Below are 144,179 nucleotides of genomic sequence, written 5' to 3' on the forward strand. Positions count from 1 at the left end.
TTTAAGCTCCTGTCTCCATGGGGTTCTGGCACCGGCTCCTGGAAGGAACTGGTGACTGGCAACCCTGGTTGACATGGTTCTGGGTGGCGCTTTTGTTTAGAGAGCATGTGGGCTGTTTGGCCACTGTCTGTTGACAGAGATGATTGTTCTTTCAAAGGACGTTGGTGTCTAGATGCATTCTGTCAACAGACCTTCTGTTGCAAGGTATCTGCTGATACAAACTTCTGCTGACAAAACCTTGCAATCTAGACATAGCCTAAGAGTATAAGTCCATTAATCACAGGCTGTAACCCCATCTGGAGGAGTATGTGTTATTTATTTTTCATGCATCAATCTTACAGGCTCTGTGGGTCAAATTATGCCCTCAGTTAGAAGTGTATGTTTTAGAAAATGCAAACGCATAGGTGCTCATGAGATTCTGTACACTTTTGCTTGTACAGTCTTTGTTATGGGTGAAGATGTATGAGAAAGATAGACCCCTCCATGAATTTTAGAACAGAGTTTAGATTGTCAGCTGTAGTGTTTGGAGAGGGTGGGAGGATAAAGAAATTATTTTAAAATTTAGTATGGAACTTATGAAAAAAACTAGACACCCCCTCCCCTAGTCCATTATTGCAATCACATTTTAGAGTGGAACTGTACTTTAAGAATATCAGCATTTGTCTTACCTTCTATGGTCTGTCTTGAGTGCAACACATCCCTTTGTGTAATTAAGACTGGATTACTGCAGTTCATTCACTTTTGGGTTGCCTAAGAAGCAGTTTCAGCCTACAGCTATTACAGAAGACAGCAACATGCTTATTATCAGGGATGGGCAGATGGGATTCAGTTTCCCTGCTGCTTTGTTCTCTGCGGTGGATGTCTATTGGCAAGTGTTTTGGCTTAAAGATTTTTCACTCTCTAGATCGTCACCTTGTCGTGGTGAGTGGGCTTGTGTGTTCCAATGAACCCAAGAGTGATGCTGTAGGGAGGCTCATACTCAAAGTGGGGTGACCATGGGGCCAAGATCAAGGGGGAGGGTCCAGACAAAGAACAGGTGGAGGATAGCAGGGGTAAAGTTACAATTGCTGTGAAGGTGAATGCAGTCTTCAGTGGACAAGAGACTCCCAGTCATTGTGGATCCCATGCCATTGGACCTGAGCCCTCTATCCATCAAGAACTATATGGAGGCTGTAGTGCAACAGTCCCTCCACATTGACAAACGTCATGCACAGGTGTCTTCCTCTGCATATTACGCTCCTAAACTTAAGCCCCACGGTGAATGGTGAATGGTGGTGGAAGTGGGATTGTGATACCTAGAAACTTTTAGTCATGGATCAGCACACAGAGAGTGGATGTATGTGTTAGACATTCTGTTTTGAGGACTGAGGTGGTAGAACCATCCAGCTGCTGCATCCACCACTGAGCATCCCTATTTAGGATCTGCTCTGCTCATTCCACATGAGGGTATTAGAAAAGGTGCCCTAAACATAGTCCACCTCAACCCCCCTCAACTGAATAACCGTGTTCAGTGTGTTCACCTCTATGTGGTTGAAACTGAACAATCATAGCACCCTGTGGACCATCCTCTCAAAGATCAGCTGCCCCAAAAAATTCATTAGCATCTTCCTTCTTCTTCACGACAACATGACTGCCACAGTATTGAGCAACAACAGATCCCAAAGTGACCCCTTTGAGGTCAAGATGGAAGTCAAACAAGGCTGCATCATTGCCGCATTACTCTTCTGCATCTTCATTGCCATGACCTTTCACCTCATTGATGGCAAGCTTCCAGCTGGTGTGAAGATTGTCTATAGAATGAAGGGTAAGCTTTTAATTTCAGGAGACTGAAAACTAAAAGGAAGACCTCCATAACGTCGATCATGGAGCTCCAGTTTGCAGTTGACAACGTGGTTGCTGCTCTTTCTTTCGCAGCCCTTTGGACCATCTTAAGTGCCTTAACTGAAGCATATGAGAATCTCAGCCTCATGCTAAACATCTGAAAGACCAATGTGCTCCACCAACCCTCACTGATGGGACAAACTCATATGCCTTCTACTGAAGTCAATGGAGAACTGCTGGAAAATGTGGAGCACTTCCCATACCTTGGAAGTCATCTTTCCCCTAAAGTCGACACTGACGTGGAAATCCAGCATAATCCGAGCCATGCAAGCTCTGCTTTCACCTATCTGAAAGGGTGAAAGGGTCTTTGAGAACCAGGATGTCTCTCCCAAGGCAAAACATCTTGTATACCATACAGTGGTTGTTCCAATGCTACTATACACATCTGAAACCTGCTACAAGTGTCATTTGAAAGCACTTGAACAGTACCATCAACACTGCCTGAGGAGAATCCTAAATATTTCTTGGAAGGATAGGTGCACAAACACTTGTGTCCTGGAAAAGTTGAGCATGATCCGCATTGGAGCCATTACCATTCATCAACAACTTTGTTGGACGGATCATGCAGTTCAGATGTGTAATCAGCACCTCTTGAAACAGACTGTGTTTTCTGAGTTAGAAGAAGGACAGAGGAACATTGGGGAGCAATGGAAATGATATAAGGACATACTGAAGGGGCACATGAAAAAGTGAAGCATTGGTGTCGATACCTGGGAGAACCTTGCCAGGCCTGTCCCCAGTGGAGAATGGTAATCCATGAGGGGGTGGCACAATTTGAGAGCTCCCATCTCAGTGTAGAAAAGGAGAGGAGAAGAAGAAAAGAGTATCAAAAACTGCCCTGCATCCCTCCAACAGCTACCAACACCGTCTCCTTTTGTGATAAGATCCGCAACTGCAGAATCGGGCTGATCAGCCATCAATGGACTCATAAATAGGAGGGTGGCATGAAGATGTCCTACTGGTTATCGACATGAGTCATAATGCTGCTGTCGACAGGTTCGATCAATAAAAACCTGTGTGGACACTTGGGGGGGAAGCCTTCTCTGGACAGTCAGGCCATCCAGAACAATGGGCAGCCCTGTCTGCTGTGCTTCTGGGTGCCTGTTTTGTCGAGAGAGCAGCTGGGCAGTCGGGCCTCTCTGTTGACAGAGTGGAGCATTCTCCCGATAGACTTTTGTGTATGACTGCACTCTGTCAACAGAAGTTTTGTTGGAAAATCTCTTCCGGCAGTGACTTCTGTCAACAGAGCGCTGTAGTGTAACTGTAGCACTTCTGTTTAAGCTTGTGGGCCTATAGCTCCATTGGCACTTGCTGTGATGTCACATGAAAAGGTGTCTCCAAGGCCGGGTCTGCAACAGTGAAAGCATTAGACCAGTCCAAGGAGGACCATTGATAGCATATCCACACTAGTACCTCTCCGTGTTGCTATCCTGATGGTATTGAGCCAGTGGTAACAAAAGTTAGAAAACATTTAGTGCAGAAAAGAGGTAAGGTCTAATTCCCTATTCACAGTAGAACAATGGCTACACTATAGGGCTCTTTTGAAAGATGAACTTTCGGATGATATCATCTGGGAGATTGTCTTTTGAAAGAGCTCATCTACGCACAAAAAGCAGCTCTAGCTTTCGATCTGCTCTTTCGACAGAGTACTCCACCCTTTTGAAAGGGAGCATCCACACACCCATGGCTGCTCTTTCAAAAGAGTAGGCCAGGAAACACTGCGGATGGGGGTCACATGTTGCTCATTGCCGCCTTGCAACTCCTCAAATGGGCAACCTCCCTGCCAGGGCCCTGGAGCTACTTGACTTGGGATCTTATCGGTGCCCACTCTAAGCTCCCTGGTACCTGTGGAGCTACCTCAGAACCTGCGACTGGCTGGAGCGGCTGGTGTTGGGGGACTGGGATTATGCTTGATGGCTACAGAATTTCTGAATGAGCAAGCAGGTGTTCCAGGAGCTTTGTCACTGATTTGCCCTCACCTTGAGGCACCAGGATACCCACATGAGGCCCACCGTCCCCCTTCAATCGCCATCTGGAAGCTGGCCTCCCTGGACAGCTACTGATCTGTGGGACACCAGCTTGGGATGGGCATTGTAATGGAGGTAAGGCATGCTCGGGGAACAGGGAGGGGTGAAGTGGATCTTGGCCGAGGGGGACCCTTGGCGGCTGGGGAGACAGTAGGAAGTGGGTGGAGTGAAGGTGGCTGGGTGGGGGCAGGGGGAAGCGTTGGGGTCCTGTGTCCTGGGCACACCCCATCACACCCTCATGAGACTGTACACCCTCCCTCCCATGCAGGTCATGCATGCCATCAATGCTGCTGCACAGGGTCATCTGCGTGGGGGATGTGGACATGGACATCGTGGGCTTCGCTATGCTTGGCTTCCTGAACTGCTTCAGTGCCTCAGATGGGATGCACATCCCCATCCGTGCCCCAGAACACAGGGCCAGACTTGGGCTCAGTCCCGGAAGACACTTTTTTTTCGGGCACTGGCCTGGGTCCGCGTAGCCCTGTGATGGCTTGGAGGGGGAACTCTGGGGCTGCTGTGGAGACTGGCTGCTGGCCATCACTGCAGGTCACTCCTCATGGGGTGGCCGTGAAGTGTGCTGCAGGACACACTGAGCTTCCTGCAAAGGGCTTTATGGGACTGTGGAGCTTTAAACGCGGCCAGATGCACACACCATAGAGCCCTACTGCCGATGTGCAGGGCATCTCCACAGTCCTTCATGGCTGGTGCCATGGAGGACTCCTCTTTCAAAAGAGCAGACCGTGAAGCATCTACACGTCCTCTCTTTCAAAAGAGTCTTTTGGAAAGAAGTGCTCTTCCTACTCTGGGATCCGATGAGCACTTTCGAAAGCTGTGCTGTGGTCCTCTGATTTTCTTTTAAAAGAGCACGTTTTAGGTGTAGACACTGCGCGCAATTTCAAAAGAGGGCCAGATTTTTCTAATTGATTGCTAGTGTAGACATAGCTCAATTGCTTTTGTTGTCTGGTTCAAGGAGAAAAGTTCATTTTCTATTTCAGCATCTCTGTCCACACACACACATGCACTCCCTGCTGTGTATGGGCTGTTGATGTTAACACTGAACTTTTTTTGTTCACTGTTTGCCATTGATTCACATACACTTCGAGTTACAATGCAATAAGTGCAAAATCCTACTGGGTTAACAAATGCATACTTCTGAATGTTAATGCTTACTGCTTTTGTTAGTGGTTAAGTACCTCATGGCAATTGGTGCATTCCTTTGTCCTTCAACACATTTCCATTTCTGCTTCTCATAGAAGGGAATGCATATGTGACTGAAAAATTGTAATGTTACTTTTTGAGTTAGTGTAGAACAAAGAATGACAGCACATATTATAAACAAAGAGGTGCTTGCTTTGGTTCTCCTACTAAAAAAGGTTAATGAACATTTTTAATGCATTATGAAAATGTTGTTGATCATTTCTTAATAATTTAGTAAATTATTTTGAGATTCTTCAAGTCATTTGGGACCAGTAATATTAAAACCTGCTTTAGATAGGATTGTCTTTTCACTGCTGTTCAGTGTAAGATTTGGACTCTAAGGGTGTGTCTACATGTGCACAGTATTTTGAAAAGAGCGGCCTTCTTTCGAAAGAGTGAAGTGAGCGTCTACATGTAGCATGCACTCTTTTGATGTGAAATCGAAGGAACGCACCCCAGACATCAGAAGCTGGACGCCAATCCCGCATGGGAAAAGCGCCACCCATCGAAAAACAACATCGAAAGAAGGCACGTGTAGACGCGCCACGGCCCGTTCTTTTGAAAGAGGAGTCCTCCACGACGGGACCCAGTCTGAGCACGGAGACGCCCTGCCCCACCAAGCAGAACTCTATGACCCACAAGTCCGGCCGCTCTTAAAGCTGCATGGACCCAGAAACCCTGTGGCAGGAAGCTGAGATCGGGCAAGCTGCAAAAGCACAAGCTCCAGGCAGCACGCCCTTTCAGCCGCACCCGACAACAGCAACAGGCACATGGCCAGTGCCCGGCAGTCCCCCGAGCCCCGGGGTCCCACCTCAGAGCCCCCACTGGGCTCCCAGGGGTCTGTCCCTGAAAAAAAGAAAAGGGCCCCCTCCTGGACGGACCGTGAACTGAGAGAACTCCTGGGCCTCTGGAGGGAAGAGGAGATACTCTGGGAGAGGGGGCGTAAAGCAGAGGAACACCACTGCCTTCACCCGCCTTGCCCGGGGACTGACCAGCCAAGGCCACCCGGAGTGGACCCCAGAGCAAGTCCAGAGCAAAGTTAAAGAGCTCTGACAGGGCTATGCCAGGGTACAGGATGAAGTCAGGTGCTCAGGAGCAGGCCCCTCCACCTGCCCTTACTATAGGGAGCTCCATAGCATCCTGGGGCCCTGGGACAGCTCCCCACCAAAAGCGGTCCTGGACGGCTCAGCAGACCAGCCCAAGCCGGAGAAGCTGCAGGAGTCAGGACCAGCCAGCCCGAGCCAGGGGGGTGGACACCACCTGGGACTGGTCCAGTGGGGAGGGTGACCTCGTAATTGATGTCCCCTCGCGGTCGTCCAGACAGATCACAGGGAGCCGGGCATCCCCGGAGATCCTCGAGGTCCCCCCCAAGGTAAGTGCACAGTGGGACCAGCTTGCCTGAGGGCAGGGCAGGGGTGGTACCCCTGACAGTGGCCTGGGCACAGGCCCAGAGGCCCAGGTCCACACACCCCGGCCAGCCACAGCCCGGAACATGCCCTCTGCACCTGCCAGTGCCACCCAGCACCCGGATCCGAAGACAGTTCCAGGCACCCAGTTGCCCAGTGGGACGCCCATGGGCCAGCTCACACCCGGGGATAGTTCCACCGAGGGTGAAGCTTGTGTGCACTTGACACCACAGGGGTGCCATGTCCACCATGGCCAGGCCCTGGGAGGGTCTGGGGAGGCAGGGCCCCAGGGGGACAGGGTCCCAGGGTGAATGGGGAAGAGGTCCTGCTTGGAGACTGACATGTTCTCCATCACCCCTTGCAGGTGCAGCAAGTGAGGGCCTACGCAGTCCATCGGCGTCGATGGTCCTTGAAAGCCCCCCCGGAGGCATCGGACAGAGGCCGGGCACCCTCAGCAGCATCGTTACGCTGGGTACACAGCCGGAGGTCACAGCGTCGCCCAGTGGATGACCCCACCAACCTCTGCCAGGCAAAGCTTATGGAGCGCCGGCTCTGGCTGGAGAAGTCCAACCTGGCGTGGCAGAGGGAGGCCTGGGACAGGCTCATGTCCCGCCTGGATGCCATTCATGGCACTTTACAGGAGCACATGGGCAATGTGACCCAGCTCCTGGACCTCCGCACCCCCCGCAGCTGCCCAATCCCCTGAGCGCCCCCGCAGGGTCCCCCCCAGACAGGTCCCACCGAGGGTCCCCTGCCCATCCCCCCCGAGTCCTCCACCCCACCTCACACAGATGCCCCTCCTGCCATCCCACCATGCCCGTACCTTCCGATACTCCCCGCCCCATCCCAGCCCCACCATGGCACCCGCTCCTGGGGGGCGGGGAAGGGGATCTCGGGGCCGATGTGGCTCTCGGCCCACAACCCCCTTGCCCGAGTGACCCTCCCAAGTCTAGTCCCCTCCCCACCCCCTTCCGTGTTCAGGCCCCCCTCCCAGTTCTAGCCCCCTCCCCACCCCACTCTGAGTTCAGGCCCCCTCTCCCAGTTCTAGCCCCTGCCCGATACCCGCCCCACACACACATTGTACATAGTTGAACTTTTACACCAGTTTTTTACAGTTTATTAGTGATAAAGGTTTATGTTGTGCACCACTACCTGTGTCCCGTGGTCCCATGGGGGGGAGGCATGGCATGGTAGTGGTGGCGGTGCATGTGGTGGGGGTGGATGTATGGGGAGAGGGGGAGGTGTGGGCATCGAGGTGCTCAGTGCGGCCCCGGGGTGAGACTTGCACGAAGGGCCTCCCAGATCTGGACACCATCGCGGTTCACCTGGTGGCTGCTGACAGCAGCCGGCTGCTCAAACCCCATGGTGGCCTCCGCTGCCCACCCCTGCATGTAGGCATCCACCTTGGCCTCCACAACGTTGTGGAGGACGCAGCAGGTGCCCACCACTTGTGGAACGTTGCGTATCCCCACCTCGAGGCGGGCAAGAAGGCACCACCACTGCCCCTCGAGGTAGCGATCTGGGGCTGCAGCAGGCAGAGGGCCTGTAGCAGGGCCCTGCAGAGCTGCTGGCTTGGAGTTGCTCAAGTAAGTCTCTGGGCCACAGCCTGAGTCTGGGACCCCAAGCCCACCCGCCCCCCACTCAAATCCTTTGCCTTCTCCTGCCCAGCTACCTCGCATAACCCAAACCCTCTGCTCCTCCTCCTGCACCCATACCCATTCCCAGACCCTGCACCCCAATCTTGTGCCCTAGGTTGCAACCCAAACACCTGCACCGCAGTCCCCTGACCCAGGTCACAACCCCTTTTGCCCGAGGTCACAGCCCAAATGCCCACACCTCAGTCTCCTGCCCTCGGTCACAAGCCCCTCCTGCCGTAGATCATAACCCTACCTCCTGCACCCACTCCTGCTTCCCTGACCCCTGTACCAGGTCACAACCACCTCCTTCACCCAAACTCTTCCAGACCCACACCTCTTCCTGCACCCCAGTCCCTTACTCCCAAATTCTCTTTTGCATCTCCATCCCAGACCCTGCACCTCCTCCAGTAATATCATGGAAGAATGCATCCCTTGACCACTTTCCAAATTCTTGGAGTGGCCATCCCCATCAAAAATTATTGCCCATCCGCGTCATACAGTAAGGTATTGGATGTGAATGGATTTGGAGACAAGCTCACAAAACTGGAAGTCAGGGAGTCCTTCGGCATAGAACATCATAATTTTTGCTTTGCCATTTTATAAAACATGGATAGTAGTCCTTACCTGAGAGGGATGTTATGCTGATGAGTTAGTTTACAGTTCCATTTGAATAGGTCAAGTGTCATTTAAGTGCAAAATGCTATTTTAACTACTGCTTAAGTGACCATGCACCAGTACTTTTATCTTCGCTGTTAAGTTAGAGTTAGTTTACTATTGTACCTGTGTGTTCTTTAGATGTTTTGTTATTAGACTCACTCATCTATATGATTGCTACCAGCCAGCTTGGAAGAGTGAAGTGAGAAATATCACACCTTGCATTTTCTGAGCGCTAGAAGCCAAGTCAACTCCGATGTGGAACAGACATAAGCTTTCAGTCTGACTGCCAATCTGAGGTGATTGAAGCAACCGACAGGGTTGTTTAAACCCTGAACAAATTATTAAACTAAGATGCAGAATATACAAGATAATCAAATTGTTTTGAGCAAGGACAGGAAATTGATTTCAAAGGGAGAGGGCTTTTAAAGTCAGTGACTCTGAAATGTATAAGCAGTCGTCTGATTACTTAGTATTTCACTTAGATTTGATTAAATTTCTTTCCAGCATCATCAATGGCTACTATAGTCTCAGCCACAGACTTGTACATTCCAAAGACCCCCAACTCACCACAGGCACACGAATGCATGGCACACACACATACATGGCTATATAGTGACAAATGAACATCTGGCTAACGCATTTCTTTCAAAATAAAGGCTTCTATTTGTGATGTTTCAATGTTTCATTCCTACCAAGCAACATCTGCATAATTATAACCCCCACACTCCCAGATTCTAATTATATCTTTTTATAAAAAAAGGAAATGCCAGCCTGGGAGCCACCCAGTTCAGAATCACTCAGGCAGTAGCTACCACAGCTGGGCTGACACCACCTATTTTTTTGAAAGACTCAGGGTTTCATGCCTCCCCACATCCAGGGGGATTAACCATTTAATTCTATTTTAAATGATCTGCCACTTGGGCTGGAGCGAAGGCTGCAGGCAGAGGCGGATTAACATAAAGGCAAAAAGGTGCAGGAGAGGCCCTTGGCTCCATCAGTCCGTTTTGTTCAACCAAGCGCTTTAATGGAACAAAAAACAAGTGTCACCTCATTCTTATTTAAAATTAATTGAAGTGCAATTTTATCCTGAGTATTAATATGTATTACCAGGCTTTAAAGTTTAAATAACAGTGCTACAGTCATGTTTTAATATAGGGGGCGGGGGCCCTTGAGTGAGTTTACGCCCCCCCACCCCCCGGCCTGCAGGCTCAGGCTGCTTAAAAAAAGACCAAGCCCCCAAAGCAGGTGCCGGAGGGTGGACGTTTCAGGGGCTAGAGCCCAGGGCGGTTCTGTGTGCGGGGGGGCACAGCGTGTAAGTGAGGCAGACGGGGATGAGAGCAGCTCTGCCCCGCGTCCTGTCTTGTGCCCCTGCCTCGGCGGCGGCGGGTGCCTGGCGCGGCGCGAGGGGACAGGAGCGGTGGGCGTGAGCCCGGTGTTTGCAGCCAGCGAGCGAACCGCAGCGGAGCTGAGGGAAACCACTTCAGGTGGCGGGGGGGGCGCGGGGAGAGCTGCAGCTCCCCTCCCGAGTTCCCGCGCCTGTGGCCAGCCCGCGCGCCCCTCCCCCACACGGGCGACTCGGGGGCGCTGCCGCGGCCGGGCGTGGCCCTGCGCGGCGGGAGGGGAGGGAGCGAGGGGAGCGCCGCCTCTGCTCAGCCCCGCTCCTCCTCGGGCGCCGGCCCCCAGTCTCCGCGCGGCTCATGGCCCCGCAGCCAGGCCGCTCTTTGTTCCCATTGTGCGGCGCCACAGCCGCCGCCGCCGGCGGGGAGAGGGGCGGGGAGCCCCCGCGCCGGGCGGGCGCTGCCGACAGGAGGCGCAGCAGCGGCTGAGGCGGCGGAGCAGAGGCGCGCGGACGGACGGATGGAGGCCGCCTGGCTGCAGCCGGCGGCGATGGCGGAGGGCCCGGGCGCGGCGGTGAGCGCCGAGCTGGAGGTGAAGAAGCTGCAGGAGCTGGTGCGGAAGCTGGAGCGGCAGAACGAGCAGCTGCGGAGCCGCGCCGCGGCCGCCGCCCCCCCGAGCCCGGCCAGCCCGCACCTGCTGCGGCCGCCGCCGCCAGCCCCCGCGCCGCCCGCCGGCCCCGGCCCCCTGGGCATGCCCAGCCCGGCCCCCAGCCTCCTGTGCCCCGCTAGCCTGGGCCCGCCGGAGCCCTTCGTCTATTTCAAGCCCGCCCTTGGCCCTGCCGCGGCGGCGGGGGGCGGGCAGGAGGCCGGCAGCATCCCCGCCTCGGGGGCGGCCACGTTGCTGGACGAGGTGGAGGTGCTGGACCTGGAGGACGGGGACTGCAGCCAGGACGAGGACACATGGTACATGCGGCTCCCCCCTTGTTGTGTCAGCCCGGGAGTGGCCCCCCCGTGCCCCAGGGCAGCTCCTCCATGGGGTGCACCAGGGGTCATCGGAGGCTTGGGGGGGACTGCAGCGGGATCCCCTTCGGCAGAGGGAGCCCGGCTTTAATCATGCAGCGTGATCACAGCCCCCCCGCCGCCCTTCTCTCCCAGCTGGGGCGTTCAAGTCCCTGGTTAGCATTAACCTTAAAATCCGCTTGATCTTGTTTTACTCAGTCTGAAAGCTGCTTTCTTCAAGCGTCATCTGGGTTGGTGTGATTCACAGTCTCAGTGACAAGCAGCCTGTCCCAGACCTCTTTCTCCTGCTGGAGTTTACCCCCTAATCCCCCCATTATGCTCCATCTCCTCCACACTCTGGTTTTAAGTCTGTATCCCTTGGGAAGAGCAGGTGGTCTTTGCCATTGTATCTTACTCAGTAATGATCCTAAAACCAGGCAGCAGTTAATTTGTGCTGATTTTTATTGTTCCTACAAAACACGTTATTCTTTCTTGTTCACCTCTCACCCTTGACTGGGCTCCAAGATTTGGTGACCTCGCTAGCCATTCATTCAAGACATTGAATTAACAGTGTCATAAATGTAGAAATTATGAAGTGGTAGATGTCACAGCAAGGAAGATTTAATGTGAAAAATCTGGTTTGCGTTAAAACCTAATTGGGTAAAGAACAGTGGAAAGCTATTATGGAGAGACGTGACCAGTAAATATGTTGGGCGGTTAGTCTTGATATCAAGCTTTGAGGTTTCTTTTCAATTAGATTTACTACATTTTAGGAAGTACTAACATTACCACTTTCTAAAAGCATTCTCCAACGTAAGTTGGCTCTACTCTCTCCTCAAATCCTACCCTCTTTCAAACTGAATTTCAATCCTCTGTGATGTAGGAGGGTTTTGGACATTTGGTCGTTGTTAGGCAGTTATTGTGTATATATAGGTACATGGTTCCAGAGTACTGCATGAACGTGTGTTGTTTAAACTGGAAGAAGCAAAAAGTATAATCAAACAAGAGGAATATTTATGGCTGTTTCTTTTTGCCCAGGGAAGGGACAATGAGAGACAAAAGATACACAGTGGTGTTGTAGTGGTGTTGGTCCAAGTATATTAAAGAGAGAGAGTAGGTGAAGTAATAAGTTGATTCAGTAAAAATATTACTTCACTCACCATCATATTGATGGCACTCAGAATTGTTTTGTGTCTTGTAGGTTGTATATGTCAACAATTTGTGTGGTAATTCTGAGGAGAGCTAATAAATATTATAGAAAATGACCTGGAAGACCTGGTCTGCATTACAGAACTAACTACATTTGAGCATGATTGTAACACAACTCTGTTAAAATATGTTAGTGGGAAAAAGAATGTTACAATGATGATAAACAGCAGTGTTTTAGTTTGAGTGTTTTTCCAAGTGACCATGGTTTCTTAACATATTCTAATACAGTCTTAAAATCCTTGCAGCTAAGAGAATATCATGATATAATGTAGTTGACCCAGAATCATGTTTAAACATGGTTATTTTGCTGGAGTAGGTAGGGTCTTAAAGACTCAGTAACAACTGTGTGAAGATTTTTAGGTAACAGACCTAAATTTTGAAGCCCTTCTCCTGGGAATTACCAACAATTATAGATGGGTTGGAAGTGATTATCACACTTGACTTTTTAGTACCATCTGATTCTGAAGATAATTTAATTGTGATGGACTGTTTACAGAACATGTCTGGATCAATCAGTTTTATATAATTTCAAACTTCCTTTATTGCTCATGCCAGATAATCTGATGGGATGCTGCTTCTGTGGTCTCATTTAGTTGATTTGGGGTGCTCACTTTGCTTGGTCAGTCCCATTTTAATAATGTTTTGTTCATGTATACCTTTTTAGGGCTGTAGTGCATCAACATTATTTCAAGTATTCCAGTGAAAATGCCAGTGGTGGTGATTTATCAAGATTGGTTTACTCTTTGGAAAGAATCTTGCTGTTTTAGGGGCAAACTCCACTGGTGTATGGTATCAGTTGTAACTGAACATATTTATCAAGGTGTTGAATTTGGCCATTGGTGTTCATAGGAAGGACAGCAACTTTAAAAAAAAAAAAAAAAAAAAAAAAAACCCAAGTAAGGATGCATTACATGTTTCCTTCCAAGATCAATCTTCAGTGATCTGCGGTGCTGCTCAGCAGTAGTTTCAGTTAGCTGCTGTGGAGTTACTGTTAATCTTATTTAACAGATCATCAAAATCATCCTTTTTTTTTAATAACGTGTCAAATCAAGAAAGCCAATGCGCTCCTAATTGCTGATTTTTTTAAAATATTGAGTCCTGAATGCTTTTGTAAGTGTTCTAAAAATCGCTGCAGTTCAAAAGGAAAAAAAAAATTTATTACAAACATGTCAAAACTATTTCTTTGTCCTCTTTCTGCATAAACATCAAAGTATTTAGAACTCATCAGTTACATATTTTACTTTCAAAATATGTCTGAATATTAACAGGGAGTCTAGGAAAATGTTATCACTATGTGTGAGGCTCACTATAGTTTTTAATAATGAATATTAATTGTGTAGTCAACCACTAGATCTAGGGAACTCAGCCCTATTGTCAGACAAATTCAGTCCTGGAAGTCTGCTGGGGTTGCAAAGTTATGATGAAGGCACTTATTCATTAAGATGGGTGTGCAAACTAGAGAGTGCGAGATTTCAAAAGGGGGTGCAGCACAATCAGCTCCCTTCCTGCAGGGGATCTCCGCTGCTTCCCCATAGCTTCTGTGAAGAGCTGTGCTGTGTTCATGTGCTGCCTGCCCCTCTGCTGGGAGAGGGCTGGATTCATTTTTGGGTCTCCTCCCCTCCCCCCCGCCCCCCCCATCGAGGCCCTCAATTGCATCTCTGTAGCCTCTCTTGGCTCAGCTGCCCACCCCTCACATTTTGCAGAGGCAGCTGAGTTTGGAGTAAGCTTTTACTGGCACAGCCCCTGGTTTCAGCTTCCCCAGAGAGAGTCCAGGCCTTTTTGATCTTTAGCTCTTTTGTTTACTTCAGAAGTCTGCTTGGGAGGTCTGCGGAAAGGGGGCAGGCTCTTTAAACATCAGGGAGTTGTTTTGTTTTTTCACCGAAGCTGGGTCAGGCTCTTGAAACAGCAACATGAACTACTGGAGACTGCTGGAGTTGAGAGGGCTCTTTAAACAGAGTGAATGTTTTGTTTTAATATCTGCCTGGGGAGGGCTGGCTCTTCAAAGATGCTTTCACTCCATCCATATAGTGAATATCCTTTCTCCCATTGTGTGCATTGTCCTTCCACCATTGCAGTTCATGTTGCTGCCTCACATAGACTGGCACATGCTGGAAGGCCTTTTTTTAAATATATGAACATAACAGAAATAGAATTTTATTAGACAGGTTGCGGGCCCCGCTTAATTGCAGGGACAAAATGGGGGGCCTGATGTAAAAAGTTTGCTCACGCCTACATTAGGAGCTGGATTGCATGTGTCAGTATTTCTCCCCAACCAAAAACTACTCAGCAGGCATTACATAATAATGGCTAACTACTGAGATGAGCAGGGTTTGCACCAATAGTTTACCTGTGAAGGACTCTCTCTAATCAGTAATCATCTGAGACTTGTCCCTTTGTCTTGACCTTAAACTTTTTATATCTGCTGTTCATATTTCATGGCCAGTGTGCCTTTTTGTTCTGCTTCTGATACCCTACTTAAGAGTTTGTTTCTAATTCATATGGTGGTTATACAGCCAAGGTATGAGGTCCAGTGAAGAAGCTGAGAGCTGTCTTAAACAGCTCATGTTTGTTTATCCAGAAAGATATGTGCTTTCCTGGGTGAACTGGTGTCTGCATGCCTGTCAAAATCCGTCAGGACTCCAACAGCAGGGTAAACACTGGCTTAGAGAACTTACTTGTGAAAGCCATAAAACCCTGTGCTATGTAGTGATTTAAGCACCAGTAGAAACATAAACTCTGCCTTAGGGGCACAGGAGATTACTAGATAGTCCGATACACTTATCCCTGGGGGCTAGCTACTGATTGTATTCTAAGCCTGACAAAAATAGAGCAGCTTATCTTACACCTCTTGTTCTCCATGTTCGTTCTTCTGGATGGAACCAGGAGTGTAATGATCATCATCTTCTAGCAAACATTTTTAAATCCCAAATTTAATTCCCAATTTATTTCCCAAAATACAGTAAACCCTCATAAGGCACGAGTTTGAGTTGCGCTTAACTCACATTAATGTGAGTTAAGTGCAACTCAGTAATCCTGCTCTCCCCGTCCCTGGCTCAGGCCCCCTGGGCCCGAGCAGCCCCAGTTCAAACACCTTCTCCCCCGTTCAAACTCTCTGCAGCCCTGGTTCAACACCCTCCCAGCTCCGCTCACCACCCACACATGGCTCTGATTCACCCCTCACCCCCATGCCAGGTTCTGGCTCCAGCTTACTGCCTGTCACATGCGGCTCGGGCTCAAACCCTGCGCGGCCAGGCTCACCACCCCTGCGTGTGGCTCTGGCTCAGCTTCCCCTGCCCCAGTTCAGCTGCCCCCCCCCCACATGCATGGCTCTGGCTCAGATCCACTAACCGCCCCCGGGCTTAACCCCTCTGCCCACCGCCAGGCTTAACCCTCCCCAGCTGTCCCCTGAACCCCAGGACTCACCTTGCAAAAGGAGCTCTAGGTGCTCCTGCTGCTTCCTTGGCTGCCGAACGTGTGTTCCGCCAGGGAAAAAAGTTGCCCCCGACTTACACAAAAATCCAGTTACATGAAGGTACATGGGAACACAACCCTCACATAAATTGAGGTTCTACTGTATGTATGTAATGTACAGTATGATATAGAAGATCTTTTTGTCCTCATGTGGCAGATATACTGCCTGTGAAAACTACATTTCTGTCAGTTCTGGTGTGATTGGGTAAATCACTGAAAGTAAGAATGTAAAAGATGTTACCATGAAGTTCTTAATGACAAAACGAAACACTGCAAGGATTTAATCAACAAGGAGTATTAAATTCTCATAGAAAATATACCCAAAAGAAACAGATTGTCTAATGTGTACTGTCTATAAAAACTGTAGTATTACATTAATTATGACATGAGTTTATATCTTGGTTAACTTTTCCCAATTTGGGCTTGGAAGCTTAGTTGCTGTTAAGAATAAAGTATTTTTGGGATGTTAGTGTCGGAGACATGAGTTCTTAATACCCAGTCAATCAGGTATACAAAAAACTCAAGTTTATGTGCTGGGTACATGCTAATATTTCTGCATATTTTAATTGAGGTTGTATATCTCGCCTACTAAGACCCTCACTCCCCAAGAGAAATCACTGAGTCCTCTCCAGTGGTGTAGACATATTCTGGATCATCCAACTCCTGAGATAGAAGCTGCAAAACGTTCTCTATGCTTTAGACTGGAACAAGGTAATTCTATGATCTTTTTGTATCTTGTGATATTTCTTTGAATTTTATAACTAATCAGCATCTTTGCTTGGCATGCAAGTTTGAAGTTCTATATGCTGGATGGTTTCATCAGCTTTCCATGTTTATTAAATGGTAGATGCATAGTTTTGTAATAAGTATACAGAACTCCCTCTGCTACATGAATGGCGGCTATTTTTAGTTTTTGATTTATGTGCATTTTAAGCAAAACCCTTTTCCTTTTCTTTCTCTTTCCTCCACTCTCCAAACTCTTACTAATTTTCAGATGGCCCAAACTTAGAATATTAATCCTGCAATGAGATGTGCACAAACGCATTTCTGTAGCTGCACATTGCAGTGAAACTCTACACAAGGAGTGGGGTCTAACTGAGCACATTGCAGAATCAGGGCTTTATTATTTATAGAAAAATACAACAAGAAATCTAACTTGATCATGGATAATACTGTGTAGGACTTTCTGTTGTTTGACTACTGGGAGCTGAGTTCATTGTGGGCGTAAGGTTCCTTAATGCCAATACTGTTGTGTGGAGTTACGTTTACTGGTAGTGAATCTGGGTCCCTGGATATATTGCAGTTCTAAATGCAAATCAACTACATCATTATTATTTTATTAATTTGTTGTATGCAGCCTCCAGTTAGGATTCCAGTGTGGTTGCTACCTCAGAGAGTTAATCCAATTTCAACCAAGACTTGACACCAGAGTGCAGTAAATACTATAATTGAGGAAAACCAGAAGGAGAGAAGGGGAAAAGACAAGTCTAATGTTAATATAGTCAGATAGTTATGTAAACTAGCTAAGGCAGTACACTGTAAATCACTTAATTACATGCTTAATCTTAAGTATATACTTACGTTCTTTACTCAACGGGAGCCTTTGGGTCTGATCCTGTACCACTGAAGTTCATGGGAGTTTACTGCTCACTTCATTGGGAACAGAATGGGGACCTATATTTACAGCTTAGTGTTTTCTAATTGTTTGAAAATATATACCGTTTTCAAATTAGATATTGAATACTCCTGGCTATTCTTCAACTTAACTAATTTGTACCTGATTGGTGTGCATGTCTGCACACACATTTAAAGCAGTAAATAAATATTGGGGAAACATGAAATTAGAAGATGGAGATTTCATGGATCAGTTCAGGAAGTTTCTACCTTGTACGACAGTTTATTCAGCAATCCTGTTGACAATGAGCTGAAAAGGAATCCAATTTAGACTCCAGTTCTGGAAAAAAGCCTCACAGAACACATTTTAGTTTCTAGCAGGTTTACTCTTAAAAAAAAAATACAGATGCAATGTAGTTTCTACTGCCATTCTCAATAGCACATAAGAATGTGCAACTCCTAAAAATGTCATTCACTAAGTAAGTGCTAAAACCTGTCAGAGATGAGTGGTCTGTTTTTTTCCGAAGGTGGTGCTTACATTTACTAGAAAGCAATTTGCTTTCACATTTTCCTTTATATTTAAAATTTAAGTGAATTGTTCTATCTCATTTCAGTTTGTACATTTTTCAAAATATGAGAGATCATAGCAAATTTTAATGTATAATGTAATATTTTATTCGAGGTGTGACAGGAAGTAAATTTTATGGTTCACTAGTTTCTGGCTATTGTTCCATGAAATTCCATTCCTTTAAAAAAAATGTGGGTATTTATGCTGTCTTCAGAGGTCATATGTAATTCTCATATTAGGAGCTATGTGTTCAAGGAGAAAATTGTCTCAAATGTTTTTGTTGTAGAGGTCTTATACTAGAATTGTTTAGTTGTTACTAAATAACTACCTTTCCTTTTGATACAAATTTTTTTAGTGGAGCTATTACCCTGTAAGTAATAGTTGATCAACAAATCCCAGGTATTAAATATTAACATTTTATTTTTAATTGTAACAGGGTAGGATTAGGTTTTATAGGAATCTCCCCCCCACCCCTCCCAGTTTTGGAGCAGAAGGCAACAATTGGAACAACTTAGTAAATCTGTTTTATAAAGTCGTATGGACTTTCTGTAGTTTGTCCTTTCTCATTTTATTTGGTAGTCCTGTCCAGTGATGGCCCCTTTCTATTCTTCATTAAAAAGTGACTGTAAAATGGCATTTATAAATCACCATAATAGTTGTATTTCAAGTGATAACATTTACAGTTTGCTCAGTTTTAAGAGTAACAATGTTTCGCCTCAGCTACCAGCCCTACACACTCAATACAGTATTGGAAAATGTAGTTGTGTTCTTTCTAGCTTGTGCTTCACCACCAGTAAACCTGATTCAGCTGATGACATTACTGTGTACTTAATGTTTAATAACAATGTGCAAATCTGTATTCTAACATAGTTAGCTAGTTAGCTAATAATTTTTGTTGATGATCTATAAGCCAGAAAGGAATCAGTTCAGCCACGCATAGGCTGCGTCTACACTACAGCGATCTTTCTAAAGATGATATTCTGGAAAATCTTTCAGAAGAGTGCATCCACACACAAAAAAGCAGATTGAAAGATTGATCCGCTCTTTCAATAGAGAGTGTCCACAAAGACCCTGCTGTTTTCGAAAGGAGTGCTCTTTCTTATCTGGGAGTGGAAGACGTCTGCCAGAAAAGCCACGTTCTTTTGATTTTGGATCAAAAGAGTGCATTTTGTGTGTGGACGCTCCAAGTGTTCTTTTGAAAAAGGGCCTGATTTTCCAAAAGAACTTGCTAGTGTAAACACGGCCATAGATACCTTAGCACTAGAGGTAACAGGAATGAGAAGCATCAGAAACTGATTTTTCTTAATAAAATCAGCATCTATGACTGAATCCATCTGGGGAGGAGATCTGTGAACTAAAACAGTGTCCTTGTTACGTAACTGTTTTCTGATTGTTAAATTTTAGACTCATTAGAAATTATTTTGGTTTGATTTCATGGATTTGTCAAAACCTTGCCTTAATTTAATGTTACAGTATTCCGTTTTAGGTTGACATAATTTTCTTTCTGATGGTGTAATTTAATTGTCACAATATTGTATTGAAATAATATTTTCTAGGTAGAGGAGCTTTATTGAGCAAATGTATACAACAAATTAACAGCCAAATTTGACAGGATAAGAAATAAAACTCTCATAAATCATTTTTGTGCAAAAGCAGGTTACAGTAGTACCAAGCACCAAATACGGCTAACTGGACATCGTATTTTGCCTTCTCCCAGATACATGTGATGAGTAAATAACACTTTAGTCAAAATGTAGTCCCTGAGCAAACACCCATAACAGACAAGAGTCTTAATTGTCAACTTACAGAAATACAGTAATTGGAGGAATTTGCTCCTCTTGGGGATAAGTTCTAAGACTTAAAAAAAAAAGCTCGGTCCATCAGGCAATGGAAGCCAATTCTTCCCCTACCACGGTCCCTTGTCATCCTCAATCAGCTCTCTTGGCAGTCATCTCATGTCCCTCTGTCCGGCTGCAGTCAGTTGAAGTGCTGGCAATGGTCTCGATGACATAAGAGGGAAGCAGGGCCTTAGGGTCGGGGTAAAAGGAAAATGGTTGAAGCCTCTGTGGGAGACTAAGTAATGCTCTAGAGAACCAGAGTCTGGAGTCCATCAGGGAAGGCAACAGGGGCGTTCCCTGCCCGTATCCCTCGGTGGTTGTCTGTCTCCATCACAGTCAGTCACTGTCCTGGTGATGATCTCCTCTGTCACCTGAGAGGGAAGCAAGGTCTCGGGGAGGGGGTTGAAAACTTTCCAAGTATCTCTGGCCATTAGAGGCTTTTTCAGAAGAAGTAAGATCTAGATCGGGGTAAAGAACCCCCAGACCATGGTCCACATCTGGACCATGGCTTGTCTGGGTCCAGATCTCAGGGCTCCCCTCCATACCTTTTGATGTGGATGTGATATACCTTGACTTCAGCAAGGCTTTTGATACGGTCTCCCACAACATTCTTGTCCATAAGTTAAGGAAATATGGAGTGGATCCTTGGACTATAAGATGGATAGAAAGCTGGCTTGATGTTCGGGCCCAACGTAGTGGTCAATGGCTCAATATCTGGATGGCGGTCTGTTTCAAGCGGAGTGCTGCAAGGCTCAGTTCTGGGGCTGATGTTATTCAACATCTTTATTAATGACCTGGATGAGGGACTGGATTGCACCCTCAGCAAATTTGCAGGTGACACAAAACTAAGGGGAGAGGTAGATATGTTGGAGGGTAGAGAAAGAATCCAGAGGGACCTGGATAAATTGGAGGAGTGGGCCAAAACAAATCTGATGTGGTTCAATAAGGAGAAGTGTAGAGTCCTGCACCTGTGGCGGAAGAATCCCAAACATTGTTACAGGCTGGGGACCGACTGGCTCAGCAGCAGTACAATGGAAAGGGACCTAGGGGTTATGGTGGATGAAAGGCTGGATATGAGTAAACAGTGTGCCCTTGTAGCCAAGAAGGCTAACGGCATACTACAGTGCATTAGGAGGAACATTTTGAGCAGATCTAGAGAAGAAGTTATTCCTCTTTATTCAGTGTGGCGACATCTGGAATATTGTGTCCAGTTTTGGGCCCCCCAGTATAAAAAGGATGTGGATTTGCTGGAGCAGGTTCAGCAAAGGGCAACAAAAATGATTAAGGGTCTGGAGCACAAGACCTATGAGGATAGGCTGAGGGATTTGGGCTTGTTTAGTTTACAGAAGAGAAGACTTAGAGGTGATTTAATAGCAACCTTCAACTTCCTGAAGGGGAGCTCTAAAGAGGAGGGTGAGAAACTGTTCTCAGTGGTGTCAGATGGCAGAACAAGGAGTAATGGTCAGAAGTTGAAGAGGGAAAGGTGTAGGTTAGATGGTAGGAAAAACTACTTCACGAGGAGGGTGGTGAAGCATTGGAATGCGTTGCCTAGAGAGGTGGTGGATTCTCCGTCTCTTGAGGTTTTTAAGTCCTGGCTTGACAAGGTCCTGGCTGGGATGACTTAGTGGGGGTTGATCCTGCTTGAAGCGGGGGGCTGGACTAGATGACCTCCTGAGGTCCCTTTCAGCCCTGTGATTCTGTGATACCATCTGGCCCACAATGGGATGGGAGGGTGGGGATCCCCGAGCCTCATGGGCTGGATCGGGCAAGTCACAGCTGGATCCAGACTGTGGGCTTTGATGGGAGGGGGCAGGAAATGGCTCCACTGCCACTTGCTGCTTGTTGCTGCTGGTTGGGGGAATTGTGGGGTGCCACCTACTGCCTGGCTTCCTGGGGCTTGGAGGAGCCAACCACCCCGCCCCATCTCCCTATCCCGTATTTGGGACAGGGAGATATGGTCGTCTTAGTACTACACCAGTGATTTTTATTTATTTATTTTGTGTGGCCCCTGACTGAGTTGTCTGTCGGTCAGTGGCCCCCAACCAGAATCTAGATCTTAGACTAGAGATTTAAGGTTGGGACTGGGGGGCCCATATTCAGAAATTTCATATATTTTCTGTGCAGATTAGTTTGGAAACATGAGCTAAGCCTCTCAACGTTCCTTTGGAGTATCATTCATTAGCATATCTTTACCTGTTTTTATAATAAATTAGCCTTGTCACAAGGTAGTGATACTGTTTGTTGCTGGGTGAATATTTAAATTAAACCTTTTTTATATAACAAATTCTACTCAAATTATTTTTTCTTATTTTGCTGGAGCATCTCTGACGCTGATCTAAATCTGTTGTGTTAAGTTACTGTACGAGTGATTGGCTCAGTTGTTCCTTCTGCTCTTCAGACAGGTCCAAGTACAACAAATTACTTAAGCACATGTCCATTTTTCAATGCAAGAGTAGTTCCACTGAAGCACAAACTGCTTGGGCTGGTGTACCTGGATGAATGAGGTGCACAGGATCCAGCTGCAGCTGCTGGCTTCTTTTCCTTAATTTGCCCATCATTCAGTCTCGGTTACAGTCTCTCTTGTATTCTGGGCACAGTGGCGATGGCTACTCCTTATATTGCTGGAGTTGGGGTGGGGGTTGAAATCGGTCTCGGGAAGTTCTAGAAGCACATGAACCCAAATGCACAAGAGGAGTTAGGACTGGTGATGCTAAATGTCGTATTGCCTTTAGGCAGCTAGAAAATGAGTGTGATTCACAAAGCCTGAGTGAAGTGCACAGGCTCCAGTACAGTGATGAGGAGATAGGAACTGTGATTTACAAAAGCAAGCATGCTAGAGAGGGAACGGCCCGAGGGGCCAATGAGAGGGATGCATGCTAAAACCTACTGTCTGCAACAGGTGCCTCAGTCTGGGCTGCAAGAGTGTACTTCTCTTTTCCTAGGATTCTCAGCTGCAAACTGTTGCTGGGCTGTAGGCACCTATACTGTTAGCAGGAAGCCGTGGTGGGCCGAAGAGGAGGAGGAGGAGGAATACTCTTTAAATATTGTTTGGGTCAGAGAGGGAGCATGAGAGTGTGTACACATATGAGAATAATTCTGCGTGAGCTGCTGGTTGAAGTGCTCACCTAGGAGGTAGGAGATGAGATCCATTTTCTCTTTGTCAGTGATGCTTTATCTAGATTCTCCAGGGGAGACTGTGCAAGCACCCTACTGAAATACCCCACAGCCCAGCTGTTAGAGCAGTCTCCAGAGAGGGGAGAGATTCCTGTTCAAATATTTCATCCCCTGAGCTGGAGGAGGGACTTGAACCTGTATTCCAAGTGAATAACTTCTGGCACACTGCTTAGGGTAAAAATAAAGTCCTCTTCCCCACTTGAGCTATTTTGTGTGAACTCACCTGTTGGGTACCGTCTGAGCCTGCCTATTGGATTGGGCCTTGAATATGAGGAGATGGAAAAATGTATATACATTTTCCTGCTACGTGACTTGCTCTGGTGCTTTGGTGGGAGATAGGTGATTGGGTGCCTCTGGTGAGACAGCAGTTTGCAGTGTCCAGAAGCAGAAAGTTAGGCAGCTAGGGAAATTGTACTGCAAAGACTTGGGCTCTGAGTGAGTTTAGGCATCTTCAGAGATCAGTGGGCATTTTATGCATCACAGTGGTCCTTAAATTGAGATATAGGTGCCTAAAACAGGGGCTTAGACACCCAACGCCTTTTGTGATTTCAGGCCTTGCTGCTTTTTTGCACTTCATAAATTTTTCCATGTCTCAAAGTTAAATTGTGGCACATGCTGATTTGTCAGTCAGAAAACTGTGAAGCTTGCCATTTCAGTAGTGTGGACAAAGTATAATTTAAAAACAAATACCCCAATTCTGTGGTGCACAACTGAGGGAGATGTATGGTTTGAAAGACACTGTGGCCAGTAGTGCAGTCTTGGCTGGGGACATACAGCAGAACCCCAAGATACATGAACTCAAGTTGCACAAATCTTGGGCTAACGTGACTCTGAGTGGCGCGGAGCTGGTGCCTGGCTCCATGCTGCCTGCTTCTCAGGGGAGCTGGGGAAACTGACCAGTGCCGTAGCGCTGGTGAGCGGCAGGCAGCTGGAAGCTAGGTGCCAGCTCCCCACTTCTGACAGGAGAGGCCGCTGCCACTGACAGGAGCAGCAGCCTGGCTCTCACCATCCTTGAGAGCAGCGGTTTCACAGCTCCTGTTGGGGCAGCAGCCTGACTCTTGGCTGCTGCCATTGACAGGATCTGGGAAACTGACCAGTTCAGCAGTGCTGATCAGGTTCTTGTCTCCTGGGAGTGACAGGGACCTGGTAGCCAGGCTCCAGCTCCCTGCTGCTCACTGGAGTGGGGAAATTGACCAGCGCAGCAGTGCTGGTCAGTTTCCTGGCTTCCCCGAGTAACACGAAATTTGACTTAAGCGGGGGTGTGCAGGAACGCAACCTCTAGATAAGTTGGGGTTCTGCTGTATTCTGGAGTATTTGCTGCTGTTTCATATCTTCCTTGATTATATAATTTGATGGCTAAAGAAATCATTTTTGGAGGCCCAAACCTAACACCTGGCTGTCATTCAAAGGGGATTTTCAAGCTGTGTACACAACACTGCTGAGCCTCAGTCATGTCATCAAATGTTTATGCTCTATTTGAGATGTTTAGCAATGGAAGATTTCCAGGTTGACACTTTGATTTCTAGTGGAAGATTTCATGTGGAACAGAATTACAAAATACCTGTTATCCCATTCATCCGGCTTTTTCCGTTTTGTGTGTGTGTTTACCATTTGGGAGAATTCTGCGGGATCCTTTGTAACCTAGACAGTGGCCTACAACACATGCAGTGCTGGTGATGGGAGGAGGTGCAGAAAGAACGACATGAAACAAATGACAATTGAACAGTTCTTGTGAATTGCATGGTGCCAGGGAAGCACTGTGTGATTCTTTTTTTTTTTTTGTTGCAGTGGGTGGGAAGGATGTATGAGAAAGGAAGAGCTACTCAAAAACTAGGAGAAAGCACACTGAGTATCATTTTTCACAAGAAGATAGTCTTCTTTAATCCTTTGCTTGTCTGGTTTCTTTTTTGTCTGGCCTGCAACAATTTGCTATCTACTTCTAAATTGGTATGCCCATTTTTAATACTTCTCTTCACCCTTTTGATTCTGTCAGGTCAACAGGATCACATTTTAACTTTAATAGTGTGGTGGAGTCTGGTACATTTTGTTAGTAACATTGAGAGGTTTGTGAAAATGTTTACTACTAAATCCTCTGAGGCGAGAGGTGTGATGGGCGAGTTTTTCCATTCCCTATTCTGTATTACAGCGGCTGAGGATTTGGCATGCAGCTTTACTGAGATGGCATGCATCAAAGAGCCAAATAGATCAACTGACAGACTAAGAGGCCCAGCAAGGATTCACTTCCCAGGAGTTCAGTTGTTTTTTCTACAGGGCTTGAAACTCAGCCTTTCAGATGAGAGCTCATAGGATCCATGTTATGCCTAGCTTTTAACAGTCCTTGTACAGAGAGATGTTAGTGGAACATTGTACTTTGGAGATACTCCCTCATAAGGGACAATATTATGAATTTAGGAATTTAGAGAGGTACCGGGGAAGCTCCCATTGTTTTTGTAGTTTGAATCCTCCATAGATATGGATTGGTTTCAGTCAACGTTTTACTGACTCATTCATTCCACCCCAGCCAACTAGGTGGCACAACACCTTGTGTCTCCCTTCTCTGCTCCAAGTGCACTTTTAGCCTAGAAGACCCAAAGAGGAATAATGCAAAGCATAGAGCGAAACTGAGGAATACACAGTACTAGTAATTATTGCAGACAATTTCCTCTCTGTCTTAATATAAAATACGGGCTAAAGCAAACAGTTCATTCTAGACTAGTCTTCCTTTTAAGAAAAGAAGCTTCAGGTGTTTTAAAAACAATAGGACCCAGTCTTGCTTCCCTTGAAGTCAGTAATGGAAACTTTGCCATTACCAACAGTCTTCTTTTGTAGCCTCTGGTTATTTTTGTGTGATGGTTTAGATGACAGAAACTGTTCTTATTGTATTATAATGAGTCATATGCCCCCAAACTAAAAAATACTGCCTGTATATGGTCTTTTGAAGGGAAGGCATATTTTGAGACTGAAACAGCTATTCAGGTAGCTTCTTTCCAATCGTTTATGATCTTACCAGTACTTCTCAAATTATGTGCATAAAAGTAGTAAGCACTATGTTGTGTATCATTTGAGGGTGATCTGAACATAACATACCTTGTACAAGACTTCAAAAGCAAAGAAATGCAAAGTTAAGCTGTCTAACAGTATGTATCCTCTTCTCTGGTGTTTCTTAAACTTAGTGGCTACGTCTGTACTAGAAATATCTGAGATATTTCTGTTGACAGATCATATCTAGACATAAAAGTAGATCAGTCGTTCCATCTGCTCTGTTGACAGAAGGGCCCTCGGAGCGTCTGCGTAGCTTTTTTGTCAACAGTTTCTGTCAAAAAAAACAGATTGTGTGTGTGTAGAAGCTCTGCAGGTTTTGTTGACAAAACCCTAGTTTTGTCTACAGGACTCTCTGGTATAAATGTAGCCTTTGAGACCAGGGAACACCAAACAAAAATTTTGTTTTTGCATAATACCTATGGAAAATTTTCTTTAAAAAATTATCAGACCCCCCCCCCACCAAAAAAAACCAAATAGCGAAATATACAGCAAAACCAAAAGGAAGTAGTTTAATCAAGTATCATAGGAATAAAGAAGTAACAATTGTGTCTAATTTTAATAACAGAAAATATATACCTTCAATGTATGATACAAAAAATGGTCAGACGCTCGTAGCACACCTGCTTGGTCATGGAACACCTGTGTTCCACAGAGCACAGTTTAAGAAAGACTGCTCTACTCCATTCATTCAGAGACAGTCCACATTACCACTAACAAAACAACAGTGTACCACAACCATAACTTAGTAGGGATGCCAACCTTCTGGCATCCTGTACGTAGAATACTGGGACTGGAAGGGACCTCGAGAGGTCATTGAGTCCAGCCCCCTGCCCTCATGGCAGGACCAAGTACTGTCTAGACAATCACTGATAGACATTTATCTAACCTGTTCTTAAATATCTCCAGAGATGGAGATTCCACAGCTTCCCTAGGCAATTTATTCTGGTGTTTGACCGCCCTGACACCTTAGGAGCTTTTTCCTAATGTCCAGCCTAAACCTCCCTTGCTGCTTGTTCTATCCTCAGAGGCCAAGAAGAACAAGTTTTCTCTCTCCTTCTTATGACACCCTTTTAGATACCCAAAAACTGCTATCATGCCCCCTCTCAATCTTCTCTTTTCCAAACTAAATGAGCCCAATTCTTTCAGCCTTTCTTCATAGGTCATGTTCTCTAGACCTTTGATCACTCTTGTTGCTCTTTTCTGGACCCTCTCCAGTTTCTCCACATCTTTCTTGAAATGCAGTGCCCAGAAGTGGACACAGTACTCCAGCTGAGGCCTAACCAGCTCAGAGGAGAGCAGAAGAATGACTTCTTCTGTCTTGTTAACAACAACTTGTTAAGGCATCCTAGAATCATGTTTGCGCTTTTTTTTTTTTTTTGCAACAGGATCACACTGTTGACTCATATTTAGCTTGTGGTCCACTATAACTCCTAGATCCCTTTCTGCCATACTCCTCCTAGACAGTAGCTTCCCATTCTGTATGTGTGAAACTAATCGTTCCTGCTTAAGTGGAGCACTTTGCATTTGTCTTTATTGAACTTCATCCTGTTTACCTCAGACCATTTCTCCAATTTGTCCAGATCCTTTTGAATTATGACCCTATCCTCCAAAGCAGTTGCAACCTTTCCCAGTAAGTTTCTGCAAACTTAATAAGCTTACTTTCTATGCCGATATCTAAATTGTTGATGAAGATATTGAACAGAACCGGTCCCAAAACAGACCCCCACGGAACCCCACTTGTTATACCTTTCCAGCAGGATTGAGAACCATTAATAACTACTCTGAGTACGGTTATCCAGCCAGTTTTGCTCCCTCTTTATAGTAGCCCCATCTAAGTTGTATTTGCCTAATTTATTGATAAGAATATCATGCGAAACCATATCAAATGCCGTACTAAAATCTAGGTATACCACATCCACCACTTCTCCCTTATCCGCAAGGCTCGTTATCCTATCAAAGACAGCTATCAGATTGATTTGACATGATTTGTTTTTTACAAATCCATGCAGGCTGTTCTTTATCACCTTACCATCTTCCAAGTGTTTGCAGATGATTTCCTTAATTACTTGCTCCATTATCTTTCCTGGCACAGAAGTTAACCTGACTGGTCTGTAGTTTCCTGTGTTGTTCTTATTCCCCTTTTTATAGATGGACACTGTATTTTCCCTTTTTTCAGTCTTCTGGAATCTCTCCTGTCTCCCATGATTTTCCAAAGATGATAACTAAAGGCTCAGATACCTCTTTTATCAGCTCCTTGAGTATTCTAGGATGCATTTCATCGGGCCCTGGTGACTTGCAGATGTCTAACTTTTCTAAATGATTTTTAACTTGTTCTTTTTTTATTTTATCTTCTAAACCTACCCCTTTCCCACTAGCATTCACTGTGCTAGGCATTCCTTCTTCAGACTTCTGTGTGAAGACCAAAACAAAGAAGTCATTAAGCATTTCTGCCATTTCCAAGTTTCCTGTTACTGTTTAACCCTGCTCACTGAGCAATGGGCCTACACTGTCGTTCATCTTCCTGTTGCTTCTAATGTATTTATAAAAAGTCGTCTTGTTTCCCTTTGTGCCTGTAGCTAGTTTGAGCTCCTTTTGTGCCTTTGCCTTTCTAATCTTGCCCCTGCTTTCTTGTGTTGTTTGCCTATATTCATCCTTATATATTCATCAAACATCCTGTCACCATAGAAAAAGATTCTGCCCCTTCTCCCACCGTTATCCCTTCTTTAGAGTTCTGGAACACCACATTCAGGTAATCACTCTGCACTTCACATAATTCTGACTTTTTTTAAAAGACCAGTTAGTCTTAGAGCCGTTAAAGAGTATAATGATATGGTAGCTCTCTGACTGACAACAGAAGGTAGCAGAAAAAATATGGAAGGGAGTGAGTTGATTTTACATGCATGTATTGAAGCAATGCTGTTTTGAATTGCAAGCCATTGTAACTGATATTCTTTTGAGGCATCAGGGATGTAAACTTCTATGCAAGTCAGGACTTGATTAATGAGATTTAATGCAGTTTCATCATGGATCTTTTTCATATGAGGTGGGTATTGGAATCCTATGTGGAATGTTTCAAGATTGTGAACTGTAGTGTGCTCAAGCATGCAGTTATCAAGATGGTCGCTTTCATCATGAAGAACACAGATAATTTGTGAAGCCCTATAAGCAGTTGAAGAAGCTGGAAGACTGATGCAGTTATTTTCTATGGATCAAACATTGAGTTCCCTCGGCTTCTATCAGCATCAGAACTGGCGTTGGGCATCTTTCAGAGACACTTCACATCTCGCAGAACTGGACCTTTAGCAGTCTTTTGCACACACAGTCTATTTTCAAATATTTGAATCATCTCTTCTTAGGCTTCACTAATTTGGGAGACCCATTTATTACATGTTTATAATTTCAGTCACTTATTGGAATTTTCACAAATTCTATACTGCATTTTTAAAAGCAGTTTTGAAGCTGTTTTGCATGTAATTTGCTATTTTTTTAAAAAAATTGAATTAAAATGGTAATCAACAGGCTTTTAATCCATTTAGTTTGTTTTGCATTGCCTAAATTAACTGCAATTGACAGTCCTACTTTATTCACAGATGACTTAGCTCTTACCATAGTTCTTGAATATCACATCTACTTTTTTATGAAATCATAATAAATATAATACACGGTTCAAATGATTTCTTGTTTTAGAGGTTGGTAGATAATTTATATATTGTCAAATGAAGGTGTAGTCTTATCCCCCATTTTTTCAGCTGAATTTCTGTTTACAAAAAGTTACGGATTTGTGGACTCAAGTCTCTTTCTTATTTTTTTCCTGGTTGTTATACAAGCAGTGTTATAAATTACCTCACAGAATGTCCATGCAGTCGTTGAGTGGAAGTGTTTGTGTAGTTTCTATTGCCCGTGGAGCTGACACTTCCATATTACCACATGAGTAGATCATAGAGCAGCCAGAAATTGAAAAGATCTTTTGGTATTACCATGGGGTTACTCGGTCACCTTTTAGTTCACTTCATTTTGATTGAAGACTGCTATGTGCTTGCTTGAAAATAAGCATAATGTGTGCATGCAATGTGTTTTCAAAATCTAAAATACAGCAGACACAAGAAAGCAGTGGTAATAAGATCAGCCCTCTGAATTATTCTGTCTAGGAGTAAAGGCAAGATGTTATGCAATGCAGCATTTGTAGAGCGAGAGGTGCTTTTAGTGGCTCATCCTTTCCAAAAAGAAATCATTCAGCTGGTATGATTCCTGCCAAAACAGCACTACATACAATTTGCATGGAGAACACTCTTTTTAATTTTCTTTTCTCTTTGTCAGAGTTCCTAACATTTTACCACTCTTCAAATGGTCATTGTAGCACTTGTCTAAACTCATGGGCTATGTCTGCAGTATATATGCAGTAGCATCCTTCAGTCTACGTAGACTATGGATTGCGCCCTTCGTAGTTCCATTTGGCAACCTCATTTGCAGCGTTGGCTGTGACTGTGAAGACCCACACGAGAGTGACAGTCCTTGCTGCATCTGTTGCGTATGTAATGGGTGTCTGGCAGGTCCTTGCTGTGCTTTCTGTGGGGTTGTGTCTCCTTTGCTAGCTGTCTGATCCTCAACTCACCCTTCTGAAGGCCCTTGTATAGTTCCTGCCTCCATCTGCTGCAATCGTCTGTCAGCTCCTCCCAGCTGTCTGGCTTGATGTCTATTTCCCTGAGGTCTCTCTTGCAAACATCTTTGAAGCACAGCTGGGGGCGTCCGGGAGGTCTTTTGCCAGAGGCTAGCTCGCCATACAGGATGTCTTTTGGGATCCTTCCATCATTCATCCTGTGGACGTGGCCGAGCCAGTGGAGCCGCCACTGCCTGAGGAGGGTGTGCATAGCTGGGATTCCAGCTTGCTCAAGGACGGTAGTGTTGGACACTCTGTGCTTCCACGATATTCCAAGGATGCGCCTGAGGCAGCGTAAGTGAAAGACGTTCAGCCTCTTTTCCTGGCGGGCGTACAGGGTCAAAGTCTCACTTCCGTAAAGGAGGGTGCTGAGGATGCAGGCTCTGTAGACTTGCATTTTGGTGTGAGTGTACAGCTTGTTGTTATACCACACTCTCTCGTTGAGTCTGGAGAGAGTTGTGGCTGCTTTACCGAGCCTCCTGTTTAGCTCAGTCTCCAAGGACAGGGTGTCAGTGATGGTGGACCCGAGGTAGACGAACTCATGGACGACCTTTAACGTATAGTTGTCAGTGCTGATTTGATGGAGAAACAGCAACGTCCTGAGCAAGTACATTTGTCTTCTTTAGGCTGATGGAGAGCCCAAAGTCCTTGCATGCTTTGGAGAACCGATCCAGCAGCTTCTGAAGCTGGTCTTCTGTGTGTGACACGACAGCAGCGTCATCTGCGAACAGCATCTCTCTGATGAGGACTTCCCACACCTTAGATTTAGCTTTCAGCCTTGCAAGATTAAACTGTTTCCCGTCAGATCTTGTGTGCAAAAAGATGCCCTCTGTTGAAGATCCAAAGGTGTGTTTAAGGAGGAGTGAGAAGAAGATCCCGAACAGTGTCAGAGCAAGCACGCATCCTTGTTTGACGCCGCTCCTGATGCTGAAAGCATCCGATAATGTGCCATCGTGTTGGGCGGTTCCTCTCATGTCTTCATGGAACGACTGGATCATCTTGAGTAACCGTGGCGGACATCCTATCTTGTGGAGCAGTTTGAACGGTCCATCCCTGCTGACCAAGTTGGAGCCCTTGGTTAGGTCGATGAAGGCAATATAGAGTGGCTTCCTCTGCTCCCTGCATTTCTCCTGCAGCTACCTCAGAGAGAAGACCATGTCGACGGTAGATCTCTCTGTGCGGAATCCGCACTGTGATTCAGGATACACCCTCTCAGCAATCTTCTGGAGTCTGCCGAGGGTGACGTGAGCGAACAGTTTACCAGTGATGCTTAGGAGGGAGATTCCACGGTAATTGTTGCAGTCGCTTCTGTCTCCTTTGTTCTTATACAAGGTTATGATGTTAGCGTCGCACATGTCCTGTGGAACCTCTCCCTCTCTCCAGCACAGGCACAGTAGCTCACGTAGGGCTTCCATCCGGGCCTGAGGCCTTTCCTACTGCAGTGTTGTTGATGGCTTTCTTCAGTTCATCCACAGTTGGTTCCTGGTCCAGTTTGTCCATTGCTAGTAAGAGTTCGATGGCGTTGAGGGCTGAGTCGACCACAATCTGTCCACAGAAGTCACTGTCAGAAGAGATTGCCAAACAAAACTTCTGTTGACAGGAGTTGTGCAGCCATATGCAAGCCAAATGGGAGAGCGCTCTGCTCTGTTGACAGAGTGGCTGGACTGCCCAGGTGCTCTCTCGACAAAACAGGCACGCGGAAGCACAGCAGACAGGATCACCCATTGTTCTGGATGCCCTGTCTGTCGAAAGAAGGCCATCCAAGAGTATCCAAACAGTGTGTTCGTTAAGAGAATCCGTTGACAGCAATGTTATGCCTCATGCTGAGAGGCAGAATGCTGCCAGTGAAAATGCTGAGTTTTGTCAACAAAGTGTTGACAAAATACATTTTGTGTGTGGATGTTTCACCACTTTTTTTTGATAAAAATGGGTTATTTTCAGGAAAACTCACTATTGTAACTGTAGCCATTAGGGGTTTTTTCAGTATTTTGCTTTTGAGATGCAGACGCCACAACTGGACATCTCCTTACTCTTATTGTGTAGATCCCAATATATCCATCCACTGACTGACTGATTTGATTACATTAGCCTTTTTGTTGTAGTATTTCACTGGGAGCTTAAGTTCACTTAGCTGTCCTACTTTTACTACTAGATGTATGACATTGCATTTGGACATATTAAATCCATATTGTTAGCTTGCATTTAGCCTACCATATGATCAAGATTCAGAACACCTGTAATTTTCCTGCTGTCAAAAAGCATAAAATAGTTTCTATAGGAATTTTTGTTAGCCTTGGTATCTGTGCAGATGTTTCAAAATTGAGCCCTAAAAGCAACATGATTCTTTCGTTCACAGCTATAGCAACTTTTTAAAATGTTTTGTGTGAAAATTTTCTGTGTGATATTCCAAATGAAACTACCTTTTTATAAATACATTGTTATTCATTTGTCTGGTCTGTAACTTCTCAATGCTACATATTTTTGAGGTGGGTGTGTTGAGACTGGCTTGCAAACAAGTAAGGTGAATCAGTGTAACTGATTAAGATGTAGGAAATTTATTTTTTAAAATCAAGGTTCTTTGTCGTCCCCCCCCCACAGTTCAGTGGTTTTCATATATCTCATGACCATATTTTTATTTTAGACTGTAAAGGAATTTATAAATATTTTCAGTTATAAAACACATTTTACAGTGTAAGTATTTACTTTAAGCTTTTTCTTCAGTGGTTGATTTTGTGATGTCTTTTGAAAATGTGGGTCTCTTCAACATCATAACTGAATACCTGAATTAAAAGTTTGACACTTTTGAGATGACTGAGAGGGAGTATTTAGTGTAAATATGCCTGTGATACAAAAATTGCTTTTAAGAAATGGAACCCACATGATTTCTCTGTTATGAAAGATAGGTGGAAGCAGTTTTAAGGATTAAATTGATATTATAAATATCTATAAGAAATGGAGTTACCAACTTCCTATTTGCAGAAAACCTAACGAGCAGGGAGGGGTTGCAAGGGCTCTGGAGGGTAGGATTAAAATTCAGCATGATCTGGGGAAATGGTCTGAGGTAAAGGTGATGAAATTCAATACTGGCAAATGCAAAAACTCTATGTAGGAAGGAGCAGTCAATTGCTCCCTTACAAAATGGAAAATGACAGCCACGAAAGGAGTAGTGCTGAACAGGATCTGGGGTCATAGTGTGGTAAATGTGAGTCAACAGTGTGATGCTGTTGCAAAAGCCGCAAACATCGTTCTGGGATGTATTAGTGGGAGTGTTGTAGGTAAGACGCAAGTGGCTGTGTCTGCTGTACAAAAAAAACTTCAAAGTTGCTCACTTCGGAGTACAACTTTGAAGTAAGCACCTTCAAAGTAGAGCATCTTACTCCTGGGAATGGAGTAAGGACTTCGAAGTTGGGCTCCCTGCTTTAAAGTAAGGGACAATGAATGTAGACTCCTGCTAGCTACTTCGATGTGGTGCCTAACTTTGAAATTAACTTTGAAGTTAGTTAGTTCCTGGTGTAGACGCACCCAAGTAAGTCAGTCTTCCACTGTACCACACTCTAGATAGGCCTAGACTGGAATATTGTGACCTGTTCTAGATTCCACGTTTCAGGAAAGATGTGGACAAAGAGAGAGAGTCCAGAGAAGAACAGTAAAAATAAGGTCTAGAAAACATGACGTGTTGGAAGATTTGAAAACAATTGGGTTTTTGTTAAGTTTGGAGAAGACTGAGAGGGGATTTTTTATTTTTATTTATTTTTCTGTGCTGTAACCTCTGGTCAGTGTTTTTTGATGGCTATTGGCAATAGAACAGTGAAACTGGGTGACCAATACCTATTTATCAGGACCAAATAGTGCTATTAAGCAATTTACTCTGTGTCTGGCTGGACCTCCTTACCTTTGGAGGTTGTGTGAGTTAGACACATTTTGAATCCTGTGAACTCACATATCTGCAGTTGCATGCATTAGGATGCCTTAACTTGAGGGAGTTAAGAGTACTGGTGAACAAAACTGCTGTGATTTCTCTGACTCGATGGTAATTTCTTTGTCCCTGTGAAACGCATATGCATGTATTGTGTTTCATTTGTAATAAATATTTCATTTTACGATCAAATGTTGAATTGATAAACCTCTAGAATTGAATTGCACTAATGTGACATGTAGCTGTTTAATGCCACCTCTTTTGAGTAAGTTTAAGGGAAGGATTTTAAGAGAGTTTTTGAAGGGGAAGTTATAATTTGTGCTAATCTTTCAGTCCTGAATTAGAGAAAAACTCTCTTAAATTATTAATACATTGACATATGGTTGTCAAGATGTTGTGTACCAGCACTTGACATGAGGTAATGTATGTTTAGGGTTTTTTTTTCTGTCTACATAAAGGAAAAATCTGGCTTGCTTACTGAAAACTTTAATATGGTACCATGCCCATATCATGTTGCTGACATGTAATATTGCAGAAAAAAATAAAACAAAAGATCTTGCTTTGGCTTATTTTTAATGTGCTAATGGATTTTGAAGCGTAATAATAGCTTGTTACTTTTTAAAATTGTTCTGGAAAAATATTTACTGTGAATTCATTTATGACAAAGATCTTTATTGTAACTTGCTGTTAGAATGGAAAAGTGCTTGGGGACAGGGACTGCCATTTATCATATGTTTCAACAGTGCATCTCATAATAAGATCTCAGTTTTGTTGGCCTCTGGATCTTGAGGAAGAAGAACTGTGTCTGGAATGGGCTGTAGTGTTTTAGACAGAGCAGTGCAGGTGGGAATCTGGAGAGAAAAGAACAAGCTCTGGATGGGCTTCTCAGACTGAGGAGGGTGCTGTGGCTCGGGGGGAAGTGGCTCTAGGAAATGCAGCGATGAGTGAGGCCGTGGGGGACACAGCAGGAGGGTGCAATCCATAAAGTCTGTAGGCTGGAACCTGGACTAGTGGGCAGGCCTGTTTTACCCCACCCCTGCTCTGGGGAACTGGCTGGACTATGAGCTAAACTCCTGCAGAAAGGGGGTGAATGGATATGGATGTACCCAAATGGCTGACTCATGAGAAGAGCACTTTGGCTCCTGAGGGTGTGAGAGGAGCTGCAGGCAGACTGTGGAGGTGGAATGATTGTGTGTACACCATGGATCGGGGTATCAGCCTTGAGCTGTTTCTCAAGATGACCAGAGCAGGAGGCACCAGCCTGGCCTATGAGTGGTGCACACCATGACAGGGATTCTATCCTGGGAAGCAAAGGCCTGAAAAAGATTTTGGGGTTGAGGTCAATACTCAGCTGAATATGAGTTCCACATGAGACAGTATGTATGAGCAGTTTTTGCAGTCCTAGGATGCATAAACAGGAATTTGACATCAGAGTAAAAGTTATTTCCACTGTGCATTTGGCACTGGTATGAACCCTGCTGGAAACTGAATTGAGTTCTAGTCTCCACATTTCAGGAGGGAGGCTGATAAATTGGAGAGGGTCCAGTGAAGAGTCACGCAAATAATCAACGGATTATACCAGAGAAGATTAAGGAGTGTCTTGATTTCAGTCTATAAATATTTCTCTGGGGGACGAATAATTGGAAATTGGGTCTTCAGACTTGCAGAAAAAGGTGTAACAAGCTCCAGTAAGTGGAAATTGAAGATGGATAAATTCAGGCTGGAAGTAAGTTACAATTTTTCAGCAATGAGAGTAATTAACTTGTGCAGTGGTTTTGAACCAGTCATCCAGAGATCTGCAGACTGTCTTAGACTTCAGTAATGGTCTGTACTTCTATTCAAAAATTTTGCAAGACCTGGAAATTAAAAAAAAGCTGAAAACTAGTGAGACAGCTTACGGAGATCTTCCATCCCTGGCAACTTTAAAATCAAGATTGAATGGTTTTCTAAAAAATGTGCTCCAGAAATCATTTTGGGGAATTTCTACATCCTTTTTGTGCAGGATGTCAGACTAGATGATCACAAAGGTTCCTTCTGGCTTTGGAACCTGTGAATCTATAGTTTTTAGTTCAGGCCCATCTCTAGTAATACTGGAAATGACTAGAAAGACTGTGGCGGTGGTAACTTTTAAAAGGTATTCTTCTTCTTCGAGTGTCCCCGTGGGTGCTCCACATTAGGTGTCGGGCTCACCCAGCGCCGCAGATCGGATCTTCCAAGCAGTTTCTGCGGGACCACGCATGCGCCGGTGCGCGCCGCTCCCTTGCGTGCTCCTGGCCACGTGCGCGATCTGGTCCCCGCCAGTTCCTCTTAACCGCCATCGGCTGCAGACGGAATCCGACTAGGCTACGGCCAAGTTAGCGTATTCAATGGTTTTAACTGTTTTTTCTTTAAAGTTTTCAAGTTCTTAGGCTACTGTTAAGTTAGCCAGTTGTTATTTTCAAAAAAAAAAAAAAAAAAAAAACCAAACAAGCGGGACGGCATTCAGTCCAGTCCTAGTAACAAGTGGAGCACCGGAGGCCAGGAGCCTAGGGCCATTAGCCCTCCTGCCGCGGCAGGCTATCGGAGAGGGGGGAAAAACAGCACAGAGAAGGTGCTAAGTACCCATTAACAACTGAAAGACTCACCAACAATGTCCTCTTCAGGATTCAAGAAATGTGAGTCCTGCCGAGAGGCAATGCCAGCGTCTGATGGGCACAGTCTCTGCATAAGGTGCCTGGGGGCGTCCCATGTCATGCAGAAATGCTCCTTCTGTGCAAAATTAACAGCCAGAGCAAGGAAGGACAGGGAGATGCGGCTTAAAATGCTGCTCTTCAACAAGGCCCTCCAGCCAGACGTGCCGGAGCAGCCGCAGCAGGAGGGACCCTCCGGGGCCCATAAAAGGAAAGCCGCCTCCCTCACCCCATCAGCGCAAAATCGGAGGAAAGCCTCCCCAGCCTGATCCCTGCCGGCAGCAACAGCGAGCGGGACGGAAGGAGCGCACAGCCCCCAGCCGCAGCAACAGCTGATAGGCGGCGGCACGGAGAGCCACGTGGAGGCGGCTCAGCCTCCAATAATCAAACAGCTGCCCCACACCGCAGGCAGGGCGGCGGCTAAATAAGCGCTGGTACCGGCGGCACCGCAAGCAGCGGCACTGACCCCCGGGGAACCGGCGGTGCAGAGCGCGCATGCACGCAGCCTGCAGGCGCCGGAGGACACCGCCCGTGCGGCAGCGCCCATGAGCGTGCCGAGCACGGCGCGGACGGGGCCGAGATCCCCTACATGTCAGGGAGCGGAGCTACCTCCTCAAGGGAGGGGGAAGGCTGCACACAAAACAAGGCACCGCAGCCCCTCTCCAGACAGGGCTGCAGAGTTGCTTTCTCTCAGCCCTCCGCTCATGCTGCAGACTCCAACCAGAAGGCAGGAGTCCCCCCTAGCCTACCCGGAGCCCCCGTCTCCATTTTTACAACCAGCCTCGCCCTGGCTGGGACCACCTAAACCCTTCCTGGGGTTTGAGCCACTGGAATACTATCACAAATCGCTCTCTCCAGTGTCCCAGATGTCTCGATGATCTCGCTCCCCCAGACGCAGAGGGTATGCACCAAGGGAGTGGTCTAGGTCACCTTCCCAAGAACAGTGCCCATGCTGCCATGGTCGCCCCTATCACGCGGGGCATAGACACCACCGGCAATCTACCAGGGAAAGATCCCCACAGATGGTCCCGTATCCCCGAGGGCAATTGCGAACGGGGACAGAGACTCAAGTATCTCAGGGGGAACTGGTTATGGAACCCCAAGATTTTCCCTTGCAAGCTTCCAGCGAGAGGATGTACCATCACCAACAGGAACCGGAAGGGTCCAGAGAGGCATACCCTAGTGGTTCCTCGCTCTCTTCCCCGGACGAGGCTACGGCCCCGGGGGACGTCCATCCTCCAGACGATCTCAAACAGTTTCAAGAGCTGTTTAAGAGGGTGGCCTTCACGCAAGGCATCCAGACAGCAGAGGTGCAAGAGAAACACCATAAGCTCCTCAAAAATCTGAGACCTCCGGCCTCCTCCAAAATAGCAATACCGCTTGATGAAGCAATCTTGGAGTCCGCCACTATGATAGGGCAGACCTCTGCGACTATTCCACCTGTCCACAAGAGAGCGGATAAGAAATACTTCGTGCCGGCGAAGGGCATGGAGTTCCTGTTCAGCCACCCACAACTAAATTCCTTGGTGGTGGAGTCGTCGCAACAAAGATCAAAGACATCTCAATTCAAGACAGGGGGAACAGACAAAGATGCCAAGAAGCTAGAGCTGTTCGGCAGAAAGGTCTACTCCTCCTCCACTTTACTGTTGCGAATGGCAAATTACGCAGCGCATTTAGCGAACCGTAATTTCAACAATTACACTAGGTTAACCTCCCTCATGGACTCGCTTCCAGAGGACAAAAAACCGGTGCTCAAGCCCATTGTGCAAGAAGGCTACGCAGCCTCGAGGACGGGAGTTCAGATTGCCCTGAATGTTGCGGACACAGCAGCACGTTCGACAGCTACGGCAGTGGTGATGCGAAGGGAGTCCTGGCTCCAGACTTCGGGTATACCGAGGGATCTGCAGGCAAAGACAGTCGATCTTCCCTTTGACTCGCAGAAGCTGTTTGCTGAATCAACTGACTCGGTCCTTCATTCCAGTAAAGATTCAAGAGCCACACTTAGGACCCTGGGGATTTACACCCCTCCATACAGAAAGAAAAAGTACTACCCTCAGCAAAGACAGTACCAGTACCAGCAACAGCGTCCCCAGTACCACAGGGGTTACGAACAAGGGCGACATCAACAGCACCAGCAGTACAGAACTCCCAGGAGACGTTCCCAACAGAGCCGTGCGTCCTCGGGGCGGGGCCAAAGGCCACAAGTTTGACACACAGATCCAGGGCTGCGCCATCACTACCATCGCACAAAGTCATCCGAAGCGGCTATTCCACCATCACCTCCGACCATTTTACGACCAGTGGCAAAGGATCACCACAGACAAATGGGTGCTGGAGATCATAGCCACGGGGTACGCCATCCCCTTCCAGTCGCTCCCACCGCCACGACCTCCACCCAGGCCCCACCTCCAGAGGCCTCCCACGTAGCGAGGCTCAAGCAGGAGGTAGACCATCTCATGCTCATAGGGGCAGTGGAAAGAGTGCCGGAGCAACTGCAAGGAAAAGAGTTCTACTCGAGGTACTTCCTCACGGAGAAAATGACAGGAGGCTGGAGGCCCATCTTAGATCTTCGAGGCCTCAACCGGTACCTGCGCAAGCAACGCTTTCGGATGATCACAATCGCCTCCATCCTTACGGCACTGGACGATGGAGATTGGTTCGCAGCCCTCGACTTACAAGACGTGTATTTTCACATAACTATCCATCCGGCTCACCGGCGATTCCTCCGGTTCATGGTAGGCCAAGAACATGTTCAATACAAGGTCCTACCGTTTGGCCTCTCCTCGGCCCCCAGAGTCTTCACCAAGACCTTGGCAGTGGTGTCAGCCTACCTGCACAGACAGGGGGTATTTATATTCCCGTATCTGGACGACTGCCTATTCAAAGGGGCCTCGAAGGAGGAGGTACTACGCATGATACGCGTCACAGCAGGCACGTTCTCTTCGCTCAGCCTGGTTATCAATCTGGCAAAATCAAAGATAGACCCCACACAGGACATAGAGTTCATAGGGGCACGCATAAATTCTATTACAGCGAGGGTGTATCTACCAGAGACTCGCTTTCGGGCCATCGGCTCCCTCGTGCAGGTCATCACTTTCAGCCCTACGGTGCCGGTCCTGACGTGCTTACAGCTGCTGGGCCACATGGCAGCGGCGACGTTCGTAGTACAGAACGCCAGGTTACACATGCGCAGCATGCAGCACTGGCTGGCGAGCGTATACAAACGGGCAGCACACTCCGTTCACAGGGTGGTGTCGCCCACAGCAGAGGTGCGCAAATCCCTGCAATGGTGGGTAAACCCCAAGAACTTGCTAACAGGGGTACCCTTCCACCAACCACAAATATCGGTTTTTCTTACTACAGATGCCTCCCTCATAGGGTGGGGAGCACACATGGGCGAAGAGGTGACTCAAGGGCTGTGGTCCTCCACGGAGCAGTCACTGCACATAAATATACTGGAGCTCAGAGCAGTGTTCAATGCCTGCAGACACTTTCGAGACCATATACAAGGCAAAGTAGTCGGGATCAGTACAGACAATACCTCCACCATGTTTTATATAAATTGGCAAGGAGGAGCTCGGTCCTGTGCCTTATGTGCGGAAGCAGTCCGGTTATGGAACTGGTGCATCGCCAACAATATAATCTTGAAAGCCTCGTTCTTACCAGGCGCTCACAATGTGAAGGCAGACCAGCTGAGCAGGCGTTTTGCACTCACGCATGAGTGGCAGATCCGTCCCGATCTGCTGCGACCAATTTTTCACGCATGGGGTTTTCCCTAGATAGACCTGTTTGCCACTCAACACAATAAGAAGTGCCCACGATTCTGCTCCAGGGCAGGACTGGGACGGGGGTCCCTGGGGGACGCATTCGTGATCTCCTGGAGGGGCCCCCTGCTTTACGCTTTTCCTCCCACAGTGCTGATCCACAAAGTCTTGCAGAAGGCCAGGAGGGAAGGAGCCCAAATGATCCTGATAGTCCCAACGTGGGATCGACAGCAATGGTTCCCCCTACTCCTGCGCATGTCGGACCGTCCACCGATGCCCCTTCCGGTGGCGCCGGATCTGCTCACGCAAGCCCAGGGGTCCATAGTGCATCCGCACCCCCAAGGCCTGCGACTACAAGCGTGGTTAATCCATGGCTCAGCTCCCTAGAGAGCACATGTACGGAGGAAGTGCAGCAAGTCCTAGAAAGTAGCAGGAGGACTTCCACCAGGAAGACCTACAAGCAGAAATGGACTCGCTTCACAGCATGGTGTTCTACTAAACAGCTAGCCCCCCTTTCGGTGCCTATACCTGTGATATTAGAGTATTTACTGGACCTCAAGAGAGGACTCCTCTCACTATCCTCGTTAAAGGTCCACCTCGCCGCCATTTCGGCGTTCAGACACCAAGAGGAAGGGCACATGGTGTTCGCCCATCCCATGGTTACCAGGTTCCTCAAAGGGTTGGTAAACCTATACCCCCCTTGGAAACCGCTTCCACCTTCGTGGAACTTGAACCTGGTGCTTAATGTGCTAACGGGACCACCGTTCGAGCCCTTGGCCATGGTTTCCCTCCGCCACCTTACGATAAAGACGACCTTTCTTCTCGCAATCACGTCAGCTCGCAGGGTGAGCGAGCTTGCGGCAGTTATGGCAACGCCACGCTGCACTGTTTTTTCCAAGGAGGCGGTAACCATACGGCTGCATCCAGACTTTGTTCCCAAAGTTTCTTATGAGTTTCACATTAACGAACCTATTGTTTTACCCTCGTTTTATCCAAAGCCTCATAACTCTAACAAAGAGGCAAGCCTACACCTCCTGGACGTGAGGAGGGCGCTAGCCTTCTATATAGACAGGAACAATCCTTCCAGAAAACGGATAGACTCCTAGTCTCTCTCGCTCCCAAATCGAAAGGAGAAGGTCTCTCTTCGCAGAGAATCTCGAAGCACATCGTATCCTGCATAAAAATGTGCTACGAACTTAAAAAGACTCCTTTACTGGCCACTCCCAGGGCTCATTCCACTAGGGCGGTGGCGGCATCAACTGCCTTTTTCAAGGGCGTTGCGCTAAAAGGCATTTGCAGAGCGGCGACCTGGTCATCCTATGACACCTTCGCCAAACATTACGCCCTTCACAGGGTATTCCAAGAGGATACCCATCTCTCGACAGCGGTCCTCTTGGGGACAAGCTGCACATAATCCGATTATCCACCTCCTATCTTGGGTTACTGCTGGGTAGTCACCTAATGTGGAGCACCCACGGGGACACTCGAAGAAGAAAGAAAGGTTACTCACCGTAGTAACGGTGTTTCTTTGAGATGTGTCCCCGTGGGTGCTCCACCACCCGCCCATCCTCCCCGCTTCGGATCTCTGTTTAGTGTTTTGCAGGAGCATCCGAGGCGGTTGGTCAAGGAACTGGCGGGGACCGGATCGCGCACGTGGCCAGGAGCGCGCAAGGGAGCGGCGCGCACCGGTGCATGCGCGGTCCGGCAGAAACTGCTTGGAAGATCCGATCTGCGGCGCCGGGTGAGCCCCACACCTAATGTGGAGCACCCACGGGGACACATCTCGAAGAACCACCGTTACTACAGTGAGTAACGTTTCTTTCTCCTTTAAATAAAGTGCAGAGTGGCTTTTATCTCAGCAAACCTCACTGGAGTAAGGGGATTTATCAGCAGTGGATTAACTATACTGGTACACTTCAGTAGGTGATGGCAGAAATATTAACATGCATGAGACCTGCAGAAGAGTTTATAGTATTCAGCAGCTGGTGCACTGTGACCGTAGCCTAGTGTGACGCTGTGTCTGGTCGTTATGCTGGGCTTCCCAGCTGGTTGTTCTAACCACCTCTCATCTCTTGTGTGCTTTTTGGGGCAAGGACTGTCTCTTTGTTAAGTTTTATTATGCAGTGTTTAGTATGGAATGAGAGGTTCTGGGCATTGCTACAATACAAATCAATGTCATAATCTCACCTCTCAAATTGATTGTTTTTTCCTGATTAGTGCTAATAGATGCATACTTATGACATGAAAATGGTGCTGTCTGTGAGAGAGAAACCTGCTTGTGTCTGTATTTCAGATATACTTGCACTACATTTAACAGTCATTTCAGCCATCAAGGCTTCTCTTTATCCTAGACTTTCATGATTTTTCACTGTTTGATATTTAGAAGTATGAAAATCACATTTTACAAAATCATCTTTTCTGGTATTTCTAGAGCGAATTTGCATGTTATGCATGTTTCCCAGTTAGATTCCTATGAGGGAGTGTGTGGTGGTTTTTTTAAAAAGTACTTCACATTGACGCTGCTTTTGTTTCGCTCAGGGACACTGAAGATGCCATAGAGTACTGCTATATGTTAACCTTGAATTGAGTTTAACTTCTAAGTCTTGCATTCTGGCTTTTTGGAAACATCGTGGTGTGTAGAAAAATAAATGTATGTGAGAAATAAGGTGGAAGAAGTCCAAAACCCTGCATAGAATATTTAGAGCTCTCTAGCTGTGAGGGACGTGAATCTTGCATAAGGATGCTTGGTAATTCTCATTAACCCATAAGGGCTGCTAGTTGGAGTGTGGAGGAAAAATTGGAAGTGAACTGCACATAAGTTCTAGGAACAGCTTTGCTTTCGGAGAAATCTTCTGCAGAGATCTGGTACTTTATTATAGGGATGTCCAAGAAAGCTAGACTCCAGCAAACGGGGTGAATTTTGGATAAAGTGCAGTGTGAGGAGGACAGGAATTCCACCAGCTTGCAGTGTTATATTGGGGTTTATATATAATGCAGGAGTTTTAATTTGGGCTTTGTATCCTGCACTTTCTCCTATGTTTCTCCTAAGTTTATGGTGCAAGAGTGTCTGGCTCCTCATAGCAGTAGTAGCGCTAATGTTGCTAATAAAATTAGCGGAGGAACTAATGCTATTAGTATTGCTAAAGCTACTACTGCTAATGTCATTGTAGAGCTAATAGAGTGTGGAAAGCTACCTCTTGTCTGAGAGATGCAAATTTTCACATATAGATATTCACTGTCACCCATCCTTGTGGCACAGTTCTCCCTGAATAGGCCAGGAGGCTTCAGCTGGTGGAGTTAGGGGTAAGGCTGAGAGAACAAAACAAAAGGACACTACAAAAGCACACAATAGAATGTTTAATTAGTTGTGTTTCCCTGGGAGAACAATATTTCTTTTGACCGTGGTCTGAGTTGGTACTAGTCTAACCCCTAAAGCAGGGGTCAGCAAAATATTCCAAGGCAGTTTCCAAGCTCCAAATTTGAGCTTCTGACTTCTATGTAGGGTCTATGTAGAGTGCCGGTGATATTTTTTAAAATCACTAATAGTCCTGCTTGCAACAGCTTCACTAATAAATTAAGATGTAAAGGTTTACCTTTTAGTTGTGGATTAACAAAAGACCAGTTAATGCTTCCAAGTTGCTTACCTGTGAACAAGCTCCTGTCTGCATGGGGGAGGAAGAGGGGGGCTGAGCTCCTGCCTTGTGCACAGATGAAAATTGGTTTGCGTGCCACTCTTGGCACCCATGCTGGGATTTGCTGACCCTGCCCTAAAGAATATAGGACAGGGGTGTCCAACATGTGGCCCGCGGGCCAGAATCCAGCCCTTGGAGCCTTTTTATCCAGACTGCAGAGCTGGCAGCAGCATCATTTTTAAAGGAGCCATTTGCAGCTCCTGCTTTTGCTGCCCGACTCCTCTTCTGGCTCCCACACAGCACAGCAGGGGCAGAGAGAAGCAGTAGGAGGTATGCATGTTGGAGCAGCATGCAGCTCTTTGAGGAATAAAATGCTCAGAGCCTTGGGAGTGCTGTGTGCTGTTCTGTGCACACCTCCCTCCCGGCTGCTTGGAGGGAAAAGTGTGGGGTAGTGGTGTCTCTGAGTTGCTGGCATTGGATAATAGCTTAGGGGGCAGCTGGATCTAGAGAAGGGGAGGTTGAGTTAAAGCAGGGAGATTGAGGATGCTGGGCTCTGGGGGGTGGGGGATAGGGTTAAAGTGCAGAGCTGGGGCTGCCTGGTTCTGCAGGTGGGGGCGGGGGGTTGGAGATTTGTGTGTCTGAAAACTGTGGATACTGGGGGTACTTAGTATCATAGAGGTAGTCATGTTAGTCTGTATTTTCAAAAGCAGCAGGAAGTCCTATGACACCTGATAGACTAACAGATATTTTGGAGTATAAGCTTTCATGGGCACAGACCTGCTTATGCTTCAAAATATCTGTTAGTCGATAAGGTGTCACAGGACTTCTTGTTGGTTTTTAGGAATACTTACTCATATATATTTTTAAAAAGGGGTACTTAAAAATAGTTGAGAAACGCTGGGGTAGAACTCAGTTTAATTGGTTTAATGCCTGTCAGGAGGGATCCAGCCATTAAACCAATTAAATTGGGTCCTATTCTTTCAGCATGGCAGGGTGGCAGGAGCTACCCCTGCCATGATGATTGTGGGGGAAGTAGGAGGGCTGGGGGGAGCCATGCAGCTGTGGTGAAGAGGAGGTGGCCTGGTGAAGGAGCAGCCGTGGGTGGCAGCATGTGGAGCTCCTGTGTAAGTTAATTGTGGGTTTGGGGCTTTGAGGCGGGCTAAGCCTGGGGATCGGTGGCTGGCAGTTTGGGACTGTGAGGGGTTTATGTCTGGAGGTAGGCACAAGGGGTGGTTTGGAGCTGCAAGGGTTGTAAGCCTGGGTGCAGATGGGAGACCGTTTTGGGGTTTAAGCCCAGGGTGGGGGTGGTTTGAGGGTGTTTTGTGTTCAGCCCCTGGACCATGTAAAAAAAATTGCCATGTGGCTGCCAATGAGAAAAGGTTGGACACCCCTGGTACAGGACCTGCTGAGTTGAAATACTTTATTTGGTTCACATCTTGAGCCTCTTGTCTTTCCTGTCAGAGTATTATGATGCAGTTCTTTTCCCTTAGAGTGGGACCTGGTGAGTATTAGCCAGTTATAACAGTGCAGACAACTGTGTTTTCTTCCTTGTGGTAGCCTGTGATCAGTGTTTTAAAGACCAGCAGCATTCTTAAAACAGGTAATATTTTATTTAGCAGTTGAACAAAGCATTGGAGAACAAAGACTTTTTAAAACCACAAATAGCCTCTGCAGTTTGTGCTTCCCTTGTCCAGCTCCTGCCTGGTCCTGAATGAGGGAATTTGCCAGACGCAGGGGCTTCTCTTGGGGGCTGCCCTTCCTAGCTGCCAGCTCCCTGCCTCCCAGGCTGCCTGAGGGGCTCTGCTCAAGGCTGCCGTTGGGTTCCCTGGCCCAGTTTCCTGTTGTCATGGAAGTGCAGAGTGGGGATTCCCATCCAGACACCCTGCTGGACTCTCCAGCCCCTGCCAGTCTCTCTTCCCTCTCCACTCCATTTCCCAGCCCACACCAGGCTTCCCCCCACCTGCAGGACTGCCAGTGGAGATCCCCACCCCTGGCCAGGCTCTCTGCAGAGCTCTTTGGCCCTGTCTGTCCTTCCTCTGCAGGGCTGTTGGCAGGGCTCCCTGGTCCCTCGCCACCACAGGGCTGATTTTGGGGATCCCTGGCCAGGCTCCCCATTGGCTGGGACCCAGGATCCCTATGTTCCTCTGCAGGAATGCTGGTGGGGCTCCTGGTCACAGCAGAGCTATTGGCGGAGTCCCCCCTTCCCCTGACTTCCTAGCCCTGTCTGGGCTCCCTGCAGCAGGGCTGTCTATCTGTGGGCTAGGGTTCCCTGTCGGGGATCCTGGCAGTGCGGCTCCCTGACCCCAGTCCAGTTTCCTGCATTGAGGCTGCAGGCTAGGCTCTGAGCAGCTGGGGCTCTCTGGTCCAGCAACATTTGTGGTCCTACTGGACCATGGATGTTGCTGGATAAGAGAGTTTTAACCTGTATGTATATTTAGTCCCATCTAAACTTAAGTTTAGTTATAACCTAAGTTGGATGGGCTTCCCTGTCAAGTAACTCGAAGTGCAGAAGGTAAGCCAGCTTTCACTTGTATTGCTGTGTTTGTCCCAGACTGTGAGAGAGAGAGAGAGAGAGAGAGAGAGAGAGAAAATATCTTCTTGGACCTACTTTGGTTGGTGTAAAAAACACACTTTTGAGCTATGTAGGACCAAGTTTGTCCAATAAAAGATATTATCAACACTACATTGCATCTGCCATCCTTTTAGGAAGCACAGGAGCTCTTCAGAGCCAGACTGTTCTCAGTTTAAACTCTTTTCCCATGTTTTTCATCTAATTCCATCATCCCACCCCAGTGAATTTCTGGGCTGATCTACCATGGTTACCACTGATAATTTTAGCACTAGTACTTTGGAAAAGAATATGAAGACTCTGGAGATCATAAAGCAGATGTTTCTGAGGGGATGGTAAATAATGTTACCCATGTTTTTTGTTAGACGGCCCAGCTTTGAAGTCTTCCTTTTTTATCAGCCTTTTTCCCCTTAATCTGCCAGGCAAACCATCTGGGACCTTGCCCACGTTAAGCAGTCAGTCATTCAGCCTTAATGGTTTGTAATCTGTGGTGTTGGCTCTGGCCACACTTGGCCAAAACTGTGAAATGGCCATGCTAATGGCCAAATCGAAGAATGCTAAAGAGGTGCTGAAATGAATATTCAGCACCTTGTTAGCATGCTGCCGGCAGCGGCACTTTGAAAGTGCCATGTTACGCTTGTGCGCAGCTCGGTTACATGGGGTCATTTTGGAAAGGACCCCACAGACTTCAAAATCCCCAGCTGATAGGAATAAGGGGATTTCAATGTCTGTGGGGTCCTTGTGTAGCCGAGCCGCGCGTGAGCAAGATGTGGTACTTTCGAAGTGCCGCACCCGGCAGCATGCTAATGAGGTGCTGAATATTCGTTTCAGTGCCTCATTAGTATTCCTCGATTTGGCCATTAGCGTGGCCATTTCGAAGTTTTGGCCAAGTGTGGCCACAGCCCTTGTGATGGTATGTATCTGTGGGAGACTGAGTTGAATTTATCTGTTCTCTGAACAGTTGTCTCAAAAGTCAGATACAAAAACAACATTGAGGTATAGATGAGTGTTAATTATCAAGCAGTCTCACATTCCTCACAGTGATATTTGTGATTTTTGTTGTGCAGCTCCTCAGAACCTTAGATGGACACACATTTTACAATTCTAAAATAAATACAATAATCTGACATTACAAAAAAAGGGAAAGGGTAAGAAGGGAGAAATAGAATCAAATTAGGTTGTTTTAAACTAAACAAAATCCTGGGTTTGGGCTGTAGAGTTGGAGGGTCTGTGGAATACTAAAAACAAGATCCCCCAGCTTTTGCCAATTACAAAATAAAAGAGATTAATGGAAGAGAGGCTTAATTTTCTCTGGCAGAAAACATGTAAAAATTCCAAGTTATTCAAAAAGGGCTGTGATACATTTGTCATTTGCAATTTAAAGTGAAGGCAGGTGTGTGAAATTAGTCTGCTGTAGCCTTTCTGTAGTGTATTTAACACTGCGCTAATCCGGGGTGCTCAAAGTTGAGGGTTGTGAAATTTTATAAGGGGCCGGGGGGTAAAACACAATCTGCTGCTGGGTCTGAGGCTCATCCATCTCATTAAAAATGTTGAAATGTTACTATTTAAATATGTGTGTTCACATTTATGTAACAATAAAGTGTTGACGTTCTACATAATTATTTTCTTACTCGTGCTGGAAGTTGTTTTTTTTTTTTCCATGTGAACATAATTGAAATTTCCCCTGCTCTAGTGTATGTAGTCTTTTTATACAGTACACCATCATAACTTTGAAACTGCAGAGATCTTACATTTGTTTTGTCTGATAAAAGTTTGGCGGGGAAAAAGATAACCTGTGATCTCTCCACAGTTGACTTTTTTTTTTCCCCATGGCTTCAGTGGTGATAAGAACTTAAGTAGCTGGTGATTTTCTAGGACAGTAGTCCTATGCACCCTTGTATAACTCTGATTTTGCATAAGTCAGGGGACAGCTTTTTCCCCTGTGCATGTTCTGCAGCTAGGGAAGCAGCAGGAGTCCCTGGAGCTACTTTTGAAAGTAAGTGCCAGGGTTGGGGGCGGAGGGCAGTTCAAAAGGGTTAAGCCTGGCGACGGGTTGGGGCTGTGGGAGGGGGGATTAAGCCTGAGGTTGGTTAGGGCTGCAGTGGGGTGGAGTTGAGTCAGAGCCGCATGTGGGATGTTGAACTGGGGCATGAAGGGTTTGAACTGGGGCTGGGGTGTTTGAACCAGAGCCATGAGCAGGTAGTGAGTTAGGCCAGGGGAAGTGGGGGGAGAGGGTTGAACAGGGGTGGGGGAGGGGTTGAACCAGGCCACATCAGGTGATGGAATTTAACTGAGGCCATGTGGGGGGTTGAGGCAGGGCTGGGGGGAGCAGGATTTTGAGTTGCACTTAGTTGGCAATTGCACATTTCGAGGGCTTCTGTACTGAGGGTTGCTAAGTGTCCTGCAAAGTGTGGTTGAAAGGGGACCTGTGCAGTGTGTCTAGTCAGTACTGATGACTGGACAGCGAAAGTACAAGTGCTGCAATCAGTTCCTGCTGCTGAAGGAAGAGGAATCCTGACTGCACCCTGGCGTTTGAGCAGAGGCCCATCAGCCAGGCTCATCCCCCATTACAGCTTGTCCTGACTTTTTAGATGGATGTCTCTGATGCGCACTCCAAGGACTGAATCCTACTCTGCCCTGTCATGCCCTGAAGGCACAGGCAGGCAGGCAGGCAGGCCAGGCTGCTTCCTGTTAGCTCTTCCCAAGCCAGCTATGCAGGCAGCATGCAAGTGCTGGGAGAAAAGAGTGCAGCTGACTTTGAGAGGAGTGAGCATCATGAAGGTATACAGTGGCTGGTTTTGGAAAAACTGGAATGTTGGCAACCCTACTACAGGTTGAACCTCTCTAATCTGGAACTCTGTGATCCAGCAGACTCCGTAGTCTGGAGTGATTTTAGTTAACCGGACCAGTACTTTTTGTGGGTGTGGCTGTTTTCCATGGGCCCATGAAGTTTGTTTACAGCCACTAGTCCTGGCTCTGTGTTCTGTGCTGCTATTTAGCTGTAATTTACCCTTCAATGTCTTTTAAGAGACCAGTAAGCAGTGGAAGTGTTGGTGGTGTGGTAGACAATATTGACCTCCCATGGTCTAGCAAATTCTCTCATCTGGCACCTGTCAGGTCCCTAGGGTACCAGACAAGAGAAAATGAACCTGTAGCTCTTCCAGTAACAGGCTTGTTGAAACAGGCCAGCTGCCTTGCCCCAGACTCCTGCCATATAGTGTGAGCTGGCAGGTCAGACCCCACTGTGCCAGGAGGCCATTAGCACAGAGTTAAACTGGGCTGCAGCTGTGTGCTAATTGGTATACAGGTTGAGAAATGCTGCTCCAAGTTAACTCTGAGGCCTTATGCAGCTACTCATCAACTATGGATTAAAGCAGTGTGACAGTTCCTGAAATGGAACACAGTCAGCCACAACAACCGTCAGCCATGGTAAAATAAAGTGCTCTTTCAAGGCTCCCCCTAGTTCCACAATGAGCTTTCTCAATAGCCCTTTGTGTCTGGCTTTTCATATTCATCCAACATCTTCTCCATCTCTGTCCTATGTTCCAGTAGCAACTTTTTGCCATTTGCCTAACAGTTATTCAGTAGTACAAATTCAGCAGGACACCACAAACAGCTCTAACTATTTGGATATTGTTCTTAGAGATTCAGTCTTATGCGTGAACACTGCCGGTGCTCTTTCAGTCTACCCCACACACATTCGTTGTCAATCTGCTCGTGCTGAGCTGGTAGATGAATATTTCCTTGGTGCTGTTGTAATGCAAACAGACCCTGGTCATCTACAGGGGAAATCAAACTTGGGGTCTCTGGAGCTTAGGCTGTGTCTGTACTACATAATGAAGTTGATTTTAAGGCAGTTAGCTCGATTTTACAATGTCGCTGTCTTTACTATAAATACCATTATGTCATTTTTTTAAAGGAGTGCTAAGGTCGATATATTACACCAAGAAGCAAGTTGATGTATAATCAAGTTTGAATTTAAAAGCTCGAATAAAGACGAGCATGGAAATGCCATATCTTTAAATTGACTTTATTAGCCTCCAGAGGTGTCCTGTACGTATTCCACAATGCCCCACGGTTGTCTGATCTGGCTGCTTCCATCTTTCCTACTCTCCAGGTGTGCAGGAATTAGGTAACAGGAAGCCTGCAAATTTGAATTCAGCACCTGGAAGCACATGGCAGCTAGCTGTGGCAGTCCTGCTTGTATGAGAGGTCAGGAAACTTCTTTCCTGTGGTTCACATTTGTACAGGGGCTGCCCCCCACCCCCCAACAGGTGCCATGCAGATCCACAAAACTCAGCGCTTAGCCTGGTAGCATCTAAGTTTCTGCCTCAGGGGTGCGTGGATACCACCTGGATGCCTGCCTCACATGTAGGTCCTGTGTGATCCTTAAGCCAGATGAAGATAAAAATTTCTCAGCCTAGCTTATAGGAAGGGCCTGATTCATTAGATATGCGCGTAGGTCACCAAACTCCACACACAGTGGGTGGAGGAGGCAGCCTCTTTTTTTTTTTTTTTTTTTTAAACTCTTAGCTTAGTGCAGGGGTCTGCAACCAAAACAGTGAGAAGAGCCATTTTTTCAAATTCAGTTACAAAATCAATCATTGAAGAGCTGCAATGCATTTGAATATGAGACAGTCCTTAATAAATAATGTCAAACTGTACTTTGTCACCCCTATTTTAAGAACGGGGTGCACACAACAATTTGTACCAGTTAGAAAGTTGTTAGCCCATCTACAGGCTTTTACGCCCCACCCCCACGCCAACCTGCAAACCCGCCTCCCATCTCCAGGTTTAACCCCTCTCAGTCCCAAACTTCCTGTCCACCCCAGGATGTGTGTGTCTCAGCCAATGAGCTCCGTGCACTGCTGCTGCTGCTCCTTGGCTGCCACCTCCCCACCTACTGCTTCCCCCCACCCCCGCTGTCTCCTTCTCAGCGTGGCTGTGCAGCAGGGGCAGGCTTGACTGCACACTCCCCCGCCCCCTGACTCCCCACCTCTCCTGCAGCCTGACTTCCCCCATGTGGAGCATGTGGGTGGCTCCCTGCCCTGCTGGCTTCCTCTTCCCGGGCTTCCTCTTCCTGGGCTCCCTGACCTGACAGCTTCCCCCCCACCACAGCTAACTGCTCAGTGGCTCGGGAGGCTGCTGCTGCTTAAACAAAAACAACTAAACTCTGTTTTAACTGCACGCATTGTTTAAGCAGCAGCAGCCTCCAAAGTTGCATGTGGAGTCAGCAGCGGTAGAACTTTGAGCCGAAAGTTGCTGACCCCTGGCCTAGCGGTTTGGGCACTCACCTGGGATGTGGAAGACCCCATTTCACACTCTGCTGCTTAATGAAGGGAAGGAATTTTAACAGGCAATTCCCACTTCTCAGGTGAGTGCCCCAACAACTGGACTATACAGTTATTCTCAGTCTGTGTTGACCCAACTTGTGTTCAGTTATTTAACACAGAGCAGGATAGCTTTACCAAGAAAGAGTGGGAGACCCACATCAGAGTATCAGGTAGTACAGCTGAGATTTATGCTCTGGTTATTCTAGTTCCGTTAACCTGGCAGTCAGAAAAAAGGCACTTCTTGCATCTTCTGAACAAAAAGCGAAAGGACATGAACAGCAAGAAGAAAAGCTGCAAGAGGGATCTGGTGGGGGGGGGGGGGTGGAGGGAAAGTTGGAGACAGAGAGAAAATTAAAAGTGACTGCAAATGTACATGAAGCAATTGAAATATGGCTCTCTGCTGAAGGCAGAGTTCCTACTGTTAAGTAGATGGCTGAAGAAATTGTTGCTATGGTTATGAAACTATTATATAAACTGCTAAAACAAACTATAAAAGCTATCACAGATGATAGTTGAGATTAAAAATCTGGAGTACCACTTCTAGCTGAATAGTCTTAGGGAGGTCACTGTATTAGTCTGTATCTTCACAAAACAAAGAAAGCAATCCTGTAGCACCTTAAAGACTAACACTATTAGTTATTAGGTGATTAGAGAGACCCATGAATTCTCTAGATCTGAATAAGGGGGTCTTTCCCATGAAAGCTCATGACCGAGTAAATAATATTGCTAGTCTTTAAGTTGCTACAGGACTGCTTCACTTCTAGCTGGAAAGTCAAAATACTACGTAAAAATAATGAGCCTGATGAATTTAGTTTATGTAGGTGCTTCAGCTCAATTTTACAAGTCCTATTTGGTGCCATTGAACAGTACAGTCATACCCCAAAATATGCCCATTCAAGTTATGAGAATTCGACTTCACAAGGAGTTTCATTTAATACCCCTACTTCAGCTTACAAGGCATTTCTTCACATTTATGAGGACCGATCTGGAGGCTGGCGACTCTGGTGGGCAAGCACTGAGGGGATGGAGTTGGCCGCATTGGTCTTGACGAAGAGGCTGTGCAGGAGGGAGGCAGTCTGGTGTGGGGAGGTAGACTCATCCGAGTACCGGCAGTAGATCGCGCTGCTCTGCGAGACATGGATGCTGGGCACGCAGCCCATCCTGTCCCCGCTGCTGCTGCTCACCCCCGGGCGGCTGGGGTGCTGCGCTGCCCGCTCTGTGCAGCTGTGCCTCGGGTGCCGCTCGCCGTCTGTGGTGCTCCCTCTCTCCTTTTAGTGCCTGGCTCGCCTGCCACTGCCTCCTCAGCTGCCACCAGCGGGGCCTCTCTGCCGCGCAGCCCCACGTGAGTGAGGCATCGCCCCTCGCCAGCCGGGGGTCCCCTGTGCCTGCCTAGCTCACCACGCGGCCAGCCCCTGACAGTGCCCCCTCCTCGCTTAACCTAAGCTGCGCTCAGGCTGGGCTGTCTCCCTGTGCCCTGCTCTGCCCTGCCCACTCCCTTGCACTGGATTTAATGGGATTTGGTGGTGGTTTAGCATAAATGGGTGTAAATTTTGGGGCTCAGGAACGCATACAATTTTTTCCCGTTGAAATTAATGGTAATTACATTTTCAATTTACGAGAATTTGCCCTAAGAGGGGTTTTTCAGGAACGATTTACCTTCGTAAGGCAGGGGAAGACTGTAGCTTGAATAATTTCTATCACGAGTTTTGTGTTCTGGGTTTTTTTTGTTGAAGTCCCAGCCCATAGAGGCATTTAATTAGTGAGAATCTGAACTTCCAGTTCAAAAAAATTCTAGCACTTGCGGTTGCAGAGAACAATTTTGAAAACCCAAAATTAAAAAAACAACTAAAGGTGTTAAAGTCCTGGCTGTCTCCCTTATGGCTGGTAAGCAGATTACTGTACTGGCCCCAGACTTTGGATTCCACATTATTTCACACTTGCTGGGTCTTACTTCTAGACGTTATGGAAATTCAAATACACTCATCCCTCGGTATATGAGCACAATTGGTTTCCAGATTTCTGCTCATAGGTGAAAACTTGTAAGAGGGACACTAAATTCCCATTAAAATACATGTAAAGGTTTCTGATTCATTCCAAGTGCTCGTAACTCAGCAAAGGAGTGGCAGCATGTGGCACTGCTTTTGAAAAGTAAGTGAACCTTGGGAGTGGGGTCGAGAGGGCTAAAGGTTTGAGGCCATGAGTGGGAGGAAAGGTTAAAACCTGGTGGCGGTTTGGATCCATGGGGTGGGTGGAGGGGTTTCAGGCTGGGGCTGTGGGGCCCCGAGGGCAGGTTTCAGGCTGCTATGGGTTGGGACTGTGGGGGCGGAGGTTCAGGCTGAGGCAGGTTGGGGCCGTGGAACCAGCGGGGGATTCAGGCTACTGTGTGTTGGGTCCATGGGAGGGGGGTGGGGGCTCAGGCTGAGGTGGGTTGGGGCCGTGGGGAGGGCTAGGGTTTCAGGCTGTGGCAGGTTGGGTCTGTGGGGAGGCGGGTAAGGCTCGTATAAGCAGGGGGAGTTCACTTGTCTAGGGAGCACAGATAGGTATACGTGTCCCTCATTTTAGCAAGTACTCTTAAGTACTCGTTTAACGAGGGATGGGTGTAATCATAAAAACAGTCACTGCTTCTAGCCCTGTGCCTCTCAGGTATGCTACCAGGGTACACCCCCAAGTCTTGAACGCTCTTTTGTCTGCAAAACAGCCCAGCCCAGTTGTCTTGACTATAGGTGGGGCGTCATAGGGCAGAGGAGCTCCACTGCAGCTCCTGGACCCCGGTTAGAGTTTTGTTGACAAAATCCTCCAGTGCAGATGTAGCTATACAGTGTAGTCAGACAGCACAACAGATTTATAGGGCTATGAAAATAACAACACTCTCCTGAATTCAGCACCAGTGTTTCCTCTTTTTTTTAACATCCATGGGTGGAATAAATTTTCTTACGTGCACCCATGCATGTGAATATGGGCACCACCAATAGAAAGCCCACCATGGGTAACGGTGGGCGCTCTGCCAATTAGCTGTGTGGCACCTGACTCCTTCCTGGCTGGCCACCCAGATGCTCATTTTACAGGGAATACTGTTCAACGCCCTTTGTCTGGAGTTTTCACCATTCCATGAAGTCTTTGGGGATTTGGTTGAACTCTGGCCCTGGGGTGGTTAGGATGTCTTAGCTGTTGAGTGCCACAGACCTGGGAAGTGTGGTGTCTGCAGCGGACAGTTTGACAGAAGCCAGATGGTTTCGATGGAATACTGCATGTCGTTTGTCAGATGGTCATAGAACCTGGTGTGTTTTCACACAGCTTTTGGGGTTTGATGAATTGGAATTGTCTGATAAATTTCTGCCCTGCTGCTTCTTTCTAGAGAGCCTGCCCCTTTTTTAAAAAGATAGTCTGTGATACCCTTTTGTCTTCTGCTTTTTTCTTTTTCAGCTCTCTGCCTCTCCCCCCTCTATCTTCCACTGTGGGCTCATTCATACAAGGTTGTTAACAAGCAAAGGTTGTGCCTCAGTTATGCCACCGTGCTCAGGCTAATGAATTGTTGATATCCCTTGGATGACTATCATACTACCACATGAGAGATGATGCAGTGCAAGAAGATGGTTACATAACATACAGAAAAGGACTGCATCAAAGCTACATCCCAAAAGCAGACTGAAATACTATATGGCTTTCACAAAATCAAACTCGGAACACAGACATTGCCTTCTTTTATAGGTTGGAGCCGCTATTGTTTTTTTAAATTTAGGATTTAAGGGTAAATTTATTATTGTGGGAGACCTGACTTATGCCATTGAATACTTGGGGTTTCCAATCCTGTAAATGAATCTGCGATTGTTAGCTCAAATGAGTTTGCTTACCTACCCAATTAGTACCCATATTTAAACATCTACATGATGACATTGTGATGAGTGATGTATTTTCTGGTGCAAATTTGACAGGTATTTCTGAAACTCTGGCCTTAGTGCTTCTATCAGAATTTGTCATAGAGGAAGAAAAAACAAACTAGTCCAAAATAAAAATATACATTTATCACATATAACCAATAGTGTAACATGATATTCTGTGCTTTATTTTAATGTTTTTTGTCCTCTATATCACTGAAACAGGCAATTCACTGCCAGGCTGCCCCGTGTATCTGGGCATGGTGTGGCAGTGAGAGCAACTACTGACAAGCCCTAGCCATCTGCTTCAGTCCTCAATGTTGGGATGTTTGTTGTAGAAGCTCAGTCTCAGGCTGCTTCTGTACTACGAGATTAATTCACATTTATTAAAATTGATTTTGTAATGCTGGGTTTTCGAAGTTTGAATTTGACTATCCTCAACTCTCCAGAAGCTCTCCACAAAGTTGACTTATTGCTGCCACATTACCAAACATTGACTGTTACAGCAATGCATTGTGGAGACCTATCTCACAGTTCTCTCAGCCCTATAGCATTTGGGGTACTTTTTGCTGGTGCAGCATGGGAAAAAATGCCCTGCAAGTGGGTATGGGTATGTGATATCGTCTTCCCATATTGCGTTGTCCTCATTTCCCTCCTGTGGAAAGCAAACGGCCATTTTTCCAGAAGGAAAGAAGGAAAAGTCAGGCATCAACAAAGATTGCCAAATTAACTGAAATCTCTTGCTTCTGTAACAGAATTGCTTTTTTAACTGAATTAGCAAAGATTTTACAAAAAGCAGCAGGTATCTGTGTCTTCTCTGCTGGCTCACAAGTCACTTTCCCCTGTCTTAAGGGGCCATTTAATAAGAAATTTGCCAAAGCTTAAGGAAAGAGAAGGATAGCAAAGGTTAGGAAAAAGATTTTTGGCTTCCCACTACACTACGCAGAGTTGTCCAACACATGGGGGAAGGGGCTTGTCAAGTTTCAACAAGCAGTGGTGCTCAGGGGGGTGGGCCAGCCCTGATTGACTGTTGGGGGACTGGTCCCCCTCATCCCACTGGGGAGTTTGGGGTATCAGACGAAATGGTCCCTTCATTGTTGCTTAGGTGGGGGTGCAAGCCCTCGCAAATCTTAGCTGCTGGGGCAGATTTCCCCTTGGCAGCAGCGAGCCCCTGAAAACCTTTCCCGCTGTTGGAGCCCTCACTGCACGCAAGCCAGGATGTGCTGCTGACTGGTAGCATGGTCCTCACTGAATAACAAGTATGTCTTTTTATTGGGTGTGGGGCTAACTATCTGATGTGGTTGAGCATGGGAAAGACCATGACTGCATGGTATCTGGGGGGACGGGGGCCCCCCCACAAACGTAAACTGCAGAAAAGTTTCTCGGCCTCTCAAACAACCCCCGCAACAGCCCAGCTGCTGTGTGCTGTGGCGGGGCAGGGGCTGGCTCCAGTGCTGAAAAAAAAAAATCCAAGTGCTCAGCTTGCAGTGGGAGAGACAGAGCCATGAACTCCATGTTGGGAGTTATTTTTAATGGGTAGATGCATTCACTGCGCTGACAGCAAAGAAAGAAAGAGAAGCGTCTCATACGAGCATGACTCCACAGCTGTGCTGATAGCAAAGAAAGAGGTTTCTTAGTTTCTCATACAAGCATGACGCTACAGGCGTAGACTTCCTGGTGCTGAATTCAGATTTGCGGGCTTCTTTTACTTAATTCCTGTGTAGCTGGAGAGCGGTGGAGATGGTAGTGGCCAGAGTGGAGGACTGTGGAGCATTTTGGGATAGAATCATAGAAGAGTAGGACTGGAAGGGACCTCGAGAGGCCATCGAGTCCAGCCCCCTGCTCTCATGGCAGGACCAAGCACTTTCTAGACCATCCCTGAAAGCCATCTGTCTAACCTCTTCTTACATAGCTCCAGTGATGGAGATTCTACCACTTCCCTTGGCAATTTGTTCCAGTGTTTGATCACCCTGACAGTTAGGAACTTTTTCCTAATGTCCAACCTGAACCTCCCCTGCTGCAATTTCAGTCCATTGCCTCTTGTTCTATCCTCAGAGGCAAGGAAGAACAAGTTCCCTCCCTCTGCCTTATGACACCCTTTTAGATACCTGAAAACTGCTATCATGTCCCCCTCAATCTTCTCTTTTCCAAACTAAACAAGCCCAATTCTTTCAGCCTTTCTTCATAGGTCATGTTCTCTAGACCTTTGATCATTCTCGTTGCTCTCCTCTGGACCCTCTCCAATTTCTCCACATCCTTCCTGAACTGTGGTGCCCAGAACTGGACGCACTACTCCAGCTGAGGCCTAACCAGCGCAGAGTAGAGGGGGAGAATGACTTCTTGTGTTTTGTTCACAACACACCTGTTAATGCATCCTAGAATCATGTTTGGCTTTTTTTTTTTTTTTTTGCAACAGGATCACACTGTTGACTCATATTTAGCTTGTGGTCCACTATAACCCCTAGATCCCTTTCTGCTGTACTCATTCCTAGGCAGTCCTTTCCCATTCTGTATGTGTGACACTGATTGTTCCTTCCTAAGTGGAGCACTTTGCATTTGTCCTTATTAAACTTCATCCTGTTTACCTCAGCCCATTTCTCCAGTTTATCCAGATCCTTTTGAATTATGACCCTATCCTCCAAAGAAGTTGCAACCCCTCCCATTTGGTATCATCTGCAAACTTAATAAGTGTATTTTCTATGTCAATATCTAAATCGTTAATGAAGATGTTGAACAGAACCGGTCCTAAAACAGACCCCTGTGGAACCCCACTAGTTATACTTTTCCAGCAGGATTGAAAACCATTAATAACTACTCTCTGGGTACGGTTATCCAGCCAGTTGTTCACCCACCTTATAGTAGCCCCATCTAAGTTGTATTTGAGTAGTTTATTGATAAGTATGTTATGTGAGACCGTGTCAAATGCTTTACTGAAGTCTAGGTATATCACATTCACCGCTTCTCCCTTATCCACAAGGCTCGTTACTCTATCAAAGAAAGCTATTAGATTGGTTTGACATGATCTGTTTTTAACAAAACCATGCTGGCTGTTCCCTATCACCTTACCACCTTCCAATTGTTTGCAGATGATTTCTTTAATGACCTGCTCCATTATCTTTCCTGGCACAGAAGTTAAGCTGACTGGCTTGTAGTTTCTCGGGTTATTCTTGTTCCCCTTTTTATAGATGGGTACTACATTTGCCCATTTCCAGTCTTCTGGAATCTCTGCCGTCTCCCATGATTTTCCAAAAATGATTGCTAAAGGCTCAGATACCTCTTCTATCAGCTCCTTGAGGATTCTAGGATGCATTTCATCAGGCCCTGGTGATTTGCAGACATCTAATTTTTCTAAGTAAATTTTAATTTGTTCTTTTCTTATTTCAACTTCTAAACCTACCCCTTTTTCACTTGCATTCTCTATGTCAGGCATTCCTTCAGATTTCTCAGTGAAGACCGAAACAAAAAAATTATTAAACATCTCTGCCATTTCCAAATTCCCTTGTTACTGTTTCTCCCTCGTCACTGACCAATGGCCCTACCCTTTCCTTGGTCTTCCTCTTGTTACCAATGTATTTGTAAAAAGACTTCTTGTTTCCCTTTATGCTTGTAGCTAGCTTGAGCTCATTTTGTGCCTTAGCCTTTCTAATCTTGCTCCTGCATGCTCGTGTTGTTTGCCTATATTCATCCTTTGTAATGTGTCCTAGTTTCCATTTCTTATACGGTTCCTTTTTTAGTTTGAGATCATGCAAGATCTCCTGGTTAAGCCAAGGCAGTCTTTTGCCATGTTTTCTATCTTTCCTACGCAGCGGGATAGCTTGCTTTTGGGCCCTTTATAATGTCCCTTTGAAAAACTGCCAACTCTCCTCAGCTGTTTTTGCCCTCCATTTAGCTTCCCATGGGACCTTACCTACCAGCTGTCTGAGTTTACCAAAATCTGCCTTCCTGAAATCCATTATCTCTATTGTACTGTTTTCCCTTCTACCCTTCCTTAGAATTGTGAACTCTATGATTTCATGATCACTTCCACCTTGAGACACCTTGGGAGGCTAATAAAGTCTATTAAAAGACATGATATTTCCTCACTAGCCTTAATTTAAACTTTTAAATTCGAACTTGATGTTAACTTTGAGTAGCTCTCCAAAGTATTATAATACCAACCTTAGTGCAGCCTTAAGATCGACCTTATGGTATTTACAGTGAGGGCACTGACATTGTAAAAATTGAGCTGACTTCCTTAAATTTGACTTTATCATGTAGTGTAGACACAGCCTTAAATGGAGTCACATAGTGTCTTACTGTCTTCAGGTTATGTAGAGTACAGCAGGCCTCATCACAGTCTGTATGTGAATGTCTCTGTTCCTCTGGTTTCAAGGTCATCTTACTATCCAGACTCTCTCATGCCATGGTAGACACGTAGCCGTCTCTGCGTGTCCTTCGGGGTTTGACCCACTGCTCTATCCACTAAGTTCCAGTCCCAAGCTCTGACAGGCTGCTCACGTTTATGACCAAAGGTGCTAAACTGCTGCTTCCCAGGATTACTTCCTGCTAGTCCTCTTCTTCCAGGGGTGTGGTGAAAATATTCAATAATGTAAACCAGAGGTAGATCTCTGACCTTTTCTGTGTCTAGAGTCATTTTCCTCAGCAGGTCTGGCCAGAGATTCCCTGAAGTTGAACCTCCCTTAGTGCTCTCTTAAAGACCACAGATCATAGATCCATTCACCTGCTGTCTGCCCTGAGCTACTCTGGTCTCCTTTGGAAAGCGCTTCATCATGCTTTGCAGACCTTGGCAGAGGGGAGTGGCTTGGACCCTAAGTATCTCTTCAACCCCTTCCTTTCTAAGTGCCAGATTAGTATAGTAATGGATGGAGTCAGCCGCATTGGTCTTGACGAAGAGGCTGTGCAGGAGGGCGGCAGTCTGGTGTGGGGAGGTAGACTCGTCCGAGTCCCGGCAGTAGATCACGCTGCTCTGCGAGACGTGGATGCTGGGCACGCAGCCCATCCCAGCCCCGCTGCTGCCGCTCACCCCCGGGCGGCTGGGGTGCTGCGCTGCCCGCTCTGCACAGCTGTGCCTCAGGTCCTGCTCGCCGTCTGTGGTGCTCCCTCTCTCCTTTTAGTGCCTGGCTCACCCTGCTCAGTTTCCCCTCTCTGTCCGCTTTCCAGTTCCCTACCACTTGCAGGACCTGGGACGCTGACCAGCTGGCTCGCCTTCCACTGCCTCCTCTCTGCCGCGCAGCTGGCGGGGAGCTGGCTCAGGCAGCTTGGGGCCAGTTGACTCCACTTCAGGCTGCTGGTAGCCTTTAAAAGTTCCTCCAGTTAGAAGTTGGGGAGAGAGATCTAACAGTACCAGCAGTTATAGAGCCAGAGACAGCAGAGGAGGGAGTCCTAGAAGGAGTGGCTGGGCTCCTTACCCCAGAAACCAGCAGCAAGCCCAAACTGTTGGCTATGGGGAAGGCTGCTGGCCCAAACACTGGCCAGGGAAAGAGTCACACAGTGTAGTTCAAAGAATATTCTGGTTTTCCTCTTGGTTCTTTCTTTCTCTTGGTTCTGTCTGATTTGAGTGACTAAGTTTTTTCGTTTACATTTTCCAGAAGTAAATGTGGCAGAAACTTATGTATGTATAATTCTTCAGTCTCTCTTGTATTACAAAAATCTGAGATCTTCAGGCAAATTGTGGAGAGAAGTGTTTTACGCTTTGTTTAAAACTTTTTGGGTGTTTGGATGTTCCCCTTTCTCTCCCAAGTAAAAAGGAGTCCCTCGTTTATTTTGGAAGGCTTTTAGCATAAGTCTGTCACAGACCTTTATAATAACTTCCTTAGGAAAGACTTTACAACAAGGTATGAATAACCAATGGATGGTATAGACATTGCATTCTACCAGCTGCCCACTTACCAAATGCAGGCCAAGACCAAAATCTCAGCTCCAACGAATTTATAAATTCCAGTTTGATAGGAACTGTATGTGAGACTATTATCTAGTTAAACTGCTTAAACTTGTTTACCCCCTATATATTTGAACACCTTCGTCAATCATTACGTCTTCTGAACCTGAAGGATCAGTGACTAAGCATATGCCATTTCCCTGTTTAACATTTTACCTTCTATTCTGGGAGTGAGAGAGTGCCTATTGGAAACAGTGAGATGCAAATCTTTGTATGCTATGGCTTTTAATTGTATTAATCAGTGCAGTCTCGGAATCAGTCTAGTGTAAAATCATTACCAGTTCCATGGTGTTTTTTGAGTTTATAAATTTTTACGTTAATTTCCCATTTTCTCACATAATACAGAACCTCTTCCTCCAACCCATCTGCTCATTACTTCATCTTAGTATGTGACTTCTTTAATCTAAACCTTGCTGTTTTTGTGAATACGGTGAATATGTTTAGTGTGCTTTGTTTTTAAATTCAACTGTAATGAAAACTTTTTGTAAATTTGATTGTAAACAGTAGCATTTGCTAAATAAACATAACCCTAATGAAGCTTAAAGGCCATAAAATTATTTTTTAGCGTATGGTGCGTTAACCTTCCAAAACAAACAGTTTTTGACCATCTAAAATATGTTTGTCCCCCCTGTCTTTCCTGAGCTCACACATTGAAAGAATAGTGTGGAATCATATTGTTTGGCATAAATACTAATTTGTGCTCTTAATATGAATTCTACCCGCCGATTTGTAGTAACTGTAGCTTTGTCCTTGGTGAGCTTGTGAACAGTAGTTATTGTACAAAGTAATGAATGGTGTTTATCTGTGCTGTAGTGTTGACTGCATCTGTGGGTGAGAACATGCAGGCAGTTAATTGGCCTAGCAAAGGATCAGCTTCTTACAAAATGGTATCTTTTGTTAGGCAAGAAAGAGAATAGAATCACAAGAACTATAAATGTAACCGTTTGCGATAGAATGATGACTTTTAACTAGTGTTACTAAATGTTAGAGAAGATTTAAAAATTTCTGATGCAGCTGCATTGTGCCTTTTCTTTAAAAGGTCTTTCATCTTGTGAAGGAAACTGGTGGGTTTTCAGTAATTCTGAAATGCTAAGGACTGATAGCACTGGACTGTTTAGAGCTAGGAATGATGTTGCTAGGCATTTTTCACTGTTCTTTGCATGACACCACTGATGCACTTACGGATTCAGAGCTCTTTTTTGGAAAAGAAAAAATTGAAGGGCAGAGGATGTGTATAATCACGCATAAGGGAGAAAATAGTAATAATTTTGAAGGGAGATGGGGTAGAATTTAATTTTGTATTATTCTCTGGTCTAGCTTTGAGGGAGGGACTCTTATGCATTACACATCCTTTGCCTCCATTTCAGACTGCTTTGTTCCTATCCTGGTAATAATAAGCTGTTTCTTTTTTCTTTCTCTTAGCAAATCTGCCTCTTGTGTTCACCAGCACCCATAGAGGGAGTGGTTCAGTCCTGGCCCCAGTGGGTGGTGCAAAAGGCCCCAGATTCCCCACACAGCCCAAGCATACCCATTGATGGGTAATGATGTTTCATCATATGATTTGTCTGTCCTGCAAAATGGTTTCCTGCTGCATGGAGCCATCCAAGATAATAGGTGGGTGGGCTGAATAGCATGTAAAGACATTATAGATCATAGGTCTGTCTCGGACCTTCTGGTCATCAGAAGTCACTTTTTTCTCAGTGGGTTGGGTAGAGTCACAGTAGGCAAAGGCCTGTGAAAACTTCTTAAAAGGTATATGATTAGGGCAAGAAGCAATGGGCTTAAATTGCAGCAAGGGACGTTTCAGTTGGACATTCAGAAAAAATTTCTGTCAAGGTGCTTAAGTACTGGAATAAATTGCTTAGGGTGATGGTAGACTGTCACTGGAGATATTTAAGAATAGGTGAGATAAACATCTAACCAGGATAATATAGATGATGATTGGTCCTGCTGTGAGAGCAGGGGACTGGACTTGATGACCTTTTGAGGTCCCTTCCAGTTCTAGTGTTTTATGCTTGTATGCTTCTGTGATTGTGGCTGTGCCACCTCTGCTTCCACCATGGGGCAAAACTGTAGAAAGGAGCCGGCCAGTGACTCCAGGTAATAGCAGCAGAAACGGCCAAGGCAGGGACCTCAGGCCACTCAGAGATTTGCAGCTCTGACTGGATTTTTTCTAGTGTACTCTGTGCTGAGGGTCTGTTTGCTCTAGAACTAGCTTTCCCTCCACCATTCCTTCAGTCTCTTCACCTCAGGTTCACTCCAGACTTGTCCCTTCTGTGCTCTTCTCCATTTCGCAATCCCACTGAGCCGCCATCCTTCCCTTTCAGTTTCCAACTAGCCTAGGGGTCTGCAATGGAAATAGCAAGAAGAGCCATTTTTTCAAATTCAGTTACAAAATCAATACTTTGAGTTGCAGTGCATGTAAATACGAGACTCATTCATAAATATATAAAACTAATAACTTCTAAGTGTAATTTTTGTAGTCCCTATTTTGAGAACAGCGCGCGCACAGTGATTTATACTCGTTAGAAAGTTGTTAACCCATCTCCAGGCTTTACCCACTTCAGCCTCCAAATCTGCCTCCCTATCCCCAAGCTTTACTCCCCATCCTGCAAACCTGCTACCTATCCCCAGGCTTAACCCCTTCAGCCCCAAACTGCCCCATCCCCAGGTTTAACCTGCCTCAGAGCAAAGCTCCGCACACTGCCACTGTCCTTCATGGCTGCTGCTTCCCCTGCCGCCGCCTCCTCTGCGTGGCTCCAGCAGATTCAGCCACCCTCCCTGCATCTCCCTGGCAAGCTTCACCCACGTGCACAGTGGGTGGCTCCCTGTTCTGATGGCTTTCTCCTCCAGCGCCCCTTGCCTTGCTAGCTGACTTCTTCAGGGCTTCCTGCCACAGCTGACTGCACAACAGTTCCAGAGGCTGCTGCTGCTTAAACAAAAAAACTAAATTCAGTTTAACTGAATTTAGATTTTTTTTGTTTCATTGGTGGCAGCACTCAGAGCCACAAGTGGAGCTGGGAACCAAGTGGCAGCCTGGTTCCTGGCTGCCCTGCACTGGTGGGAACAGGGTCCTGGGTCCTGCAAGGGGTGGGGAGACAGGAACCAGGCTGCCCCCTGGTTCCTGCCTCCCCATCACTCTGGGAGCCAGGAAACTGACTAGCCCTGGTGGGCTGGTCAGTTCCCCAGCTCCTGTAAGCCCAGGGGAGCTGGGAACCAAGCTGTAGGCTGGTTCCCATCTCCCCCTCGCCCCACAACTTGTGCGAAAATTTGAGTAATGCAGAGGTTGCAGGAACACAACCCTTGTGTAGCTTGAGGGTTTACTGTACTCTGTTTCTGTAGAGTGTCTAGTGGGGCCACATTCTGGATCTGCAGGTCCAGTTTGGTTAAGGCTGTCACCCCAAACTCTCTGGCACATTTGTAATATCAGCTAACATCTGTGATCATTGTTATACCATGCTTACAAAAATATAGCTTTAGATTTTGAACATACTGGCTCACGTTGCAAGTACAAAGCATGTCAAAAGCTGGTTTCCAGAGGTGAAGACCAGCACAAGAAGTCTGTAGCAAAGCACATAGTTTTTAAGCATGAAAATAGTCCTTAAGACCTCAAAGTTAACCACAGGATTAAGTGCTTTTCTGGAGCAGGACCTGATACTGTACTCTAGAATTTTTTTAAGTCAAAAGTGCAAAAAAGTCAGTATTTTTTCATCTTGTGCACTCTTTTGCTTTTGTTGCTTCTGTATGATTCCTCGTTGCAACTTACAATTTTTTAAAGAAATACTTTGTTTCTAGAATGTAACACAAGCAGTTTCAGAATCTACATTATTATTATCATGTGGATAGTTTCTGTTTTATTGTTGAGGGACATACGTTTAAACAAAACAAACACCAAAAATGTCCAGAAAAAACTAAACAAAAAACTCTGACCCAAACCAATTTATTAAATTTTCCTGAATGTGTATTTTTAGAAGTGTGATGAATAATAATTTTTGTTTTTGCCTATTGTGGGTTCCCTCTGACTTGCTGAGCATATCAGATACCTTGCAATCTTTGAAAACCTAGAGAAAAATAGGTGGCATGTTTTTGTAATTTGTTTGGTCGTCAAAAATTTGTCGTGCTTATGTAACCAGGAATTTAAAGCAGTAAAGGGAAGAAAAAAAAATGACCAGTAGCTTAAAAGCTTGGAAGGAAGTTAATTATTTTTAACACTTAATGGGTATGTGTGGTTTACTACAGTAAACTCTTTCATATCCATCAGCCTTGGGGCTGGGGGGTTGCTGAATACTCACATATTCTGGATAACAGAGAGGTATACCTGGCAATTCATAACACTAAAGAAAAACAAGCTTAGATATTAAGAAACAAACAAAAATGTATCAGAGTGTTTCATTTCCCAACAACAGTAATATTGTACACTGTAAACGTAGACGGTATTTGCTGTATTCATTTATATTTACTTTCACTATACTGTACTTATGGAAAACATAACTAAATTTTCTTATAGTTAAAATGCTGGTTATATGAAAGTTCTGGATAATAGAATGCCAAATGTGAAAGAGTTTACTGTATTCTGTATCTGAAATCTCATTGCTCATAGCTTGTATGACAAGTATTAGAAACAATCGCAGCTTTCCTCTTTAATAAATTTCAGTTGCTTTATAAATGGCATTTACTTTATTTTCTCACTGTTAATATGTTGACATGCACTAGGCTAGATATAGAGTAAAATGTATTAGAAAAGTTTAATGAGAACACTTCTGCTAAAAACAAAACAAAAAAACTGCAAAAGCCACAGTCCCATTATTAGATATAGAAAGCTTCTGCTAATTCTTAATTTTGTTCTTGCACTTCAGACATTTTTCCTCAGACCTTAAACCAGCAAAATAGAATGAACAGATTATGGTTTGATGATTTTTCTTTCCCTAAAACAAAATTCTGTTTATAACCTAATAGTGTTCTTTTCTACATCCGTAACAGCGAGCCGATGGCGGAGTCTCTTCTCTACACCTGTGTCCTTGGCTTTTCCCTATAGTCCTGTTGCAAGACTCACCCCATATAGCAATGGCTTTAATATTCCCAGCTTCTCTAAAACCACAAGTAAAGCAATACTAACACCTGAAAAGCCAGGTAATCCTTAACTTTTTAGTGGTTTAAGATGCTTACAGAATTGCCTTACTAAATCTTATTTCTCTGTACTTTAACAGCAATACACTGTACCTGCCTAGGATGTAAAATTTATCAGTTTAATGGTGGGATTTCAGGAATTTCAGGCCTAATATTTAATTTAGTTGAATTTTTAAAATGAACATTTAGTGGACACTATTCTCTGTCACACAATGAGTTGTAGCAAGGTGGCTGTTCACATCATAAGCATTTTCATCATAACTAGAGAAGTTTTATCTGACTAAAATACTTGTGCTGGCTTGTCACCCCCTTAAAATGGGAGTGGATGGTTGGGACTGGTTGGAAGAACATAACTGCATTGCCAAGTAGCAAGTGCTGGAAGTACAGTTTTGTTCCCTTTTCTGATCAGGGAGCAGGAATTCTTCCTTTGCTAAACTGCGGTGTGGGTGGAGGAGATAATCCACTTTGAATGACATGTTAATTGGTAGATGGTGACAGCTGCAGTCCAAGGGGATTAGCACCAGAAGGGCATGTTGATCTGCACTGGCTCCTCTTCCTTAAGAGTCCCCAGATCAAGGTTCAGCATATATAGAGGGGTGATTGTCCCGAGGGGACGGAAGAGCTTTAGTTCTTTACACCGAATGGAAACATGATGCCTTCCAGAGAGTGACCCCTGCACTTTTGCTCTTCATGACCTCCTTTGCTGCTTCAACTGTAGCAGGCTCCTCTCTGGCCCTACTGTGTTCTAGATTTGCTGCTGTGTGACCTTTTCTCCTGTGACCTTCACAGTACATGTAACAGTTTCCTCTGGGGAAACTAGTCAAGAAGATACATAAGTTTAAGTTCAAGTTTTGTAAAGCTGGAACAAGAGAAGCTAGTTTGAAGCTGAGAACATTGTGGTGATTGTTAATTATTGTTACACAGTGACAAATAAACTAGCTGTCCCCCCCAGAATTACCTGTAAGGTGTGACTGCCAAGAGAATAGTAAACCCCCTCACAAACTCTAGCTATATTGCACGTAGACGTATTGAGTATACCCAACTGTCAGGAAGTGGTGGGGAGTCACCAGGCCCTGCTCTCCCATCCACAGTCCAATGTGACTCTCAGCCAGTAGAACAGAATGTTTCTTAGCTGAGAGGGATGCATCTTAGAACAGATTTGTCAGCACAGAAAATGAGAAGCAGTCAGTGCAGTCTGCCTTGTGAAGGGGAGTGGGAGGCAGGGTTTCAGAGCCAGGGCCCTGGCTCTCCCACCTTTCTCTCCAGCTGGTTAAGACTATCCCACTGCTCAGTTCACATCCCAACCTTCACACCATTCCTCTAGCCTTAATTCTGCTTCCCAGGCAAAAGGTGTCAACTGGTTGCCTAAGTGACAAAGGGCGTGGATATTGAATGTGTGCAAGAAATCATCACACCCGAAGCTCCCATCACTGTGCATTGATGCTGGGCCTCGGGAAATTGAGGCACCCACATGGCATTACTACGGGAGGGTAATAAACAGATGCAGCATAACAAGGGAAATAAAATCATGGTGCATCCAAAACTAGTGATGTGAGAACCATCCAGAGTTTGCTGTCCTTGGAGTGACTCAGTTTGATACATGGTGCATTATTTGAAAACAATCCTGTTCTCCCTGAAGTAAGTATTCCTTTCCTGAGTGAGAGAACCATGGCCTGCTAATGCAATTATCATTTTTGTACATCTTTCTCCTCAGGTGCATAGTGTATTGCCTCGGTTTTTTGGGGGAAAAAGAGGGTGACGAGTACTGCTGGTACCATAGTGTTCTGCTGATTTTTTTTTCCTGATTGGGTCAGGTAGCAGACAAAATGCATCCATTGTCTTTGAAGAAAGTAATTCAAAATAACTTATGCTGACTTTCTTGACTACACAGCACAGGTAAAAGTAATTGGTCACATCGTTATTCAGATTTATTAAGCAAGCAGGCTAGTTAGCAATCTGCAAAAAAATGAAATTGAGAACAATATTCAGTCATCCTGGCAGCACAATAGTAATAATAATCAAATGAAGACCTAAGTGCTGCAAACTTGTCAATGCATAACTTCACAGGCATTTAGGTGTTTGCAAGATTGAGTCCAAAGCAAAGAGAAACCATATCATTTCATGAATGTCTCACAAACACTAAAATAGGTAACTATTCACCAATCAACAGTGAGCTGGAAAATTCATTCAGTACTGAACATCTGATGCGCTTGTTTATATTTCTTTTTTTCCTCTCCAATATGTACTTTAAAGATGCACTCAACACATTTCTATACCTTCAGCAAAGCATCTTAAAAACACGTAAGGAAAAAAAAGTGAGCTGCTTTTAAATAGACAGTTTGTGGGCTGTTTTTCCCCTTCAGTGAGGAAATTTACAAAGTAAGACATAATGTGAGATTCCTGTCATTGTCTTCATATGTGAAGATGTTTTAGTATGCTAAATATTAACACAGCGCAACTTTATAAGTATTGCAAAGACAGATTTTGTTCAGTGTTTATGTTGCATATAAACTGAAAGTAGAGCAACGAAGGGTCCTGTGGCACCTTATAGACTAACAGAAAAGTTTAGAGCATGAGCTTTCGTGAGTTAACTCACTTCTTCAGATGCTGGTCCTGGAAACCTGCAAGGCCAGGTATAAATAGGCCAGAGCAAGGCTGGGGATAACGAGGTTAGCTCAGGCAGGCAGGCTGAGTTGTACTGTCATCAGTAGATCTGGAGGTGTGAACTCCAAGAGAGGGGAAGCTGCTTTTGTATTTAGCCAGCCATTCACAGTCTTTGTTTAATCCTGAGCTGAGGGTATTGAATTTGCAGATGAATTGTAGCTCAGCAATTTCTCTTTGGAGTCTGTTCTTGAAATTTCTTTGCTGCAGGATAGCTACTTTTAAATCTGCTACTGTGTGTCCTGGGAGATTGAAGTGCTCTCCTATGGGTTTTTGTATATTGCCATTTCTGATGTCTGATTTGTGTGCATTTATTCTTTTACGTAGAGACTGTCCAGTTTGTCCGATGTATATGGCAGAGGGGCATTGCTGGCACATGATGGCATAAATTACATTGGTAGATGTGCAGCTGAATGAGCCCACGATTTGGTGACAATATATACCTTCAAATCAGCGGCACAGCTATGGGTACCCGCATGGCCCCTCAATATGCCAATATTTTCATGGCTGACCTAGAACAACGCTTCCTCAACTCTCGTCCACTAACACCCCGGCTCTGTTTACGCTACATTGACGACATCTTCGTCATCTGGAGCCATGGGAAGGAGACTCTGGAGGAGTTCCACCGGGACTTCAACAACTTCCACCCCAACATCAAGCTCAGCCTGGACCAATCTACACAGGAGATCCACTTCCTTGACACTACCGTGCTTATACACAATGGACACATCAGTACCACCCTGTACCGTAAACCCACTGACCGCTACTCCTACCTCCATGCCTCCAGCTTCCATCCCAGACACACCACACGATCCATCGTTTACAGCCAAGCACTTAGATATAACCGCATTTGTTCCAACCCCTCCGACAGAGACAAACACCTACAGGATCTGCACCAAGCATTCCTGAGACTGCAATACCCACCTGAGGAAGTGAGAAAACAAATCAAGAGAGCCAGACGTGTGCCACGAAGCCTCCTACTACAGGACAAGCCCAAGAGAGAAACCAACAGAACACCACTAGCCATCACCTACAGTCCTCAGCTAAAACCTCTACAGCGCATCATCAGGGATCTACAACCCATCCTGGACAGTGATCCCCCACTTTCACAGGCCTTGGGAGGCAGACCTATCATTGCTCACAGACAACCCACCAACCTAAAACAAATCCTAACAAGCAACTATACACCGCACCACAGTCACTCTATCTCAGGGACCCATCCATGCAACAAACCTCGTTGCCAGCTCTGCCCACATATACACACCAGGAACATCATTACAGGACCTAACCGGATCAGCCACACCATCGTGGGCTCATTCAGCTGCACATCTACCAATGTAATTTGTGCCATCATGTGCCAGCAATGCCCCTCTGCCATATACATCGAACACACTGGACAGTCTCTACGTAAAAGAATAAATGCACACAAATCAGACATCAGAAATGGCAATATACAAAAACCCATAGGAGAGCACTTCAATCTCCCAGGACACACAGTAGCAGATTTAAAAGTAGCTATCCTGCAGCAAAGAAATTTCAAGAACAGACTCCAAAGAGAAATTGCTGAGCTACAATTCATCTGCAAATTCAATACCCTCAGCTCAGGATTAAACAAAGACTGTGAATGGCTGGCTAAATACAAAAGCAGCTTCCCCTCTCTTGGAGTTCACACCTCCAGATCTACTGATGACAATACAACTCAGCCTTCCTGACTGAGTTAACCTCGTTATCCCCAGCCTTGCTCTGGCCTATTTATACTTGGCCTTGCAGATTTCCAGGATCAGCATCTGAAGAAGTGAGTTAACTCACAAAAGCTCATGCTCTAAACTTTTCTGTTAGTCTATAAGGTGCCACAGGACCCTTCGTTGCTCTACAGATCCAGACTAACACGGCTACCCCTCTGATAATAAACTGAAAGTGTAATTCAATGCATTTTAAAGTGTGGTTGTACTCTGAAAAACATTAGTGAAGTGGTATTCTGTTTGGTTTCAATGATTTCCATATCAGATGTACTGATTTACAAGTAAAATAATGTTTATACTTTTTCTTTTCAGCCCTGGAAGCTCATCTTGGCTCTGATTTAAAGTTGAGTTCAAACCCTCTAACCCCTCTTCATCAATAATAAAAACTCTGCAAGTCAAATCCTCAGTTTCACCCATGCAATCCTATTTCCTGTACACCCATAATTCATTGGAATTTAGCTAACAGTTCTGTTGATATAGACAAAGAAATAGAATTCAGCTTCCTCTCCAGTTGTGAAGACTTTGGAGAGGGGTGTGTTGTCTCATGTGTTTGTTCGCAGTTAACAGTAGGGTCCCAGTTGTTGTTGGCTTTTGATGCTACTGTGTTTATAAATGATTAAAAGAAAAGTAAAATATATGTAAGTGAATATGACTCAGAATCCAGGTAAGGAACCAATCTGTTGAAGCTGGTGATATATTTATGTGGTTACTTTACTTTTCAGAGTAGAGCTACACTTTAAATTGGAAGACACAAATGTTTGATGTGTTTTTGGATGAAAGCTAGTCCATTGATTACAACTATAACAGTTCCTTGTCTTTGCTGTACCTAATCGCAGAACAAACAGAGATTTGCACTCTAGGATTATATCTTCACCTTTTTAAGAGCAATAAACTAACTAGCAAATTGTTATTAGGAAGCTTTTTGTTGGGAGCTTTCATAAGCTTTCAATATGCACAAAAATATTTGGAATACATACTCTTTGGGGCACAGGTATTGTACATCAGTTCTGACTAATGAACCTATTTTATTGTGCAGGTTACACTTCAAGAGGTTCTCCTCTCAGCCCTCAGTCCTCAATAGACAGTGAACTGAGCACTTCTGAACTGGAGGATGATTCCATCTCTATGGGATATAAACTACAGGATCTCACTGATGTTCAGATTATGGCTAGACTGCAGGAAGAGAGTAGGTGGCATTTTTCATAAACTATTTTTTTTTTTAAATTTTGTTTACACAACTTCCGGTAGAAGACTTAGCATCTGAATTGAAACTTTTCATGCTTGGTCTCATCCCAGGGTGTCATGGCTTGTTCCCCACTCTAGCAGGACAAATGCAGAAGTGGGGGCCAGCAAAAGTACCTCCAAAAGCTAATCTACCAGGTTTTGGTATAAATTTCCCCCCCACCCCAAAATCCTAAGAACCTTAGATTTTGGGGATAAAATTCGCTGCCACCACCCAAGTAATAATAAGGAAATCAGGGAGAGACTACTTGGGAAATCTCAGCCCCAAAAGTGGAAAAAAAAAAACAGGACACAAACATTAACCAATACCAAGTTAAAAAAAAGAAAAAGAGAGAACTTTTATTATTACAACAATATTTGTGTTGCAAGCCTCGTGACTAGATGGAAGAGTCACAAAGTAAAACACATGGGGAGATATTTTACACTCTCCTGTTAATGAAGCACAGTGTTGGAGTTTTTGTGATGGGGGGAGTTGAATGTGAAACTAATTCATCCCCCCTCATGCACAAAATGGCTACGTCTACATGTGCCCCAAACTTCGAAATGGCCACGCAAATGGCCATTTCGAAGTTTACTAAAGAAACGCTGAAATGCATATTCAGCACTTCATTAGCATGCGGGCGGCAGCGGCGCTTCGAAATTGACGCGCCTTTCCGCCGCGCGGCGCGTCCAGACGGGGCTCCTTTTCGAAAGGACCCCGCCTGCTTCGAAGTCCCCTTATTCCCATGAGCTCATGGGAATAAGGGGACTTCGAAGTAGGCGGCATCCTTTCGAAAAGGAGCCTTGTATGGACGCGCCGCGCGGCGGCAAGGCACGTCAATTTCGAAGCGCCGCTGCTGCCCGCATGCTAATGAAGTGCTGAATATGCATTTCAGCGCTTCATTAGTAAACTTCGAAGTGGCCATTTTGAAGTTTGGGGCACGTGTAGACACGGCCAATCTGTGGAAAGAAGGAAAATATACCTCATGGAATTTTGGTCACCTTTGAAGTTCTGAAAGATATTCTCCCTTAACCCTATTGTTTGGGATATTCAGAAATTTTGGCTGGAGTGCACTGTGGTAATCTATGTGCAAGCCTCAAAGACACAGCATGGTTGTTTTAGGCCAGAGATTGAATTACAAGCAGTTCAGAAAATATGTCTAGTCAATCATAAATAATAATGAATTTTACTTGCAGATCATTGAGATATAAATATAGCATTGCACCATTCCTTTTTTGAGTCCATCAAGATAAGTAGTTGAAAGAAAGGGAGATAAAAACTATACAAGGAGACAATAATAGAGGGAAAATGTATGGTGAAAGCCAGATTGGAGTAATAGTAAAGAATGGCTAAATGAGAGCATACTTATAACATAGACTGGGGTGAACAAAGTGGGAAGCGGCCTCCTTTGGGGGCGGGAGATGCATGAAATTTCATAAAGGGGTTGCATCACAATTGGCTGTCAGGTCTCCAGCTCATCCATCTCATTAAAACTATTGAAATGTTACTGTTTTTATGTATGTATTCGCATTTATATGCCAATTAATGAAGTTTTTACTTCTGCATAATTCTTCTCTTGTACATGCTGAGAGATTATTTGTTTGTTTTTAAGTATATATGAACATAACCGAATTTCCATTGGTTTGGGTTACATTGGACAGGTTTGGGGAGGAAGGCTACTAATTGCAGGGTTGAAAAGTGGGGCCCAAAATGAAAAATTTGCTCACCCCTGACACAGACAATAACACTCAATTAAATTTTATTGGCGTGATCCTACTAAAAAGGTAAGAGCAATTAAAGAGTAGAAAAAAATAGAAGAAATTGGTCATACCTCCAAAATCAGGCCACAGATAAACATACTGGGAAAAAAAGAAAAATATATTCTTCTCTAATTGTGCAGTGGGTACAACATTTTCAGACAAATATGACTTTTATATTGATGGATACTCCTTTACTCTTTTGGCATCTGAAGATGTTGTGTGTGCACACAGACACAGACTTTGTTTCTCACACACTTTCACATTCACTTGCAGCGTTCCCATTTGAGGAAGAGTGCACAAGTTGGGGTATCTAAATCAGTTGTCAAATCGGAGAGCTCTTGGTAAATGTTGTGAGAAGTACTTAAAAATTCCTCAAAATCTCAAGGAACTTTTACATGTGGTCATTCTCAGAAATTCTTGAATCCCAATATTGTGTTACGGTATACTTTCCACAGCAGGGTGTCTCAACGGAACTAAAATGTGCAGAAATGTTTCATGGGCTCAGAAGCAGTTTATCCTACCTATCATATATAAAGAGCATCCTGGCAGAGTTCCCTTTAATTTTTGTCCATCCACGGACTGAATAAATTTTTGTGTGTACCAAGGTATACGCGACTGCACCACCAATAGAAACATATGCCTCTGGCTGTGGGCACTCTGCTGATCAGCTGGTGGTTCAGGACTCTACATCCCTCATTTCACCAAATGATGTGGGGGGAGTGCTGCACCTCATTGGCTGGACCTACACAAGCCAGCCCAAGGGCCATACGTTCCCCACCCCTGATTTAAACATGAAGGACCAGATCTTCTTCAACTGGTGGAAAGTGGTAACCCCATTAACTTGAATGAAGCTTTACCAGTTTACAGTTACATTCTGGCTCTAAATATAGCTCATTTACAAGTATGGATCATCTATCTTAAAAAAAAATAATTTTCTTAAAATTTACAGGTCTCAGACAAGATTATGCTTCTACTTCAGCATCTGTGTCAAGACACAGCTCAAGTGTATCTCTACATTCAGGAAAGAAAGGGACATACAGTGATCAGGAATATGATCGCTACAGTCTTGAGGATGAAGAAGAGTTTGATCATCTGCCCCCTCCACAGCCACGACTTACACGCTGTTCACCATTCCAAAGAGGAATTCCACACTCTCAAACTTTTTCCACTATTCGGGAATGCAGGAGAAGCCCTACATCGCAGTATTTCCCTTCAAATAATTATCAGCAGCAGTATTATTCTCCTCAAGCCCAAACTCCAGAGCAGCAACCAAGTAGGGTTAATGGAGGTAGGCTAAATGCCTTTCTAACTAGTATTTTTTCCTTGTCTTTCTGTGCTTTACAAAATTGTCATTACTATTTAAAGGTCACATTAAATAAACCAGTGAACTGTGTCCAAATTGGAGCAATGAAATGTCAGTGAATTATTGTGATATATTTGATCTTTGCAGAAGGAAATTTTAAATCTTTTACAATCATTTGTGACTTTGAATGATTTCAGGTAGGTTATTTTTAAATAATGTCATAGAAACGCTGAATCTTGAGCGGTTCATAAAAGTGGTTGTTTAGAACAGTTTTAAAATTATACAAGTACAGGCACAAGGAAAAAGGCTGGGGGAGATATTTGTTTTCCCTTTGTTTGATTTCCTCTTCTACTTCTGTCTGTTACTCACTTTCCTTACCTCCTAACTCTGCCTATAATGAAGAACACTATTGTTGTCATCTAGAATTGTATAGTGTTCTCATAAGGTTCAACACTCTGCTCTTCACTCTGTGAGGGTGAGTAAATGGTGTTCATTATTCCCAAACTGCCTGCAGCCATCACTATTTTTGTACTGTGCCTAAGGGTGTTGTCCTGCAGAATCTCTGAAAGAGACCTTTCTGGTGCTGCTGCGGGATTCAGTTTTGAAACTTCCTTATGTTCCTTCTCCTTTTTCTTTCTGTCATTATCATGGTGCTGTTGCATCCCCTCCACTCAGCTTCAAGATAATCCATGTCCAGTTTCCAGTCAGGGTCTTATTTGTAGCATCCTGATTATTTCCCTCTCTTAAGCAAGAAAACAAACATTATGCCCCAAGCAGTTATTTATAGAGTGCCACAGGTATGTGCATTACTTTTCTGACAAATGCGACAAGTCTCTGCCAAAAGCACTCAAAGTTTAAATTGGACACAACACAGGGAAGGATAACAGAGAAGTGGGGAGGTTGGGGTATTCTTTGGAATGATTTAATTTTCATGAGCCTCATCACATCTTGTTTTTTGTGTTTTTTTTTTTTTTTAACCCTGAGACTGGAAGTGACAGCATTTGAGTATTGCAGAAAATACTGAGCAATACTTATTTCCATGATGTCTACACACAGGCAAAACACACAACTTGCAGTAAATTAATCATCTGAGATTGTAACCCAGTTTCCAGATCAAACATTTGAAATGCATAGATTTATTTTATAAGAATTATTAAGATGATCATCACCATAATACCTAGATATTTTAAAAAAAACAAACTAGCTTTTCCCTTTGAAAAAAAATCCAACTCAGGAAGTAATTTGTTATGGAAAGATAAGGAGAAAATAGTAATAGAAAGCATTCTTTATCCAATAGTTGCTAGCCAATTTTGTTTATTTTAATATATATTTTCCCCTCAGGTCTTTTAGATTCTTCTAAGCCCTCCTTAGCTTTGTTGCCACTTTCATAAGCATGCCACATATATTTCAGGTTCCTTTAAAGATTGTATTTTCCTTTCAGAAAAGATCGTAGGAGCCACTTCAATATTCTCATAAAATTTGGTGAAGGCTTGGCAGGAGCCTTGACTTATATGAAATTACTAATATTTGTTTTAATTATGACCCCCTGGCTATGTACACTCAACAGCATATCAAGTGAATTTGGTCTCTCTAGATAGTTTAAAATAAAGAGAGTAGGGCAAGCATGTTCCAAGTTCTGGAATCTGTGAAAAGAGAAGCAAAGGAAAAATCACAGTGGCCTCTAAAAAGCTGTTAAGAATGGTGGTTCAAGAGGGGAGGTGTGACCATAAGAATCTGTCAATGCCAGCTGGTAAAGAGGTTTACAAGGATATTTTGATCCTTATAGATACAGTCTAGTCCACCAGAGTACCATGTGAGGTCTTCAATGAAAGCCAGGATCATTGTGAAGTGCATGTACAGCTACTGTGTAAAAAGTGTGTTTGTATACATGTAAAATTACTGGAAATATGTTCTAATAGTTTTGGGTCAATGTGTTAATCCCCAGCAGAGGTGAAAAGCAGAACAGAGATGTTCAGCCATTTGTCTGTTGAAATGTAATTTGGGTGTTGTCTCTTTCACAATCTCTGGTGTGCGCCAAATGAACATGAAGAATTATGAGATTTAACGGGAAGAGATGAACAGGTGGGAAAAGGAAACTGGTCTTGGGGTGCATTTTACTGGATTGTAACTGAGGGATAAGGAAAGCACCATGTTCACCTGGAAAGTAATGTAGCCTGTGGCTACATTCTTGAAAACACTACAAAGCGCTTTTGGGGTGAGCTGAATTTATTTAGACTGCAGATTAGCTTACGTTTAGTCTTTAGAACCTCTAGTAGTCAGCTGTTTCCATTATCCTCACTCTTTGTATCTCAGATTTTGATCTTTGATGATAAACTTGTTGTTTTCACTAGAAATGTATGTCAGAGTTGTGGTGTTAATAATGTGCTCTTTCCTAAGTTGAATCATAGGAGCTGATGTGTGTACTCTGTTCCCTTGGGGACAGCAGAGCTGTTTTTTTTTTTTTGAGAGGATGAGTACTCTGGAGAAATCTGAGATCTGGGGTACCTCTATTGTTAACCTGTAAGACAAAGTAAAGGCTGGCATAGCACATAGCCCAGAGGGTTCGGGTAGGTAACAGGCTGGAGGTACAGTAAACTCTTTCCTATCTAGCACCCCCGGGACCAGGAGTTTGCTGGATAGTCACTTATTCTGGGTAATAGAGAGGGTTACCTAGCAATGCATAACACTAAAGAAAAACAAAATTAGATACTAAGAAACAAACATATGTATGCAGAGTACTTTATTTACCAACAAGAGTAGTATTGTACACTGTAAACTTATACTGCATTTGCTGTATTTATTTGTATTTACTTTCACTATACCATACTTATGGAAAATGTAATTAACATTTATGTATGGTTAAAATGCCGGTTATTTGAGAGTTCTGGATGATAGAATGCTGGATAGGAAAGAGTTTACTGTGTCAGAAAGCAGACGCCCGTTAAGCAGAAGCAAATCCTTCTGTCTCTCTGGAGGCAGAGAGTTACATTGTCTTGTGGTAATGGGCACCCTGACAACCATCATGAGAGGTAATGGAGGATTTTTTTGCATATGTCACTATTCTGCTTACAGGAGGCAGTCTGCAGCCTGTTAATTCAAGGATGAAACAAAATGATACTTGTAAATAAAATATTGATTTTGGCTTTTTTAATAAAAGTGTGGACATAAAAAGTGGTATTTTTAATTAATTTATATTTAAATTAAAATAATTAAAATTAAAACAGTTAAAAAATTAAAATAATACATAAAGATTAAATTAAAAAGAGGTATAGCTGCTTAAAGATGAGCTAAGAATTAGATCATAGGCCACGTCTACACTGGACCTGAAAGTTGATGTCAGATACATAATTCTAGCTACGGAAGTTGCATAGATGCTATTGACATATCAGAAGTGGGCTCTTGTGACTGTCTTCACTAAGGAAGGTCGAAGGGAGTGTTTCTCCCTTCAGCCAACCTTACTATTCACAAGTGCTTACGCCAGAGAGACCGATTTTACACATCTTTACCAGACATGCAAAATTGAACTCTGGAAGATTGACCCTGACCGGATTAATCTTCACGGAAATGTAGACGATCCCTGAGTTGAGAACCTTGTATTTTTTGTGTCTTTCTTGTAAATCAGTTAAGGGTACGAGAGACCCCCCTAAGCCATACAATGAGCTATTGAGTGTGAATCTGTTGCAGTGAATAGTAACAGACAGGTAACCATGTTTGTCTATCAAAACAAAAACGCAGTCCAATAACACTTTAAAGACTAACAAAATAATTTATTAGGTGATGAGCTTTTGTGGGACAGGCCCGCTTCTTCATATCATAAACATACCAGAACAGACTCAATATATAAAGCACAGAAGTCCAATAATTGTTACGAAGGTTGACAAATCAGAAAAATCGTTATCAAGATTGGCAAATCAGAAGAGCAGAGGGCGGCAGAAGGCAGGGTGTGGGGTAGGGAAGTTAAGAATTAGATAAAATGAAGTATGTAAAAGAGTCCTTATAATGGGCCAGGTAATTGCTGTCCTGGTTCAAACCACATGTTAATGTGTTGAATTTGAATATAAATGACAGTTCTGAGCATTCCCTCTGTAAATGATTGTTAAAATTCCTTTTCAGTATAACAGACTTTTAGGTCATTAACAGAATGGCCCACTCCATTGAAGTGTAACAGAGAGGAAGCCGTGCTAGTCTATATGCTATCAAAACAAAAAGCAGTCAAGTAGCACTTTAAAGACTAGCAAAATAGTTTATTAGGTGAGCTTTCGTGGGACAGACCCACTTCTTCAGACCATAGCCAGACCAGAACAGACTCAATATTTAAGGCACAGAGAACCAAAAACAGTAAGCAAGGAGAACAAATCAGAAAAAGATAATCAAGGTGAGCGAATCAGAGAGTGGAGGGGTGGGGGGGAACGTCAAGAATTAGATTGAGCCAAGTATGCAGACGAGCCCCTATGGTGACTCAAAGTTCCCATCACAATTTAAACCACGTGTTAATGTGCTGAATTTGAATATAAAAGCCAGCTCGGCTGTTTCCCTTTCCAGAATGGTGCGATAATTCTTCTTTAGTAACATACGTACCTTTAGGTCATTGACAGAATGCCCCATTCCATTAAAATGTTGACTAACTGGTTTGTGGATCTGGAGTGTTTTGATGTCTGTTTTGTGCCCGTTGACCCTTTGTCTAAGGGAGTTAGAAGTCTGTCCAATATACAAAGCATCTGGGCATTGTTGGCACATGATGGCATATATGATGTTAGTAGAGGAGCATGAGAAAGTGCCCGTGATTCTGTGAGTAACCTGGTTAGGTCCAGTGATGTTATTTCCAGAGAAGATATGTGGACAAAGCTGGCAGCGGGCTTTGTTTCAGGGAAAGGTTCCAGGACTGGTATTCCTGGGGTATAGACTGTGGCTGTTAGTGAGGATCCTCATGAGGTTGGGAGGTTGTCTGTAGGAGAGAACAGGCATGTCACCCAGGGCCTTCTGGAGTGTGGCATCCTGATTAAGGATAGGTTGTAGGTCTTTAATAATTCATTGCAGTATCTGAGGTGGGGACTAGGTGATGACCAGTGGTGCTGGCTTACAGGTTTGTGAGTTAGGAGTCTTTTTATGTCTGTTTTGTGTCCATTAATTCTTTGTCAAAGAGTGTTTACAGTATGTCCTATATACATAGTGTGTGGGCACTGTTGGCACATGATGACATATATGATGTTAGCTGAGGAACAGGAGAATGTGCCTGTGATTCTGTGAATGACATGGTTAGGTCCAGTGATGTATCTCCAGAATAGATACGTGAACAAAGTTGGTAACAGGGCTTGTTGCAAGGAAAAGTGTCAGGATTTGTATTATTGTGGTATAGCCTGTGGTTGCTAGTGAGAATCCTCATAAGGTTGGGAGGTTGTCTATAGGAGAGAACAGGCCTGTCACCTAGGGCCTTCTGGAGTGTGGCATCCTGATTTAGGGTAGGTTGTAGGCTTTAATGATGTGTTGCAGTGGTTCGAGTTGGAGGCTGTAGGTAATGACCGGTGGTGTTCTGTTATTGGCTTTTTTGGGCCTGTCTTAGAGTAGTTGATTTCTGGCTATTCGTCTGGCCCTGCCAATTTGTTTTTTTTTTACTTCTCCTGGTGGGTAATTCAGGTTTATGAATGTTTGGTAGAGATCTTGTAGCTTTTGGTCTCTGTCAGTAAGATCAGAGCAGATGTGATTGTACCTAAGGGCTTGACTGTAAATAATGGATCTTGCTGGGCGTGCAGGATGGAAGCTAGAAACTTGAAAGTAAGTGTAGCAGTCAGTGGGTTTCAGATGGAGCGTGCTACTGATCAGGCCATCATTGATTTGTACTGTAGTGTCCAGGAAATGTATCTCTCATGTGGAGTGGTCAAGGCATAAGTTGCTGGTGGGGTGTAGATTGTTAAAGCCTCTGTGGAATTCTTCTAGATTCTCTTTACCATGGGTCCAAACAATAAAATGTCATCGGTGTATCAGAGCTGAAGAATTGTTGTTTCAAGTCAGCCACAAATATATTAGCATATTGTGGGGCCATGCGGATGCCCACAGCAGTGCCACTAATCTGGAGGTATAAGTTGTACCGAACTCAGAAATAATTGTGGGTGAGAACCAAGTTACAGAGGTGAGACCAGATTGGTTGTGGTAACATCAGGGATGATATTCTAACAAAACAAAACAGCAGTCATGCAGTACTTTAAAGACTAACAAAAGGATTTATTAGGTGTTGAGCTTTTGTGGGATAGACCCACTTCTTCAGTCTGTCCCATGAAAACCTAATAAATCATTTTGTTAGTCTTTAAAGCGCTACATGACTGTTTTGTTCTGTTGCAGTGAGGCATTCTAAACACTAGTTCTTGGTAGGTAAATAAGAGGAACTAATTTTCAACTTTTCTTTGCACCACCTTGAATCTCTAAGTTGATTTGGAATGATATTGAATAGTTTGCTACATTAATATATTAGTCAGAAGGGTTCATGCAGTAAACAAACCATGTTTAATTTGTATTAACTTCTGTAGAAACAACACATTTTATTTTTTAAATAACTTTGCTTTACTTACCACTGTCTGCAGAAGCCAAATATTTGTGACTGAAATCTTGACATGACTGAGGAAATGGTTTATTTTTGCTTCAGAGAAACTCAGAAGAAGCATGCCTAACCTAGCTCGGATGCCAAGTACTCCCACCATTAACAATGCTAGCTCTCCAGTTTCTGTGAGGAACAGTCAAAGCTTTGATTCCAATTTACATGGAGCCGGTAATGGGATTTCAAGAATACAGTCTTGTAGTAAGTATATCTCTTTTTCACTTCTCACTGTTGTTCTGGAGCCCACTTCTTTTTGCAGTTGATAGTTTACCCAAAGTTGTGTAGGTGGTATCTTGCTATTACCAGTGTTCCTTCCCCCTCCCCGATATTAAAAAAAAAAAAAAAAAAAAAAAAAAAAAAAGGTAATGGAACTCTCTCACCACACCTGCGATGGCCTTAACCACCCTCTTCCTCCCATGGTCTCCAGCCCTGGCACTGCTGGGGCCCCCCAGATGGTTCCACTGGGGTTCCCCAGCCAGGGCCTGGGCTGCTAGCTGTGCTTCATGCCCCACCAGCTCCCAGACCTGGCTCTGCCCCAAACCACCCCCAGGCTTACCGCCCCCCCCACCCCAAGGCCCCAGATCAACCCCAGGCTTACGCCCTCCCCCCCCCGGCCCCAAACCTGACTTACCTGGCATAAGAACTCTGCAGGGGGCCATCCTGTCTTTTGCAGGGCTCCCCCCCTCCAGCTATAGCATGGCAGGGGCTGCTCCCAGCACCCTGCTGAGCTGGAACAATAGGCCTCAATTTAACTGGTTTAACAGCCTCCTGCTAGCTGTTAAACCAATTAAATTGAATGTTAGTCTTCCAGCCGGCAGGCAGGCTGAGAGCCACAAATGGCTCATTAATGAGCCACTTGCAGCTAGTAGCCTCTCTGTCCTGCTGGCTTTCAAAATGGCGACGCTGGGGGAAAAAAGGTGGCAGAATGTTGTTCCTCCATGTTCTGCCAGAAAAAAAGCGCTGGCTATTACACCTGAGGCTTCAGAGCCTGAGCTGTAGCCTCTACACAACTCCTTTTAGTGTCTTAGCATGAGCCCTGCTAGCATGAATTTGTGGACCCAGGCTGGGAGGTTTGCATCCGTACGCAATATAAATATCATAACAGTGGCTCTCAACATTTTACAAACTACTGTGTCCCTTTCAGGAGTCTGAGTTGTCTTGCATGGCCCAAGTTTCACCTTACTTTAATATTTTTATATCTGATTTAGTAAGCAAGAAGTTTTAAAGTGTCAGCCCACTGTTATTGTAAAACTGTCTACTCTTATTTTTATCATATAATTATAAAATAAAATCAGTTGGAATATAACTTCTGCACTTTGTATTTCAACGTATAATATGCAAATGTTTATAGTGTTCTCTATAGTTTGAACTGACTTTGCTAGTGCTAGTTTATAGAACCTGTTGTAAAACTGGGCACATATTTAGAAGAGTTGATGTACCCCCTGAAAAGACCTCTTTATACCTGCAAGGGTATGCCTAGTCCTGGTTAAGAAACACTGTCTTAGACATTTTAAACACATCGGGCCCTTTGGGTGTTTAATTGTTATCTTGTGGCTCACAAAATCCACAAGATGCACACAAGAGGGCAGAGCTGCATAGAGAATCTGCATAAAGCTTTTGAATCTTCCAGCACTGATTTGATATGTATGTGGAAAGTGCTGTTATGTTTAGAAAGCTTTTTTATAATATTTGCTGTTTTTATACATAAAGCATAGACCTATACAATGTTTATTTGTAATGTCAAAATAATTGTCTTAGTATGGGAAAAGTAGTAATTTTTTGAGAGACCTGGGAAAAGAATATATTATAATTTCAGCAAGACTGTCATGCTAAAACTTCAGTTATATTAGAGGACTATGGTTTGTAGTTACCTATAATCATTGAAGAGCAAAAGAGGACTGAGTGTTTTTTCTGATTCTTATTTTTTTGGTAGCAGAATCTTTAATTTTTATTTAACCTAGACTAGCAGTTGCAGTATGCACTTGTTTGGATCTAAATATTTAACCTGCTTTACAGCTGATTTGATTGAAACAAAAAGTTACCTCCTCTAATGTCAAGTGCGTGCAGACCTACTTACAAACTCTGAGATGTACCCAGGGTTGCTTGGGTCCTTAACTGAAGTTATTTAAAAAAAAAACAAAGAAGGAAAATGTACATACTTATTTAATAGTGGTCTCATGGATTATTTCAATAGTGGAGCTCAAGGAAGGGAGTGGAGCAGCAGGGCAGGAGGTTGTAGGAGGGTGCCCAGAGCAGGAGTGGAGGGTACAGGAATCAGGACAGTGGATGGAGGGTTCAGGGTAGAGAGTGGAGAGAGCAGGAGGTTAGTCATAAGGGGGCTCAGAGCAGGAGGTTAGCTGTGTCTGGGGCTGTAGACAGGTGTGGGGTGCAGGAGTGAAAACAGGCTGGGAGAGTTGGAGGGGCTGAAGCTGGGATGGGGGCAGATGCTGGGGTGGATGGTGCAGGGTTGGGCATGTGATGAGGCTTAGGGCAGAGGTGGGGGACAGAGGGCTCAGGTCAGAGATCTGGGAGTTATATGGGGGCTTACCGAGACTCACCTGTTGGACTCTGGGAGGGAAGGTGGGGCCAGAGCTGCTGGCACCTGTGACTGACCCCTAGGAGGAGGGCCAGGTCAGGCCACAGCTCCTGGCCTCCCCCACCTGTCTTGAGTGGGGGGGGGGGGCAGCCACAGTTCTCAGTCCCCCGGCTGATCTCCCGGCAGTTTGGGTCATGCCTCCTGGTCCCCCACCTGTCTGTGGGGAGGGGTGTCGATCAGTGTAGCTTTGAGAGGGGGACTTGGGGGGGACCATGAGGGCTGGAACCTCCCCTTCCCTCCCCACCCCCACACACACAGAGGAGCTGAGCCAAGCCCTGAGGGAAGCTGCCTGGTGCATGGCCTCAGCCCCAGATCTGGGAGGGGCTGGTGAGAGCCACGGCTGAGTTGTGATGCTGAGCCCAGCTCCAGTGTATGTGTGCGGATCAGGGCCAGGCTGCATCACTGGGTCCAGTCATGGCCTGAACTCCTGGGAAGGGAGGTGGGCGGCAGGGCTTGGCCACAGTTTGAGTTAGATGGGGCAGGGGCTAGGAGGCCAGGGCTCTTTTCCCTGCCTCAGCTAGAGCAGCAGGGGTGGAGTGGACAGGGGCGTGGAGGCCAGGGCTGGGGCTGTTGTGCCCAGCCAAGGCAGAGCAGGAGGGTTGGAGCTGGGCTGTTTGTCCCAGACCCTGCATGAGGTTAATGGTGGGGGGTGCAAGGCAGGGTATTTTGGCCGAGCAGTGAGTGAGGGGGAGCAGCAGGGCTCCCTCTGTGTGGCGCACTTACCCATCCATAGGCAGACAGGGTCAGGAACTCCATCTCCCTGTTGCCACTGTTTTCTTGCTGTAGCTGCCCGCCCCCATCCTCATGGTCACTCTGTGGAATCGCTGTTCCCTGCATTCACTGCTCCCAGTGGTGGGTCCGAAGTATGTTGTTCCTCCTGTTGGTGCCCTCCCTTTCCACATTCTGGGATATCCTGGGATTCAGGCATTTACCACTTTTCAGGCACAGCCGAACCCGGACCTTTGGTTTAAGCTGGGTAAGAGGAAGCTGCCTACCACACTTCATGGTCGTAGTTCTGAAGGTTTAAGAGGAGTTTTTGAGTAAATGTAGCGTCGGCAGGCAGGCAGGCAGACAGATGCACTCTACAATGTAAGATAAGTGCTAATACTTGTTACTTGGAGTTGGGTGCTGACATTGCATACTATTTTTTCATCACCCAGTTCCATCTCCAGGACAACTGCAGCACAGAGTCCATAGTGTGGGACATTTTCCTGTGTCTGTCAGACAGCCTCTCAAAGCCACGGCTTATGTAAGCCCAACTGTACAAGGCAGCAGTAGTATTCCCTTATCCAGCACCTTACAGTTATATTCTAATACTGGAATCCCAATGCCAAACAAGACTGCGAATCCTGGGACTGTAGGACGCAGTGCTCTTCCAAGACCTTCATTGGCCCTAAGTGGGAGTAGCATACCCAGGAGTAAAATTGCACAGCCAGTTCGAAGGTAAGAGAATGTTCTTATTCATGCAATTATTAAATGCACCCCTTTTACATATAGGTAGCCTTGGCTTGCAGAACTCTTTTTAAAAAGAAATCTGAATTAAAAAAACCCACTTTTATAGGCTAGTGATGCTGGGCTGAATTCTCTCCTCTCTTTGTACATGTCTTTCCTTCTACAATGAAAACTGCCAATTCATAGGTTCACTGGTGTTTAACAATTAAACTGCCCAGTAATAAGTAATCACATACTGGTAACAATGACTTCCATTTTACTTGCCCTCCCCAAGAACAGTATAACTCTCCTGTCACAACCCTGTCACAACTAGTGTGTGCCATATGCCTCAAAGATAATCACATGAGTAAATTCAGGTGTCCCAGAGTCCCCACAGGGAATGTCTTACTGAGAGCCCCGCCCACCCTTTTAAAACAATGGGTTTGCACTTCCAACTGCAGCTGTTGCAGAATGGGCCAGTGAAAGATGCAGTGGGTTGGGTGGGTGGGTGTAGGTCATGACCAATACTTTTTGAATTCCATCCGGAGACCAGTAAGTAACTAGTGCAGTTCCAGAGCCCTAATGTCATCTGCTCCTGGAAAAATATCTTGTTCAGTAAATCAAATGCCTCATTCTGTACCTAGGTAAGTTTCCAAATGGTTTCAAAGTATAGCTCATGTAGAGCAACAGAGGAAGCTTGAGGTGATAAAAACTATGATGTGATCATCCAGTGGCAGCTGGGGGTCTACAATAAACCTTGATTATGAACTCTTATGACCAATGCGATGTGGAGTCCCTCAGAAATACTTCTTCCATCTCTTTCAACTGCTTCCTCCAACCCACTCACCTCTTGTATGGGAGCTGAGCTTTGGCCATCCAATTCTGATCCATGCCCAGATCTCAACCAGATACTGTCTAGATCCAGAAAAACACTTTTGAGTCACAGTTTTGCTTCAGGGGAGTTGCTCTGGTTTTACACAAGTGTAAATAAAAACACAGTTTAGCCCAGTGTGTTAGTACAAAGGAGATTGGAGATGGGGAGACTGTCACTTTCCTCTTTCATGAAGCATGTACCCTTACATTTCTGTCTTCTGGAATAGGAACTGAATAAGTCTCTAACGCAGGGAAAATACTCCACATCCTGGGAGTGGGGAAAGGACATGGTTAAGTCCGTATGGCTGCTCTCAGCCTCAAGGCTTTGTGTTCTAGTGGCCAGAGTCATTAGGGCACCCTCTTGCTGCAGAAAAGTGTAGCCCTTTGGCTAGAGTCAATAGGTGAGTGTTTGGTGAGATGCCCCTTAAAGGCAATGATAGGATTGGAGGACTTAAGGCCCTGAATTCACCACTAAGTTGGTGGGGAATCCTGCAACAGGCAGGGATACTGCTGCAGGGATACTGACTGATCCTTCCCAGGGCTACTTCCCACTGTGACGCCTGCACTTGAATTCGGGGCATGTTGCCATCTCCTTCAATGATGACTGCAGTCTCCCTGGGGTGTTTGTCTAAGCTTCAACATCTCCTGCTCTTACAGTCTGGGATCCTGGCTCTTCCTCATGTGGAGCTAGTGAGCTGCATCCTTCTTCCTCAGTGGTCAGTACAGAGTGAGCTAGGCTGCTCCCTTTTTATACTGCAGCAGTCGTTGGAGCATACACAGCTAAAGGGCGCCATGTAGAGCGCTGTCTTAACACTTTCATCCCCAATGTGGTGCAAGTGTACCCTTATCTCAAGGTCTCTGTCTCCATGGGGGCAACTACACTAGGAACTAACTTTCGAGTTAGGCACTACATCGAAGTAGCCAGCAGAGAGTCTACACACATTTTCTCTTACTTTGAAGTTAACTTCCAAGTAGGGAGCCCAATTTCAAAGTCCTTACTCCATTCCCAGGAATGGAGTAGCGCCCTACTTCAAAGTTTGACTTCTAAGTAGGGTGTGTGTAGATGGTCTATTTCGAAGTCACTTACTTCAAAGTTGTACTTCAAAGTAAGCAACTTCAAAGTTATTTTTGTAGTGTAGACACAGCCACTTGTGTTGTTTTCCAAAATTTATGTGAACAGTCAACTTTGAGAAAACAAAAGCAGCTCTTTCTCATCATCATCATCATCATCATCATCATCAATAACCTGGGCTCAGTGCCTGTTGGTGTCTATTTCCTTCTTTCTTTCCTTATCCAGTGCAGAGTGGCTTAGTTTCTGTAGACGAGCTCTGCACCAATTTACTATATCATCTATCCATTCTCTGTGGGGTCTGCCTCTCCTATTCGAACCATCCATTATGCCGAATACTAGAGTCTTGATTTTTCGTTCATTGTTCATTCTGCAAATATCTCCAAATAGTTGTAGCTTCTGTTTCATAGCCTTCTGCAGCAGGTTCTCTTTCAGCTGTATCTTCCTATATAATTCCTCACTGGTGACCTTCTGCAGCCATCCTATTCTCAGAATCTTTCTATAACAACTCCTTTCATATGCCAATATTCTTTTTGAACCTTTCATTATCACCCATGTCTCACATCCGTACAACATGCTCCTGAATACACACGTTTTCAAGAGGCCCAGCTTTGTTCCTAACCTTATTGCTTTGCTTTTCCAGATCTTATCCATTGCCTTCAAACTCACTCTTGCTTTCACTATTCTAGTTGCTGTTTCCTTCTTACAGTCCAGATCATACGTTATGTTGGTCCCCAGATATGTGAACTTCCCTACATTTTCAATACCATTGACGCTAATCTTCCTTCCTATTTCCTTATCTCCAAATACCATTGTTTTTGTTTTGTCGATGTTCATAAGCAGTCCGTACTGCTTCCCTTCTTCGTTTAACACCCGCACTGTTTTCACTAGCTTCTCCTCATCTTCCTCAATGATAACTATATCATCCATGAACCTCAAGTTGTTAATTCTTTTCCTGTGCACAGATATCCCTTCTACCTCTTCCTTGATCTTGTCCATCGCTCTCTCCAGATGTGCGATGAAGATACTTGGTGATATTGGATCTCCTTGTCTCGTACCTGTACTTGTTCTAAACCAACTTCCCAACTCCCCGCATGTTCTCATCACTGCCTCTGCATTATCATTGATACCCTTCAACAACTGTATCAGTCTGCTATCCACTCTGTATGAATCCAACACCACCTAAGTCACTTTCTGATCTATACTGTCAAATGCCTTTTGAAAATCGACAAAGCAAGTGTATATGCTTTTGTTCTTTCATCAAGCTTTCTCCTCTATCAGTCCTAGTGCCAATATCTGCTGTATGGTACTTCTATCTTTTCTGAACCCTGCTTGCTCGTCTGCTATGTGTTCTTCTATCTGCGATCTTAATCTCTCAGTATCATCATCAGCACCTTATCTAGATGACTTGTTAGGGCAATCGTTCTGTAGTTCTTGCACTCCAATGAACTTCCGTTCCTGGGCATTGTCACTAGCACAGACCTTGTCCATTCCTTAGGCGCCTTCCCTTGCTTCCATGCTATATTACATGATATGTAAATGCATTTAGAGCTGCTAGCAGGCTGTTAGTTACAGCTGTAATTTTTCCTTTGAGAGAACTTTGTGTAGTGAAACTAATCACTTAATAGTTCTGTACCCTTTCTAACAGTGCTGATAGGTGAAATAATGAGGGGTTACTAAACTGTACATGACAGTAGTTAAGTTAGCCAATCCCCTATCTAACCCCAATGATTAATTTAAAAAGAACAGTTCACATCATTCACTCTAAATTCCAGTCCCTCTTCGCTGCTTTGTTGTAGCATGAACTGGGAAAAGAGGGGCCGACAGCCAGCGCGGGCCCTGGGGCCAAGTGGGAGGAGGGCCTTGCTCTGCACTCCTGGAGTTGGTGTGGCCAAGGGCGGTCAGTCCTTAATGCCACTCAGACTGCAGCACTGGCCACTCCCCCTCCGCCCCTGCCCCACCCCTTAGCACTGTGAAGTGGTGCTTGCTGCTGCAGCACTTCAGGGGGGCCTAAAGCTCTGGCCACTACCACTGCCACTCACTAGGGTGTTGGACACCGAGAGGGAGAAGTGTGTGTGAAGGAAGCTAGTTGGGTTTATGAAAGTGAACTAATGGAAGGCCCAGTTCCACCTCCTAGTAATGGTAAAGGGAGAGCTAGTGATGGTAAAGGGAGAACTCTTGCTGCTGTTTCAATCTGTTGTGAACTGTCTGAGCCATTGTCTGCAGAGCAAAGCAAGAAACCAGCACTGATGGCTGCTGTGTGCTTACTGATTCCATCATCCTTGCAGCAGGCTGCCCCCTCCTCGAGCCCAGGGTTCCAGAAGCGAGAAGAGGCAACTGAATCATCAGTAGTTGTGGCTAGTGCAGGAGCAAGGAAATGAGAGAACCAGAATAGTAGAGGATGGAAATTACCTTTGTAGGCAGGCTATGTAGCTCCTCTAGTGCTTGCTGATGGCTGCTGGTGCCCCTCTTGGCAGATTTCATATCTTCATATCCACTAGCATTACCAACCTGATCTCTGGGGTGCAGCCTCCTAGTTACTTCACCGTTTACTTCTGGAAAAGAGATGTTGTTAAAATATGGTGTTTGTAAAATGTAGGTAGTCCCCCACCCCCGAAATGGTTAAGGAAGCACATGGAGCAAAGCTGGATATTGTGTCAGAGTAATTGTCCCAGGCAGGGTCTCTTAAAATCTCATTTTAAATACCTGTCCTCAATAGTATTTGGAGGTTTGGGGCTAGTTAATTGCTAAGGAGTTAATGATAAATATCCATTAATAAACAGGCTGCTACATTATGGAACTAATGTTTCCCAGCTTTTGTTTTTCTGATAATATGTTTTTAAAACTTGGAATGAGCCAGTTTTAGGAAGGTTCTCTCTCCCCAGACAATGCTGCCATTGATAGAAAAAAAACATGTTCTCATATTTTTTTCAAAGGCATATCGAGCACAACTGTTTCTCCATTCACCTGTTTTTAAACTGAAATTATTTTCTGTAGTCTGTTTGTATTGGCACACAGCTACTGTTTCTGGTGACAAATATATTTGCTTGTTTTTTTAATCCTATGAGTCCTGGAGAACCAAAATAGTTATGTGAGAGGGAGGGAGGCTCAGTTTGATTTTCTGCATCACCAGCAGAATGATTACCAAGACCCTAGCTGGTCCCACCTGTGTGAACTTACTGAAGAAGGTGAAATTGCACAGGTGTCTCAGAGGGCTGCCTTTGCAGAACTTCTATTACTGGTGTTCTATGGTTTTGTGAGCTGGAGGGAGAACCGTGGGGAGAGGGATAAAACAAATTAGCTTTTTTTTTCCTTTTATTTGTGGACAAGACAAGGATGATCAGGGCAAAATATTGGTGAGAAGAGGAAGTTTATGGGGGTAGGGAGGAAAAGGAGGATTGGCAGCTTTACATTTTGTGCCAGGCCATACTATTCCTGCATCAGGTCAGAAGAACCACACTCTATGGCTAAGGATTGAAATCCTGGTCCCACTGACATCAATAGCAAAACTCCCACTGACTTCAGGATGGGCAGGATTTCACCCCAGGTGCTTAGATATACCATTTATCATAGATTAGCATAGAGCTGGAAGAGTGTGCATGAATGTATGTGTGAGAACACCTACACGGCAAGCTTCATTACATAGGTGACTAATGCATGTCTTATTGTTGTCTTACCTGAAATATGGTTTATGTTTTAAAACAGCTTTCTTCAGCCTCCAAAGCCTCTTTCTTCCCTTAGTACTCTACGAGATGGCAACTGGAGAGATGGCTGCTATTGATGTGGGCTGCCCCTGAACAACAGAAAAGAAATATTGTGGTTTCTATTACCCAGCTGGCTGGGTAGCTATGTCACAGGAAGGGAGGGTCCCACTATTTTCACTGAGTCGTTTTAGTATGTAAGAATATCCGTTTACCCTGTCATTTTTAGAAAATGAACATCAATAAAGGCTAAATATTGCACTTAGTCATTTGCCTGGAAAACTGCAGTATTATCAAACTAACAGTTGCAGTACTGTGGTTTAGAACTTGAGAAAATTTTATGTATGTTGAAAATACCAGACTTGCTTTCTTTGAGAGAACTAAAAAAGGCCACTATTTCAAACAGCTTTGTCATATAGTAGAATAATTTATTCAGTGTACTTTGTAAAGATATTCTGCATTTTGTTGCAAATTTGGGACTTGTATTATGCACTTGGATTTTTTTTTACTGTTTCCAAGAATTTTATTTTTTGTACTTAATTTCTTTCACATTTGTTTGTACCACATAGTGGGGATTTAATTTTTGTGTGCGCCATAAATAATATTTTTGTGGTAATGCACTGTTTTTAGCACTAGGAACATATCCTTGAAAAACATACTACAGGCAATATGAAAGCAGTAATTTTTATGTTTAAGAAGCACAAAATAATACCATTCACTGGAAACTGCCATACAGCTGGATCAACATTGTTTTTCATCCGTTTGTTCACACGTTAATTTATTATCACAGTGTTTTGTATTTATAATGGAAGAATAAACTACATTTCACTTAAAAGGTGCAGTGGCCACTAAACTACAGTTAATTTTTCAATACTTTATTACAAAACAGTAATGTTTTAATAATGGTTGCTTATGGGAAATGAATGAATTTTAATGCAAATAAATCTTTTTGATAGATCTTTTACAAAATCCAGTTGCACTAATCAATGTTTTCTTATAATGGCATATGATTTAATATTTGATTACAACTGTGTATACTGCTGTTTTGGAATGTTTCCAAAATAAAGACTTTATTTCGGCATTATCATGCTATGCTTGTGTTCAGTGTAAACGTGTTTATCGTTTTTTTTTTCTATCCACAGTATAACTTTGTTACAAAACTTAATTATTGGAGGTTTTATTATTCAGCCTTTACAACTCATTGAAATTTTTGCAAGAATATGCAACTCTCCAAAGACCATAACAGTTGAATCTCTTTTAGCCAGATGTTGCTTAGAAGATCAAAAAAATTATTGCCTTAACATTACTTTTGGAAAATATAAAATCTCTTGAAATGAAGCACTTATAGTTGTCAAAATGAAGACTGAGAGCCCTGTGTAGTGTGGTTCTGTGACTATGGAATTTTGTCTCAGAAATGTGCATCAAAAATAATTTGTTTTTAAAGGTAGAAATTTATACCAAATGTGAGTGTACAAAACTGATCAAGACTTAACATTGTACTGCCAAATACAGTAGCTTAGAGGTGCAAAATTCATGTCAACTAGTACAGATCCCAAAAGAATTAAAGTAGCATGTGTTTTACTCAGTTTTTTTAAGTCAGCCTACAGAAATGTGGGCTCCAAAGGTACATGTTTTGGAAACAGAATATATGTGAACCAACTTTGTAAGACATTAATGAGTTTACTATAAAGTAGAAGGTAAAAATATCTTTTTTTTTTAATGTTGAGTAGAAATTGCGTTACAAATGGTAATACTTCTGTTGTACACAAGAGGCCAGTATGTACTCAAAAAACTATTTTATTTTCATTAGGTAAACCTTGTGGGTTCCCCAGACTCTTGGTTTAAACTTTATGCAATTTTTCTAGTGCTGTTTTTATATGTTAGCAGGTTAGTTTCCCAGCTGATTTTTTTTAAATCACTTTAGAGTATGGATAGAGGACTGGAGAAACAAGCATAACTACTGTTATGAAAGTTACTAACTCAAAGAAAATGCATTGTTCAAAGTTTATTTAAGACAGTCAGTTTAGCAATGCATCCCTTGCTCTCTAATCTTATAAAACTACTGCTTACCTATCATAGTTAGTTCTCCTCTATCTTTCCTGATACTGCCAAATGCTAATCATCAAGGAATCCAGGTTGCAAAGCATTACATCTGTTCTAATCTATACCCTTGTCCAGTCCCCAGAAGACAGCATTACTGTTTTTCCCCTATAGCTGGAAGTGGGAGAGCTGGCGTCTAATGTGAAACTAGTAAATGACTAGCCAAGTATTGAAGAGCACACAATTGTGACAGATATTTCACTGCAGCAACCTCCTGGCAGCTAAATGCACCAGATCTGCAGTGCAGAACCACCTCTGTCATTCTAAATTTTGCGTGAGTCAGAATTTCCTCCAGGCAACACAGGCTGCTAACAGTTTGACTGCACAGTATTTGCTATCTTAAAAAGTCAACATTTTAATAAAGGTATTGCTTATTCAAGGTAGAGGAAAATAGTTTGTCATCGTGGTAAATATTGATGAATGTTAAATTTTTCATATGAATAGATGCTTATGTGCCATTATGTGATATGTTTGTCTCACGACAGAGATGTTAATTGCCAGTTTCCAGTGGTTTCTTGCAACATGTGTTAACTCTTTATACTGAACAATTTGTCCCACCTTCTATTTAGCTGGCAAACTCTAGTTATCTTTGTGAGGCGTGAAGAAGAGCCCAGTAAAGGTCTGAAGCTTGTCTCTCTCACTGATGGACTTCAGGCCAATAACAGCTGTAACCTCCCCCATTGCCTCTGTACAGTTGGTCATTTAGAATAGCACACACCAATTTTTTTTTTGTCTGTGTCATTTTTAATCCCAGGGCTAGACATATATCATTATTAGTAAGCAATTCTTGGTGAGACAGGGAAGCCTCTGATTGCCACAGCCAATGGGCTTGCAGCTCCTTAAGAAATTAGGCAGTTAGAGAGAATTAATAATCAGTGCAAAACTAAAGGTAGAATTGACCTCAAAGATTTTTACATACAAAACTCTCAGTTCAGAACTGGTGACCTCATCTGGAACATACTTGTGTTCCATGATCTAACCAGGATAGCAATTAGTTCTTGGTGCAATTCAAGGCATTGGTCTTGATCTATCAAGCCCTAAATGCATCTCCTGGCTACCTGAGAAATTGTTCCCTCCTTGTGTGCTACAACAGCATTTGACAGAGCAGCCCGAAGGAGGAACAAAGCCACTAGCTGTTCTCCCTTGATCTTGGAACTTGATTCTGCTTTGGTCTGAAAAAGCCTGAGTCAGCTGGCCTTTGTGGCAGGCTGCCAGGCCTCGTTGTTTTCCTAGGCTTGGTAGAAGGAGCTGAGCTAGGAAAGCTGATGCGTGATTCCCATCAGATTGGGTACGTGAAAATAACAAAATCTGCTATTGGTTCATTTTTCTGTGATTTGTAAATACAAGTAGCATTGTGAACTTAGATCTTGAAACAGATGAATAAAAGAGCCAACTGGTTTTCAGTTTGAATTTATTAGAATGTGTGTATAAGGTATAAATTACTTTTAGTTTATAGACTTACCTGGATTGAAGTATGAAATGAGAGTTGGAGGAGTTGGCATCTTAAGCTATGTCTACACTTCAGACTGAAGGGTTGGAATTCCCAGCTCAAATCGATGTACCCACATTAGCTGTCATCAAGCTAGTGTTGAAAATAAAATACTGTAGTTACAGGGTAGGCAAGCCTCTCCAACTACATATGCATCCAAGACTCTGGGCATGCACTCAGAGTGGTTAGTGGTTAGCCTATCAAACAGTTCTACTTTCTTTAAGGTGCTGGCTTGCTGAGAGCTAGCATGAATAATTCTCCTCAAGTTGGAATATCAATTCCCAAGTGGCAGTATATATAGGTGGTGAATTATAGGGGCTGCTGGTGCCCCAGTCCCATGAATATTCATGGCTTGGTGCTCTGCACAAACGATGTTCGGAGACCCAGATTTCTCACGTTATGTCTACACTGCAGTTATTTCAAAATAGCTTATTCTGGAGTAGTTTATTCTGAAACAAACCATTCCAGAATAATGCATCTATACTACAGGGAAGCCCCAAAATAAGCAAAACTTACTCTGAAATAGTGTGTTCTGCACACAATGTAGCCTGTTTTGGATTAGGTTGTTTCCAGGGGCTCTAATCTGAAATAGTCTGTCTACACAGCAGCGTTACTTTGGAACAAGCTGTTCTGGAATAGCTTATTTTGAAATAGCCCCTTTTTTTTCCTGTCTATACAGACCCTATTCTGAAATATCTATTTTGGAATGGGCTCTATTCCTCATAGAATGAGGGTTAGTGGATTTAAAGTAAACTGCTCACTATTGCAAAATTACTTCAAAATAGGAGTTTCTCTGTGTAGACTCTTGCAAAGTTGTTTCAGAATAGTGACCATTATTCCAGAATAATTTTGCTGTGTAGACACACCTTAGAGTTTGAAAGTTGCTTTATGCAGAGCTGCAAAGGACCTGTAAACAATCAGTACCTGAGTCAGCAGGTGATCCCTGGTTTCTCTGTGGCAGGAGGGGAGGAAGAAGGTAACATGACTGAGAGTCCCCATCTCACAAACCCCAAAGTGATGATGAGGGGGCTTACTGTTGCTCAAGAAGAGAGAAGAACCAAATTCTACGAGCCTGTTCAGTGACAGTGGAGCCGGGTGACTGTGTAGCTGTGTGGGGGACACCTGCCCCAGAGCTTGTTGCTACCAGCAGGTACAGGGTTGGTGAGAGCCTTCCTGGGTGCCCTGTCTACATCATGGCTCTGTTCCACCCCAGCCAGAGCCCCATCCCCCCCTCAGCCCCAAATCCCCTTCTGCACTGTGATCTTCTTGTCCACAGCCCCACCACAGAATCTCCACCGGAAGGAAAGAATACTAAACTTAAACTTTGGCAGTCGTTTGGGGTATTTAGCACGTTACTTGTTTGTTTTATATGCTTTAAAGTAGGGTTTCCAAACCTCTGGGTCGGGACCCAAACATGGGTTGCGATTACATTTCAAAAGGGTTGCTGGCTGGGCTGAGTTGCTCCACATGTGGCTCTTAAGCTATTCGCACTTCTGAAGTGGCTCTCAGCTGGATTAACAGCCATCAGGAAGTTAAGCCAATCAATTAAATTGAGAACCATTTCAGCTGCTGGGCAGAGACCTGCATACCTGAGGAGCAGCACCCAGCTCAGGTAAGATGGGAGCCTGGGTCCGAGGTTGGGAGGGAGGGCAAAACTGATCAGCTCCTTGGCTTCCAGCCTCTGCAGGAAGTGGGGTGCCTCCAGCCACCAGCAGGGTTCCTGCAGCTGGTGCTGTCAGTGGGCCTATGCCCCAGTTGGCTTCCAGCTGCAGAGGTTAGGGGTTTCGCGCCCCCTCCCCTCCCAGCCAGGGTTCCTGCAGCCAGAGCTCCACACCCCAGCCAGCTTCCAGCCACGGTGGTCCCTATGCCTCCCCTAGTCCCAGAGTGACTTGTAGCCCCTCAGGGTGACTCCCCTAGCCCCCTGCAGCCCCTGAGTGACTCCTAGCCACTGAGTGTGATACTGCTAGCCTCCTCAATGGGACTCCGCTAGCCCCTGATTGTGACGTTTAAGCCAGGGAGAGATTTTCTATTAAATAACTTACAAGTATGTAAACGTGAGGGGGTGCAATTTTATATTCTTGCCTCAGGCGCAAAATTAGCTAGTTTCGGCGCTGCCCCCTTTCCTCTCCCTGCACCCCACCATTTTTGAATTGCCTTGGGTCACCAAGTCTTCCTGGATTGTCAAAATGGGTCCCTGTCCGGAAAAGGTTGGGAACCACAGCTTTAAAGTATGTAACTGGTTGTATAGATTTACAACAAAATGTATTGAAATAGGCAACTGCTGCTTCTGAAGTTCCACTTTTCATTGCCCCTTGTAATTTTATGGTGTTGGCGTGCTATAGCTTCGCTTTTTTCCAGCAATAAATTCTTAATTTGTAGAGCCAGTAATAATCAACAATGCATAAATTCTGAATAAAGTTACGCAGAGAAAAAAGGAAAAAAGAGTAATTCATTGAGTGACTGCCCGAGTATGACACCCAGCCAGCACATTCAAGTTAGGCAAAATAAGAAAAGAAGTTTTCAGCTATCTTGGCTATCAAGATTTCTGTGGCTGAATTACAGTAGTGAGCCTTCCGCTCAGTCTGCAAAAATCTGTTCTGAAAGGAAGGGTGTTTTTTTCCCACCAAAGCTAAACTAATGTTTATTTTACCTGGATTTCGAGATTGGAGAAAGACATTATTTAGTTTTACATTACAGGAAAAATCTTCCTATCACAAGGAAGCAGTAATGAAATATGCTTCTCTGCAGTCACAGGTAAATGTTTCTGTATTAATGTCATCCAGTTGGAGAAAAAGAATCAAAATCAGCTAGGAATGCACTGGGCATATTTTTCATGAGTATTCAGTTGCTAGCTCAGCAAGGTTTAGTATTATGTGGACATAATGAGCAATTCAAATTTGATGCAGCTCTTGTTGGAATGCAGTAAAATATCAGAGGAACTGAGACAATGGCTTAGTTGCACAAAATAAAAGTGGCTGTCACATGAAATTATTAACGGAGTAATACAAATTATAGAAATGAGAGGTACTAAGACAATCTGCAAGAGATAAAGGTTTCAAAGTTTTATGCTGTTGCAATGGATAAGACGACTGGTTTGTCAAGAAAGAACAAGTAAGTTTTTTCTTCGAGGTTCTTCTTTAGTGAAGACTGGGAGATTTATGAGAAGTTTGTTGGGTTTTACCAAACTGATGCAATGGATGCTGTTTCTCTTTTCAAAATTGTGGAAGACACACTTCTCAGGTTGGATTTGCTGTTTTCTGATTGCCAGGAGCAGTGTTATGATGGAGTCAGTCATGTGTCTGGCAAATTTACTGGAGTCCAAGCCAGACTGAAGGATTGAGAGCCGAGAGTGGAATTTGTGCATTGTGCTGTACGTTCTCTTAACCTTGTCATGCAGGATGCCCTGACGAATAGTCCAGAATGTTGTCATGTGTTTGTGATGGTGAAAGAGCTCTTCAGTATGTTCAGGGAGTCACCAAAGTGTATGGCAGCATTCAGAGCACTTCAGAGTAAAGGGGAGCCTTCTTTATGACTATCGTACCTCACAAGATGGACACTAAGGATCAACAGCATTAAAGCACTGCTCAACAGCTATAATATCATGATGAACTGCTTAGATTTAAGTTAGTCACTCTCCAAATGAGTGTGGTGGATTCCCGCAAAAAGTTCATTCTTTTTCAACCTACTTCACACCAACAGTTCTTGTGAAAATCACGGGTCCTATAAAAGATGCTAATGTAAAGGTTCAAAGCTCAAACATATCATTGGTAAGCCTTATGAAGAAAATTAGCCTGCTGCAATAGGTACAGTAGAGGAGGCAAGAGATCTTTATTTAGATGTTTCTACACTCCTGAGAAACTGCAGGCCACCAAGACAGCTTGACCACGGAAGCATTCCTCACACCTTCAGTGATCCCAAAGGGTATTTTCATTGAATATATGTCAGGACCATTGCTTGCAAAGTTGCCACTGAACAGAAATTTTCAACAGAAAGCTTTACATTGGCAGTAAAATTGGACAAGTATGTTACTGATGCAGCAAATGGCTTGAAAGAGGACATTGTCCCAATAAGTGAAGCTTTCCATGGTGACATTAACATGGAGATGATATCTCTTCATTTACAAATGTTGACTGATATTTGCAGATCAAAAAAATGTGAGCTTAATCCGGTGAATGAAGTGGAAGCAATTTCTGGGGGAGAAAAAAAAAATTGTCTTGTTGACGTGTCAGAAGTTACAGTTCTCCTGAAATTATTCTATACACCATTCAACTGCCTGCACAGACTGAAAAATTATTTGCAAACAATAACATCTAAACCACTTGACATTTCTGCACATTCATAAGAACTCTACCGCGGAATTGGACATTGGAAGTCTCCTGGATGAAGTGATTTCAAGAACTGAACAATGACATGCTTGCTGTCTTCTGAAGAACATCACAAGAGAAGGGGCTCCATTTGTTTTTTAGTTTTAGAAAATATTTGCTTTTGAGGGTTTCCATGTTCAAAAGGGTATTAATAAAGTTGATATTCTTAAATATTTTTTCTTATAGTAATGATAGTGTGCAGTATAGGGAAACTGTTAAACATTTAGTGTTTCCATGTCTGCATTATTTAAATACATATACATCAACTGACAAGATAGGATTGGAGGGAGGTTGGACTTGGAAACATTTTGGATACCACCAAAAATTATACAAACCTGCCACTCCTAGGAGTAGGAACAGATACAGATCTGTAAAAGTAACTCTTTGTCAGGTGTAGGCTGGGCTGCATAGACTATTGCAAACTGGTTGGACAATAAGTGGTGGAAAATGGTGTCCTAATGTGAAATGCTCTTAAGATGTGGAGGATATGAGAGGTCCATTCCTACTCATGATAATCCATCCAGTTGTTTTGAGGATGAAAAGGAGCTTGTATCTCTGCAAAGCCAACTTGAAGCAAGTATCTGCAAAACCTTAATTAAAAGAAAATCCAGGGAACTAGTACTGTGCATGCATTCTCACTCTGGATACATCTACCAAGCAAAAACATCCTACCACCCTGTGGCCGTGAGTGTCAGACCCAGGTCACAGCCCTGGGCTTTCAGGGCTTGTGCTGCAGGACAAAAACTAACAGTATAGATGACCCAGCTCTGGGAACCTGGGCTTCAGCCTGAGTCCAAAAATCTATGCCCCAGTATGCAAGCTTGAGTGAGTAGTCCCAGACATTGGAATGTGCTGCTGAAGGGCTCATTTATTGTGATGTTTAGATGCACCCTTACATTTCTTTTGCTTTTATGCTATTCCTTTCTCACACTCTTTGTGTCTTTTGTCTGTTTAAAATGTAAGTTCTTCAAGGTCGATACAGTGTCTTCCTTTGCTTTTGGCAAGTACTTGGTATGTTAGGTCTTAGCACCATTTTAGTGGTGATAAAGGCCCTGATCCAGCAGTTGGATCCACTATCTCAAACACTCGGCCAGACAGAGCAAGTTTCTAAATCAAGATAACTCAAACATATTGTTTTATTTCCATGGACGTAGCCAAAGGATAACATCCTGCAATGTCAATCATATCCTCTTTCCACTTTGGAGAAATCTTCCTCCATGTTTACATATTTAAAAGGCTTTTTTCTCCTGTTCATATGGTTTTGATATTTTTTTTAAATTAATATTGTTCCTGTTTTTTGTTTCCTCCCACCCACTTCATGCTTAGATTTTGTTGTTGGCTTATGCAGGTAAAGTAGTAACATTTCACTTTATAATCTGTCCTGTTGGATTTCTTTTAGAGATGAGTCAGAAACAAAATCTCAGAGTGGAATTTTGGATCCATCTCCAAACAACTGTTATAGTAGACTGCACAAATATGCCCAAACTTGGGTGACACGAGATCTGGACACACAGTGAACTTTCCAAATACTGTAGCAAACAAATCATGACCACTCAGCCCTTGATGCGGAGAAGAGACTCAGGTTGCAAAACCAGACCTGAAACTGGGTCCGTGCGATGGTGTCGCCGCTTACAGGAATGTTAGGAAGTATCCTTCCACAGTAGTTGATGTTGTTTTATAGACAGTACATTGGTGTTGTGTTGTCTAACCCTGATGAGAGAGAGGATGTTTTAAAGACTGTTTTCAAATACATTTGGCAACCTATTTCTGCAATGTCTTTATTCCTGCTTAAAATTTCATATTTCTGAGCTAACAAAAGTGATTGGAATTCTATTTTAGGTTTTAGATTACAAACTCTTTAGGTCAGCAATCTGTCCTTGATTTTGCCAGTTTTACCTACCAAATTGAACCAGGTGCATAGCAGGTTGGCCACAGGCAAGGTGCTGTAATAATGTAGATGCAAAAAAGGAGGGCAACTGTGCTAACAATAAGTGCAAGAAAATGTGGAAAAGGGAGATAATTGCTGTGAGTGAGAAGAAACTGTGCTGGCGATATATTTAAAGCTATGGTGGCTTGAAGTCTGAGGTGCAACTGAATGAGCAATGCTTGGCATGCTTTGGTGTGGGCTTTAGCTGGCTGGCCTGCACTTTTGCATTTCCTTTCCCCGGTCCTAGGAGATGACTTGGTGCCTGACATGAATTAGAGCAGCCCGAGGGCAGCAATACCTTGCTTCAGCTTGAGTGGCTCCCATTGGGCTTTTCTGCCAGGCTAGGATTGCCAGAGTGCAGCATGCTTTTAGTTGCCCTGCCCAGCTCCTTTTAGTTGCCCCAGCACATCCTTGAATATCTGCTGAATTGAAGGATGGGGCAGAGGGTAAAGAAGGGCTTGTATGAAGCCACTTTTGCTAGCTTTAAATCACTCAGGGATACCTGCGTTAAAAGTAACGCCCCAGCAACACGAGGAGGCAACAGGGCTGAGGATCTGTCCTGGAGCCTTTATCTTATTGTCCTATTACATTTTGAAATTACAAGTAAAACAAAACAAATGCATTATTGCTGCCCCTTCCCCACCCCCTGCTTCTGGGGTATATAATTAACAGGTTCATGCCTCCCCCTTTGAGACTACCACTTCTCAGGTGACTTAGGGCAAATGGAGACTTTCCTTTCTGTTACCTCTGGAGCTATATGGCAGCTGGGAACAAAGTTGCTGCAGACTTCAGAAAACCATCTCTCTTAGTTGTCAGTGATGCACATGGCATAGTTTTTAGACTTTTTTATCCACAGGGATAAAGTCCTGATATGTGCAGCTTTCACAAGCCAGGAAGAGCGAACCGCAGCCCCTGGGGACTCTGGAAGGCTGTGTCTCTCGACGCACAACATGAACAAAGCATCTCATGGCCCACCAGCAGATTATCCTAATGGTCTGTGTGCTGAAGGCTGCCAACCCCTGGCAGTGGCAGATTAATACAAGGGCAAAAGGAGAAGTTGCCCTAGTGCCCCCAGCCACGAAGGGCCCCAAGGCTCCATAACTCCGTTTTGCTTAAGCAATTCGCTTTAATGGAACAAAAGAAATGTCAATGCATTGTTATTTTAAAATTAATTTAAATGTAATTTTATTATGCATCATAATAAGCATGAATAGATTTTAAAGCATAAATAGTGGTGTTATATTAATATATTGGAGGGGGGGGGTCTCTGCGACTGTTGCACCAGGGTCCCAACTGTTCTTAACCCAGCCCTGATCCTTGGACACAACAGATTAGGGAAAAGAAAAGTGAAGTGAGCCAGTCAAGTGGTTGAGCAGAGAATAGAACCCAGGTCTTCTGAGACCCAGTCTCATGCTCCAACTCCAGTGGATTCTACTCATCTGAGGGGCAGGATCTCTCTGGAGCGCATTGTCACTTGGAACGGCTATTGTCCTGACAAGGAACACTTGTTTGGCTAAAGTTGTTGCACATAATTTATGTACTGCACTATACTGCAAGCTCTTTGGGGACAGGGACTGTTTGGTTAGGTTTGTATGGCATCTCGCACAATGGAATTCAACTTGGCTTAGCATTCAGGCACTAGTGCAGTAGAAGCATGAACTGATACTGGATAGAAGTGTGTGTAGAAAGGTGGGAGCTCACTGTGATAAAGGGGTGGCATAGGATGCTTCTGTTTGTGACAAGCTGGTACACAACTGTGAAAGGGTGTCTAGGACATCTTTTTCTCACACAGTTAATGAAAAATCGTTACTTCACAGCAAACTGATCTTTGTAGAATGCAACCAAGTTTAGCCATGTCAGTCCCAGCATATTACAAAGACTAGGTGGGTGAGGTAATACATTTTATTGGGCCAACTCTGCTAGACAGGAAAAGCCATGGACAGAACAGAGACAGTGGATTTATTTATTACACCAATCTGTAATCCACTAATCCCCACTTGTCGTCCCATGACTGCAGAGGAGGTAGTGGGCCAATTCACCTTGCACCATCTCTTAAAACATTTACTAACTTCTTACGCCAAACAATCTTTTGCGATTTGCATTCTGGCATGGCAGTACTTTCCCAGTGCTGAAGAAGAGTGTGGTGTGGCTCAAAAACTTGTCTCTTTTGCCAACAAAAGTGAATACAATAAAATGTATTACTTCATTCACCTTGTCTCCCCTTTGTGAAAAGGATGAGAAGTTTAAAAATTCTGGCTGAAATTTGGTGTGTTTATTACTTCATAAAGGATTAAGGTGTATACAGATGAAGTGTACTTTGCAGGTGTCCCTGAAGGAGTTGGTCTGTTTTTACATAAATTGCCTTAACTTGTTATGAATTGATCCCAGTGAGGATACACAGTAGACAGGACAACTGATGCTACATATTGAAGCAGAAGAAAATGAAACCTTTTCCAGCACAATATCTTATTTGTTTTTATGCACTGAAACTATTCTGGTTTCCACATTTTAATCTGTTTTTGGAAGTGTACTGCTGTTTATATAAGCCTGTAAAACTATTATTTATACTTCAAATCCTGCCTGAGCTTCTTGAGCAAAATGTTGGTCTGGTCAATGAGGAGGCTGTAAGCTTACTCTGAGGAACACTGCTTGAACGTAGTGTGATAGAGTCCTTGTTAATCACCAGTGTCAATGTCTCCGGGGTGTAATATTAGCGGTATTGTGATGTACAGTTAACGGGGACTTTTATGGATATTTGCACTGACATTCAATTCTTTTGTGACTAGTAAGGTGTTGAGGGGACCTATAACACTAGCTGCCTTGAAAGGGCTTGTCAAAGAGAAGAGAATTCATCTTAATGTTTGTGGAAAAGATGTAACTGAAAATATAAACCAAATGTGAAGGAATAGTTGCATTGGAATATTTACTGCACTATATTTTGAATTCCAGAAGAAAAGTCTGGTTCAGAATAGTATATCCGTATTCAGATGGTGAATGCTGTTCCTACTAACACACTGTGAAATGCCTATTGACATCTTACTATGCACTTCTGGATGTGGCTCAAATTGTAGGAGGTGCTAAGCACTCAAATTTTTAGCTGCAAGCCATGAGTTGCTAGTGCTCAATACCTCTGAAAAGCAGGCCTTTGTGTTCTCCAGGCCTTCTTCTGTGGTCCCTCCTGCCCAGATGCCAGCCAGGGGTGCCAGCCACCCACATCCTCTCTAACCCCCAGAGCCCAGTGCATTTCAAGAGGGAGCAGGACTCTGTAAGTTATCTTTTCACTGGCCCCGAGGAGCCTCCCTTCCCTTCACACCCCTTACTCCTGAAGATTAATTTGTCTTTCTGTTTCCTTTTAGATTTCATTTTTAAAGCTGCAAAAACTTAAGATAAACAGGAGCCATCACACTAAAATATGACCCATTGATGTTGCAGTGCCTCATTTTCTACTGTTGGACTATTTGTGCTGCCAAAGTTTGTTGTTATGGTCTTAAAATATAAAGAGCTGGGTCTTGCTTCTTAATTACAACCATCTTGCTCTGAACAGGGTTGCAGCCCAGGCTGACATGTTAACTGTGGTTGTCATATTTTACATCACGAGAAAGCAAGCAGTCCTGTAGCACCTTAAAGACTTAGTCTTTAAGGTGCTAAAGAACTGCTTGTTATGTGTGAAGCTACAGACTAACACAGCCACCCCTCTGACATTAATCACCAGAGAAGGTATGCACGATTTACAAATCCCTTCATACTTATTATGCCCTACATTTGAACAGTGACTTTCATCCTAAACGATCCCCCAAATAATGCATACAATGCTGCAGAGCCAGAAGGGCAGGAGTTTTGGGCAAGGATAAAAAACTAAAACTCTAATTTTGTGAAATGTCACAGGATCTTTCATGGCCACTTGGAATAGAAAGAACCTTAGTTTTCAGTATGTTACGTACCAGGCATCAGACACTTCTCAAATATTTAAATGACGACATAGAACCCACTGTCTCAGAAGGACGAAGGTCCAGTTGGCACTGTCAGCATCTTAAACTATGGATGGAGGATGTGTGGGGCCAGGAGCCGCTGTGGGGTTCCTCCTCCCCCCCCCAGCTGCTAAGGAGCTTAGTTTTCAGTGCATGAAAGGTGGTTGGGGCAGTGTGCTGCAAAGGGAGATGACCTCTGCACCACATCTTCAGCATTAGCCTTCCTGCATCGCCAAGACATTCCCAGGGAAACATTCCTGCCCCACAAAACCAAGCGTTACAATCTTCAGTGCTGTGTACTGTACTTACTTATTTTAAACTGATATGAATACACTGCTGTGTGTCTGCTGAAAAAAAAATTCCCTGGAACCTCAACCCTCCCTTCCATTTACATTAGTTCTTATGGGGAAACTGGATTCACTTAATATCATTTCGCTTAAAGCAGCGTTTTTGGGAACATAACTACTGTACAATAATAAGCAGTATGCACCGAGACACACGTGAATGTGCTCCACCAGTAAAAATTTAAAAAAAAAATAGTTGCATGGCTCTGCTATTCAGCTGGGCAGCATTTGACTCTCTCTCTGACTGGTCATGTAGGCACACAGCTTACAGGGGACACTGCTCCCGGGGCTGAGGAAGGCTGGGGCCTCATGTTACCCACTGGAACAGAACATAAGAACAGCCATACTGCCTCAGACAAATGTCCATCTAGCCTAGTATCCTGCTTCCATCAGAGGCCAAGGCCTGCAGCCCTAGAGGGAGTGAACAGAATAGGCATGGCCTCTCCCTACAGTGGAATGGTTCTTGGCTTCCATGGAGGCCCTGGGCACACACGTGTTGGAAGGGACTTCCCTCCCCGAGCCCTAGGTTCAATCACTACCCATGTGTACACTGAACCACCAACCTTATAGGACCCAGGAATCATCAAGTTCTTATAAGGATGATTTGTATTTATTTGTTTGTTTGTTTGTTTAGAAAAAATAATTGGAGAGACATGGCTTGGCTGCTAGGTGTTACAGAACAACTGGGGGGGAAAAAGCGGGGGTGGAGGATTTAAAACCCAGAGAATTGTTTCCCTGAGTTTCAACATAGAAAGTTACAATGTTAGAGGGTTGTTAATAGTGCTCAGTGTGCAGAAGTCCAACAAACACCAAAATAAACAACATAACAATCACATCTGACTAAACAGTCCCTATTCTACTCACACGTTGTTTCAAGAGTAAGTCCTTTCTTAGGCATGGATGTCACTGGATTAGAATCACAGGGCTGGAAGGAACCTCAGGAGGTCATCTAGTCCAGCCTTCTGCTTCAAGCATGATCAACCCCAGCTAAGTCATCCCAGCCAGGACCTTGTCAAGCTGGGATTTCAAAACCTCGAGGGATGGAGAATCCACCACCTCTCTAGGCAAAGCATTCCAATGTTTCACCACCCTCCTGGTGAAGTAGTTTTTCCTAATATCCAACCTCTCCCTCTGTAACTTCAGACCATTGTTCCTTATTCTGTCATCTGTCACCAGTGAGAACAGTTTCTCTCCATCCTCTTTAGAGCCCCCTTTCAGGAAGTTGAAGGCTGCTATTAAATCACCCCTTAGTCTTCTCTTCTATAAACTAAAGAAGCTCAAATCCCTCAGTCTCTCCTCCTAGGTCATGTGCTCCAGCCCCTTAATTTTGTTGCCCTCTGCCCAGCTCAGTGCATATCCTTGCAGGGGTTCTGCTGTGGCCACATCAGGAACAGGAAGGACTACCACTTCCATACGCTGTTTTCATTGGCTGTCCTGGCAACTCACTTCCTGCTTTCCTAAGGATTCCTGGTGTCTCCGTAGAACTCACTGTCCGTGGTTTTAAGTCTTGCAGGAACAGTAATCACAATTAGGTCTTAAATGTTGACACTACCCAGTAAAGACTTTAGCTAATGAATAGCTGGAATGTCCATAAAACGGTCTCCTCCTCCTCCTTCCCATTCACCATAGATCATCAGTCCATGTTGCTAGAGTTCCCACATCAATCAGCTGTTATGGAAGTCATAAGCACAAGGAGTTTACTGTCAGATCCTGACTGAATAACAAAGGGTTAATTTAGCTACTCGTGGCATATTTTTTCCTTTTACATTCAACTCATTCAAATGAGGTCTTCTGGAATTAATCCCAATATTATCAACAACATTCCCTCAGCTCATGCATCATTTAAATATATAAACCAATAGCACATTAATTTGCCTAGATGTTGAACTGCATTTCTTTGTATGTAGTGAGGCAAATAAATAGTTGAAAGCTAACAAATATATCTTATGTTAATATATTCAGTGTTTGCTGTATCCAAACACTGAGAGAAATGAAACGCTGTATTGCAACTATTTCCTCACTAGATTGGGAACAATGTAATTTGAGATTTAATTAGCCAGTTCATTTTAGGATGGGGAAATGATATAAAGACACTCATTTTTGTGTTGTTCCCCAAAGTAACTTTGTCAAATTAACAGACATGAAAATAAAAATGAGCATGCTTCCCTATGTGAGAAATGTAAGCTACAATGAAAAGATGGACTTCTCTTATTTCAAAGCATTTAAGATATCCATTGTTGTAGTATCAGACTACCATGCAGTAACATAGACTAGATGTTTTCCTTGATTCTTCTCTGCATGCTGTGATAGAATTACATGTTGTAAAGGAATTCTTCCAGATAGAGAACTGGCTGTGAGGGACATTGTAACAATAGCATCTTGTGTTTCTACATGTGCCTGTCTTGCTCTCAGTGCCACACTTCAAGAAAAGGGAGAAAATTTATTTTCCTGAATATTGGGCAGGGTTTGTATGTAGCTTTTCTTTCTTTTTTCTTTCTAAAATGTTACTGATTGAGTTATTGCACAATTTGACTTGCCTTTACTATGAGACTAGAAATGGCAAGCATCTAGAAGTCTCCTGAAGTGACACTGCTAAATAACCTGTATGGTTAAAACTATGTTTCCACACTATACTTTTGTAGCACAATATGGCTCATATTCTCCCTTCTCACATAGTTGCTACAACCTACCCAAAAAAAGGGAGAGACTTTTTGTGTTTCCAGCTGACAAATGTGAACTGCACTCAGGCTACTCTTGGAAGGTGATGAGGAGGTAAACATATTTTAAGTTGATCTGTTTAACTGTCATAGAGCTATCCTCTTACAGACAGCAGGGCTATCAAGGCATCTGCTTTTACTTAGGTATCCGGTTAGCAACCAGGTGTAGAAGCAATCCTTTTTCACAAGAGATATCTTTGCTAGTCTATTACTTCCTGGTGACATTCCTTTTGTATAGACTTTCTACCCTCCTTGCTTTTTAGATTGTTTTTTAAAAAGCACAAACAGCATTTCCCCATATTTTCTGACTAGATAGAAACTTAAAGTAAGGAACATGAACTAAATTTGTTAAAGCAAGATAAAATCTCTATATAGAATCCAATGTGTGCCAAATAAGCTGCAATGATAAACGCAGAGGGAAAAAAATTCCTTATGTGGTACTCAAGGGTTGCATTGCAGTGCAAGAAGCTCACTTGGGAAGTAGAAGCTGGGAAACACAATGATGAAACATGAGAACTACGTCTACACTTAGTAAAAACTTTGAAATGGCCATGCTAATGGCCAGATTGAAGAATACTAATGAGGCGCTGAAATGCATATTCAGTGCCTTATTAGCATGCCGGTGGCCGCGGCACTTCAAAAGTGCTGTGGTTCGCTCCCGTGAGGCTCGTCTACGCTGGGGTCCTTTTTGAAAGGACCCCACCAACATCAAAATCCCCTTATTCCTATGCTAGTGTAGACACAGCCATATGTCGAACTGGTTCATGTGGTCTGACGTTTCCAGATGGACCTGTCTCCCAGTTCTAACTCTCATTATGGTATTTCATTATTCCTCTTATGTTTCCTCATTGTGTTTCCCAGCTTCTGTTTCCCAAAATAACTTTTCTTCCTTTTCTCAAAGTGGGGCACTGAGAACAAGATGGGCACACATAGAAACACAAGATGCTATTGTCACAATGTCTATGCCTCATTTGCATTTTTATTTCCCTCATTTGCATGCCTCTTTTGAAAGAGGAATGCTAGTGTAGCCGTAGCCTATATGTCACCATTTTGAAAAACCACAAATGGTTGGGTATGATTATTAGTAGTAATACATTGCATTGATATAGCACCTACTCTCACAGGATCTCAAAGTGCATCATGATATTACTGAACTGTGCTCCCTGCATGTTTGCAGTGCAGGACATTGTTATTCTCACTTTAGAGACTGAGAAAAGGCGGCACAGAGAAGTTATATTATATGTCCATCACTACACTGGAAGTCTGTGATAGAGCCAGGGATAGAACTTTCAGAACATTTCCCAGTTCACAGCCCTGTGCCTTAACCACAAAAATCATCCTTGAAATGTGCTAACTCTTAAACAGTACGGGTGTGTCTACACTTGCATTCCTCTTGCAAAAGAGGTATGCAAATAAGGTAAATTGAAAATACAAATGAGGTATAAATTTGCCTAGTTCATACCTCATTTGCATATTCTAATTTCAAAAGAGCTTCTTTCGAAAGAAGAAAGCCAGTGTAGACGCTGCTCTTTCAAAAGTAAATCCGAGCTTCGAAAGAATCCTTCCCATTAAATAAAGGGAAGAAGGATTCTTTCAAAGATGGGTTTACTTTCGAAAGAACAGTGTCTACACTGGCTTTCTTCTTTCAAAAGAAGCTCTTTTGAAATTAGAATATGTAAATGAGATGCTGAATATGTAAATTACACAATTTGCATTTTTATTTGCCTCATTTGCATACCTCTTTTGAAAGAGGAATGCAAGTGTAGACACACCCTATAGGTCAGATTCTCAGCTGATTTATGTTAGATGAGGGTCTGGTCTTATTTCTCCATAGTAATGTACTACATTCCATCATGTAGATGACCTGACTCTCTTTCTCACTGTCTCACTACTCATCTATGCAATGTAACAGTAGAGGCAATTGACTAATTTTTATTTCACTTAGTAATACAGACTATAAAGAGCTGGATTTAGGAAAATAGAAATGGCATATATTGTCTTCAACTCTTGCTCACTGGTTAAACTTGGCCCAGCCTGTAAGAAATCAAAACACATTTTGGTAAACATCTAATGGACTTTCAGTGACTTATGGGGTGTGAGAGCATGCTTGGTGCTTAATCAAAATGGCATTAAAGCACATCTTTCTAAAACAGAGGTTTTGTAGATTGGACATACATTGAAAAGACACAGGAATGAGCTAATTGCCAGCCTTCTCACCCATTAGTGACACTGAGGACTTTGCTTCTGAGACTCATATAGCTGTCCCTCCTCTGTGGACAGAAGATTCCATTTTTTGAGACTTTACATAAGCACTAAATCTAACTTAGAAGTTCAAAGGATAAGCCTTTAAGTTCTGCTTTGGGATTTCAGATTTATGAGTTTTGTTATTTTTTGGCTAGCTCTGTTATGCCTCATATCTACATGGAAATCAGAGTTTATTTTTCCCTTAACTCAATTGTCATGTACATATATTTGACAACAATACAGGTTGCACCTCCCTGGTCCAGCACCCTGGGGAACTCAGTGGGCGTGAGCAAGGGATGTTGTTGCCAGACCAGGAGAGCTTAATACACACCCTACCCCCCTGGGGTCCCTGGCTACCCCCACTGGCCCTCCAGCCAGGAGTCGACACTGAATATGGCTCCCCAGCCCCATGTGGGTGCCCAGGGATGCCAGACACCTGCACCCCAGCTCCAGCCCCGCCCCTGCACGGCTGCCGGGAGATGACAGCACTCTGGTCCTACACAGCTGCCGCAGGGGATGCTGGCACGCTGGCTGCAGGGTTGATACTCCCCATCACCCATTGGGGTGGGGAAGAGGTAGGTCTAAGCCCCATGGCCAAGTTTAAAGGGATACACCCACTTCAGCCTCCTCACCCCACCCCCACCCAGTCTCAGGGTTATGTGGCTCAGGGACTGTCCCCTTTAATATTGCCCTTGATGGGAGGACATTGAGACTTATCGGCTAGAGTCAATGGACTAGCACTTGTAATCAGGACAGTAGAGCCCGACTACCAGAGTCAGTACAGTAACCCACGTGGCCAGGGTTGTGCAGTCCAACAGCCAGAGGCCATACAACAGGGAGGACGGACCCTGCACAGGGTGAGTGGAGGTCAGATAGAGAGACCTGGGCCCTCCTTCTCCACTAAGCCTGCATTCAGGGTAATGTCTGTGGCAGGCAGGGTCATCCTGGATCTGTGGGGGACTGAGCAACCTCCCCCAATCCCTCAGGCATGAGACCCGAGCACTTCCTCTGCCATGCAGCTTGATTTTCCTCTCTGCACCCTCACTGAGCATCACTGGTCCAGGAGCATCCCTGGTCCTGCCGGACAAGGGTTGTTGCTGGACCAGAGAGTGCTGGTTTTAGGTGGTGCAACCTGTACTTTTATTGGCTCCTTTTGTAATTTTGCAGTGATATTTTTTCATTCATAAAACAGGCTGTCCTAAACAAAGGACCATATGCTCTGCTTACTCTGTATTTAAACAGCTTACAGCATCAAACAGAAAGGGAAACAAAGAGAACACAAACCAGTGAGAAATAGAAGCAGGGAGCATTCCTGCCACTCTGTCTATACTATGGATCTTACAGTAGAACAGCTTTATCATTGTAAGGTCTGCTCTGTAGCTGCTGTATGCTAGTGGGAGAGAGCTCCTGCAAGTATAATTAAACCACCCCAAATGAAGGCAAGAGCTATGCAGGCAAAAGAACATCTCTTGCTCACATGACACTGCCCACACCCATGCGCTTGGTATAAGTAATGTTGGTCAGGGCAATATCCCCTGTAATCTGTGCATTTGTGTGACTGCTCAGGTGAAACTCAGTTGCCCCTGGCTGATTGTCTCCTGCCTCTCAGACTGTGGTTGGGATCCCAGTAGGGTGCCCCAGAAAGTCTCATGTGTGTTCCCCTCTGTCTCCCATAGCTCTTCCAGTTCAGCCACTCTAGTTTCATGTCTCTGAAAGCCCTGAGTTGCTTGTAGCAAATCCACACACATGCTATCTTCCCACAAGGCAGGGAAACATGCATCTGATGCATTCAGAGCAATTAACTGGCTCTCCCCACTCTACTGCTGGACTTCCACTTGCCTCATGGTAACACTTGCAGGGGTAGAAATATGATGACCCTGGATAATATACAGATGTTTAATGAAAACAGTTTAGACATGCTTTTATGTGGAAGGGCCACCAAGGGATCAGCAGAACAGCGAAAACTAATTCTGAGTATAGGGGAAAAGAAACCCCAGAAATAGTGTCAAAATACAGAAATGGTACTTGATATTTACTAAAAGCTCTCATTTTAAGAATGCCTCTTATTATGCAAGTGTATGGTCTTAATATTCTACAAGCTTTATAAATCCTGTGCCTAGAATGCAGGTATGCTTTTAAATATACTGGCTTACATCACACTCCTCATGTGTTTGCATGGTTTTGCTTTTCATTGTGGGAATGAGCCTGCCCCCCACTTATACAGATGGACTAGTATCTACTTTTTTGAGTTCAATGAGGCTGAATGTGGAATAAGGTATTGCTCAGCATGAGTCAAGATGGCAGAATTGGACTCTGTGGACGCATCTCCCCTACAGCGAACTTTTAAAAGATGATCTTCAGGAAGCTCTTCTTTCAAAAGGGGGCATCCACATACAAAAAAGCGGATCGAAAGATGGATCTGCTCTTTCAATAAAGAGTGTTCACACAGCCCCCCACTCTTTTGAACGAACAGGCCAGGGATAAAAAAATCTGGCGCTATGAGGACTGCTCTTTTGAAAAATGGGCCCAAGGAGCATCTATACATGTTTTTTTTCAAAAGCGTTCTGCCTGGTCTGGGAGTGGAAGACGGCTTCTGGAAGAAGAGCTGCATACTTCCCATTTCAGATCAAAAGAGGGCATTCTGTGTGTGGATGCTCTGTGTGTTCTTTCAAAAAAGGGCCCGATTTTCCAAAAGAATTTGCGAGTGTAGACGTGGCCTATATGTTTAGTTCACATAAGAAGGCAAATGTATAAAAATGTTATTTCTTCTGTATTTAAAATGATGATTAAGACCAGTCAATGTATTTTACAGCTGTTGCCGTGTGGTCATAGGTATGTCCAATGGGTGCGTCTACAGGGTATCTGAGAGTGAGTCTCCTGGGCCATGCAGTAATGGGCCATAAATTGGCACTAGCAGCACGGACTTTAAGGTTCAGGCAGCAGCTGGGACTCTCAAACTCACCTAATTCTCTGGGTCGGAGCTCATGCAGCTCACCCAAGTCTCCTTAGAAGCCAAATGAATGTTGACAGTGTTAACTGTAACCATTTATAACCATAAAATATTATTGATACTAAATGACTACAACATTTCCCAAGATTATTAAAAATGATATTTTAGTCAATATAAATGTCATTTGTCCTGAGTGTACTTTCCAATGTGGAAAGTTATTGTTGATATGGTACAACTTTTAGAACACAATCTACTTCTTATGAGATTTGTGCTTCTGTCAGCTATTCAAGAAAACACGTAAGAGTTTTCCATAAACTAGAGTTGTACTGCTGAGATGCTGGCGTTGTCCTATGGAAAAGTTATGGTGGCATTGGACTGGGCATGTGTGGGAAAGGGAGTCACAGGCTTCATCTGCACAGCAGCCATTAGCTGTGGTATGACCAAGTGCTACAGGGTTGATATTCCCCATCGCCCTTTGGGATGTGGCAGAGGTACGTTTAAGTCTCCCGGCCAAGTTTAAAGGGATACAGATTGCAGGACAACTGGTAACCACACTGCCCTCCTGATGGTGCTGTTATGCCTGGGGCCTCCCCTACTGGGGACCCCCTAGGATCGCCTTGCCTCAGTGACCCACTGTTGTTCTTATCTAGCCTCTTCTTCTGGGGGGAAAACACAGTCTGAATTGTCCACTCATCATTGGCAAGGGAAGGTTGGACTTGCTGCCTTCTTTCCCTAGCAGCCAGGCTGCGTTAGCACCACCTCAGGCCTCTGGAGCAGGCCCCAGCATGGGATTTGCAAGGTAAGAGCTCCCTAGCATTGCTCAGTCCTGGGTACAGGTTCCTAGGTACTAGGAAGGCACAGAGGTCCTTCTCTCTTCTCAGTGGGGCTGGGTATAATTGTTGCTCCAGGCTAGTCCAGCTGGACTCTGATTGGCTGCCTCTTTCCTCCTTTCCTATTGGTCCAAAACCCAGTGCTCTCCAATGGCTGTTTTAACTACTTATACTCTATGACAAGGCAACTCTCCATCACACATACCCATTATGCGCTTCACTGCCAACACCCCCTTCTAGCTGAACTGTTGTATTAGTAATAGTTAGTTTCATTCACAAAACATTCTGTGACCATGAATAGGATCCAATCCATGCTGTGTGAGGCCTCTCATTGACTGGGGTGAAAACATCACTCAGGCTGATAAAATGTTTCTCCAGGAACTGTATCTTCAGGGAGAGAAATTCACTGATGGTTTGCTTATTGGGCGTAGGACAATAACCCAACCCCTCACAATTAAATAAACAATGCACTCAGAACCAAAACATGCAAACCTATCTCTACTAGAGTAAACCTATTGTAAATATCAACTGAACAATATTTTGATAGTCTAACATATGGTTAAATGAATAAAATCAAACGCAAGATGTACCCTGTCATACTTTTTTATCTGACTAATTTCATATTGTTGTTATTTTTTGCAATTTGACGAGGAGTCATGGAATCACTATTTTTGCTCCACTGAGCAGCAGTGTTCTTCCTGCTGTGTTTTTCCATCTCTATCCTTGGCCCCATCAGAGGCCAACGTCAGCTAGCAGATGGCACTGTGAGGCTGAAGAGCTAATTCCCACATTGGCCAGCAGGAGATGTCATAGGTGGTGGAAGTAGGAGTGTGGGGGTGCGAGAGCACCCGCGGGCTTGAAGTGGTTTCCATTCTATACAGGGTTTACAGTTTGGTTCAGTGGTTCTTAGCACCTCCACTAGAAAAATTGTTCCAGAACCCCAGGGAGGTGTTGTGGCACTGAACTGAATATAGCAACTGGCAAAAGATAACCGTATCTTATCTGGATAAAAAAGTACGATGAGTGTGGCTGGAGTTAGTTTTTATTCATTTAATGGTACGTTTATCAAAATGTTGGTCCATGGATATCAGCAATAGGTTTACTGTAGAAGAGAGACATTTGTATGTCTTTGTTCTGATTGTTTTGTCTATTTATTAGGGAGTCAATATGTGCATCTTCATTAAGTCGTCTTCAGACCGGACATGGTAAAGATCTGAATTAACTGAGAAGAGACTAATTGCAGTAGGCATGTAATGCGCACTGCTATCTCTATTAAACCTCTGTTAACATGTGAAAGAGTGATAACAAAGAGCTACTATGCTCATTTTAAAGCACCCTTAAGGGCAGATTCAGCTTGTAAGAAACCATTCTTTTGCTAACAGAGGCTGAAGTACTGAGAAAGCCCAGTGTTGGCAGTCTCCTACAAAGAGCTAATGACTTTCTAATGATTGTCAAACTTTTGCCACCATTGAAGGTAATGACAAGACACAACACTGTGGTTACATCTATGGAGAGAATAATTGAGATGAGCTATAAGCACTCCCATGACTTCAAAAAACAAATGATAAATTTGGCTCATGATTCACAATCACTTCACTCTGATTTCACACTGACTTTTTCTTTTTTGGGATAACTTGAGTGAGTGTTATTTTTACTTTTGAGGGCTGGGGCTGTTATGAAGACAACTTCTATGAGCCTGAATATTCGTATTTAGTAAATGTTTAGTAAAACTGTCCAAGCTTTTCAAAGTCCTCAGCTTTCTCTGTCGTGCTACTTCTTTTCTTATCAGAACAAACACATATAACCATCAACTTACCCTCCTGCAAAGCATAACTGCTTTAATCTTCCTCACACTTAACCAGACAGTTGTTATGTGAATCTTAGCCTCCCAAGATAGTGGTTCCCAAGCTTTTCAGCATCATGCCCCCCTTTTGATTTTTGAAAAACCCTCATCCCCCCGACTGCCCCCAGCCAGCTGCCCAAGCCCCAAGCTATTGGGGCCAGCCTGAGCCCCATGCTGCTGGGGCCAGCCTGAGCCACTCGAGCCCCGTGCTGCTGGAACCAGTCACACAACCCCCTGCAAGTTGCCCTGGCCCTGTGAGCTACAGCTCAGCTGCCCAAGCCTCATGCTGTTGGGGCCAGCCACTGGAGCCCTGCAAGTTGTGGGCCAGTCTAAGCCCCACGCTGCTAGGGCCAGCTGCCCACCTAGCAGACTCCTGAGCCCTGTGAGCTGTGAGCCAGCAGCCCAAGCCCCACGCTACTGGGGCCTACTGCCCAACCAAGTTGCATCAGCTCTGCTACTACTGGTGCCAGCCCTGCCCACAGCCACCTGACCCCACCTGCAACCAGGGTCAGCCCCACGGAACCAGGGCTAGCTGTGGGTCAGCTGCCCAAGTCTCATGCTGCTCGGGCTTGCCATGGGGCTCGCCACCTGAGCTGGGGGCCCAGCCCCACACTGCTGGGCCAAACTGCCAGAGCCTGCTGTGAGCCGGAGCTCCCCCCAGCCCCCCCATCTAATCCCCTCCAGCTACCCAAGCCCTGCACAAGCCAGAGACCCTCACAAGCCACCTGCCAGCTGCAGCCCCCCACCTTGAGCTGCACTCCAGCACCTCCCCTCCCAAGCCAGGCACCGCCAGCCCTCTCTATTACCCCCTCCCCCAGCCCAGCCCACCTCTTCTCTCCCCCCAGCCCACACTCACTCATCTGTCTTTCCAGGAGGGCACTCCATTTGGGTCTTCCCAGACCCCTGCTTTTTATAGTGGCTACTGGAGTTGCCCATGTGAGGTGGCAGGGGCTGTGAAGGAAGGACTCAATTGGTTAATTTAAGCACTTAAGAAAAGTCCCTCCATGAGAGCTGGAAGCAAGGGCTGGCTCTTTCTTAGGGCAGCTGAGGGGGCAAGAATTGTGGGGGGGTGGAATCGCCTTGCACCCCCCCTGGATTTTCTTCATGCCCTCCTGGGATGTTGCCCCCCCAGTTTGGGAAACCATGTTCTAAGATTTATGTTTGGCCTTTTCAGTGTCTGAGAGGTACTACCCTCTATGGGCAGCCAAAGAGGAATTTCGTCCAACTATTTTTCAAAAGAAGACACTGGCTAACATTCTTTTTCATCACCTAATGAAAAGGCAGACCTATCTCTAGGCTATGTGAATATTTTGTTCTTCTCAACTATCGACCACTGCAATAACAAAACTAATACTTTCTCGGTATGCTGTTTTGCAATTTACAATAAATGACTCATTTAATCCCTGCCTGACCTCAACTAGCTACAAGTCATGTAGCTAGCTCATTTGCACAGCAGGAGTCCCATCCTGCAGACCATACTTGGACAAAACTCATCAAAAAGAGTTTGGGTACTCAAAGAATTCAGGATCTGAGTTTATAGTGGTCCTGCCCAGGGATGAATTATTCAGGGTCATCCTTTACTAGATGGTATAGTATTTCCAAATGTATATATATTGCAAATATAACAAAATCAGTGGGCAATGATGTCTGAGGAAGGAGCGCAAGGCCATTCCCAAAATGACAGTAATGCACATAAGCACAGCATTCCAAAATAAAATAATATAAACTATAGTTGAGAGAGTTTGTGTATCTGTCCATCCATCTGTGAAGCCTTTTGTTCAGGAACTCCTCCTAAGCCATTGATTGCCAACCCGTGGGTCAGAACCCAGACATAGGTCACCATTAGATTTTGTAAGGGTCGCCAGCTGGGCAGCTCCAAGTGGCACGTGGCTCTTTAAGGAGCCATTTGCAGCCCCACCACTGCCATAGTTCACTCCTTCAGATTCCAGTCCCTGCGCTGCCACGCTCAACTGGAACTCAGTGTAATTGGTTTAACAGATGGCAGAAGGGATCTGGCTGCTGAAGCAATTAAATTGAGTCCCATTTCAGTGCCGCAGGCCAGGGAACTGCCCGCGCTGCGGGTAGGAGGGCTGGGAGGAGCCACCCAGAGGAGGCGGCAGTGGCAGCCTGGCGAAAGAGCAGCAGGAGGCAGCAGTGGTGCTCGTGTGAGGTAGGTCGGTGGGGTGGTTTGGAGCTGTGAGGGATTTAAGCTTGGGAGTGGAGGGGGTGGGGCTGTGAGGGATTTAAGCCTGAGGGTGGGGAGGGGCATTTTGGGGCTGTGAGGGGTTTAAGTGTGAGGGGTTTAAGTGTGAGGGGTTTAAGCCTCAGGGGGAGGGGGTTGGGGCTGAGAGGGGTTTAAGCCTGGTGTCGGGGGGGGTGGGGTGGTTTGGGGCTGTGAAGGGTTTAAGCCTGGAGGTCGGGGGAGAATCAAGATTTATACTTTTTTTCCCTCCGGGGAGAACCTCTCCCCCTGACCCGGGTTTGAATTGCCTTGAGCCACAAAGTCTTACTGAATTGTCAAAATGTGTTGCTGTCTTGAAAAGGTTGGGATCCACCATCCTAAGAGGTGAGCATTAGGACCACCAAATTTGGTAGGCAGCTTCCTCTTATTGTAACTTGAAGGAAGGTCAGGGTTTGGTTGTGCCAGGACAATGGGATGTACCTAGCATGCAATTGTTTCTCCTCAAACAGAAAGGGAGGGCAGTGATACCAGGGACGGTTATACTGCCAAATAACCACAAGGAGTAGCAAGTGCACCAGCTTCAGGGAGCAGCTGCTGGCAAGGCAGCATGGGTCCTACTGCCCAGGCCAGTCCCAGGGAGCAGCCAGCAGCCAGGCAGTGCGCTCCCTGCAGCTAGCCCTGGGGAGCAGCCCCCTGCTGAGATAAATCTTGTAGTAATAATATAATGCAAAAAAATTCAGATATAAATCAGAGAATTTGCAAACCTTTCTAAACGTCTAAAATTTTGTCTAAAGGTGTATGTCAGAATGGTGCCAATAACCAGCAGTGGACAACCTAGAGCCTGCAGTCTGGATCCGGGCTGGGGCTTGGCTGGACCCAGCCTGTAAGGCTTCAGGTCCCCCTGACTCCAGACACAGCCCCTTGCTCACCTCCCTCTGTGAGGCTGGAGCACCCACACAAGCTCCCTGCTGCAGGGGCAGGAGAACCCCAAACCTCACAATCCAGGTCCAGGCAACTTGGGGCTGGAGCCAATCTGACGGCTCTGCCTGCGGGGGGGAGGAAGTGGCTGTGTGTGCTGCTGCTCCCCTTTCCCCGCCTGAGGGACTGGCAGGGCAGAGAATCACGGCCTGGAAGCTTTTCTCGTGCTGCTCCAATAGGCCATAATCATGACCAATGGAGGGTGGTGCCTGGGAGCAGCGGCAGGGCAGGGGAGGTGCTGGGGCCACATGTGCCACGGGGGGCTGAGCAGATGTACGCCCTCTATCACCCTCATGGAGCCTCCCAACCAAACCCCCACTCCAACCCCACCCCCTCATCCTCTCTCCAGCTGGGGGCTCCCACCCAACCCCACTCCTACAGCCACCGTCCCACACAGGCTCCCCTCTCCTGCTCACTCCTGCACCCCCCCCACCCAGAACCCCACTCCTGTCCCATCCTCCGTCCTGGCGTCCCATCCCTCAACCATTCCAACACCTCTGTCTTGCGCAGACTTCTTACCTCCAGCCCGCTCCTGCCTCCCATTTAGATCGCCCACTCCTGCACCCACCTCCTGCCTAGACCACCCACTCCACCCTTCTTCTGCACCTTCTGTCCCATCCAGACCCCCCACCTTCAGCCATATCCTGCACCCTACCTCTCACCTAGACTCTGCATCCCCAGCCCACTCCTGCACCCTCCCTCCCACACAGATGCTGCCCCCCATTCCCTTCCTACTCACAGCAGCCTCCCCTGCATAAGGAACTCCTAATTTTGGCCCAACTTCAGCGCCTGGTGGGATCCATGAAATCTGCTAGCCCTGAGCCCCCAGAAGAGTTAATCTGTCCTGGGTGAAGTGCTAAATCTCAGTCCTCTCTCAACCCTCCATTGCCCTGTGGGCTGGATAGTGAGAGGACTGAGGTGTCTCAGTCAGGGACCAAATCAGTTAGGGCCGGGTTTATTTATTGTTTGCTTCTCACTTTAGCATGGCCCCTGTGTGATTTTTCTGTGGGTCTGTGGTCCCAACCCACAAAAGGTTCCCCAGCCCTGCAATAGAATATTTGCAATGTAGATCCCATGTTTCAATATCCAGTGGAAGCAACAGTGATGTAGACAGCTCAAACTGTTTCCTTTTGGCAGGGAAGGGGAGCTAGAATTTAAAAATAAGTAAGTAAATAAATAAAGGTGTTGAATATAGTTTTTTACACTATGCAATCTGCCTCTGCTAACTCAGTTTATTCCTCTCAGCCCAGGAGAAGAACAGTCATCTGATGGTATTGACTGCTTTAAGTCCATCTCTTTTCCCTGTTTCTTTTCTGGCTCTTGGTTGTCAGGACTGAGTTGAAGTTCTCTCCTGCATCAGGCTGTGGCTTTCTTCCCTGGGTAGGAAATAGCCCAGCAAGCAGAATCTCCTCTGAGGTTGGTGGGTTTTGAAGGGCAGGGCAAGGCAGGCTAAGCTTCTCCTGGCCCAATCCATAGCCCTGCCCATGTTCCCCTAGAAGGCCTGACTGTCCTTCCCTTCCTACCTTGAAGCTGGCAAGGGCTCAGTTCCAGCTGCTGGCCATGAGCTCAGGCCCACCAGTGACCAGAGGCAGCACTGGAGCTGGCTGGAGGGACAGGCATCCTGGTGCTGGTGATAGTGGTGGTTTGGCCTGGTAATGGAACCATTTAGAGAATCCAGATTCTGTGAAAGCTACTGTCAAAAGAAGGTTTTTCTGCTTAAAACCTGTACAGCTGTAGAAACCAAGTATTGTATCACTAGTTTCACAGTGATGGAGCCACTGAAAATCAGCATGAGCAGAAAGAAGAGCCTTGTTTTCCAAACTGCTGCCAAAAGCAGTACACAGCACATTGAACTGGAAGGGATCTTGAGAGGTCATTGAGTCCAGTCCCCTGCTTTCTTGGCAGGACCAAGCACCATCCCCCCCGCCCCCTTTTTTAATTAACCTTTCTGCCCCAGATCCCTGAACGGCCCCCTCAAGAACTGAGCTTTCAATTGCGGGTTTAGTAGGCTGCTGCTCAAACCACTGACCTATCCTTCCCCTTACCAACCCAATCAATCTCAGGAAGGGCTTTTTCAAGCACGAACTTAAAAACCTCTAGGGATGGAAATTCCACCACCTCCCCAGGTAACCCATGCTGTTTCCTAATATCCATCCTAGACCTCCCCCACTGCAACTTGGGACCATTGCTTCTTGTTCTGTCATCTGCCATCACTGAAAATAGCCTGGCTACATCCTCTTTGTCCTCTCCCTCCCAGCAGGTAGTTGAATGCTGCAATTAAATCCCCCCTCACTCGTTTTTCCTATGGAATAAATCCAAATCCCTGAGCCTCTGTTCGTAAGTCATGTGCTCCAGCCCGCTAATCATTTTTTGCCCTCTGCTGGACTCTCCAGTGTGTCCACATCTTTTCTGTAACGGCAGGGGGGCCAGGGTGGGTGGCAATATTGGATGCAATAATCCAGATGTGGCCTCACCAGCGCTAAATAAAGGGCACCAATCACCTTCCTCAGTCTGCTGCTACAGATCCCCCCCTACTGTGCCTTTAGCCTTCTTGGCTACGAGGTCACACTGTTGGCTGACAGCCAGCTCCTCTTCCACTGGAAACCCTGGGACCTTTTTTGCAGAACTGCTGCTTAGCCAGTTGATTCCCAGCCTGTAGCATTGCTTGGGATTATTATGTCCTCGACACTGCACTTGTCTTTTTGAACCTCATCAGACTTCTTTTGGCCCAATCATCCACCTTGTCTAGGACAGTCTGGACCCTATCCTGCCCCCCCAGCGTGTTTACCTCTTCCCCTACTTTAGTGTCATCTGCAAACTTGCTGAGGGTGTAAATCATCCCCTAATTCAGGTCATTAATAAAGAGGTTGAACAAAAAAGGCCACAGAGCTAACCCTTGGGGCATTCCACTTGATACCAACTGCCAACTAGATAGTGAGCTGTTGACCACTATCTGCTGAGCCTGATGATGTAGCCAGCTTTTTATCCACTTTAAAGTCCATTTATCCAGCCCACATTTCTCTAACTTGCTGGCAAAAATATTGTGGAAGACCATATCAAAACCTTTGCTGAAGTGAAGATATATCGTGTCCACCTCCTTCCTCATACTCAGAGACATTTACTTTGTTATGCAAGGAAATTGGGTTGGTCAGGCATGACTTACCCTTTGTGAATCCATGTTGACTAGTCCTGGTCACTTTCCTCTCCTCCAAGTGATTCAAAGTGGATTCCTTGAGGATCCCCTCCAGAATTTTTCCAGGGACGTTTCTCACATTAATAATCCTAATGATTTAGAAAAGAACGTTTCATTCAGATAGAATATGCTTGTGTTTAAAGTTGTGCACACACTAAAGTATTTGGAGAGGAAAGAAAGGGCCCAGCTTGAGTTGCTCTCTTTTAATTTTTCTTTTAAACAAACTAGATCCCAGCTGTGAGTAAAACCAGTAACCCAGCCACACAGACGTCACAAGGGAAGAGAAGTCCTTTTGTGAGAGGAGGTGTGGGAGAGGCAGAGTGGAAGGAAGAGGAGTACTTTCAAGATGGGATAGTAACTCTGACGTGTTTAGATTCCGCAAATAGGTAGGTGTGTCTCTTTCTGTATCCTGCTCATCTGCACATGAGGATGTTTGAAGCCTGGGAGAAAACCAGTAACAGGAAAGAGAATTAACAAGTTGAAGTCATTATGAGAAAATAAACAATGGAAGGGCCGCTAACGTTTTTAACCAAGCTGAGATTTAGAAAAGGAACCACGTATATTTAGAACTGAGAGAGAACCCATAATAGGTTATAATTTAACTGTGGTTGAATTACATGGAAATCTCTGTAACAAAGATAATGCAAATATGCTTACCTGTTGTGAACAGGGCGTATTCAGCAGACCTTACGCAGGCAATACGCCTCTTGAACGAATGCTGTGGAGCAAGGAGCAGCAAACAGAGCTCAAAAACAGGGGTGTTTGAGTGGCAATTGGCAGGAGGAAAGGGAAGGAAAGTTTCTATTCTTAAAGGGCTGGGAGTTCCTGGGAGTGTGTGTTGGTTTGTTTACTGATTTGTTTTTGTTTGAAAACTCTGATGCAATAGAGGCAGTGTGCTGTGAGCCAGTACATGCCTTTGACTACCCTGGCCCTTGATTAAGGGGTGGGCCTCCCCGGCCTATAACGGCAGACACTGGGCAAGGAGTTTCAGTGTGTTAGTTTGTTTAGTTTATTTTTTCTTTTCCTGACCTTCGAAGAAATGTCTATGAGCTACAGCGATGGTGCCCTAAAGAATGGAAGAGACACTGAAGATGACTGGATGTAGTTGTGGGGTGTATATTATTCTGGAAAAGTACCTGAAAGGTGGTTTTTAGGTGTGCAGTGCAGCCTGATAGATTTGCTGGAAGAGGGGATCTGAGGTGCATCTAGAAACTATTGTGGATGTTTGAAGGGGATTTGAGTGAATGATGGAGGGGAGGAGGCCGAAGAGAAACCTCAAGACTTGTACATGAGTGCTGGACCAGAGAACAGTGAGGGTAGACTGCTCAGATGAGGAGAGTGGCCAGTGGAAGTATGCGGTTATGAAAACAAGGCCCAGGGAGAGATTGGCAAGTGAAGGAGAAACAAAGTTGAGCAAAAGCTTCATGAGTTCAAAAATGAAAGGGTGAAGTAGGCGCCTGTAACATACAATGGGAGACGCAGGAAGAAAAGTGGCTAGTTCTACAAGATGAAGGGAAGAGGCAACAGAAATTATCAGAGGTCTGAGCCCCAAGGGATAGATTGCAGACCATTGCAAGTAAGAACAGAAGGCAAGAAGACTTGCAGCCAGAAAGAAATGAAGGGGGAAGGCTGAAAAATCACACCAATGCTTGGAAAAGTCTGGTCTATGTGTCTGGGGACTTTCTATTAAGGAGAATAGACAGGTCTGTAAGCAGACTTAATACAAGATGAGACTGAAGAGTATTCTACTGGGAGCAGGAAAGAATCCACTGATAGTCCTTTTATGTGAGAACAAGTAAAACTCATATAGTTGTGCTGGAATGCCTCAAAGAATAATATACCAGATGAGGGAAATGCCTCAATAAATGGAAACATGGTGAAATAGCAGTCATGACTGGACTAAAGTATTGAAGGGTATGTGCCGTTCAGGAAAGACTGAAGTAAAGGTTAAATGTGGTGGAACAGTAATGTTATGATGAAATAGACTATAAAGAATTAGAAGTGATGGAATGGATAAAACAGAACCTGGAGCAAAATCAGTCTGAGGAAGAAAGATTTCGTATGCTTCCATTGGTAAAGGCCCTGCACGGAAACGGATTTCTCGCAGATAGAAATTGGTATTTGCTGAACCACAAAGCTCTACTTCCAGGAACAGCAGAAAGCAAAGGAGGTGAATATGGTGCTGCTGCTGCTCCAAGGAGCCAGCAGCTCCTCCTAGCTGTGCTGATGTATCTCCCCCAGCTTTGCGACCAGCAGCCGTGTCTTTCAGGAGTCATACAACCTTGCTATGGGCAGTACAGTCACATGGCTGGAGGGACAGCTGCTGTGGCTCCTGGGAGTAGAGCCCTGCTCGTCCATGGATACCAATATCTATTCACAGATATCTGCATTGACAGATAGAAATCTCCATCCATGCAGGGCTCCACTTATTGAGTGATGCTTGCTTTAAATATTCATAACGACAGCAATAAAAACAAAAGTACATGTGCATATAAAAACTGTATATATTGAAGTGTATCCCTCTCGCCTCACTTGTCATTTATCTTTTTAGGTCATAATCTGCAAACACTTTAGTACCTTTGCAGATGTAGGCAGTCCCACTGAACTCAATGTAAGGTGATGATGTATACTACATATGTTAGAAATTGTGTGTGTCTACCTGTCTGTCCGGCCGTCTGTCTGCCTATCTGTAAGTCTAATTGTTCAAGAGCTCCTCCTAAATGGTAAGAGCTAGGACCACCAAATCTGGTATGCTCCTTCTTATCGTAATTTAAAGCAAGGAAAGGGTTTGACTGTGCCAGGACAATGGGATGTGCCTGGGATTTGATTGTTTCTCATCAAATGGAAAGGGAGGGGTCTGGTAGGAGGGATAGTTATGATCATGGTGGAGCAGTAAGGGGCCAGAGATGGAGACCGGGACAGCTGTAACCCCACTGGGTTGGCAGTGGTGGCAGGGGTGGAGAAAGGCAGAGCTATCCTCTATATATTTGAGAGTTTGTCTATTTGTTTGTTTGTCTGTCCCCCCAGCCGGTGGACACGTACCACTCACCCAGCTGTGCCCACTGCAGTGGCCACAGACAGATGCTTTTCACCTGGCTCCAGGCTGCTGCAGTGAGAGAGGGCTGTGGTTGTCCTCTCTCCCTGGGGTAGCCTGCATACTGAACTCCTCATCCGCAGCCCCACCCCAGAACGAAGATTTATAAGAAGAAAAACAAATTGATTTCAATTAAGGAAACAAGAAATGACAGGTAAATCTTCCAGTTAAATATAAAAAAGCAAGATTTAGGTGACTGCAAGTGTTGACAGCCTGAAGTAAGTTAGTAAGAAAAAATAAAACCAAACACACTAGCTAAGCCTAATACACTCAGGCTATGTCAACGCTATGAAATAAAGTTGAATTTATTAAAGTCTACTTCATAGCTCTAGATTTTATAAGGTCGAAGTTGAGTGTCCCCACCTATCCACAAAGTCGACTTCGTGTGTCCCTACTTCAGTGCCAGAGTCCAACTGTTGCAGTAGTGCATTGTGGGAACCTATCTCAGAGTTCCCTCAACACTGTGGCATTCTGGATTTTCTTGCTGGGGTTTCATGACAAAAAATGCCCTTCAAGTGGTTGTGGGTGTGTGATGTTGTCTTCCCAGACTGTACCGCCTTCATTTCCTTCCCACTGAAAACAAATGGCCATTTTTCTGAAGCCTTTTTCCCCGATGAGAGCAATTGTTTGAGTCGTCCACTTTGCTGCCCCCCCCGCCCCCCACCTAGCCATGTGTGAGCATTCACTGCTGGGACTGTGCATCACTCTGTCCCTTTTTAAGGAACAGTGACTTTAAAAAATAACCAGACTGTACCATGTCAACAGGTTGCTCAACTACTTTTCACCCAGTGAAAACACACCAGACAGGTGGGCTTCAGAAGCAGAAGTCCAGGATGCTCAAGTGGAACATCCTGGGACCATGTGACTAGGAAAAGAGCTGTGAGAGCACCCAGCTGCTTGTACCATGTCAACAGGTTGCTCAACAAAAACCACGCTTAGCAAAGAGCTCTGGGAGCACCCATCTGACTGAACCATGGTGACCACCCAACTGACCGTACCATGTCAACAGGTCATTCAATTAGTTTGCCCCTGGTGAAAGAACACCAAACAGTGGAGCAAACTGGCTTCATGTGATTAGGGAAAGACTTATTATTCAGAAAGAAAGAAGGAAAAATAGGGACTTCCCATAGGGGGCATTGGTGTGTAGTGGCTGGTGTTACTGTAGCATTAGTGTTGAGTGACTTCAAAAAATAACCTGACTGAACCATTTCAACAGGTTGCTTAACTAGTTTTCAAGGGGTGAAAGAACACCTAACAGGTGTGCTGCAGAAGGGGAAGCACCCAGCTGAGCTGTGGGAGCGCCCAGCTGACTGTACCATGTACCTATGATGGCCAAGAGTGAAACAGGCTCCATCCGACTTGGGAAAGACTGTGTATTATTCTCAAGCAAAGCAGGAAAGAAGGAAAAGCAGGGACTCCCGGGGAAGGAAAACCAAACAGGTTGGCTGTGGCCGCACCAGCAAGGGATTTTGAAAGGGGAAATCCTGATCCATAATCTCGAGGAGGGTCATTTCGATACGGAGCGACGACACACAAAGTGTGTACCAACGTAGTGATCCACAACGTCAAAAGGCCTCCCCGTCCTCTCCAAAAGCAGCGGCTACACAGCACAGAGCCTCCTTTCCAAAGAATGGGGTAGGAAATGGCGCAGGAGGGGTTGGATGGCTGACAAACCCTTCTGAAGCACAGGCCAGCTGCCCCGTTAAGGGCCCCCTCCCAAACAACCCCCCACCCCGTGCACATGCGCAGGGCTCAGGCTGTGTGCAGCACTGGTGGAGCCTTGCTCAGCCCCGAAACCAGGATGAGGAGGTCCTGCACGTCTTGGCCATCCTTGCTGCAGTCCATCTCAGGGTCTAGACTGCCTGCCACATGGCCAGCTTCCTGCACCCCCTCTCCCCATGGTACACCCAGAGTACCCACTTCCCCAGGCCTGCTGTTGCCTCTGGCGGTACCTCACCAGCGGGGAATGGTGGGACTGTATAGTGCTGCAGGAGTGGGACGACGAGCAGTGGTTCCAAAACTTTTGAATGAGGAAAGCCACCTTTATGGCGCTGTGCCAGTGTGCCAGCAGTACGCCACCGGGACACATGAATGCGGCCCCCCTGGAGAAAAGGGTGGCCATCGCTGTGTGCAAGCTGGCCACCACTGACAGCAACTGCTCAGTTGGCCACCAATTCAAGGCAGGGAAGGCCACTGTCGGGGTCGTCCTTCTCGATGTAAGTTGGCTGGGGTCATGCACCCACGATGGGCCCTGGGGACGGGGGGGCTGGGTGAGGGTCCATGGGGATATGGCTGGGGAGAGGGGGCTGGGTGAGGGGCCCCAGAAAGGGGTCCCTCTTGCATCCCTCCACACTCTCACGGGCGCTTTTTGCCCTCCATGCCATGCAGGTCATCACCACCATCAACTGCACCCTCCTGTGCTGGCTCCTCCGCATGGGGGACTTGGCCACTGCTATGGCTGGGTTCCAGCAGCTGGGGGTTCCCCAACTGTTTTGGTGCCTTGGAAAACACCCACGTCACCATCCAGGCCCCACCACGCAGCCATGGATGTTATATAAATTGCAAGGGCTCTCCTTCCGTCATCCTCCAGGCCTTTGTGGATGATTCGTGGACATTTGCATGGGGTGGGCAGACAGGGCCCATGATGCCGGCATCCTGCGCAACTCCTGGTTTGGGCGCAGGATGGTCGATGCCATCTACGTCCCCCCACAGGAACTCCCAGTGAGGGACATGACTATGCCCCCCGAGCATAGTCGCTGATGCAGCCTACCGTCCCTCCAGGCCTAGCTAATGCACCCCTACACAGGCCACACCACCAACAGCCAGGAGGTCTACAATGCCTGGCTCAACCTGGCCCAGAGCACAGTGGAGTGGGCATTTGGGCACTTGAAGGCGTGCTTCAAGTGCTTGCTCACATGCCTGAACGTGGGCCTCCCCAGCATGCCGGCAGTTGTGGGTGCAACCTGTGCTCTCTACAGTCTCATGGACAGTAAGCATGAACTCTTTGGGGCACGCTGGGCAGCTGAGGCTGTGCTGCAGTACGAACAGCCAGGAGTGATCCTGTGCCACCAGGGACACCGGGATGGGGTGCACATGTGGGAGGCCCTCTGGGAGGCCTTCAGCCAGGTGCATCCATGACCTGCCCCCTATCCTGCACTGCGCAGCTCTCCCCCACCACCAGCACCCCTGCCCACATGCACATATCCGACCATCCCCGCCTAAAGCATGGCACTGCTAGTTAGTTTAACTAAAGGTAACTTCCTTGTTAAACCAACTGCACAAACTTAGTACATCTGTGTACGGGAGGGAAAGGGTGGGGAGGGGAGAACTATGTACACTCATCCATCATTAAATACGTCCTTTACTTACGAGTATTCGCTACAATGAGAGACACGTATACCTACCTTTGTTGACTAGACGAGTGACCTCCACCTGCTAATGCCTTACCCCCCACCCCACAGACCCAACCCGCCTCAGCCTGAACACCTCGCCAGCTCCATGGCCCCAACCCGCCTCAGCCTGAAACTCTGCTGGCCCCACAGACCCAACCCACTGCAGCCTGACCCCCCACCGACCCCATGTATTTTAATAGGACGTTAGCATCCTTCTTACGAGTTTTCCCCTATGAGCAGAAAGGTGGGAATCAATTGTGCTCGTACAGTGATGGCTGAGTATATGTGGGGCGGGGGGTGGGGGTGTGTGGCTCACCTGTACATAGGGTGGGAGGATGGGAGCCACAGCACCCCTGGATGCCATGTCCCCTCCGGGTCCAGGGCCCCCTGTGGGGCTGGGGTGGTACCAGAAGCACAGGCAGGTAAGGGCATGGTGAGGAGTGCGATGACCTTGGCCTCGTCAGGGTGGTGGGTGGAGCCATGGCCAGGCTGGGTGAGCCAGCCTGCAGCCACTGCACTAGCTCCTCCCTTTTGGCTGTGGTCAGGCGGGGTGGGAGCACGGCAGCAGGGGGTGGCAGGAGGGGCAGTGAGGTGGCGGGAGGAGCAATTGGTGGAGCAGACGGCTGGGCCAGACAGGTGGTGATGGCCTGGGTGAGGGTGTCGAAGCAGCCAGTCACCCAGTCCCAGGCTGCCCACTCCATTGACAGCCATTCCCATAGGAGGTGGTTTTGATCCTGCCATGTGGCTGTGTGGGCTGCTGCGAGGTCCTCTGGGCCACTGCAGCAGCGGGCCCACCCAGCCTGAGACCTAGTCATTGAGGGCAGCTCCTTGCCCCCATCGCTGGCAGCTGCAGGGCACCCTGGGACATCACGGGGACTGGGCTGGCTCTCGGATGTCGAGGCTGTGCAGATATGGGGGGGCGGGGAGGGGGGAACCATCTGTCACACGACTGGATACTGTGGGACAGTGGCCACATCCCCGTCAGCCGTCCCTCCCGGCCTGTGTGGGTGTGGGTGTGGGGGGGCCTGGGGCATCCCAGGAATGTTGGGTCCAGAGGTGGGTTGTGTGCAGGGCTCGGTCAGCCCCCACCAACCCCCCCACAAATTCTCCCATGCCAGGCATGGCTGTCCATGGGCTCGTGCGGGGATCCCCAGTTGTGTGCCTCTCCTGGACAGCGACCGCGGCTGTCCCTGGGGCTCCTGGACTGGTGCTGCTGGCTGTGTGGCTGGCCCCATGCTGGCGGCAGTGGAGGCCCTCCCTCCCCATGGCTTGGGGTGCACAACACACCCAGTCCTACCTGAGGGTGCATTGGGAGGCTCGGGGGAGGACCAGAGGAGGTGGCCTGGCTGATGTCCTCCAATGGCATGATGATGTACAGCGTACCCTCACTGCCTCACTCTCCATTGCTGTCCCCTTCCTCTTGCTGGGGCGCCAAGTATGGGTCGGGGGTGTTGTGGAGGGGCCCGGCTGTGGCTCCTCCCCCTCCCCCTCTGGCTCAGCCGTCTCCAGGGCCTGTTCTGGGGGTGCTTCCTCCCTCGGGCTGAGGAGCTGGTCCAATTCCAAGCAGTAGGTGCAGCTGGCAGGAGCGGCCCCCGACCGCCCAGGCAAGTGCTTGGCCTTTGCGTAGCCCTGGCGCAGCTCCTTTCCTTTGCCTCACACCTGGTCGGGAGTCTGGGGGGATGCCCCCTTTCAGCAAGGTTGTCCGCTAGCTGGGTGAAAGTGGCTGCATTCTGCTTCTGCTCCTCCATATGGAACAGGACCTCTTCATCATCCAGCTGGCCAGGAGGTCCCGGACCTCGGCTTCCAGCCACAGGGCGCCCTGCCTCTTCACCAGCTGCCTGGGGTCCTGGGAGTCCTGTCGCTCTGTGCCTTGGGATCCCTGGGGCTCGCAGGCATCTTGCCTGCTGTCTATGGCCCTGGCTGGATGCTTTCCCGTCGTTCTGGGGCGTGCTGGAGAACGTGCTGCTGTGTGTAAGTGAGCTTGTGGTTGCCAGCACATTCTCAGCTTCCTGCATGTGGTTTCTGCGTCCCTGCAGCATTAAGGCAGCCAGAGCTGGCAGTCGTAGAGCCCAGCTGATACTGGCCAGAGTGTCTCCATGTTCCGGATGGCCGGGGCGGGGGAGGGCAGGCACATTTGGAGTAGTTCATACAATATCGAGATCCCCATTATAGAAAAGACATGGAGGCATTGGAGCGAGTCCAGCAGAGGGTAACAAAAATGCTTAGTAGGCTGGAGCACATGACTTACGAGGATAGGCTCAGGGATTTGGGCTTATTAGTTTACAGAAGAAGAGAATAAGGCGGGATTTGATAGTAACGTTGGACTACCTGAAAGCCTGGGGTTCTAAAGAGACTAGAGGGAGGCTGGTCTCCGTGATGACAGAACAAGGAGCAATGGTTTCAAGTTGCACTGTGGGAGGTATAGGTTGAATATTAGAGAAAAAAAAAAACTATTTCACCAAGAAGGTGGTGAAGCACTGGAATGGGTTCCCCAGTAAGGTGACGGAATCTCCATCCTTAGAGGTTTGTAAATCCCCACTTAACAAAGCCCTGGCTGGGATGATTTAGTTCGGATTGCTCCTGATTTTAGTAAGGGGTTGGACTCAATGACCTCATGAGGTCTCTTGCAACCTTATCATTCTATCCAAACAATGCCACACAAATATTGTTGCAGAGGTCAGCATAGCAAATAATTGTAAAAGAAGTATACTTGGACACACTTCCAGGCACCTGGGAAGAAGGTAATTACGAAGGGATGCAAAGAAGAAAAGTGAGCCTCCCTGGCACAACAGATGGCAAACGTTGCTAGGTATGAACAAAGCTGACATGATTGGGTGAAGAGTACTGGAATGGAAGCTTCACAGGGACCCAGAACAAGGGGAACAGGTAATAATGAAAGCAGAGATGTAAGTGGGAAAAGAGTTGTGTAGAGTCTTTAGTTTGGGGACCAGGACCTGAAATTTAGACCTGTGGTAAGAGGAATTTGGTGACAGGAATTATAGGGGTTAAAAAAAAACCCCACAAGGAGTCCTGTGGCACCTTAAAGACTAACACTTATACATATTAGGTAACAAGCTCAGTATCTAATAAATAAAATTGTTAGTCTTTCATGGGTTACAGGACTGCTCGTGGGGTTTTCTTTTGTTTTTGTTTTTTTGAAGCTATTAACATGGCTACCCCCTGAGGAATTACACAGTCCGAAATTACATCTGCAGGGAATGTTATGAGTCAGAATTCACATTTTACAGTACGTTCAGGAACTCTGAGTATGATAGAAGTACTGTGTATACCCAAGAGCAAGTTGCAGGACTGACCAAAAAAAGATGATGGAGGCTGAAGGATGTTTTTCCTGAGACATTTTGCTCCCCTAGAGAACACTATTTTCATTGTTTCTGATGTACCTGGGGGCAGTTTAAAGGGTCAGTCTTATGAAGAATTCTGTCTTGAAGGCAAAGCTTAAAAATAACAGGGAATGCATTCCTTTCTTATTAAAAGGATGCCACTTCTGATTTTTGTATATTAGTTTACAAAAGAAAATCTGGAAGCTTTTGATCCTAGTGATCAAAATAGAAAGGAACATAAACGTTGCCAAATTAAATGTAAAAATGTAATAAGAAAAGCCAAAAATGATTTTGAGGAACAGTTAGCCATAAATTCAAAAAACAATAGTAAAATGTTTTTTAAGTACATTAGAAGCAGGAAGCCTGCTAAAAAAGCAGTGGGACCCCTGGACAATAGAGACATAAAAGGAGCAATCAAGGAAGATAATGCCATTGCGGAAAAACTAAATGATTTCTTTGCTTCAGTCTTCACGGCTGAGGATGTTAGAGAGATTCCCAAATCTGAGCCGTCCTGTATGGGTGACAAATCTGAGGAACTATCCCAGATTGAAGTGTCATTAGAAGAGGTTTGGAACTAATTGATAGGCTAAACAGTCACAAGTCTCCGGGACCGGATGGTATTCACCCAAGCGTTCTGAAAGAACTCAAATGTGAAATTGCGGAACTATTAATGGTGGTTTGTAACCTACCCTTTAAATCAGCTTCGGTACCCAATGATTGGAGGACAGCTAATATAACACCAATATTTAAAAAGGGCTCTAAGGGAGACTCTAGCAATTATAGACCAGTAAGTCTAACGTCAGTGCCGGGCAAATTAGTAGAAACAATAGTAAAGAATAAAATTGTCAGACACGTAGAGGAACGTGATTTGTTGAGCAAAAGTCAACATGGTTTCTGTAAAGGGAAGTCGTGTCTTACTAATCCATTAGAGTTCTTTGAAGGGGTTAACAAGCATGCGGATGTGGGGATCCAGTAGACATAGTATATTTAGATTTCCAGAAAGCCTTTGACATGGTCCCTCACCAAAGGCTCTTATGTAAATTAGGTGGTCATGGGATAGGAGGAAAGATCCTTTCATGGACTGGGAACTGGTTAAAAGACAGGAAACAAAGGGTAGGAATAAATGGTAAATTTTCACAATGGAAGGGGGTAACTAGTGGCGTTCCCCAAGGGTCAGTCCTGGGACCAGTCTTGTTCAACTTATTCGTCAATGATCTAGAGAAAGGGGTAAGCAGTGAGGTGGTAAAGTTTGCAGATGACACCAAACTGTTCAGGATAGTCAAAACCAAAGCAGACTGTGAAGAACTTCAAAAAGATCTCAGCAAACTGAGTGATTGGGCAGCAAAATGGCAAATGAAATTTAATGTGGGTAAGTGTAAGGTAATGCACATTGGGAAAGATAACCCTAATTATACATATAATATGATGGGGGCATATTTAGCTACAACAGATCAGGAAAGGGATCTTGGAATTATAGTGGATAGTTCTCTGAAAACATCCACGCAGTGTGCAGTGGCAGTCAGTACAGCAAATAAGATGTTAGGAATAATTAAAAAAGGGATAGAAAATAAGATGAAGAATATCTTACTTCCCCTATATAAAACTATGGTACGCCCACATCTTGAGTACTGCATGCAGAGGTGGTCTCCTCACCTCAGAAAAAGATATATTGGCATTAGAAAAGGTTCAGAAAAGGGCAGCTAAAATGATTAAGGGTTTGGAACGAGTCCCATATGGGGAGAGGCTAGCGAGACTGGGACTTTTCAGTCTAGAAAAGAGGAGACTGAGGGGCGATATGATAGAGGTATATAAAATCATGAATGGTGTGGAGAAAATGAATACAGAAAAGTTATTTACTTGTTCCCATAATATAAGAACTAGAGGACACCAAATGAAATTAATGGGTAGCAGGTTCAAAACTAATAAAAGAAAGTTTTTCTTCACACAGCGCACAGTCAACCTGTGAAACTTCTTACCAGAGGACACTGTGAAGGCCAGGACTCTAACAGAGTTTAAAAAAGAGCTCGATAAATATTTGGAGGGTAGGTCCCTAGATGGCTATTAGCAAGGGGTAAGGTATGGTGACTAGCCTTTTGTCAAAGGTGGGAGATGGATGGCAGGAGACAAATCACTTGATCATTGTCTTCGGTTCACCTCCTCTGGGGCACCAGGCATTGGCTACTGTCGGCAGACAGGATACTGGGCAAGATGGACCTTTGGTCTGACCCAGTATGGCCGTTCTTATGTTCTTATGTTCTAAGCTTTAAGTCCATTTTAGTTGTCAGCCACAAGCAGCAATAACATTTATCCCTTTTGAAAAAGGGAAAGGAGTACAAAAATATTTCAAATAACACACAATTCGTCTTCTTATCAAGTAAACAAAGAGAGATTCCAGCGCTGACTGATTCCATTTTCTAAATCCTCTCAGCCACATGTTTTATATTGAATTCCTTCTGTATTGAACACAGTTGTCACAATACCATGCTGAGCCAGTTTGAAAATAGGCAGGCGTGAGTGGTGGCAGGAATAGTGAATTCTCAATTCAGCAGACAAACAGCACCCTTAGTATAACAACGACCTATTGTGTGAGGATAAAAGTGTGACTTTATGTAGGCTGTTCATAGAGATACAAAGAAGACAGGAGTGGAAACAGTGGGGCCAACAGCCATCGTGAGCCCTGGAGCAAGGCAGAGGGGGTCTGGGCCAAGGGCAGCAGTGGCGGAGCCAAGGGCAGTCATCTCTCAGCATCACCTGTACCACAGTGCTCCCCCACCACAGCTGGAGCAGAGCTGCTATGGCACTTCAAAGGGTCCCAGAGTGCAACTGCCCGTTTGCCCCTCCTCCTCCCTTGGCAGGCCCGAGTGGAAGTTAGGATGGCTTGTAAAAGCCATGCACAATATTTTAAAAAATATGTGTATCCAAAAGAAGTAATGTGCAAACACGATGAGCACTGAAGGCCTCTGGCAGCAGGGAAGTGCTACAGAAGTGCCCCGTTGCAATGGCTGTTACCTAGGACCAGGCCAGCTGCTGGGAAGGGGAAAGCGGATAGGTGCCCTGGGACCCAGGGATTCAATGGGGCCCAGTGCTCTGGCCATTGTCGCTGCTGCAGTAGCAACAGCAGTGGCCAGAGCCCCAGGCTCTTCACGCGCCAGACTGTGTGCTCTAAGCAGAGCTAAGGGCTGGGAGGGGTGTGAAAGGGTCCAGGCAGAGCTCCTCAACTGCCCTCAGCCCCTCCCCTTGCATCCTCAGCCCTGCCCCTTCCAGGAGTGAGATGCCCTGCCCCCTCCCACTTCCCCCAAGTTGCCTAGGGGCCTGCAGAGGGTGTTGGCTCTGCTTCCTAGGACACCATGCAATTGTGAGTCAGTGGGATAAATATGACATTCAGAGAAGAGACACAGACTGGACCTCAGGACAAAAACCCAAGGTCATCATTGCTTTAAATTAGCACCATGACTGTTGCTGCTGGTTTCGGTTGCGGGGAAAGTATAGTCTTATGGCAAAAGCACTGACTTAAGACACCTCCGCTCCTCTACAGGTTGCCTGAGCTTCCTGCAACTGAATTGTTTGGAGATAAGCAAAATTTTACATTAGGTTGACTCTGACCTCTCTTTCTCATAAGCCCAATGACCTCAATGGTAGCTCTGATTACCAAAATCCTCTATTCTAAGACCCGAAAAGCATATCTACCTATGCTTATCTTTTTCTCAAGAAGTAAAGTTTTGCACTAGGAAAAATTTGCAGCCGCTGAAGCTGTAATCTTTGACCAAAGCACATATAGAGTCCTGTGAGGTGAAAGTCCAGCCACAATTTAAGAAAATCAATTTTGTATTTTATCAATATGAAATCATAGGGCAGTGCCATTCATTTACACCAGTATAAATCAGGAGTCAAGCTTTAAATTTGTGGGGTGATGTTAATTGACATCAGATTATGGCTCAGTGTGGCTGACTATGCACAACGGCAGCTTCATTGCTCATTTCTTTTAGGCTGCCTCTACATGACACACCCCTTTTAGAGGAGGAAGGCAAATGAGGGAGAATGAAAATGCAAATGAAGCACTGTTTTACAAATCTTGCTTGGCCACGTCCACAGGATGAATGATGGAAGGATTCCAAAAGACATCCTGTATGGTGAGCTAGCCTCTGGCAAAAGACCTCCCAGACGCCCCCAGTTGCGCTACAAAGATGTCTGTAAGAGAGACCTCAGAGAGGTAGACATCGAGCTGGACAACTGAAAAGACGTAGCAGACAACTGCAGCAGATGGAGGCAGGGGTTACACAAGGGCCTTCAGAAGGGCGAGATGAGGATCAGACAGCTAGCAGAGGAGAAGTGAGTGCACAGAAAGCACACTAAGGACTTGCCAGACACCCACCACATCTGCAAGAGATGCAGCAAGGACTGTCACTCTCGTGTGGGTCTTCATAGTCACAGTAGACGCTGTAAATGAAGTCCTCAATTGAAACTATAAAGGGCGCGATCCATAGACTATGCAGACTGAAGGATGCCTACTACTACAGGGGTGGGGACAACTATGTACAGGGGGGAGATGTGGGCATGTCACACATCAGCCCATAATTCTGGGTCGGGGTGGAAGGGCGCAAGCCCCGCCATGTTCGGCTGGCTGGTCCCCCTCAGCCGGGGTCCCTGGCAAGGCCGGCTGGGGGCCGGGAGCACGGGGAGGTATGGCAAAGGCGGGTCCTCAGCACCGGGTGGCTCCTGCTCTGAGGAGCTGGTGGGTGGGACACCGGGCAGGACAGCAGGCGGGTCGGCAGGTGGGACATCAGCAGGCGGGGCGGCAGGCAGGACATCAGCAGGTGGGGCAGCGGGGAGGGCAGCAGGCAGGACATCGGGGGAGGGGGGAGGCAGACGGGCCACCAACTCCTCAAAGGTGTTGGCCACCCGGTTGAAGGTGGCCATACATTCCCACCAGGCCTCCCGGGGCCAGGCAGCCTCCCGCTCCTCGACTTGGAGCCTCTGCTCCATGAGGTCTGCCCGGCACCGAAGGGCCGCAGCCACCTCCAGGTCACTTGTGGTGGCACGGCAGTGTCCTCGGCTGGGGGGTAGGCCCATCCTGGGGCAGGCGGAGACCCTGGGAGATGGTGCTCCGGTGGTCTTGGAGGGCTGTCTGGGACCATGGATGATGTGGCTGCAGAAATAGGGGGAAGGGGGAAGGGAGGCTGTGAGTACCCAGCCTTGACCCGTGGCCCACCCCTCCATCCCCCCAAGGCCCTGTGTCCCCCTGCATCCATCCCCCATTGGTGCGTGCAGTGATCCTGTGGGTGGCCCCCTCCAGTGGTCTGCCCCCTCCCCTCCCCAATGGTGGGGCACGGCACTGTCCCTGGGTGGAGGTGCTGCTGGGCACTGGTGGCTGTGGCACCATCCCTGTGCTGTGGATTGCCCAGGCCACGTCAGGCTGGGAGGATGTGGGGGGGCCCCCAGTCAAGTGGTGCCCCCGCCCCATGCTCAGGGGGTCTGTGCCCTGTGGGGTACGTACCTGACGGTGCACTGCCAGGCTCAGGAAATGCCCATCTAGTCGACACCCGGCTGGAGCTGCGGGATGGGATGTCCAGCACGAGCTCCCCCTCCTCACTGGACCACTCGGTGGCTGGGGCAGAGGGTCCCGGCTCTAGCCCTGGTGGGGCAGCGCTGGCCTCTCGACCTGACCCTGGCTCTGAGGCCAGCTGGGGCTCGTCAGCTGTGGTGTCAAGGGTGGCTGGGGGAGCCCAGGATAGCCCTGAGCTCCCGGTAATAGGGACAAGAGGCGGGGGCAGCCCCAGACCGGCTGGCCGAGTCCCGGGCCCGGGCATAACCCTTCCGCAACTCCTTGACTTTACTCCTGACATGGTCAGGAGTGCGGGCAGGGAGACCCTGGGCAGCCAGGCCCTCGGCCAGCCGGGCCAAAGCCGCTGCGTTCCGCCGCTTGCTCCCCATGTTGTGCAGCACCTCCTCCCCCCACCCCCCCAGAGCCCCAGCAGGTCTCAGAGTTCAGGGTCAGTCCAGGAGGGGCTCCGCTTCCTACCCTGCTGGCTGGAGGCCTGGGAGCCCTGGGATGGCCCAGATGGGGGAGCTCTGGGGGCACTTGTGAGGCTGGCTGGCTGCCATGGTGTCCCTCTGGCTGTGCAGGGACACCTTGTGGTAGGGCTGCTGTGCGCACGCTGCCAGCTTCCTGCTAGGGGGTTTCCGGGTTCCTGCAGCTTTAAGAACCGCTAGGTGCAGAGATCATAGAGCCCCGCAGGGGCTAGACAGAGCGTCTCAACCCCTCAGCTGATTGCTGCCATGGAGGACCCCGCTATTTCGAAGTAGTGGGATGCGGATCGTCTACACACACCCTAGTTCGACGTTCAACGTCAAGGTAGGGTGCTATTCCCATCTTCTGATGGGAATAGCAATTTTGACGTCTTGCCGCTTAACGTCGATTTGAACGTCGAAATAGCACATGGTGCAAGTAGACGTGACACGTGCTATTTCGACGTTGTGCCGGCTACTTCGCAGTAGCCAGCTTGTGTAGACATAGCCTTAGTGGCATAGCCTCACCCTTTCTTATTAAGCATGGATTTTTAACTCTGAAATACTAGATTCTTTTGATTTTAACTTAATTGTGAATGAGTTTGATAAAGGAGTGTTTGTAGAGAAAGATCAGAGAACAACAGTGAAGCAGTTAAACTAGTTTATTGGTAATAAAGGAAAGTGTGTTTACACTGTAGCAACCACAAAAGTTACTATTTCTACTGACAGCAGAAAGCAAAATATAAAATTATTTTACATGATTATACACAGTAATAAAGAAAAAAATGAATTTACATTTTCATAGAGGTACATACAACATTCCTGCTAATTGTCTGTGTCTTGGTATAACCACTACATGTCTATTTAAAGCTGTTTGGGATAGTGAAATACCAACAACACACAGTCGTATAACACTGTATTTGCATTTGATTTTTTTTTTTTCTCAATGCAGTATCAGTATAATTCACCCAGCATGAAACCCACTACACTCATATAAGCACTGTGTGGGTTGAATGTAGGGAAGATAAGATGAATCCAACTGCTCACTCATAGTCAAAGCAGAAAGCTCTTGCCTAGCTACCAGGGGTGGTGGGTAATAAAGGCCCGGGAAAGCTAAGCCTCCCCTAACCCCACCAGGCCATGGCTCTACCCATGTTCTGTCCTGAGGCTGTGTCTAGATTGAGGAGAAAAATCCTTTGCCAACAGTTCTGTCGGGAGCAGCTTTCCCGATATTTGGCCTGTCCATACTGGGCCAAATGTTGGAAAAAAACCTCTACTGAGACACCCCTTCTTCCTCGTGGAACAAGGTGTACAGGGATGTCGATGGAATGCTCCCGAGAGATCTGCAGCCTGGACGTGTGCTCTGTCAAAAATACTTCTGTTGACAGTAGCCTGCAGTCTAGACATAGCCTGAGGCTCCACCTCTCTTCCCTCTCCCATGCAGCTGGCTGGGGTTCATCTCCAGCTGGAGGCTTGGGGGTGCCAGCAGCTGGTGCTCAGGACAGTGACTTGACCAGTGGCCTGGAGCTCAGCCTGGCCAGTGGCTCAGGGTGACTTGGGTAGGGCTCTTCTTGCCCCGAAGGAGGAGGGAGTCAGCCTTGGGGCTCCAGCTGTGCATGTGTGTGGGCACAAGGGGCAGGGCTGGTAGGTTAGCCTCCCTGAAAGGGCCTATGGTAGCTGCCTCTGAGGCCATTAATCTAATGTAGGAAGTGAAATAAAGTCTTAAGTTCCTCTGGGGCCATCGAATAGGGTATCAGGCTGAGGGATCTGGGAATCCTTCTCTAGCTCCACGTCATATTGGCTTGCTGTGCCAGGCTGTGGTGGAATAGCATATTGAACAGACCTTTTCCAAGGTACCTGACGGAATACAGGCACCCCATATGACTGATAGAGGATACCCGAGATGTCTGCTAGCCTAGATCTTTGCATCAGAGCCCATTTCACGCCCTTTCACCTGATCTCTATTCTAGATAACACTTCATCCCAGACAACAAATCTTGCATTTTCTATTTATTCAAGTAGGGCGGGTAGGACAGGTAGCAAATTTTAGATAGATCTTTTAAAAGCTCCGGCAGTGGCCTAATTACTCTTAAAAAAACCAAAAGTTAAACGTTTATCGACTCGCCAACACTGAGCACTCTTGAAAATCTCATTCCTCACATCTTGGTTTCTGGCTAGAACAAAGATTCTCTGGTTTTTCTCCCTGTATTATTTTAACCGATGTAAGTAACAGGTTTTTCATAATAAAGGGAAAATATAGTTGCTGGAAAAAATACTGCTCTGTAAATACTGGAGGTAAAATAAAAGTTTTCCATGAAGTACATATTATTTTCTGAAAATCAGGCAGGCATATGCCCTTTGTCTGTAATTACCTAAATGTCTGGGCATACGAGGGTTCATCTTAACAAGAAACTAGTAGAAGAAACACAAAAAAATCCCATATTATTCGGTTGTAGGATATAACAGCTACATTGCAAACAGAAATGAAAATAATATACATGTACAATATAATATTGTAATAATGTAATTTATTAAAGTAACACTGACCAGCATAAAATTTAGGATTAAGTGGGTTACCCATTTTCAAATATGTGAAATGTATTTCACAGAAATTGTTTGTCATTTGCATTAATTCACATCTCTGCATGAAAACTGATAAAATAAACAGTGTGTTGAACATTCATAATATTTACATGGTATACTAGTCAAATTACTGACTTCTTGTGCATAAAGAATTATTTTTACTTTAAATATCTACATTTATATTTTAGGAATTTGCAGGACTCAGCTTGAACAGCCCCTATGTATTTAATTCTATGTTAAGTTTACGGTAGTTGGATTTATGTGCAAAGGGTGATGAAAACAGCAACCGAATGGTGGAAACAATCTCCCCTCCCCCTCTCCCCCAGCCACCCCAAGTTGAAGATCTGGATATAAACTGTTTTTATCCTGAGAATATTAAGGCACGTTGTCAACAAGGTGTGAATGTTAATAAAAAAATGAACATTGAGGAATTCTTACACTTGAAATTGTGAAGGCAGAAAAATTCCTGAGCCTGACAAATACTGTATTACAACAAATACAGTGTGTGCTGAAAACATCTCTCGCTTTCAAAATGTTTTCTGTAGATATTTGTAGGAAAAGCTTATGGTTTACTGCTTTTGGTGTGTTAAGTTTTTGAGGGAATCTGTGACAAATCAACTGGTAATGCAAAGCCAAAGAATAATGTTTTTACTAATCCTAGTACTGGCAACAAGTATTAGCAAAAGATTTAACCAACATACGAGTTGTTTGGATAAAACACTGAAAAAGATAAGTATTACTCCGCCATGCATACACTAAATGTGAACTGCTCCTGGCAATACACATCATGTTTACTACAGCCATCTTTATCTCTCCAGATTCGTATAGGGTCCTGCCCATATTTTAATATTTTACATTTAATTTTGCTTCACTAAAATATTTACAGAAGTTGAAACTAACCACACATACTATTAACACATGGAAAGAAAAAACACTTTCGTAACATCAATAATTACTGTATGTTATAGTACTAGCCTTTTAAGTATAGTTTGTGAATATTTTCTTAAAGATCTAGCAGAATTAAATACAATTAGAACCCAAATTTTTCCGTCTACCTCTGCTACACTTTGCAGTATCTGCTATAATAAGGTTGTTTCCCCCAACCATTGTTTAGCTTACTTTTGATTTGTCCCATGAGAAAAAAAAAGTTGTCTAAAAATAAACTTGTCTAACCTACGGTCAATTATTGAATGTCAATTATTTAAAAGCGATGCTGTAAACTTGAAATCTAATAATTTAAAATCATTAATTTGTGTTTCTGCAATCCTGTTTGCCTCCATTTAAACATGTTTTTCTCCTCTGTTATGTGGAAGACTGTACCAAATAACCACAGAAACAGTGAAATGGACTATTTAAAGTGCTGCCACAAATATATGAACTAAACAAACTGATACCAGAGAACAACATTTGTAGTGACCTTAAATGTCATTTGTAACAATAGTAGGTAACAATGTTTAGACAGAAGTGTGATTTTTAAAACTTGGCTGTATCCCTTTCGTATTGTTCTCAGCTAGTAGCATAACATTCCTGATAACAGTACTTTGTTGTTGTAGTTTAAACTGCTATGAAGTATTTTAGACTTGATTTTAAAAAAAAAAACAATTTAGACACTCGATCTGCTTTACAAATATAATACATAGAGTTATATACAGTAAGATCTCAGAGTACGGAGTACGCGAACCCACTCTCACATGGCTGACCCCGATTCCTATAGTAAACCGTGGAAACATGCGATTTCCAGTTGTGCTTAACTTGGTTCCGCACACCCCCCCCAGCTCAACCCCCCCAGCTCTGCATGGCCCTGGCTCAGCCCCCACCCCCAGCTCCGCTTACCCATGCATAGCTCCTGCTCACTCCCCCTCCCTGCTTCTGGATCTAGCTCACCACCCCTCATGCGCGACTCTGGCTCAACCTCCCTGGCTCCGGTTCAACCCCTCTGCCAGCTCACCACCCGTGCACGGCTCCAGCTCACCCCCATCCCCGTGCCTGGCTCTGGCTCCGGCTCACTACCCCTCACGTGCGGCTTCAGCTCAACCCCTCCCCACCCTGGTTTAAACCCTCCAACGCATGGCCCTGGTTCAACCCACCCCATCCCCCCGCCCCAGCTCACCACCCGAGCAGGGCTCTAGCTCAGTACCCCTGCAAACAGC

General features: G+C 45.4%; 1 protein-coding gene and 1 long non-coding RNA gene across 4 annotated transcripts; one reads left to right on the forward strand and one right to left on the reverse strand.

Annotated features, from left to right (window-relative positions):
• Positions 1-10,500: 10,500 nt before the first annotated feature.
• Positions 10,501-92,721, forward strand: SLAIN1 (SLAIN motif family member 1). 3 transcript variants are annotated; one of them, XM_074982895.1, is made up of 8 exons: positions 10,501-11,105; positions 16,393-16,532; positions 67,391-67,540; positions 72,977-73,126; positions 75,872-76,210; positions 82,863-83,015; positions 86,571-86,853; positions 92,489-92,721. In XM_074982895.1, exons 1-8 carry the CDS (start codon positions 10,663-10,665, stop codon positions 92,562-92,564), a joined length of 1,734 nt encoding a protein of 577 aa, XP_074838996.1. In that variant the 5' UTR covers positions 10,501-10,662; the 3' UTR covers positions 92,565-92,721. The 3 variants fall into 3 exon arrangements, with proteins under 3 accessions (XP_074838996.1, XP_074838982.1, XP_074838990.1); XM_074982881.1 differs by lacking the exon at positions 67,391-67,540; XM_074982889.1 differs by lacking the exon at positions 67,391-67,540 and having other exon boundaries at positions 11,091-11,105; positions 16,415-16,532.
• On the reverse strand, positions 85,420-87,758 carry LOC142005624 (uncharacterized). Its single transcript, XR_012643093.1, has 3 exons — positions 87,689-87,758; positions 86,134-86,425; positions 85,420-85,567 (listed from the first exon to the last, which is right to left on the reverse strand). It is a non-coding gene; the product is annotated as an uncharacterized LOC142005624 (long non-coding RNA).
• Positions 92,722-144,179: the final 51,458 nt, after the last annotated feature.

The sequence above is a fragment of the Carettochelys insculpta genome, chromosome 1 (assembly GCF_033958435.1).
Source record: "Carettochelys insculpta isolate YL-2023 chromosome 1, ASM3395843v1, whole genome shotgun sequence".
NCBI lineage: Eukaryota > Metazoa > Chordata > Testudines > Carettochelyidae > Carettochelys > Carettochelys insculpta.

What these genes read in the sequence shown, in the direction of transcription:
- SLAIN1 (XM_074982895.1), top strand. Translation starts at nt 10,663, where the DNA reads ATGGAGGCCGCCTGGCTGCAGCCGGCGGCGATGGCGGAGGGCCCGGGC. An exon ending in AGCCAGGACGAGGACACATG is followed by an intron (nt 11,106 to 16,392) that starts GTACATGCGGCT and finishes ATTTTAATTGAG; the next exon opens with GTTGTATATCTCGCCTACTA. An exon ending in ATGCTTTAGACTGGAACAAG is followed by an intron (nt 16,533 to 67,390) that starts GTAATTCTATGA and finishes CATCCGTAACAG; the next exon opens with CGAGCCGATGGCGGAGTCTC.